The sequence below is a fragment of the Protopterus annectens genome, chromosome 2.part1 (assembly GCF_019279795.1).
Source record: "Protopterus annectens isolate FY-2018-M chromosome 2.part1, PAN1.0, whole genome shotgun sequence".
Taxonomy (NCBI): domain Eukaryota; kingdom Metazoa; phylum Chordata; order Ceratodontiformes; family Protopteridae; genus Protopterus; species Protopterus annectens.
In genome coordinates this window covers 764,071,702-764,215,880 of record NC_056729.1, presented here as the reverse complement: position 1 = coordinate 764,215,880, position 144,179 = coordinate 764,071,702, and positions in this window count along the sequence as shown.

Below are 144,179 nucleotides of genomic sequence, written 5' to 3'. Positions count from 1 at the left end.
TTTAGCTGGTTCAGAAGCCATTGAGGGAAAACGTTCATTTGTGTATGCACTTGCTGTGTATGCAGAGGAGGGGGAAGGCCGCCATATTGTGGTATAGGCTGAAACACTGGAAGACCCTGAATGCTTAAAATGTAAATTTAGAGAAATTTGCAAACCTAAAATGAATATTACAATGGAAAGGCACCACATATTTTACACAAGATATCAAAAGCCTGGTGAAACTTTTGCAGCATATATAACTGATTGAAGAACAAGGTAAAAACATGCAGATTTGATAATCTAAGAGATGAGTTGATAAAAGAAAGGCTTGTGTGTGGTTTTAAAAATGATGCAGTGAGAATGATTTTGCTTCAAGACAGTAATTTAACTTTAAGCAAAGCCATAGAGATTTGTGAAATATATGAGCTTACAGAAAAGCACGCAAATATGCTTACGAATGAGAAAAGCATGCCTGCAGCATCTTCCAGTATGAATGTTGATAGGATGCAGCACAAGGTTAGCAGATATAAGCCAAAGGGTCAATGCAACCTGGGGCAACTATAAGTAAAACCCAGGGCACACAGCAAAGCTGAGGGGTGATTTAGCAAAACCCATGGTAAACCTCACAGTCAACTGTTGTAATTGTGGAGGCAGTCATGAACCTAAATGAGAGAAGTGCTTAGCTTTTGGTCAGCAATGTCACAAATGTAAAAAGTGGAATTATTTCAGAAAGCTTTGTAAATCTAAAGAGGCACATTTTGTTATTAAGAGAGAGCATTCAAATAAGTAAGTTGATCAAACAGAAAACTGCACCCCTACTTTTTATGTTGATGGCGTCGCTGTACTTGATGAAACAGTTAATGCAGTTGATTTGTTGGCAAAGATTGAAGTATTTTCTGATCAATGGGAGACCTGTAGAGCTCAAAGTTGAGTCTGGTTCAAAGTGCAATGTCATGTCAGCAGAAATGTTTGGTAAGGTAAAAGCTGGTGAGAAACTTGATTTGGTAAAGTGTACAAAGCTTTTTCCTTATGGTGGTGAAGAGATTCAAATTGAAGGCTCAGAAGTTCTTTCATGCTAATCTGCTGGGAACAGTTATGAATTGCAGTTTTACACAGTCAAAAGACATGTGCAGTCATTGTTAGGCCTCAAAGATAGTTTGAAAATGGGACAATTTCATTTAATACCAAAGTCCACCATGTAAGCATGAATACCAATGAAGGTTTCACACAGAATATTTTTTCTGAATATGTTGATATTTTCATAGATGAGCTTGGCAAACTCCCAGTCATGCACTCCATGAAGTTAAACCATGAGGTAAGCCCACTCGTCAGACCAGCACAGAAAGCTCCAGTAGCAATGCAGAGCAAAGTAAAAGTGGAGCTAGACAGAATGGTGCATTTAGAAATAATTTGGCCAGTAGAAGAACCAACTGAATGGGTATCCTCCATGGTAGTAGCTCATGAGAAAAGCTCAGATGACATTCGAATATGTATTGATCCAAGAGATTTGAACAAAGCACTTAAACAATCTCATCATCTGATGTGTACAGTTGAAGAAGTTGCTGCTCTCATGCCAAATGCCACTGTTTTTTCTGTCTTAAATGCAAAAAGTTAATTCTAGCAAATTTTGCTTGATTGAAAATCTTCTTTGCTAACTACTTTCAGTACCCAGTTTGGACGGTACATATTTTTGAGAATGCTATTTGGAATAAATTCTGCCAGTGAAGTCTTTCAAAGTGCGATGGAACAATTTTTTTCTGGTTATCCATGTACTATTATAGTAGATGATATTCTTGAAGGAGGCAGTGTTGAAGTCGAACATGTTAGAAACCTCAGGAAAGTTCTGGATCATTCTCGTGAAGTGAATCTTAAACTAAATCCTCAGAACTGTAAATTCAAGCTGAAAGAAGTTACTTATGTGGGTCATTTGTTTACCAGTTGAGGCTTACAACCAGATCCATCCAAACAAGCTGCAATTCTTGAGATGCCAGCTCCAGACAATGCCACATCTTTACAACATTTTCATAGCCTGGTCAACTATTTATGCAAGTTCATTTCTGATTTAATTGAACTTTCAGCATGGCTACATGAGCTGACTCACACAAATGTAACTTTATCCTGGCTGGAACAGCACTAAAGAGCATTTGTTGCCCTGAAACAGAAAATTGCCAATCCACTCACTTTGAGACATTATGATGTTTACACACCTGTAACATTTCCTGTGAAGCTTCAGAATATGGTCTTGGTGCAGTAATTCTTCAAGAGGGCAGACCAGTAGCCTATGCATCTAGAGCTCTAACACAAATAGGGGCAAATTGAAAAAGAGCTTTTGGCAATACTTTTTGCAGGTTGAAAATTCAATGTTTATATTTATGGCCGACCTATCCAAATAGAGACCGATCACCAACATCTGGTTTCTATTCTGAGAAAACCAATGTGCAAAGTTCTAGCTAGAGTGTAACGCATGATGCTGAAACTGCAAAAGGACAAATTCAATATGGTTTACACAAAAGACAAATGCCCAGGCAAACCACTGACTGTCATTACAATGAGAAAACTGATTTTGAAGTCATGGAAGTGAAAAGTTTTCTTCCACACATCTTGATGAGCTTAGACATTACACAGCCTCAGATCCAGTTCTCCAGAAGCTGAACCATTTTATCAGTCATGGATGGGATGCGAAACAATCTTGTTTACCACTAGACATTCAGCAGTATTTTCCTTATACAGATGAGATTTTTATGGAAGATGGCATCATCATGAAAAGTCCAAAAGTGGTAATTCCAAAACCCTTGCAGCAAGAGTATATTAAAATCTCGCATCTAGGTCATTTGGGAATTAATTCTACCAAAAGGTGAGAGGACTAGTATTTTGGCCTTCTATGTCAAAAGATATTGAGAAGAAAATCTCAGCTTGTTCAATTTGTAATAGTACTAAACCACACCAACAAAAAGAACCACTTCAGCTAAACCAGATTCCTGAACTACCTTGGTCAACAGTAGCCACAGATATTTTCACAGGAATGGTCAACATTACTTGGTATTAGTAGACGCTGATTCAAACTGGTTCGAGATTAACCTACTTTCTAACCTAACTTCCAGTACTGTCATTACGAAATCAGAGACATTTTTCTGTCCTTGGTAGTCCACACAAAGTCATTTCTGAAAATGGTACACAGTTTACAAGTCAACAGTTCAAAAGATTTACTGAGACATGGGACTTTGTTCATGTTAGAAAAACAAACTGCAAAAAGATCCAAAGTCACACAAGGAATGCTGAGAACAAATCACTTTATGACGCAAAGCTTTCGGGTATAAACCCTTTCTCAATACTAAATACTATTGTATTTAGTATTGAGAAAGGGTTTATACCCGAAAGCTTTGCGTCATAAAGTGATTTGTTCTCAGCATTCCTTGTGTGACTTTGTTCATGTTACTAGTAGTCCTGAGTATCCACAGTGCAATGGATTGGCTGAACATGCAATACAAAGTGCGAAACAATTGTTGGAGAAATCCAAAAGAAACAATACTGATATTTTTCTCAATTTGCTTAATCTCAGAAACATTCCACAAGACAATTTACTTGGTTCACCTGCTCAGAGATTGATTTTGTGTCTTTAGGCTTTTCCTGGTTAGGGGTCGCCACAGCGGAACTCCGGTCCACTAATGATTGGCAGTTGATTTTTACGTACCGGCTTGCCAGGCCTGACGCACAACCTTCAACAAAGGTACGCCCATTCACACATGTCTCCATGCAGAAGACGCTCTATCTGAGAATCGAACTGGACAGTGTCTTACTGTGAGGCGACAACACTACCACAGCACCACCACAGCGGGTACTGCTCAGAGATTGATATCAAGTCAAAATAAAACTACACTACCAATCAGTAAGAATTTGTTGCTTCCAAGTGCTAAAAACAACAAAGCAGTAAAAGCTCAACTCATGAAAAAGCATTTGTCACAGAAATTCCATTATGACAAAACCAGCAAACCACTCAATGCATTAAAAGAAGGAGAGATAGTGAGGATGCTGACAGCAAAAGGTTTTGATTGAGTAGGACTTGTGAAACATCTATGTGAGGAACTGAGATTGTACATCATTGAGTCACAATGGCTGGAATTTAGATGGAATTGCAAACATGTATTGCCAGTGTCTGAGCCAGTGTTACAGCATCTTGTCTGTTCATAGGTAGGTACTAGGCTTTTGGTGCTAGGGCCTGTATAAGCCTAGCCAAAAAGGTAACCTGGCTTTTGACACCCACGAAATTTATTTTCTTGTGCCGCTGTCGAGCAGAGCCACAGACGTGACCCCTGGGGTGAATTTCCTATTCCCCATCCAGTCATCAAGATTTTTCTTGAAGAGTGCTAATGAGGAGCTTTGTTTGATATAGACAGGTAGTTTGTTCCAGAGTATGGGAAGTCTCTGGGACAGGAATCTATCCCACCAGCATGTTCTGTTCATTGTGGTGACAAGGTTTAGGTCCCTAGAGCATGTAGCTTGGAGGGATTGGGATTTCTTTAAGTGGAGCATGTCCAACAGCTTTGGGTTTGACATAGCTTTGTATGTTAGGCTGAGATTGCCTCTGAGTAGGCGATATGCGATGGAATAAAGCTGGAGTTTTTTGAGACGGTCTGTGTAGGGCATCTGTTTTGAGGCCGGTAATCCTCTTTGTGAGGTATTTCTATGGCCTTTCCAGTTGTTGTAGATGTCTTGTGAGGTACAAACAAAAGGGGCAGTGTGCTCTATAATGGGTCTAATGAGTGACACATAGAGGGGAACAATGACCTCTTTTTTTCTGGATGAGAAAACTTTTGTGATGAGGTGTGCCACATAGAAGGATTTTCTGACTACTGTGGTGATGTGAAATGGAGACTCTAATTCTCAGAGTATGCTATTGAATGTTCCTGTTCCATAAAGCAATTTATCTTCTGTTCCTGTTCCTGAAAGTATCCCTGAAGTTCGTAATGAAGAGCATTCTCCAGTTACTGTCCCTGTTGCTAAATCCAGTACTGATTATTATATAATGAGGTCAGGTCTTATCTCAAGACCTAATTCTAGATACACGGCAACCTGGCCATGATTGTTGTTTATATGTTTATATAATTTGCATGCATATCTGATTGTGCTTTTTCATTTGCATGACAAAAATAATCAAAGATGGAGGATGTAGATCATAGTGTGTGTGCGTTTTACCTTTAAGGCCACTATAGTTTGTGGGCATGTGCATATAAGTACTGAGCACGTGCAAACAGAGTGCCATTTTGTGTAAGCAACCGGAGTGAAAACATGTAAGTTTTTAGCAGTCAGTTAGTTAATGCATTTAAGTTTATGTTCCAGTCATCATTCCTGATGTGTTTCTGTGTAATAATCATCTTAAACAAGCACCCAAGCCTCATTGCCTTATATGAATACATGAGACGAGTAACAATAGGAATGCACAATAGGAGGAAAAGTAGGGCAGTCGTCAACTTTGTGAATAATGTTGTGTTTAGAGATAAGCTGTATGTAATCTAAGTGGTGAGACGGTTCGAGACATTTCAAAGCCTTAAAGGCAATACACTCATGGCTGCAGTATGGTTTGTTGGAGGCAAATTTGACCTTATTATAGCATGCCCCCAGCTTATTTTTAACAGTAGCCTAAAGGTTGGTTACAACTCATGTATCGTATAAGAGAGATAGGAAAAGGTAGGTAGTGCGAACTTTGTTTTTTTTTTTTTTTAGGGTTGAGTAGCAGCTGTACATTATGGAAGCATTTTTTAAAAGAGATAAAAACTTATTGCATGAAACTGAGGAGCTGAAGGAAGTTATCAGCTGTGCATATAAGCGTAGAATCATCAGCATATTGTAGGAGAGGCTGGTCCCAAAGAGGTATATAGGTTGTTGATAAAGATATTAAAGAAGAATGGACCAAGAACAGAGCCTTGGGGTACACCAATGGAGAATTGCAGGTATGGAGAGAGACTATTCTGCCATTTTACAGACTGGAGCCTGTCAGTTAAATAGCTATTGAACCAAAGTAAAGAAGAAGGGGATAGCCTAAGTTGAGACAGTTTATACAAATATTTAAGGTTTGAAATGGTATCAAAAGCTTTGAAAGAAACAAGTTTGCCCAAGTCCTTGCATTTATTTATGGTGTCAGTGAATGACAGGAGGGCAGTAGTTGTAATGTGTGTTGGGTGAAAGCCATGTTGGGTCAATGCTAATAGGCATTCTTGTAGGATATAGTGGAGACATTGCTTATGAATACATGTTTTAAGACTAGAGACCGGTTATAATATTGCAATAAGTCAACAGTTAGAAATATCAGCTGAGATGCCGCCTTTATGAAGGGGAATAATATAGAATTTTTTCCATAGTGAGGGTACATAGGATTCAGATATTGATCTATTGATAATGATAGAGACTGAGAATGCAATGGCATTGGCAGCTATCTTTAAGTATTTAGGTGGGAAGTTGTCAGCTGCATTATAGCAAAGGTTGAGCTTAAGTAGAAGTTTTTTTTGATCACTGATGTAGAGAAAGGTCTTAAGTGGAAGTTGCTTGCAATGGATATAGTAGGTAAATTAGGTTCAGGTGGGATGCTTGGGTCAGGAGGGTGAAATAAAGGAAGTGGTCGTGTTTATGGTATGTGGAGAATGTTGCTTTTTGTCTAAACTGTTTGCTGAATTACTAGGATTGGTTGTCATGGGCAGCTTGATAATAACACTGGATGAGGATTAAGATTTTTTTTAGTTTGAGAAGTAATGCTTTCTATAAAGTAGGCATTGAATAAGATTGTAATTTCTAGTGGAGAGATATTATGAGAAGGGTTGGGGTTCCTTGTCTGAGCCTTGCTGATGGCTATTATTTTTTACACAGATTGTGTAATTCTCTGTAAAGTTGCAGGGTATAGGGAGTTTTAAGTTTAAGCCATTATTTCCAAATGTTTTGCCTGGATGGTGAACCATGGTATGTAGATAATTTTCATTTTTGTTCTGCAGACTGGGCATGGCTGTTTAAAGTTTTTAAGAATAAGATATTGAAAGTATTGACTTTCTTGTCAAGTGGAAGAGTTTTTAAGACAGTCCAATTTAAAGCTTTCAGTGTATTAATGAAGGAGTCTTTATTGAATTTAAAAATGTTTGGATTGTTTTAAGTTGGTGAGTGTTAGGTGTGAGTCTTATTTCAAAGGGTATAAGCTGGATGGTGGTCACTAAATGAGTTTGGATAGGATCCAATGGTTGTAATAATACTAGGGTCAAAAAGCAGTATCCAGTCTAGAATTGAGCCTTTATTGTTGGTTTTATTAAATCTAGTGGGTGTTTTGATAAATTGTGTGCAACCATAAAGTTTTGCCAGTCAATATTTATACCTCCTAGTATGATTTTTTTCATAAGGTATAAAATTAGTTGCTCATTTGAGGATTTCTTTTAAATTTGTTATATTATTTCCAAGTGGGATATAAACTGCAACAAAACATTGCTGTTTTTTACTGCTAAGCTTTAGCAGTGCCACTTGTATTTCAACATATTTGGAATTTTGGGATGTGGCATGAATAGAGAGACAAACTGAATAAAATTAGATAAATTAAAGCTATCCCTCCTGCTTTCTTGTGGGGCCTGTCAGCTCTGATAATACTGCAAACTGGAGGGAGTAGTTCAGAATACTTAATGTAAGGCTTAAGCCAGTTTTCCATGATGGCAAGAATATCAGGATTATGCTGTGATTTCCAGTTGTGTAATCTTATTACAAATGCTACAGAGGCTGATAGTAATAATATTCAATTTTTTGGAAGACCAGTGGGAGAGTGAAGGGGTGGGGGTTGATATCCTAGTTTTATTAAGAAGGACAGGTGGTTATTTACTGATAGGACATAACATCTGGGAAGAGGTATAGTTTGAGATGGTAGATGAAGAAGCAACAGTTAATTCACAATTTTGTAGAGGTAGTTCTTTGCCATTTGGATTTATTGATGAGTTTTTCAGGCCTGGGTTAGGGTGGACATCACTACAGAGTGTTTTTTTTTTTTTTGCCTGCCAGTTTTGTAGTGTTTGGGCATGTTTAAATGTAGAAATGTTGAAGGTCACAAGTATAAAGTAAATTTAAATATGTTTTTCTTTGCTTAGAATGTTCCTAGGCTCAGCAAATTATTATATTAAGTATTTATATCTTATGCAGGCTTGATTAGACAATTTTGTGCAGAAAGGAAACATCTTCACTAGACTCATAAGAGGGACTACAGAGAAACAAGCTTTTTGTGTGGCATTGAAATGAGGGAGTGAACAAGAGTGGAGGATTTTTCGTTCTTTTTTCCAGTTAGTGTCTCTTGAAAAAGTATCACTGAGCACAGATCTGAGTGAATGATTTCATTACAGGTGTTATGTTTCACAAATGGTAGTGTCATTTGAATATATAGTTACACTTTATCAGGCATCTGATAACATGACCATCATTTGATAGCCTTGAGACATTCCTTTAGCTATACACTTTGCAATCTATGATTATTCTAGCTTATAACAAAGAGGATTATGCATTTTGCTATTTGTTTATTTAAGATCCTCATAAAGAAATGTAATTTTACTATGCTGCTGGATTGCCTCAGAAATGTGAGACTCTGTAAATAATCAAATAAACTCCTGCAGTGAAGTATTTGCTTTTGTTGTCCAGAAATATGTACTTACAAGGGTTTAAAGAGACTACACATTTTCCTTGGTTTGCTTTATCATTCATTTATCATTTATAGCCATTCTGCTGCCTGCTTCCTTCTACTCATCCCCATAATTAAGCTTTATTCAGTGCATTTTTGAAGATAACACTGTTTTGAATATACCTCTAAGATTATTTTGATTCCTTACCAATACCTGCATGTGAAGAATTATGTCTTCATCATGCAATTTACCTGCCTCATTCTTAAATTTGTTTCTCAAGTAGACCTTGCACGATACTTTTGACTTTATTAAAAAGCCCACATGATCTCTTTGCTCTCAAGGACATTGTTTTAACAGAGCTACATACAGAACTAATAAATGATTTTCCAAACATTAACTGTCCAGGTAAATAATGTCTTTCTTCTCTACAATTGAAATATCTTATCTGTGCATCACAATACCTACTGAACCTTCTACATGTTTTCTCGCACTCTCTGCCACCATTGATTTTTTTTTATTCTCTCCCACTTTTACCTCCTCTTCACATCCCATAAGCTCTATTCTGCTCTTTTCCATAATGATGTTAACTGCAGGTACCCTATCAGGCATCAGTATGTTTGTATCATATGCTACTTGAATTTTTTCCAAGAATATTGAGGTTCTTAATGTTTTATACACTTTTTTGCTTCTAAATTTCCATGGCCTGTTACTTTTACTTAGAATGGAAGAAGCATTTATTTATATAATACTCTATTTGTAAAGTCACGGTAATTTTGTTTTATTCTTATTTAAGAATATAAATTATTTATTTAACCCATCTACTGTCTTTCACAACTGACACTTATAAAGCTATGTTGTTGTCTCACAATGGCTATTAAGTTGAATCTGTAAAGTATATATTTTAGATAGTCTTCCAACTCTTTCTGTTAAATGATTTTACATTTTCCATCTATATGTACAGAAACCTTATATTTTACCTTTGTAAAATGTAGGAACTTTTGGCATTATTCATCTTTTTTTTAAACAAGGTATGTGGCCATGTCCCTCATAGACAGAGGCAACAACTAAATCTCCCAACATATCCTTTGTCATCCAACCTTCAGGTTACTCATGTGCAAAATAATGGGGCTAAAAACATACCTTGGGAATGTAAGACTAAACTTCTTAAGATACTCACATATCAATAGCCTAGTAAGTACCTATGAACCTATTCAAGAAAGTATAATAAAAGTAAATCTTGATCTGGAAAAATAGAATGAAAGAGGTAGCCACACATTCAAAACCAGCAAAACGTCATTTATCCAATCTAGTTTAGAGATATGGGAAGTGTGAGGATAACTGAAAGGATCAGAAACCTGAGTGCCATGTTGGTTTAGAAAAAGGTGTGACAGCATATTAAATAGGGAGGCTATGAGTTACCAGCAGCTGAGAGGTAATAACGCTCTATAGAGTATTGAGTTCTGTGTTGTTTAGTTGCAGCCCGCATAGTAACTACCCATTTCAATCACCCACGATGTGTTATTTATGTATTTCTTTCTTTCTTTATTTCAGTTTTCTGTGGGGTAGAACATCAGTCAAGCAATGACCAGTTACAGGCTCAGCCTGCCCATTTCACCCTCACTCATTTCATCTCCCCCTTTCCAATTATGCTACTAGCAGTAATAGATGGACTATATTCTAGCAACATATACCTAATATTTCAAGTTGGTAATGTATGCACAGATTTATTCGCTTGAATAAGAATCAAGTTTATCATATATTCAATTCAATACTGAGCTGATTTAATAAAAGTTATATGCCTCAGTTTCATATATTTTAATAGTGGATAACCAAAAGGAAATCTGCTAGTATCCCGACTATTCAATATGAGTTGAAAAACTGGTTTCAGAAAATGGGCTTATTAAACCAATAGCGTGGTTATAATGTACTGCAAGACACTGGCATAAAGTAGTGTTCCTAATCTGGTATGAAGTCTGTGTGTCATAACTGAAATCTTTTTTGGGGAGCTGCCATTTCCTTTATCTTCACTAACTGCCATCCTTAAAAATCTGAAGTTAGAGTAGTTGAAAGAAACATAGATCTAAAACAAGTAACTGCAGAAGTGGCACCAGTAACGAGGGCCTGCCACTTCATTTCCCTTTCGAACTGTGCCTCCTAAAAAGCCACATATAGAGAGCAGAGAAAAAAATAAATAAATAAAGTTTTTACAAGCAATTGAGAGTGTGTGTGTGTGTGTGTGTGTGTGTGTGTGTGTGTGTGTGTGTGTGTGTGTGTGTCTCACATCAATGACTTAAAATACATGACTGATTCTCTGGGCTTGCCTATGCAAATATAAACAAAAGAGTGTGTGTGTGTGTGTGTGTGTGTGTGTGTGTGTGTGTGTGTGTGTGTGTGTGTGTATGCTTCTCCATGGTGTGCATTTGTGTTAGTGTGTATGTGCTTCTGTGTTTATGTGTGTTTCTGTGTGTACATGCATATGCATCTGAGTTTATTTTGAGTTTCTATATATGTGTGATAGACTGTGTCTGCATCTGTGTCTGTATGCATATATGTAATTGTGTGAGTGCATGTGTGCCTAGGTATGGTGTGAATTTGTGTGTGTGTGTAAGAGTGTGTGTGTGTGTGTGTGTGTGTGTGTGTGTGTGTGTGTGTGTGCACATCTGATTTTTTGTGTGTGTGTGTGTGTGTGTGTGTGTGTGTGTGTGTGTGTGTGTGTGTGCGTGTGCGCGTGTGTGCACATCTGATTTTTTTTTTTTTGATTTTATAAATACTCACACACACACACACACATATATATATATATATATATATATATATATATATATATATATATATCTTAAATAACCGACAACTTGCAAGACTAAGAAGATAAGCTAATAAATAACTTAAAACACCCTGACCACGAGAAACGATACTCGAACTATAAAACAAAAAAATAAAATATGTAGGATGAACTAGTGTTTTAGCTCTTTCATCTTTTATTGACGGATAAGACTTCTTCAGAAACAAATACATAAATGCAGTGTAATCAGTTGTATACACTTGATATTGTGTAATTCAAAAAAATACTAACCTGTCATAAAGTGATAGAATGTCAAAGGGCCAGTTATAAGACTCAGCAATAAAATAACCCAACCCGTAAAAAATGCTGTGATTACCAAGAGATATCAGCATTAAAAGGTACATTATCATTGTGACTTAATTAACTAATCAAATAAAATAAAATAAAATAAAATAAATAAATAAAGGACAATAATAATTTAAGATATTCAGAAATAACAGTATAGGGGAATCACTGAAATCAAAGTAAGCACTAGGGCTGAAATCCAATATTTAAACTGCTAAAGCAACCCAGGAAATCTCTAGAAGTCCACAACAAAGTGTGTCATTCATCTAGCAAAACCCCTGTTCCTCTAGAGTAGTCTTGCAACTAAACAAAACAAAACCACTCTGTTTGTAACGTAGCCAATGCAGTGCACATTTAATATTAATATGTTTATTGAGACCAGAGGCTGAGTCAGCTCCCAGCAGGAACTGCCATTTAAGTTCCTTCATTTCCAGCAGCGCGTTGCAGTCACCAAAAAATAAATCCAGCTTTTCCAGTACCAAGAACTGAAACCCAGAGAAATTCATCCATTTGCTGCTGTGGTTTCTTAGTGCATTAGTGTATCCTTTTTGCAGATAGCTGCCAGGTGTTCCTTAGATCTGTCAGAAAGTTTTCTGCTAGTTTTACCAATGTAGAACCAGTTACATCTTTTGCATATAGCTGCATATACCACCCACTCCGTGTGGCAGTACATATGCTGTGTAAAATAACTTTGTAGTTGCAATGTGGAAAGGTGTAAGAGCTGCAGCTTAAAATGTGTTGGCAAACTACACAGTGGCCACAAGTAAACATGCCTGGGTATCCTTGTGTTAGATCCTGGTTTCCTATTACCAAAGGCAAGTCCCTGTTTTTGAAACTTGCTCTTAACAGAGAGGATTTTTTGTAGGAGAAGGTAGGTTGTTCACCTAAAATAGATTTTAGATCATCCTGGCTGGAAAAAATGTTCCAATTCTTAATGATGATTTCCCGCATCGCCTGCATGTCCCTACTGATCGGTAATGTAAACTGCAGAGTTTATCAGTCAGGTTAGTACTTCTGCTGCAGCTGTTGTAGCCACATATCAGTACAGACTTGTGCGTGATGTGTCTCTCTTGCATTACCCTGTCCAGCTCTTGTTCTATAATGTGGTCAGGATAGTTTCTTGCTAAGAACATACTTTTGAGGAAATTGGCTTCAGAAACAAAATCCTCATCTACACTGATGGTGCGGGAAAGGCGGATGAACTGTCCTCATACCACATTCTTTTTGGAGAAACGTGGGTGCTGACTATTGTAGTCCAGAAAATTGTTGTGATAAGTGTTTTTATGGTGGATGTTGTATTCCAAACTATTGTTAGACTTGTTGATCTTTATAGTGGTGTCCAGGAAATGGATAGTTGCACCTCGTCCAGAGATGGTAAAATCCAAGTATCCTATGCTATTAGTTATCTCCTTGATGACGTCAGTCAGTTCAATGTCTGTGCCTTCCCAGATGAAAAAAATATCATCAATATAATGTATATATACATCCGTACAGACTGGTTGCCAGGTAAGTGGGTGAACGTTTCTAACTCCCAGGTACTTAGGACCAAGTTGGCTAGCGCTGGGGCCATTTTCGACCCATAGCTACTACCCGTACTTGTTGGTATAGTTTTTGATTGAAATGAAAAAAGATGTTGTTGATAACTACCTCTGCTAGGTCACAGATAGTGTTAGTTCTGTTAGAGGAGAACCCCACATATTTGGAGAGATACAATTTTAGAGCTTCCAACCCTTCTTTGTGTGGGATGTTTGTGTACAGGGCTACTATATTTAATGTAACTAGAGAGCAGTTAGATGGAGCTATTTGAGCCCTGTACAATTGATCTAAGAAATCCCACGAGTCCTTCAGATAAAAGTTGGTGAGGTGTACCAAGAGGTTAAGCACAGTATCCAAATATTCCGAGATTTTTGCAGTTTTAGTGCATTTATTTGATATCACCAGCCTGAAGGGTGGATCACTTTCATTCTTGTGCACTTTCGGGATGCCAGATAGTTTACCCATGCTAGGGTTCGTGACAAGCATATACATGTGCTCCTCCAGTGAAATATTTTGAGTTTGCTCTAACTTTTTGAGTAGCTTGTCAATACTAGAAAACTGTTTGTTGACTGTATTAGTTTTAGTGGCTGTGTAAAAAGTGCCATCTTTCAATTCATTATTCACTTTTTTGATGTAATCATCCTGTGTCATGAGCACTATGCCTGTGCCCTTATCTGCTTTCATGATCCTGAGTGTCTTGTCATGTTTGAATTTCTTTAGGCTAGTTGTTCAAGTTTGGTTAAATTAAACCATTTAGAGTTGCTAGGTTGCTTTAATAGCAATCTCATGTCATGTTCACAGACCTTCAAGAAGGTTTGCACTACATGGTGCAGAGTTGGGTTAAACAGGCTCTTCATTTTTATCAGTGTGTTATGGTTGAGGTATTCTTCGGAATCCGAGGATTTCTCATAGTGCCTAGTGTTATTGTTATGCCAAATTTTTAAGTTGAGTTTCCTGGAAAAAATCCTGAGTTCCAGTAATGAGTCCATTATGTTCGCAAAAAGGATAGCACTAATGCACTAGGAAACCACAGCAGCAAATGCATGAATTTCTCTGAGTTTCAGTTTTTGGTATTGGAAAAGCTGGATTTATTTTTTGGTAACTGCAACGCGCTGCTGGAAATGAAAGAACTTAAATGGCAGCTCCTGCTGGGAGCTGACTCAGCCCTTTGTCTCAATGAACATATTAATATTAAATGTGCACTGCGTTGGCTACGTTAAAAACAGAGTGATTTTGTTTTGTTTGGTTGCAAGACTTCTCTAGGATAACAGGGGTTATGCTAGATGAATGGCACACTGAGTTGTGGACTTCTAGAGACTTCCTGGGTTGCTTTGGCAGTTTAAATATTGGATTTCAGCCCTAGTGCTTACTTTGGTTTCAGTGATTCCCCTATACTGTTATTTATGAATATCTTAAATTATTATTGTCCTTTATTTATTTATTTAATTTAATTTAATTTGATTAGTTAATTAAGTCACAATGATAATGTACATTTTAATGCTGACATCTCTTGGTAATCACAGCATTTTTTATGGGTTGGGTTATCTCATTGCTGAGTCTTATGATTGGCCCTTTGACACTATCGCTTTATGACAGGTTAGTATTTTTTTGAATTACAGAATATCAAGTGTGTACAACTGATTACACTACATTTATGTATTTCTTTCTGAAGAAATCTTATCCATCAATAAAAGATGAAAGCGCTAAAACATTAGTTCATCCCACGTGTTTTATTTTTTTGCTTTATAGTTCGAGGTTTGTTCTCATGGTCATGGTGTTTTAAGTTATTTTATATATATATATATATATATATATATATATATATATATATATATATATATATATAGTTCCCCTTCAGAAGATCGAATTACTAAAAGCTCGAAATTCACAAGCTCGAAGCCAAAATCTCGAGTTTTCAGTAACTCAAAATTCTGCAGGGGAACCCAAACAACCCAAAAACACTTTCCTTAGGTTTTTGCAGGGGGGCAAGCCCCCCTGCACCCTCCACACCCCCCCTACTTAAATATACCAACTCTGAGATCACACTTCAGTGAAAGAAAGGGAATTCTCCCATTCCATGCTATATGCATAAGCACACAATGGGAGAACGTCCACTCTTCTGCTAAAGCCCGGTCTCACAACTCACATATTACAGCAGGAATGATGCAGGGGGACCTAGCTCCCTGCATATACGTAAGTATATTCTTTTTTTTTTACTGCTACACCTTACCTTTACAATTTCGAGTTACTGAAAACTCGAGATTCTGGGCTCAAGCTTGTGAATTTCGAGCTTTCAGTAATTTGATCTTGTAAAGGGGAACTATATATATATATATATATATATATATATATATATATATATATATATATATATATGTAAAAGCATGCACACGTGCGCGTGTGTGTATGTGAGAGAAAGACTGTGTCTGTCTGCCCATGTGTATATATGTAAGTGTATAGGTGTATCTGTGTGTGTAAATGTGTCTTTGTGCGCACTCATACTTTATTAATAACTAGTTTGAAACATTAAGTGCAGGAACTTTTACATCAGAAATACATATATAGTGTATGTAGACTAATAACTAGTTTGAAACATTAAGTACAGGAACTTTTACATCAAAAATACATATACACTGTATGTAGACTAATAACTAGTTTGAAACATTAAGTACAGGAACTTTTACATCAAAAATACATATATAGTGTATGTAGACTAATAACTAGTTTGAAACATTAAGTGCAGGAACTTTTACATCAAAAATACATATATAGTGTATGTAGACTAATAACTAGTTTGAAACATTAAGTACAGGGACTATTACATCAAAAATACATATATAGGAGGGCGTGGCCAAGGATGAACACAGGATAGCAGCAGATTTCTTCAGCTCCACCAATTTCATTACACTGACAGGAATTATTTACTTAAAAAATTAATTTTTGAAGTAATTTTCTTTCTAAATATGTTTGTTTTATATAGTTCTTGAACTATATCTAAAAAAGAAAGGAAATTTTAACAATATTCCTGTCAGAAATCACTTTGGAAATTTTCCTGTCAGTTTATCAGTCTGAAATGAGTTCCAGTAAGACAAATTCTCAAGACTCCAGCATCAAGAAAGAACTTCAGTCTCTGATAACTATAATCCAGCAACTTACTGCTAAGATGGATAAAATGGATACTAAAATAGATACCTTCATAGAAAAACTACAAAACAAATAGACTTGTTACATATAGACCTGCAACAACAGAAGATCCAGATGACAGGCATAGAAGAAGCTGTGAATGACATGGAAAATAGAATCCAAGAAGAGGAAATCAACATTGAGTTTCTGCTGAAACAAAATACACATTTACAAACAAAGCTGGATGACCTGGAAAATAGATCTAGGTGCAATAACATTAGGATTTTTGGACTGCCAGAAAATATTGAAGGTAACAATATTACTTCTTTTTTAACAACATGGCTCCCTAAAACTTTAGACTTACCATAAGCATTCTCTTTTGGTATCGAAGAGCACATAGATCTATAGCTAATACTAACTCTAACAAAAACTATCCTAGATCAGTTATAGTTAGATTTCTATCATTTTTGATAAAGAGATGGTTCTTAAATCTGCTTGGGCTAAAGCTCCTGTTAAGATTAATGAGACAACTGTGCATTTTGACAATGACTATTCTTCCTTGGTAATAGCTAAAAGAAAAGTTTTTCTGCCACTAATAAGGGAGCTTAAAAAAGCACAGTTTAAAACATACCTTCTGTTTCCTGCCAAGCTAAAAATCTTCCTTCCTGATGGTCCTAAAATTTTTGATGACTTAGACTCTGCTTTACTGTTTATCAAAAAAAATAAGATTTTGGATAAAATAGAGGAAATGGAATGGGCTAGTCCTTCATTAAAGAGACTGGCAACTGAAACTTCGTGGAAGACTTCAGAGAAGAAGAAGAGACTAAAAAACAAATGATTTGTTCTGTGTTTTTTTTTCATTTTTTTTCTCTCATCATTTTACTTCATTATTAATCTTTTTAAATATAGTTCCTGCATTTCCAGAAAGCCACAAATATTCTGAAAAAGATTTAATCAAAGTTATTCTCTGTGTGCAAAGCAATGTTTTGTTTCATAACCAGTCAAAATATCTGAGGAACTAATAACAAGCTATTATTCAATTTGTTTCTCTTTCTGAAAAAGAGAAGTAAGGTCAGTAATTTGATACATTTTTTTTCTTCTCTTTTTTTTCTCCTATTCTTCTTTTTTTTGTTTAAACAATGACATTCTATTTAGATTATGTAGTGGGTAAAGGGTGGGGGAGGGCAGGGCGAGAAGAGTAATGAAAATATGATAAATGGAATAAAAACATATTTATTCCTTGTAAAATGTTTATATGTTCTTCAAATGCTATTCCTAATTATACTTTCTTGATTATACTGCTTATGCTTGTTTGTAAATAATCTGTCATGCTTTAACTAATAATAATTAGAACTAAATAATAGTAAATAATATGTTTTATTTTTAACTCTATTAATATAAACAGTAAGTAATATTCCATTGTATATACTTCTTATAGCTTTCTCTTACATTTTTTCTATTTCTGCTTTACACTCTTTTATTTTCTACCCTCTTTTTCTTTTCTTTATTCTTTCTCTTTATTTTTTTTTTTCATATTAATATATAGAAATGCTTTTGATCATATAGACACAGTAAATAATAAGATTTGCATAAAAATTGAGTTGGGACAAAAATATTGAGTTTTATTACTTATTAATAACTTTGGGCTTAATTTCACTTACATAGAGGCTGTAATAACCGGTAAAATACATCGCGAAGGTTTTGTCATGTTTTGATGCATTTACACTGCTAAATGAATGTTTGTCACTAGTTTTTAACAAGTTTCCCACCAAAATGTTAAGGGAGACAATCTGGGATGTGTGCTGCCTCATGAACAGTGTCCTCGAGTTGTTTTAAAAGCTTCAACTCTCAGAATTCTCACAGAGAAGCTGAAAGCAGTCAATTTGACCTTTGACCTAGATATCACACTGACACATCACAGATTCAGGAAGAACACTCTACCAGGAAGTAGAACTGATGCAAATGCGACTATGTGAAGGAAAATTAACTCTTTAACATTTAAATGTGAGTTATTTTATATAATTACTTAAATATCTATGTTATAATTCATAAAATATGTCAGTTATAATGATTTTAAATGATGCAGTTTCTTGTAGTAAGTAAATGTCTTATTTTAGAAGGCATAGAAAATGAAACATTTATTCAAGTGTTTTTGAAAATCTACTTGACTGCAGCATACTAATCTGTGTTAAAACTTATGTTCCAAACATATACATTACTATAACTCATTTAATTCATCTGATTGACAAGCATAAATAACTTTATAACTCTATTCTGGAAGAAATTGTCATGTGATATATTTTAAAGCAGTAGTATAGACATACAAAATACAGATGGCTTTTTTTACAATAATGCAAGTGTTTCTGAGAATTTGCATAACTATGCAGTATGATTTATAACAATTTCTATAAATATAATATTTTATTCTATTGACAATAATGAGTATGAGTAAAATGCTCATATACAAGCAATTCAAGGTTTTTTTTGGAAGCTGTTGACTGCATTTACATGACAGAAAATAGACGCATCTTAATATATGTAATGTCCGAACCATATTAGCCAAAGTTTTTGATTTAAATGAATGTTAGAACTTATTTTTACATACTTTGAATAAATTAATATGTAAATATGCCTTCCTTTTTTTTTTTTCTCTCTCTCCCTCTTTCACGTCTTTTATTTCTCTCTCTCCTCTTGGTTCCTAATATCAAGATTATTTGAATGCTATTTGAATACAAGTGTATTATATTACATAGATGTATATAGTAGTATGAATAGTTTTTTAAAAAAAGTTTATTTTAGTTTATATGATGCTGTTTTATCAAATGTGTAGTTTTGTCTTGCTAGATAATTGAATTGAAAGCTGTTAATTTAAGTGAAATATAACCGGTATTAAATTGATAAGGTGGTAGCTGAGGTACTGCTGCTTAGGGTAGGGGGTTAACTTGAGTGGTAAATACTACTCTAAGTTGAAGATTTTAACTCCAGGCTGGATGCAAGGTTTAATCCTTACATTATTTTCACTTGTTCATTGTTATATGTATATAGTTTTGACATCCACAATATATTTTGTACACTCATTGTCACTACAAACAAAATTGAATCCTATACAAAATCCCATAAGAGATTCAATAAATACAGCTATATTTAAAGGTACACCTAAAGGAGGAGATGTTACATTACTTATATTGTTATTTGTTATTTTGATCATAAGATTCTTAAGTTTTAAAAATGCCAAATGACATCTTTAAAAGGAATTTCTTTAAACATTAATGGATTGAATAATCCGTGTAAAAGGGCAAGCCTAATAAGATACATTAATTTACATAAGGCCAACTTAGTCTTCCTGCAAGAAATCCATCTCTTGAAAAAAGATATTGATAAACTAGCCACAAACAAATATACAGTATTGGTTAGTTCAGAGCACACTCAGAAAAAAAGAGGAGTGGCTATTTTGTAGAATAAAAGTATGCCCATTCCTAAAACCATTAAGTCTTATCAGGATGACAAAGGAATGTTTTGTATGGTTACAATACAAATTAATGGGAAGACTTACACTTTAATTAATGTATATTGGATACCTGGAATTGGTATTAATACAGTGAAACATCATCTTGATAAGATCATATAATTCTCTATAGGAGATATTATTTTAGCTGGTGACTTTAATTGTATACTACATGAAAGTGATACTACCACTATAGGAAAAAGAAGAATTACATCTAATGCAAAACATTTAAATGATTTTGCTAATTCTTATCATTTGAATGATATTAATAATCAGATAGATTCAAAATCATTACCATACACCTTTTTTTCTAACAGATACAAAACTTATTCAAAAATAGATAGGGTCTTTATTTCTAACCAGATGGTAACAGATTTAATTAATTCCAAAATCATTTCATGTCCTATATCCGATCATAATTCAATTGTTTTTGAATTCATGATAAAAAATACTCATAATGTTCAGATCAAAAGGAAACCAGCATACTTAATTCAACTAAAAGACTATAAAGAATATATACTTTCAGAAGTAGAACATTTTTTAGACATAAATAATACCCCTGAAGTCTCCATTGTCTATGTTTGGGATGCCTTAAAATCATATCTATATGGACAAAGTATCAGATGGTATAATAATAACAGGAAATCTTGGGATACGGAATTGTTAGATATTCAAAGTAATTTAGACTCTTATAAACATAATAATAAAGAAAATATTATGGACAAGAAAGTTATTGAAGAAATAAACAAACTAAATGAGAAATACAAAGAAATTTTAACTCATAAAGTTAAAATAACTTTAGAGAAATACAAGTTTTTGTCTTATTCAATAAGCCCCAAATACTTACATAGACTTAAAAATAAAACAAAAAGGTTGAATAAACAAAACCATATCAAAGAAATATTTTCTCTAAGGAAAAAGAAGAATGTTTCTAGTATACCAGAAATACTAGATGAATTTAGAAATCACTTTCACAAAATTAACCATAATAACATTAACATGGAACCTAAAGATAAAATAAAGGAGTTTATAACCACAAACATGAATAAAAAGCTTAATAAACAACAGATTAAACTATTGGACAAAAGTATTTCATATACAGAGGTTATTACACAAATAAATAAGCTTAAATCAAACAAAGCACCGGGTAATGATGGTATTATACCAGAGATACATAAAATCCTTTCTAAAAGTACATATTCATTAATACATAAGGTTTTTATTTTGGCCCAAACTGAGTTAATAACCCCCCCCCATCTTGGCAATATACATTTATTTCGCCAATTTTAAAACCTAATAAAGATCCAACTAGATGTACTTCATATCGGCCCATCTCATTACTTAATGTTGATTATAAAATGTTTATGAGTATTTTTGCTGATAGATTGAAGACAATCATACCCGGCATTATAGATATAGATCAGACAGGCTTCATTGTAAATAGAAATACTTTTGATAATATAAGAAGAACTTTAACATTAATTGATTTTGCAAATAGGAAAAAGAAAGATTTAAAACTTATTAGTCTTGATATAAGTTCAGCATTTGATTCAGTAAGTTGGGACTATCTGTTTACCTTACTGAAGTGCACAAACTTCTCAGATGCATTTGTAAATCTAATTGAGCATTTATACAAAGGAACATTGGCTTATATTAAGGTAGGAACATATGTTTCACAAAAATACCCATTTTAAAGGTACAAAACAAGGATGTCCACTTTCTCCACTATTATTCACTTTAGTAATGGAGCCTTGGGCTAATTTGATCAGAAACAGTACTGACATAGAGGGTTTTGAAATAGATGAAAATACAACATCCAAAATTCAACTTTTGCAGATGATGTTCTAATTACATCAGCAGGATCTAATTCTTCTATGCAGTCTCTATTTGATAAAATGACGAATTTTAAAAGTATTTCTGGTTTAATATTCAATGAAGAAAAAAATAAAATACTACCTATATATACACGAAAAAATATTCTCATTAGTGATTTTACTAAATATGTACCCAATTCAGGTCAGATAACTTATTTAGGTATAATACTATCTAAATATATTAAATCTATTATATATAATAATTATAATACCTGTTTTCTTAATATACAAAATCTTTTTAATACCTGGAATAATATGTTTTTTACTATGGAGGAGAGACTTACAATTATTAAAATGATAATATTCCCCAAGATTTTATACTTAATACAATCAATAATACTTCCACCTACAAAAATAATTATCAAGAAACTGAATACACTAATGTTAAATTTTCTATGGGCACCTAATAGACCTAGGATTGCATTAAAGAAACATACTAATAGCTGGTCTCAAGGGGGTATTTCTTTTCCAGACTTTAATTTATATACTATCTCTTCTATTGTAAAAATTATTACTTTATTAATAGATCAGTCATATGTCGCAAAATGGAAAGATTATTGGGAGCTAATTAGTATGCACTTCATGAAAATCTCCTTAACACATAAAACTATGATTGTAAATAACTCCATGTTATGGTTACTAAAGGAATTTTGTACTTCACCTATTACACCTAAACATATGGTTTGTTACCCATTAAATATTATTATTAGCTATCGTAACTTTATATTCATGCACCCTAAGTATAAAGAATGGAATTTTATTATATTCCCTATAATGTATACTCAGGGTATGCTTTTGTCATCTACTTCTGAAGGAACTCATTTAGCTATAGATAATGATCTAAAGTACTGGTATCAGTTGATATCTGATAATAAAGTTAAAAATCTAGATTTCTTAAAACAAGAATTTGATCTAAGAGAAACTTGCTGGTTAGAGGTTCAGACCTTTAGACAACATCTCATTAATAAAATAGATCTAATGTCTATAACAGTTAAAGAATCTATTCCAACACTGATTGATTACTTGATATTAAATTTACAACATAAAGTTTCTGATAAAGGTAAACTTTCATACATATATAAAATTATCAGACAAGAAACTTTTTACAGTGTAGATACATACTGGAATTATTTCACTTCTATTAATGGGGACCCACCAAATCAACAAGATAAACAATATATATTGGAATCTGCCTATAGAACTACGTTATACATGGAAATTTTTACATAGATCTTTTTATACACCTTTGATGATGAATAAAATAAATAATAAAGATAATCTATGTAAGAGATGTAATGTAGAAATTAATGCTGACTGGGCTCATATGTTTTATGACTGTATAAAATTGAAAGAATACTGGAAGTCAATTAATGAATTTTTGCAGGCTCTTTTTACAGATAATTTCATTATTTCTAAATCTCTTATATTATTCAACACACATGTACCTCAAAGTGTTAAAAAGGTTAAGCTTCCCTTGTTATGGTCTATTCTATCAGTGGCTAGGAAAATAATAACCAGAAATTGGATTTCAGATACACCTCCTTCGTTCAATGAATTTAAAAATGTTATGAATATAGTGTGCCATATGGAAATAAACACAATTAGGTCAAGAACAACTAGAAAAACATCTTATTATATTGTATGGGAAAATTTGCAAAATTTGTTAAAAAAATCCTAATTTCAATAGCATGGTATTTTAGTTTAATTAATTGATCTGATTGTAGTGGATGTCTTTGTAAATACTTTAGTTGTTTTGTTGAATGTTATAATCATATCTATTTTTAATTACTTGTATAAACTTGTTATGATATTTCTCTTGTATGTTAAAACAATAAACCTGTTTTGAAAAAAAAAAAAAATACATATATAGTGTCTTCTTCTTCTTTTGGCTTTTCCCGGTTAGGGGTCGCCACAGCAGATCATCTGTCCACTCATGATTGGCAGTGGAGTTTTACAGTGTCGAGTTGCCAGCCTGGCACCCAACCTTCCACAGAAGGCACACACATACACACACTCACACCTAGGGCCAATTTAGAGTGTCCAATCCACCTACTGCATGTCTTTTGGATGTGGGAGGAAACCGGAGTACCCGAAGGAAACCCACAAAACCACAGGGAGAACATGCAGACTCCGCACAGAAGGCACCCCAGCCTAGAATCGAACCAGAGAACCTCTTGCTGTGAGGTGACAACGCTAACCGCTACACCACCATGACCACCCAAAATACATATATAGCGTATGTAGACTAATAACTAGTTTGAAACATTAAGTACAGGAACTTTTACATCAAAAATACATATATAGTGTATGTAGAGTAATAACTAGTTTGAAACATTAAATGCAGGAACTTTTACATCAAAAATACATATATAGTGTATGTAGAGTAATAACTAATTTGAAACATTAAGTGCAGGAACTTTTACATCAAAATACATATATAGTGTATGTAGACTAATAACTAGTTTGAAACATTAAGTGCAGGAACTTTTATATCAAAAATGCATGTATAGTGTATGTAGACTAATAACTAGTTTGAAACATCAAGTACAGGAACTTTTACATCAAAAATGCATATATAGTGTATGTAGACTAATAACTAGTTTGAAACATTAAGTACAGGAACTTTTACATCAAAAATACATATATAGTGTATGTAGACTAATAACTAGTTTGAAACATTAAGTACAGGAATGTTTACATCAAAAATACATATACAGTGTATGTAGACTAATAACTAGTTTGAAACATTAAGTACAGGAACGTTTACATCAAAAATACATATATAGTGTATGTAGACTAATAACTAGTTTGAAACATTAAGTGCAGGAACTTTTACATCAAAAATATATATATAGTGTATTTAGACTAATAACTAGTTTGAAACATTAAGTGCAGGAACTTTTACATCAAAAATACATATATAGTGTATGTAGACTAATAACTAGTTTGAAACATTAAATACAGGAACTTTTACATCAAAAATACATATATAGTGTATTTAGACTAATAATGAAACATTTACAAAAAAAAACAAAGAACTGAAAATTAAAAGATAGCCCACATTCTAAGCATAATGTTGCCCTCCACGGAGGGTGTTACAGGGAAGCAACAGACATTCCTGTGGTGGGAACGTGCTATGCCTGTGGTGATAGGCCTCAAAACACAGTACGGCAGTCTGTTTCCCTTTAATGCATATCCCACTGGGCATTACTGCTTGCTTTACCATGTGCATAATCAGTCTTTTTCATTACAGATCTTTAGTTAGTGTCATGTTTCGCATTAAACTTTAATTGACTGCTTTAACAGCAGTTATTACACACTACCAACAGACAGACATGTGCACTTTTTCAGACAAGTTGGATAAATTTACAACAGATGGGCTGCCAACAGAAAATAAGAACATTGTGTTTCCTGGCATCAGAAAGAGTTGAGTGCAATCTTGTTAGTTAGTAGTTATGCCCCCTTTCTTGATTTATATTGCTAAGATTTTGTGTTTTTTTTTAAAAAGTGTTTTATTTATTTAAAATTTGTCATCTTCTATTATGCTTTGCTCCTTGGCAACTGAGAAAATGGTTCCTATGAAACTTTATCATTCACTGAGGGGAATGAATTTATTAAAATGAATGTGGTAACTTGGATTTTTGTTTTATTGCATTCTCACTGTAAATCGATGTAACCTTTTGTTATATAACACAGCTGTAATGAATATATACTGTCCCATCCCTGTATTGGGAGAGTTTCTTCACACGCTGCAATATTAAGAAACTTTATTACACTTTGTGAGTACCTTAAATTTGAACTGTGCCATTGGTTTCATGAAAAAAAATTACATAAATGCCTCCCCAAACACACACAAATATAGGCTTTCTCTCATACCACTGTTGTTAATTTAGTTGTCTGCACAGCTATTGGGATCAGAAAAAAAAAAACAAAAAAACAAGTGCACAATGGTGATATCTGTAGATGGCCAACTGTGGGCAGTGAATCAGCTGACAGTTAGATGGGCTGCAACTATGTAGTGCAGCTCTGAGTACTGTTTATTACAGAGACCCATCAACAAGCACATAGCACATATTCAGTTTGCACATCATAAAGCTGATAGAATAGTTAACATATGTCAGTGCAATATGACCATGTTCATTAAAGGAAAACTCTTATCTTATAGGATCATAGGCTCATAGGAGATTACTAGGCTATTAATCCATAGGCCATTTTAACTCTAGCCATTTCAACCCAATGTAATACCTTAGAAGTACTAGTCAATACTCATTGTATTTAGTGATGACTGCCCACGTCAAGGAGGGTTGTGGGCTCTATACTCGGTAAGAAGTTACAGTGTCCCAACCACTAGTCCAGGTTCCTCTTGAACAGTGCCATAGAGGTGCTCTGTTTTACATGAATTGCTAGCCTATTCCAAAGACAGCAGTCACTAGAAGATAAATCTGTCCCTCCAGCAAGTCCTAGTTAAGTAGCAGGCCATATTCAAGTCCCTGGAAAAGGTAACCCTAGACCCATTTGATTTACGGATATGCAGTAAATTCATTAGGTTTGGGTCTTGATTTGCTCTGTAGGCCAGGAATAAGTCTCCCCTAAGAAGTCTAGATGATACAGAGTGACAGGGACTTTAGCTGGTCCATGTAAGGCATATGCTGAAGGCCCTTGATCTTCTTTGTTAGAAACCTCTGAGGTCTCTCTAATTGCTGCAGGTGTTTATTGCAGTACATACTGAATGGGCTATTATACTCAACTATGGGCCAGAAAAGTGCCAAATATGGGGGGGGGGGGGTTATAACCTCTTTTGCTCTTGAGGTGATGCCTTTACTAATCAAGTGAACAACTTGGAAAGCTTTCCCTACAACGTTAGATATAAGGTGGTCAAAGTTAAGATCATGGTCAACCTGTGATCCCAGGCCCCTTACCACTTCATAGGCATTTAGAGTATTGTTGTTGATTTGATTGTGTGAAGGGACATTGCTTGTGCTGAAGGGAATGGTGATGCATTTCTTTGCATTCAGTTTGAGACCGTGACTAATACACCAGTCACTGGTCTGTGTGAGACCCTCCCGGGGTATACTAACATCATTTAGGGATTCAATCATTGCACCTAGTTTTGACCTGAACTTCTGAGATGTATATAACAGACAGTAGGGGGCCCAGCACTAACCCCTGTGGCACTCTGCTGGTAACAGGTCAGCTGGCTAATGTGGAGTCACCCATTGTGATAGTATGTGTCCAGTTTGTAAGCCAATTGGCAAACCATCTTACAATGAAGGGGTTTACATTCAGTTTGCTAAGTTTATCAGCAATGCCTGAATATGGAATTGTGTCAAAAACCTTTGTCAAGTTGAGGTATGTTGTGTGCACAGATCTGCCCTCATCAATGGCCTTGGTTACACTTTCAAAAAAATCCACCAGATTTAGTAGGGAGGAGCTGCCCTTCATGAAGTCAAATTGGGTAAGATCCAGGGTTTGGAGATCACCTATGTCTTTATTTATGAGGTTCATAATGACACATTCCAGGACCTTAGAAATGAGGATGGTCAGGCTTATGGTTCTGTAATTCCCTGGGTTTGTTGCTAGATCACATTTGTGGACGGGAATAACTGTAGCTGTTGCCCATCCTGCAGGAACAAAGCCTGCGCTTAGGCTGTGATTGAAAAAGGTACATAGTGGTGATGCGAGTCCATGTTTTAGCCTGTTTAGAAGACAGCTTGGGATGTCATCTGGTCTCAGAGAGGTCACATTCTTTGCCTTGGACAGAGCTTTGAGGACCTGCTCTTCAGATATGTAAGGTAGAGGGAAGTTTGGGGGAGGGTTTGTTGTAAGTTAAGAGGGGATAACAGAGTAAACTTTTCACCAAACATATCCGTTAACAGGTTTGCTATCTCTTGCTGGAGTCAGTGTTTGTGATACCATTGGCCACCAGTTCTGCACATGCTTGGGTCCTACCCTTTAGGTTACATATGTAGCTATAAAAGGCCTTATGATTATCCTTGGCAGTACTTGCTAGTTTCTCTCAAAGGAGCTCTTGGAGGATTTGACAAGTTGTCTTATTTGCCTGTTAAGGCTGAGGAGGGTGGGTTTCCATTGTTGGGTCCTTGTCTTTGTTTTCTTGGGCAGCACCTTTTGGCATTTATTGTAGAGTTTGTTGATGCTGGAAGTCCACCATGGCAGCTTGATTTCACTTGGGCTCTGACTTTGATTCTATTTGGTACAGCTGAGTTTATACACTTATACAAGTCATTGTACAGGGCTTATAGTGTAAGCTTCGGCGTAGTTACCACTTTCAGCTTGGAGTGGGACTTGGAATGCATTTATACTTTCATCTTGGAAGGTTTAGTTTGCCTTGGTGAAGTTGTTTAGTCTGATTTTACCCTTTGTGAGTTTTGGAGTTAGTGTCAGTTCGAAGGTGACTGACTTGTGGTCAGTTGTAACTAATGAAGGTCCAACAGCTGCAGCTGAGCACCTGTTTGCCGTGTTGGTGAGGACCAGATCTAGAATGTTTGTTCCTCTTGTCAGGGTATGAGCAATTTGCTCCAGGGCATTTGAATTCACAAAGTCAAGGAACTTTAGTGCTAGCAAGTTTGTTTTCTGTTTGGTTAAGTAGGTTTCATGGGTGTCATGATCCATGGAGGGGGATGGGGGTCTTATCCATGGTAACCTGGGCCTGGAGTAAACTCCATGGAGTTGTCCAGTCTAACTAGATGGGAGGTGAATTTATCTCTGATATATAATGAAACATCACCTCCTTTGGTTTTTACATATTCATTTTGCTGCCTAAAGGTATGGAAGGCATTGCAGCCTTGCAGGGCTGGGGTATTCTTTGAGGCCTTAAACCAGGTTTCTGTGACTGCACAGACATCTACATCTTTTAGTGGCAGAAGTGCTTCCAGGAAGTGCAGTTTTGGTTTAAGCTTCTAGCATTTAGCAGCATGACCCTTATTTTGCTCCGATTGATTAATTTCACATCAGTAATATTGCTTTCGAGACCTTGCCTAAAAAAGGCACTATGGGGGAGGCAAGAACCTTTGCCAGCAGTTGAAAGCCTAGGGGTGCCAGGTACAAACCATTACTGGCAGAGCAGTGAAGTTTGTCAACCATTGCTTCCCAGGCAGACAGGAACTAGATCCCCTTAGAAAGACACTACAAACTAAGCCAATTATTGAAATCAATACTTTTTCTTATGTTTATATTGTGGCATTTTTCCAGGTGAGGGTAGTATGCTGCTCAAGGCTGGAGACATACCTGCCTGGGGCACATACTCAGAGAGCTCAACCATGTCTCTCTTCATATAGTCCAGCAAGGTACAGCTCAGGTCATTCACACCAACATGAACTATGACAGAGTCATAACGGTACATGTTGCTGAGATACTTGAGTGCATAAGTGATTTGGTGAATCCTGGTACCAGATAGGCAGCTGACTGTGACTTTTTCCTTATCCAACCCAGTGAGTGAGACATCCGTGTGTCTCACTGTTGTGTCTCCAATGACAAGACAAGTTGGTTTTTGAGTATTATGCTTTACGGGCTTGGTGGGTGAGACAGTGGTGTTGCTATGTGTCATGTTTGCTGTGGAGACTGTGCTATCTGTAGCAGGCTTGTGTTTTGGAGGTTTCTGGTGTTTTGGTAAGTTTTTCGCGAGAGACTCAGAGTATGTGGATTTACATGTTTGATGCGTACTATATGTATGAGTAGTGGCAATATGTGATAGATAGTGGTGGGTGAGTTGACAACCTTCTCCATGTTACTGTTTTGAGTGAGAGAGATTGCATGGATTCTAGATTCTTGATGTAAATACGTCTCTCACATGCTGTACTAGATTGTGTTATTAGTAGAGGTTTATCTGAGTACATGAGGCAATTGCTACACTGCCTTAAGAGACCCAAGTCAACAAGGTTGGCAGGAGAAACAAGAGTAGTTCAACTGTCCATAATGTTAGGTTTAAGACTATTGTCACTAGGAGTGGCTTTTCAGAACTGATCACGGAGGAGCTCGTTGAATGGATATTTCTGCCTGGGTTTTAAGAGAAAATTTATTGAATTTAACTGTCCGGCTTTGGCGCACAATTGCATGGTAGTACCCACTGCTGTATAATGTGCAAATAAGCAGAAACCAGCTCAGAAGCTAAAACGTAAAAAACATAAACAAATAAAAACCTCTAACAAAATTCTAAAGGACCAGTGAGGATGCTTATTCCAAGCCCTAGACCACACTCCCTTTACCTGTCAGGTCTCCATCAACACAATTCTCTCACAAAAGTGCAAATAGACCCCCTCCAGACCAAGATGGCCTGGAACACATACTCAGACAAACCACTACAAACAGTTCCAGAAAATGCAGGCCTGGATATGGACTATGCTACAACTACTAGCTAACCTAGTTTCAATGGGAAACATTAGAGAATGTTTAACACAGCAGAAAAATAGCAGAGAGACGCTGAAAAAATTTTTAAAATAGCAGAAAATCAAATAGGATGCTCTAAAGAAACAGTTAACAGATCAATTAATTGAGTACTGCTTGGTGGGAAAACTAGAGCAGGCAGAAAAGAAAACTGAAAAATACCAGTAAATACTTAATAAACAGTGGAAGCAACAAAAAAGCTAAACAGTAAAAACAGCAATAAAATTTGATTTTACAGGCACAGTGTAGCTGACAATTGTAGTATAACAGTGTAGTTTAGTACACAGGTGGCAGGCAATAAAAAAAACAGACAACTTATGTTTTTTTGGAAGCTCAGAAGCCTCTAGTCATCTGGTGTCACAGCTCAGTGTAGTCACTGGTAGCCCACCTAGTTCAGCTAGGTACAAACAAGCTAGGAATGAACTAAAAAAAATCTATTTTTCACCCTGCCGCTGTTTTCTGAGCTACTTTAATACCTCAAAATCACTCTGACTGCTTCTTATAGAATTTTAATATACTTTCTGCAAAAATGGCTGTCAATGGGGCTGTACATAACAACGTGATTTTATTTTTCATCAAACCTTTCTCTTTCCCATAATCCACTTCTAGTCTGCTTTATATGAGTCATTATAGACATAACAAAGTAGTTGTGTATTCCCATGCCATTGGCATAGAATGGGATTAGCGTCCATCACTGTCATCTTACATATCATCTGTAACAGGACTGCTTCTTTTATTTCTTGAATGACCCTCATTTGTCTGTGTCTCAGGACTTGTTTTACAGTATACTGTGGAATTATACAGCTGCAACCAAAACAGTGACTAAATTGCAGGCCACTGCTCAAAATATTTTGTTGTATTCCAAGATGAATTGACAGCCCCTCCCCCTACACTTTGATAAATGTACTAATACTTTCCAAGAATTATGATAAAAAAATGTTTTCTGACTTTTCTCTAAATGTCACGGATATCTTTGATGCTACATTCAAGTCATCTTAAAATGTAAAGTAGCATAAACAACAAACATTTAAAGTTTAAAGCTTAGTATTGCAATACTATGATTCTGTTTATGTAAATTTGTCACAAGAGGTGACAACTGTTTTTGAACTTTGAATTATCTAATTGCTCTGTTTTGCTATGAAAGATATGGCTACATTGGAAGCAGATCTGAATCAGTGTGAGTTCTCTTCCTCTCTGCAGTAGACAATCCAAAACAATTTCACATCTCTCTGTCATTTAGAGCAGCTATCTGAGCTCCTGACATCAACAGGAGTAATTACCCATAAAAGATTGTCAACAGTACGTGATTACAAATGTCTCTGTGTCTGTGGTATGTCATGCAGGTATAGACAAATTCCTCTGTAAATTATGTAAGAGGTTGAGTGTAAAAAAGTGGGAAGTCTTTCCCTTCCTTTGATTCCAAACGTTTTATAAAGTGCAAGCAGGTTTCCGGTAGCTACACAGTACTGTAATAATGTTGTAGGGAGAAAAGCAACCTGAGATCTGAGTTAAACTATAGGAGAAGTTGGAGTTTTCCTTTAAAAAGATGACTATATCCCAGCAAAAGAAAATGTATATTGATGGGCTTCGAGCACAAGCGGAACGTTTTTAGAGTGCAATGGTTTGTTTCTAGTAACACATGTGTACCCGTGTCATTACTATTTAGCAATAATAGTACTATTATTGTTGTTGTTGTCTTTCGTGAAATTAATAAAGGTGTTTAAAATTTTAGAATAAGGTAAAAGGTTTGTAAATACTGTTGTCAGATTTGGAGTGGGTAAACCAAGTTTCCAGACCTAAAAGAAACTCTAAGAACAGGGGATGTTGATGCCTCACTATACTCCACTCACTTAGCTTGTCATATAAAGGTATATTGGTAACAGGCTGCATCGGTTTGGTGCTTCTTCTACTCCCAGCCTGTTTCTAAAGGGTAGGCAGGAGGGGCTCAGGAGAAAATGCTCGAGGAGGTAGGAATTATTCATCAATCAGATACCTAGAAAGGGGGTGTCTAAAGAGAAAAAGGAGGTCATAAAAGAAACCAGCATAAGAGGGAGTATAAGATTAGCATTGCATCTGCTTTTCATTGATTTTGGTAAAGGAACAGCACTTCTACCCGCTGATGTGTAGCAGCAATATGTAAACTGTACTGAAAGGATTACTGGGGTTTGGGGAGGACTAGTTATTGCAGGTAAGGTAAACCCAAGTTGAAGGATATTAAATTTGTTATTTTGTTTAATACCTGGTTAAGATGGGTGAGCAAAAGCAAGTCATGTATTTATTTAGCTTTGTTTATGTAATTATGTTAGTAAACTGGTCCAAAGACTTTCTCAGCCATGACTGGCCAAGAGAGAGTAACAGCTTGTCAAAACAACATTTAACAAACTGATTACCTTCCAATTTGCATTACAAACCAACATTCATATAGAGGTCACATAATTATATCCAACATTTACAGTGCGATAACTACTATAGCTGTACTTTTGCATGAGCTCTAATAGCTTCTTAACAAAAAGGCATAAATATTCAGAGGCTGATATTCATACTAGCTGCAGAAAGGTGATCTGTGAGAAGGCATTTAATAAATTATCCCCAACCATGAGGAATCCCCCACCTACTGACATTACAGTATTCCCCAAACAACACTTCCTGAATTCTCACTATTGCACTTGTTTCAAAGATTTTGGATGAGCAGTCTAAGCATTCAGCTAACAGTACAAACTGCATCTGCAGCTTAAAATCATAAGGCATTACTATCAATTGTATACAGGTATATTCACTGTGCATAATTTCCCTTCCCATTAGCTATGCAACTTTCTCTTGTGCATATTAATATCTTCTACTGGTTTATACACTGAAGTACCCATCTGCAACTGCAGATTGTTTATATCTGTTTTTCTTGGTCTTCCACTCATCTTTGTTTATGTTCCTTGACACCAACATATGCTATTTTGCAAATTTGAATATAATATACTAATTTCTCTGCTGCATGATTGTCAGAAGCCAGGCCATGGGTGAAAAAGGTCAATCTGACCAGTTCACGTAGCTGGTTAAAAAATAGAAATTAATACATACGTACATACATACATACATATATACATACATACATACATACATACATGCGTAGTACATAAGTACATGCTTGGATCTACTTTGAAAGCTGGAACTTTCAAAACTTCGAACTTTATATGGTTGAGACCATAACATCAAAGTTTTGAAAGTTTGAAACTTCAGTTTAAAAAAAATGTTTATGTTTATACAGGGGGGCAAGCTCCCCGGCACTCCGTACACCACCTGCTAATTAAATATACCAACTCCAAGATCGTACTACAGTGAAGACAATGGTGAATGTCTTCTGTGCTGTACAATGATCTCCATTTAAACCATTCAAAGTCTGAAAACTTCGATCTTATGGTCTCAACCATATGAAGTTTAACATTTGGAATCTTTGAGGGTCCAAAATAGACCCACATGCTTACATATATCAATACATACAACTAATTCCAAGGTATAATGTTTAGCATTCTGGACTTTGAATTCAGTGATCTGAGTTCAAATCTAAGTGAAACATGTCTTCAGATCCAGCCCTAATGCAACTTTTTCACATCCACTAAATGAACAGCACAAGAAACACTAGATCTAAAGATTTAGCTTTTGCCTGCAACATTAATAAAACATGCTGATGAAACCGATATGTGTCTCAAAGGATCCTCATGCAAAGGACTAGGCTCTCCATCCTTGTGAAGCAGAGTTGATCTCTAACTCTATTCAAATGTAAGCCTGACCATTGAAGGCAAATCATAAATTCACCTCCAGTCTGGTCGCCATGTCTACAGTGGACAGAGGCACACTAGAGTTAAGTAAAATATTATCTAACTAACATACCCCCACAAAGCCTTTAGCCATCTTTAAAATAACATATCCCTCCTAACAGACACTCAAGGTACATGGGGACACAATTGGGTTGGGTTGCATGGCTAGGTTTATAAAGGCCCTGGTGGTCATTAGCCTAGTATACATATGATCCTATGAACTTACATACAGACATGCATACATAAATGCTTACCTGTATGCAGCTATCTATATTCTTCAGAATAATAATAATAATAATAATAATAATAATTTAATAATAATAATACTAATAAGAAGAAGAAATAAGAATTAGTAGGGTTACTGAAAAAAGGAGGTTGTAAAAATCAATGAAGTGGCAGAGAAATCTTGGGGGAGGGTTGAACCAAGTGTAGTATATGCTGGCTGTGAGTTTAGTAGAGGGCAGTTCTGTTTTTAATTGTACCATAAGAAATCTGGTAGATGGGATGTTGAAATTTTTGTTGTATTAATACAGATCTGCAAAACCCGATATGTTTAAAAGTTGAGAAAAATTGTTTTATTAACATGTATCAGTGGCTATCCTGTTTAAAGTTGAAGTAAATTGATGTAAAGAGCTGATTACTTTGCCTCTTTTAACTGTGTGTGACAGGTATGTGGAGAGGCCTACTTTGATAGAGATGATGTCTACCATGATTACAAGTAAGATGAAGCCTTAAGGGAAGTTTTGGTCAGTGGGGTAAGGATGCTTTGTGAAATTAAGTAAAAAACAGAATATTAAAGAAATATAAGGATTAAATATCTAAGTACAAGAGGTTGTTTAATATATCTGATGGAGAAGTGGAAATGTTTTCTAGCAGTTTCGGATGTGTAAGGGCTAGAGTGTTTCAAAAAAATTGTTTTTCTCTAAACTTTTTGTATAGGTTTCTAAAATGTGAGGTTTGGTGAGTTGTGTATGTATGCAAAAAATTAGAATTGTCTGACTTCATTAAGTGACAGCTCATAGCATATAAAAAAATCAGACTGTTACCAGTACCGCTAACTGCATTCTAGTGTTGTATTTATCTATCTCCAGTCAGTTTTACTTGAGCTTCCATAACCTCCTGCAACGCTTTACTTATTTAAAGCCTTGTGCACTATTTAATTCTATTTTCATTGTTCAAAATTCTCTGTTTCCTGTTTACACTGTGCAGAGTGAAACATTGTATTTAATTACTTTTTGATTTATCAGTTCATATAGTTTTTGCAAGTTTGGTTGACAGTTTTAATGTTAATTGATAGAGCCCAGTCCCCCTAACGGTGAACCATGAGCTCAGTGAGTCAGCCAGAGCTGCTACTGAAGTCTGGCTTGTTGGCCAGCAGTTACCTGCCCTTAGTATATCAACTTGCTCAAATCAGCTTACAACCAGTAGTCACATTTTATGCAGACTGTTCTATGACCTTAAAACCAACAAGTTAACTCTTTCAGCGAGTTCAAATGCTGTTGATGAGTTTCTGCAGTTATGGAAGTTAGCTAGCATACCTACAATGCAGACGTGAGCACAGTAGATACAGGATCGCCTGAATCAGTATCCAAAAAATGAAGACTGGTGGATGATCCTCTTTTTGTTGCCAGCCTAGACCACACAAAAATAACTTCTCGTCAAGCGATGCAGATTGTTGCACCGGTGCTGCAAGCGGCTGGCGTTGATGTAAATGATCTGGTCATGTGCAAGTTCAATACACAGAGCAAGGCAAGCTGCACGACAGTCTATTGCTGAGAAAGTAAAGAAGCAGTTTCAGCCATCCACACCCCTTGTAGCACATTTTGATGGGAAGCTGTTATCTCAAGGTGATGGAGAATTTGCTGATTACATGCCAATTGTTATTATGCTTCTATATCACGTTATCGAAATCTTACTACATCGAATCACTAAAGGTCGACCTCTAGTGATCGATGTAGTAAAACATCGAATAACGCTTAAAAAACAAAAAGCAAACAAAAATAAAAACTAACCAATGTAGGCAGGGGGGCAAGCTCCCCTGCACCCCCCACACCCCTCACTTAAATATTCCAACTCCGAGACTGCACTACATTGAGGTAAATGGAAATCTCCCCCTACAAAGATTTCTGTTTACCTGCTGGATGTTCTGCGCTTTCGATGTTGTGGTGCCGACAATATCAGCTTCAATATTGTCGGATTTCAACATTGTGAAGTAGACCCATTGTTACAGGTTGAAATACTAAAAAACTGCTGGACATACCCCAACTTCCATCAAGCACTGGTGAGCTGATGGGACAAGCAGTGGTACACACATTGCATAGCTGGCCAGGTGTTCCAGAATGGCTAGCCAGTTTGTGCTTTGATACTACCAGTGCCAATACTGGTGTGCACACAGGTGCCATCATAGTGATTCAGCAAGCATTTGAGAAATGACTCTTGTTTTTACCATGCAGACATCACATTTCAGAAATGATTTCTATGGCAATGTTTGACATGTTCTTCCCATCTTCAGGACCACTGATAGCAGTTTTTAGAAGATTTAAAGAATACTGGAATCTTCTTGACTTGAAGGCATACGCACCACTGGTTAAGGTAACTGGAGGTAATGGATGCCTGTTAGACTGTGATAAACAGTGGCTAGCTGAGAAATGAAGTGAGGCTGTTGCACTACGAGACAAGCTGACTTGTGAAACACAGCCTTGTGATGACTACCTTGAATTCCTCAAGCTGTCACTGCTCGTCCTTGATGACAAACCACAAGGTGAAGCATTTGCTTTCAGTCCACCTGGTGCATACCATCATGCCAGGTGGATGGCAAAAGGCATATACTGCCTTAAAATTTACTCCTTCCGGGAGCAGTTTAGATTAACTCCACATGAAATTCAGGCTTTCCGCCGAGTCTGCCTCTTCACAGTGACCGTGTACGTTAAGGCATGGTTTTCAGCTACTGACACTTGCAATGCTCCACTAAATGATCTTTGCCTGTTGCAGACACTGGAGTCATTTACAACCATAGACAACCAGATGGCTCAAGTTGCTTTGCGAAAGCTCAAGAGACACCTTTGGTATTTGAGCAAAGATCTCATAGCACTGTCCTTGTTCTTAGATTGAGTATGGAATGAAGAGAAACAGCCCATTATTGAAGCCTTTAAAAAGCCACCCAGTAAGAAAGATTTATGAAGAGTCCATGCAAAAGCTGTTGCCAGTTTCCAGGGAATGACCTATCTGACTTTGCAACAGAACGATCAATGAATCTGTTCACTGCTGTCAACATAAACCCATCTTTCTTAACAGCCAAGCCTGTAGCATGGAGTGACATGCCTGACTTTATCATTGCAAAACAAACTGTTACAGCTTTGCAAGTTGTTAATGACTGTGCCGAATGAGCAGTCAAATTGGCAACTGACTTCTGTCAAGTGCTGACTCACAATGAGGAAAAGTGAAAGCTGGTATATCAGATCATTGAACACCATCTACAGAAAGTCACAGAACCACTAAAAAGGCACTATAGTACCATAAATGAACTGATGTAAACTTGAACTTACTACCTATGAATGTTATTATTTTTTACTAGGCTTATTTTTTCCTAAACTGTTTTACATCTGTGTTGCTCAAAATCACAAACAGACATTTCAGATGCAGCATGAAAGTGATATTTGCCGTTTGTGCACTTACTTGTGAATATATTTTATTTCTACTGGCACAATTTGGAAAAACAATGCAAAAATCTCAGAATTAAGGTGCACTGAGCTGTCACTTAACTTAGAGTTTAAGGCTTTAAATTTTACATTTTTTTTTGTCATACCAATCCTCAAAAAGTCAGGGGTTATGTGAACAGAAAATAAAAAAAAATAAGTTTTTGCATATATACATGAAGCGCACTAGTAAGGGCTATGACCAGTCTATGTATTTCAGTGACTTATATGGATAGACTATGGGATCATAAAGAGTCTTTTCCTGGTGGCTGATTTGTGGTTGTGTAACTAATAAAGTAGACAGAATGGTTGGTTTATGTTTGGGGTTCTGTTTTCTTAAGTGTTTTTGTGTTAATTGATTGGAAGTAGTGACAAGGACAGCATCTGAGGGTTTTCCTGGGTGTTTTAAGTAGCTGGTGAGGTTAGTTTGTAAGAGATTCATGTCACATTTCTTTGCAATAAGTTTGCTGGATGTAGTTAATGGCTTGCAAATCAATGAATCATGAAAATGGTTGCTTACAGCAGCTTGTAAGGATAATCTGTGGGGCTGTGTTTATTTGGGTTGCATTGTACCACAGTATGTCAAGGTGCGCTGTAGTAAGTTCTAGTCATTACTTTCCTCTTCTAATGAACTATACAGCTATAGCCGCACTTGATTGAAAGCGATGGGTTGGTAACAGTTCTCTGGTAGGTCTACAGATCATGTGCAATGCATGTGCATCACTGGCAATGTGCAAAATAAAACATTAAATTAAAAGCAACATGACTACCAAGGGTGTTGTTGTTGTGTCTTTCGGCTTATCCCGGTTAGGGGTCGCCACAGCGGAACTCCGGTCCGCTAATGTTTGGTAGTGGATTTTTACGTACCGAGTTACCAGCCCTGATGCACAACCTTCAACGAAGGCATGCCCATTCACGCATGCCTCCACACAGAAGACGCTCTAGCTGAGAATCGAACGGGACAACGTCTTGCTGTGAGGCGACAACGCTACCGCAGCACCACTACCACGGGTCACTGACTACCAAGGGTGTACAGCAAAAAAAAAAGATGGCATTCTAATGCTAGTGTAGATGGTGTGCTGCTGTTTAAATCATGAAGGCTGTTCATCTTAGTCCGCTATTAAGTTTTCCTATTTAACATGGCTTGCTTCACTTGTTAGCAAAACACACTAAATATAGAAGAAACTTAGTAAAACAGAATCCACTGGAATCACCACACGGAGCTGCTAACTGGTACAAAATCTTCTTTATTAAGAACAGGAACACAAGCGCTTTCACGTAGCTATACTACGCTTCTTCAGGTGTAATAAACCATTAAAACTAAGGAGCTTATATACAAAAAGTTTTTGCCGCTCAAACCAAATGGTTAAGCAATAATTGAATAATTGCTAACATCTTAACATTCCCTCCTCTTTCTGTTTAAAGAAGCAGTATCTAAACAGTGTAAAAACAGTCAGAAAACAGTGAAAAAATAAACATATATAGAAACGCCTTTGTCAAACAACATGACAAAAGACGTTGAACAGATCAGCAAAGCCTGTCGTTATATAACTATGTAAGCTGCCCAAGGCAATGAGCTCACAACCCTAAGTAACAATATAAAAACACAATCAAAATGAACTGCAGCATAAACATAAATATAAATATAAATATACCATTTTCCGAATTAGAAATACTTCTAAAATCTAGTTTCCACCTTACTCTAAACACACTGTATATACACAAATATTTCTTAAAATAACATTGCAAAAAATGCAAGTATATTACAGAAAACCATCCTGCAATCAAGATGAAAGTTGATCTGGCGGATCTAAACAGTGCAAAACAGCAAACATCAATTCAAATAGAAAACAACTTGCTCACCTGTATTGTTTACAAATGCAGAGAGTAATAAAGCACATGGCTGCCGATCTATACATAGAGCAGCTCTCTGCTAACAGAATACCATTAAGTTCCTGATATGTCCGGACCACAAAACCTACGCTGATACTGAGTAAACCAACAGCCCAGTTGCAGCATCAAGGTAAAACGTTAAAAAACGTTAAAAAACCAGCCCAGGGCAATTACTATATTTTCAAAAAGAAGAACGCTTCGCTTCTGCGGACATGCGCTCATGTGACAGCCCTGTCAAAAAAACGTTAAACCCTCAAAGATATAGAAGAACTTAAACACTGAATAAAAAGAACAGCTTTCAAGATTATTAGTAGAAACAAAGCATCTATAATGGCTTGCAGATGATATGCTACTTTTTACCAAAGATCTCATTCAGTATTAACAGCAAAGAATTTTTAACAAGGAGCCCTCTCATTGTTTCAACAAAGAGTTTTCTCAATGAAACAATGGATGGAGATCTTTTACACAAAACAAATTCACTTGTTTTAAAAATAGAGCATGACGTCTTGACTCTGGAGGAGACCCTTCAGAAAGAAGAAACTGACTACAGGATATCCAACCAAAGGTCTGTGTAGACAGACCAAACACCTATGGCATTCATCGATGTAGCAGAAACAGAAGAAGCTCTCCCTCTTACAGATGCAAACACTGAGACAACATATGGCGAATAATGTTATTACATCATTTCTTTTTATTCAGTCCCTCAGTTATGTCTTACTCAACAGAAGCAGAAAGCAATTACAGCAATCATTCAGAATGATTTAGTTCCTTATCTTGGCTAGTAGTGTTTTCTGTCCAACAAAGAAGGTAACTACCAAGTTAGACCTTAAGCATCTGGCAGTACACTTTTGAAAACACACAAAAACATCTAGCAGTGTTTGATACTGATCCCTTTAACTGTGATGAGCTCCTGGAAGGCCATCTGCATTGGATTTAAAATTGAATCATTCAAAGAACAGAAATTGAAGCTGTCTGTGGTCAAAGTGGAACAGCAGATGAGATGCTGTTTTAAGATTGAAATCGGAGTTCTCCAACAAATGCAGGGTAGCTGAGAATTATAACGCCTTCTAATATTAGGTTGAAAGACAAGCACTAGTGCAACACAGTGGAAGATAAATGGGGATAGATGACAAAAAAAAAAAAAAAACGGAAGCTGTTTTGTAAGGATCTGAGAGGCCTGCCATCATTTCAGTTTTGCCTGGTGCTATTGCAGATGATGGACAGATTTGACAAACTGAATGTTGTTATCCTAAGTTTAGGGAATTATTTTTTCTGTTAAGGAAAAAGAGAATTGATAGCAACTTTGTTGAAAAACGTCTAGTGAAGAATCAAATGTCTGAGCTATTGACTTGATTTTTGACCATAAGCTAGGTGCTTTGAATACAAGCCAAAGATGTTAAATTAAATTATATTAACCACAGGGACAGGCTAGGGCATACAATAGGATTCCTGACTTTGGCGGGACTGGATTTGAAATATAATGCTTTAGCTTAATTTACAGCAGATGGCAATTCACTTGTCTGACCTCAGATTGGACCTTCTTAATCTACAGATTCACTTGCTATTTGAATTTACAGGAGTAAAGTAGGGGAAATTAAGGCAAATGGATGAAAAGGTAAAGGGCCAATGTAACATAAAAGTGGGTGGGAAAGGATGTAAAATGGTGGAAGAGGCTGTACTTCATGAGAAGAGGGAGTGTAGCCTGCTGGACAGAAGGACTTGGATGGGGTAGGGAGGTAAGTAGTTAAATTAAGGCACAGGCCTACTTAACTTTTCTTTTGTGTCCTTGAACAGAGTGTGGGTATGTTTAAGGGCATCAGGTGTGGGAGTTGTTCCCTGATGGGCAAATTCCAACTAAAACCCATGTGTTCCCATGCAGCTGCTGCCTATGGTGTGACAATGAGAAGACTCTTTATGAGCTAGCTAAGCCAGATTTTAAAAAGGAAGATGAGATAAGATCTAGCTGGGATTGTACATCCTTGATTGTAGTTAAAACACCTTATTAATTGTGCATGGAAAATGAATTTGTAGATGAGGAATGCCCCTCCTTCACTGGTATGTGATGGAGAAAGGGTGCAGAAGTTTCACTTGCTGAATACCAAGGGATTGAGCACTTTCAAATTATGAGTGTTAGGCCTAACAGCATTCTGAATTGAGCAAAGTATGGGCTCTCACCAATACAGCTGAGGGGGTTCATTTCCTGGCTGCCAAAAAAAGTTAATCTTGCAAATGTGGTTGGCACTCATGTTAAAGTGAATTTTGGTACGACAATAAAATCTGGAACTAAGTTAAAAAAAATGCTGATTTTATGTTAACAAAGATGTAAATATTTCATATCCCTCTGGCTGCTAAAAATATTAATCTTATAAATGTGGTTGGCAAATAACTTAAATCAAATTCTGGCATGTTGTTATCATAATCTAGCACAACATTCAAAGAGTGTTCATTTTATGTCAATAAAGATATCAATGTTTACTTAATAAAGATATAAAAATGCAGGAAGATAACTGAACAATAAAAGCATAAGGGTTATTTATGTGTTATTACTTTCCTCTTCAGGAAAGTTATTTTAAAGCTAGTAGTGCTGTGTTTTAATGGACTGTCTCTAGACTGTAATGGACTTTTAAACAGAGCTTTTATTTTTTTCTGTGAGTTTAAAAGTGGTGTAAAGTAACTGAAAACATAATTTTCTGTGAATAAATACTGTTCATTTTACTTTTATTGGACTGACACAGTGTTTTAAAGTGTTTTTTCCTGTGTTTTTTGTCAAAAAACTAACTTTTGTGGACTGATAATGTTTACAAGCAATTGTTGTTGTCTTCTGTGGAAAGCGGTACCATTTTCAGCTTGACAATATAACAGACTACTGGTCCCATGGTCAGTCCTTCTTCCAGCCACAAAAATCTAAAATTAAGCAAGCAGCCTTTGCCACCACAGAAGGCTAGCAATTTACCTCAGCCACAGATGGGTGACTCTGCTGTAGAAATTTGTTGTACTTTAGACCACTCATTCTTTGCCCTAGATCACTCTGGTGTAGCACCTACAGCCATTATGGACTGGAGGTGAGCCATACCCTCTGTGGCTCTTAAGGACCCCTCAGTGGGCAAGGGGGAGACACTTGTCAGTCATGAGAGACAGAACAGCATAGGTTTCCTGTTGTGTCAGAATGCTGTGCCCAACCATAATTGAGCTGGCACTGCTGTTAATAATATGCCTGGCCCCATTTTCCAAGTCAAAAAGAAAAGAAAACCAAGCATGTCTCTACTCCTCCTCATTTTTTTGGACAGGAGAAGTTTACTGGGTTTGGCTCAGTGTTTAATTCAGGCTACTGATCCCTCCTGTAAAGCAGTTTCTAGTAAAAGAAGAGGGATTCATATTTTCCTGAAGAGATGCAAGATGCTGAATCTAACCAGGAAGATGCAGGGATGGATGCAGAGTTTTTCTTTCAGATTTCTTATTCATAATCAGGAAGTCTGAGTTTCTGATTCTTCCTGTGAGGATGTTTCATTCTCCGTGACTATTACTAGAATGTGTCACAGTTTTTAATGGGAGAACACTGAGGATTTTCAGCTCCTCTGAAAATACTATGAGTTGTTACAGAAGGATTTTCCAGAACATAAACTCATTCCTCCTTTTCTTGCTGCTTTGGAGGATGTGCATATTTAGTGTCTGCAATTTTCCTGATTGTCAGCCAGCTGCACGCAAAAAGATAAATAGAATGTATAAATTCCTTTAGTCTTTTAAATTTGTATACACTATTCCCAAACCTGACCCAGCAGCTATACCTTTAGTTGATGCCACTGTTGCTAAGCATGTAGTTAATTCCAGTCCTACTCTTTCGGAAAAGAATGGGAAATGTATTGATTAGTATGGGAAAAAAGTTTACGCAACTTTGGTTTTCAAAAACTTGAATCACCACCCTCATATGTTAACATTTGTTCAGATAAAATGTGACACTAAGAGGGATACTTTATCTGCAGTTTCTTGTGAAAACTAAATGAAAACTTCAGCCAAGCTAGAACTTCCACTGAGTGACCTCTCAAACCACTTGTAGCTTATGCAACTTTGGTTTTCAAAAACTTGAATCACCACCCTCATATGTTAAAGTTTGTTCAGATAAAATGTGACACTAAGGAATACTTTATCTGCAGTTTCTTGTGAAAACTCCAGCCAAGCTAGAACTTTCACAGAGTGACCTCTCAAACCACTTGTAGCAGAGGCACATGGGATATATGCAAATGACCCTTATGAACACCAGGTGTTTCAGCTATATGGTGATTCTGAATGCCCATGACTTATTTCTTTTTAAGTCATTTCAATGGACAATTGCAGGCCAATAAAGCCAGAACCCACTAGCTGCTGATATGCATATTTCAAAGTTCTAGCTTGGCTGGAGTTTTCATTTAGTTTTTACTGATTGTTTTTTTGTGTGTGACCCCGCTCTTTGTTTCAGTTTATTGTTGTAAGGAAAAATCTGCTTTAATTAATTTAGTTTCTCCTGTTCTACAAGTCACTATTCTTTGTTAGCCATATGTGTATGATTCTGTTGATGCTACTTCCAACGCTCTATCCACTGCTACAGTTTTTAGGAGGTTTGCATGGCTGGAACATCAGAACCTCCCATATGATGCAAATTAGATTTTAAATTCCTCCTTGTATAGAGATTTAGTGTTTGGCCTCTCTGGTGCAAAGGTGATCAAAAAGTGTGATTAAAGGGGCAAGATGATCCAGGGAATCTCTTTTTCAGCCTTCCATTTCCAAATTTTACAAGGGAGATTCTATCTCCTCATCCAATTTTGGCAAAGACTAGAATAAACAGTCTAAACAAAATACAGGTAAATGCACAGTCTAAACAAAATATAGGTAAATACACATTTAGGAAAAAATGGCAAAGGCATTTCAAAAAGAAGTCTGGAATTTCCCAAAACCAAAGACAATCCAAAAAGTCTGAAAGACTGCTCAAGAAACCTTGTAACCCCCTCCCACTGTGGCCAATGTTTCATCCAAGAAAGTCTCAATCTCTGTTTTTCTCTTTGAAAGCAGATCACTTCAGACAAATTGTTTCTGAGAATCATTCATCAAGGCTACAGATAGCTGCAGGAGGAATCTTCTCCTTTCCAGGGGGGTCATTTCTCATCCAAACAGACTCTTTTGTTTCCACCAGTCCTTCATCATATGCTATCCCAAGGAGTAATAGAACCATTTCCTCCTTCCCATGGGGAGAAGGAATTTTATTCAAGGATAATTTTAGTGACAAAGAAATAAAATGAATGCAGACCATTACTGGATCTTTCTTTCTTTCCTAAACCTGTGATAGTGCCCAAACTGAAAATTCTGTCACTTCATAATCTGTTAGCTTTTTTTCCACTTTTAACCTTCCTGGCAGCACCAGACTTAATGGACGATTATCATCACATCCCTCTTCATCCAGACTTCAGATATTTCTTAAGGTTTTGTGTGTCTGGATCAAATTATCAGTTCTCTTCCTCATCCATTGGACTATCTGCTGCACCAAGACTGCTCACAAAGTGCCTGTCTCCAGTTAAAGCTCATTGTGGGATGCAGGGTATGCACATATTTCAATATTTTGATGATTTGCTTATCTTTGTAGTGTCAGAAATTTCTGTATCTTGGATGACAGATCTCTTACACAAGCAGGGATCCCAAAAGAACATTCAAAATTGTTTCTTGTCTCCTTCACACAGGATGGTGTCCCTGGGATATCAACTAAACACCTCAGTTCAAAGTGCTTTTCTTCCACAGGAAAAAAATAAATACATATTTATCAATATTTATAACGTTTTCCACTAGGACTTCAATCACCATGAGGGAATACCTCAGGATTTTGTGTCTCATAACATCTATGATTCTAACAATACCCCTGGCAAAACACCACATGAGTAAGATACAGTGGTATCTGAAATCTCTTTGGTCTCAGCATCAATACCTTTTATCTTTTCAGATCCCAGTACTGGGTTTTGTCAAAGGAGAAATGTTTTTGGTGGAGACAACAAATATCTTCAAATCCAGGTCTCCCTTTCTCCATCCCTTCTCCAAAGCAGTCAGTCACCACAGACACGTTAGACGTTACTTAAAGAGCAGTTTCAGGAGCAGAAAATGACAACAAGCTAGCCACCAAGGACTTCTTTCTAATAGCTTTGTCTGTCAGAAATTAAAATACAATTTTTCTTTTTGTAGTCATTCCTCCAAAACCTTTACATTTTTTTCTGTAACTGTAGCCATACCCATTTTTTTGTGAAATGCCCATTACAAAACAAACCAATTTCTCATTAATAACTACATAAGTAATATCATTAGCATCACTAAAAAGTAAATGAAATAATATTCAAATTTCATCCTGAGTCAGCAATTTGTCTTTTAAATTAAAATGAAACAGTGTTAAAAACTAATCCAAGCAACAATGTTATATGAAACAGAACTGCCTCACCACATTTCTTTATTAATTTTATTACTCAAAAAAAAAAAACAAATTTTGTACAAAGAACACCAAATGAATTCCATGTAGGTTCTCTAATCCTAAAATGATGTCACCAAAGCCATAAACCTCTAAAACACCAACCACGACTATGTGTAAGACATTACTGAAAGACTTGAAAATATCTTCCACTATGAGTCTGCCTTCCTTATTAATCTTTATTCTCCTTAAATATTAACAAACCCTATATGTTCTTTCATTTTATTATTCCAAAGATTTCAGGCTCCAGTATGTCCTCCATAGCCTTATGTCATATTTTCATTAAGAGATTGCAGTCATCATTTTACACTGTCTATGTCTTCTAGTGTTTCATACATGTTTAATCTTTCTTTTTCAAATAAACTTAATGATACTTAAATAATCGTTAATTCCAATTCTACTTTTCTGCCATGGAGAAGACTCAATTTATGTTTGTTATCCTTGTGTTTTTGTCATTTTTGAACATTTCTTTTATGTTTCTTTCATTGAATGCTTCCCTTGCTATCTACTGATGCTTGCTTCCATTCTAAGTACTCAAATGATTCAGTTCTTAAAATGTTCTTAATTGAAGCATACAGATTTTATAATTGTATAGATAAATCGTTTACATGTAATCACATATATGAACCCTCCGAGGAGCAACTACTACAAAAATCTTTAATTTCAATTTTATGTATTTTATTTTATTTTGTAATTTATTTACCAGGATAAGGAATGGATTCATATGAAGTGATTTCTTGTTCAGCAAAGACAAAAAGAAGAAAAGCAAATGAGTGCTGCACTGATAATAGCACATGAAAACATAATTCAAAATGTTTTTGCAAACTTAAATTTTGTTCAGGCAATTCACACTGAACACTGGGAAAAACTTTCTTCCCACATGTAGGTAATAGAAGGATTTTTTTTTACATGACAGCATTCCCTGAACATTTAATACCAAAATATAATACAGCATTCAGATAAATAAATGTATCTTACATCTTGCAAATAAAATATGTGAACATTTTTTTCAGCTAGTGTAAATCAGTATATCTTCTAACTGAGCTTTTGATACTGTTAACATTCAAATAATTTTTTTTACTTACGTCTTCATTTTTTGTTTAAATATCTTTCTATTACTTGCCATTTTACATCAGATTATTTACATTTTTCCATTTTATCTGTCTTGCTCACTGAATCTGTATTCAAGACAGAATACTTGTTGTACCCACATTTCTTTCTTGTGCATATTTCTGTGTCAGTTATGTTCTCTGAATGTACAATCATATAATTAATAGTCATATTTGTATTAGAATCATCTAGTCTATTTCTCATATTTTTATTTATAATTTCAGCACCTTCCTTTTCACTCTCAGTCCTGGTTTCTTGAAAGATATTAGTCTGTTGTAATTCAAGTTATTCAGAACAGTCTGTACAGATATCTCACTTTTTGTATTTTATACATTCAGTCACATACTTATGTTAGGTATGCTCCCTCGCACCATGTACCTCGCATTTCCTTTTGGTTGTAACCTTTAATCCAGTGCCCCACTTCACCATGGAAGCAGAACCCTTCAGAATACATTTAATCCTCTGAAACATTATTAAACATGGTAAATTACGAAAAGTCATTCTTCATTGTCAGAACCAACAACAAAGATCACAACACAATCCAAAACTTATCTGCATCCCTTATTTCTGTGATAGAATTCACTTTTACAAAATTTTCATTTAAAGCAGTTCACAGTAACATTTCATTAATATTAGCTAATGTGAACTGCACTGTGACCCGTTGACTGTTATTGTAACATACCAGCACAAATGACCAAATCACAACTCATCTGAGTGACCAAATTAATTTTTCATTTTAAAACATGAAATGTGAATATTGTTCACCTTGCCAGTTAAGAGCTTTCATCCCCCCCTACATCTGGGATTTCATCAGAACCACAAGTAATAAACACAATCATTAATTTAACAGTTTGTAATTATTATCATATAGTTCTGAATATGTAAATGTATTTATTTATGTTGCTTTACATTATTAGTATTTTATGGAGGGGTGTTGATAGAATGTTATTTCAATTAATGATTGTGCTTCCTACTTGCAGTTCTGATGAAGTCCTGTATGTGGGGGTAAGATAGCACTTAACCAACAAGGTGAACAGTATTCACATTTTATGTTTTAAAATAAAAGATTCATTTGGTCACTCACCTGAGCTGTGATTCAATCATTTCTGCTGGTTCATTGAAGGTGTTTATGACTGATCAGCACCACAGTATTGGCTGGCTCATTTTGTTTTTATTATAACATAAAGTTAACCCAAGGTAATGGAAATATACATTGTATTATTATAATTTGGGCTACTCCTCATTTTCCAAGACAATGACAAAAAATGGAAAATGTGGTTAAATTTATGATGGTGTTAATTTGTGGAAGTGTGAATCCTAAAGACTTTTCAACATCAGTTCAACATAAATGTCATTTAAGAGGAGATTTCCTTTAAAACAATTAAATCTCAAAACTTTCCTTCTCAGTCCTAGTGCCCTGCTGTCATCTACAAATCTTTCACAGCAGTTGCATAAGTCATTCCTGGCAGTTACATTGAAACCAGTGCCAGGCCATCTCAGCCCTACCACCCTTGTCACTGTCCACTGAACATTGCACTTTTGAATGCATGCAGCTTTAGAAATGAAGTAGAAGAACTTGAGGCATTCCTCGCAACCCACAACCTAGAAAGGTATCACTGAATTTTTGATCACTTCCAAGCTGCAAATACACGTTTAATGCTTTACTGAAAAAGATGAATAAAGTAAAACTATATTTCTAATCAGAACTGATCCCAGTGTGTCCCTACTCATGCAATACAAATCAAACATAGACACAGACCTGCCTATCATTCCTTTGCCTAATTCCACTGCTAAGTAACAACCGATCCCCTTCCCAGAAAAAATGATAGCAAACTACTTATCAGAATCCAATAACATAATTATTCTTGATAGCTTTAAAATCAACATCCTAGGACCCCTAGAATTAGAGACATTGGACTTTATCACCAACCTTGGAGTACTACAAATGATAAGCGAATCAACTAAGCTTATCCTACATTCAAGGGGGTGTCTCCCTAATTAACGTAATTATTACCAACTTCTCCAAACTCCTCTACTTAATGCATACCCTTTCTGTTAGCAATCAAGTCACTTCTACTTTCACCATGGAAACACCTGTAAAAACATTCCAGTCATACCCATCTCCTTCTGTGAAAAAGGTAACAATAATACAGATGTCTTACATAAGCACCTTTCAAACACAAACTGGTCCTTAATATCATCCACCATACAACTCCCTTTTGTCCCTGCAATTTTAACCAACATCCTATTGCAATTCCAACATAAACACCTATGAAAAAAATAATCAAACTCTTCAAAATAACACAACAGAAATGGACTCTGAAATAGCTTCTGGCCCACTACAAATTGATGGATGAGGCATAGCAAGTGGACCTTCTATTCCAATTGCAGGTGTTTTTATTCAGTGAGAGTGTGAGTGTTCTGTTTGCTTTCTTGCATTGTTTTCCTAGTTAAATTCAATAGCAGGTAATTGCTACACTGGCAAGTCAATACAGTGAGGTACTGCGGTATCCATTTGTATGCTTGGTACCATGTGTTTTTGTCTTACTATGAGCACTTGTTTTATTCTTCTTTCCTTGATTGCTTTCCACACTAGCTAGTGATACTTGATTCTACCTTGTATTCCTAGTTCAGTGGGAGTAGGGGTGTTCTGTTTGTGTTTCCCACTTAAACTCAATGGCAGGTAGTAGATGCATTGACAGACTAGTGCATTGAGGTGTCGGGGTAGCCATCTGAGTATTTGTTAGATAGTTGCTTTGTTCTGATTTGAGCATCTGAGCATTTCCTGCTTTCTTTCCTTTTGTGAAATTAAGACCATAAATCTGAGTGCATACAGATGAAGAAAACATGGAGGTAGAAAATAGACTGAAAGAATGTAGAGATGATCAATGCCATTTAATGCCAGAACAGTAGAACTATGAGAGCAGGTATGTATATATTCTTTACTGAATGGAAAAATGTGTCTACCTCATTAAAACATTGGTTGGAATGCATTTGGATACTGTGTGGAAAAACACACTGAAATATGTACATGCAAATATGAGATAACAGCTTAGCAGGGCTATAGATGTTCTGCAGTAATGACCACCAAGCAGGGACCTTATATAAAACTATGATGAACAACTAGAATTATTGAAATTTACAGACAACAATATTGTGTACTTTAGCCATCATCTGTAAATGCATTACAATTCACTCAAGAAGGTGCACTAACTGAATAATACCAGCAATAGCAGCAATTGCCTCAAGTACACAGACAACCCCCTCCTCCTACCACCCAACACTATGGGTTGTGAGTGATGCACATATATAGCCAAATTGGAAGAAAAGATCTCTTCACCGAAGACTGGACTAGACAGTCAAAAGGAGAAGGTAAACAGTTGCACCACACCACACTCAGCACATAGTCCATCAAAACCTACACCACCAAAACACACACACAGAAGCACAAAACACAAGCCTACATTCGCGGAGGCTCTCAATACAAATCTGCCCAAACAACCGAGACCTCCAAAGCAGAAATGCAAGCAACCTCCACACCCCAACACAAAACAAATGAGATATAGCCCACATACTCAGTGTGTCACTCAACTACAGCCCATAAGGCATAACATACCCAACAAGCTAGTCATAGGTGACTCTATAGTCAGGCACACTGATTTTCCACTCACCAGGTTAAACAAGGAGAAAGTTGCTGTCAGCTTCCTATCGGGTGCCAGGATCCACCACATAATGCACGTACTCAGGTCACTCCACAACAAGTACAAATATGACTCTATCATTGTCAATGTTGTTGTGAATGATCTGAAATGTACCTCCCTGGACTACATGAAAAGAGACATGGAGTAGCTCTCTGATCTTGTAGCCCAGGCAAGTATGATCCTTGCCCTGAGTAGCATCCTGCCATCACCCAGAATGATATCACAGTACAAGGACAAAATGATTGACTTCAATAATTGGCTAAGCTTCTGGTGTCATTCTAAGCTAAGCCAGTATCTGTATGCCTGGGATGACATGATCAACAGACCACAATGCTTTGCCAGAGATGGTCTGTACCTATCATCCTTGGCATTCCGGATACTGGCAAAGGCTCTTGCCAGCCCTATAGTGCCTTTTTTAGGCAAGGTTCAAATGACATATTCACCACTGTAACAGGTACAAGCAAGCAAAATCTGAGGTTAATGCTACTCAATGCTAGAAGTCTAAACTTCAAAATGCACTCACTCGAGGCACTCCTTAAAATGGAGAACATCAACATCTGTGCAGTGACAGAGACCTGGTTCAAAGTTCCAGAGAGCACCCGTGCATTACCAAGCTATAATTCATACCACACTTTTCGGCCACCTAACCCAGACCAAAACACTAAAGGTGGAGGCGTGTCCATATTCATTAAGGATATCCACACCTCCAAGCTAGTTGAGCAGCATAATGCATCCAAGATTATCCAAGTTCAATTAACTCTGGGCAAGACCGCAATCCAGATTGTAGCTTGCTACAGATCCCCCACCATGACCCAGGATTCCCACTCCTCTTTTCTTGATACACTGGAAAATATTAGAGTACAACCCAACACACTAATAATGGGTGATTTTAACTACCCCACCATTAACTGGGAAAACTACTCATGTACCAACTCTTTTGCTCAACGTTTTCTGGAATTCATAAATTCCAACGCCTTGGATCAACTTATCCACACCCCCACCAGGGGCAGCAGTATCCTAGCCCTGGTCATCACCAACATGGGTGACCGTTGTTCACCACCAGAGTTCAATTCCTCATTGGTAAGATCCAACCACAAGCTAATCACCCTAGACATCGACATCCCGCTCCCACACCCCCATTAGGAAAACAACCGTAAAAAATTTCTCCAAAGCCAACTTCACACTTCTGAAGACAGAAGTGGCAAACTACACGACACCCATGCAGATGGACAATACAGGTACTACTACTGAATCATACACAAATGCACTTTCTAATCACTTACACGAGTGCATGGATTGTGCTATCCCTAACAGAACCAAGATGCTATCCTGCAAAAAAAGGAAGCCAATCTGGTGGTCTTCTGCCATAAACAAAATCTACAACAGAAGAAAGAAACCGTTGCAAAAAAGAGTAAAATCCCATGATTGGAGGAACTGCCTGATCAGTCTCAGTAAGAAGCTGAGATCCCTCATAAAATCCTCCAAAGCTAGTTATGAAAACAAAATTGCCACTGAGGTGTTGTTATAGTGTTTAGCCGACTGCTATGGGTGTGACATACCTCTGTATGTCCGGCAGTGGTAACCTCTGGGTGGGTGGTATGCAACGCACTCTAGCTGTGGTTTGTGAATCAGTCTGCATAGGGCATGTGTTTGAGGGCAGTATTACTCTTTGTTAGGTATGTCTGTGGCCTTTCCACTTGCTGTAGTTGACATGTGAGGTACATACCACATGGGGCATTGTGATGAGTAGAGGGGAACACTGACCTATATTTCCCTAGATGACACACCTTTTGTGATGACGCGTACCACGTAGACAGATTACATTACTACTGTTGTAACTGTGATTATCAAAGGGGAGCCTACTGTCCACCTGTGTCCCGTGTACCCTTCTGACACCATCAGTGTTAGGCAGGCTACCACCTATGTGGCAGTTACTGCGTAAGGTGTTTTGGAATGGGGTATGGCACTGCTGTATCAACACTGGTGTTCAGTCCATGCCTTGGACAACAGGCACCTGTTGCAGTACATATGACCCCGTGTCTCCCTCAATCTCTCTCTTATATATATATATATATATATATATATATATATATATATATATATATATATATATATACACACACATACATACATATATACAGATCTATCCATATCTATCCGTATCTATCCATATCTATCCATATCTATCCATATCTATACATATCTATACATATCCATACATATCCATACATATCTATATATATCTATATATATCTAGATATATCCATATATATCCATATATATCTATATATATCTATATATATCCATATATATATATATTTATCCATATATATCCATATATATCTAAATATATCCATATATATATATATATATATATATATATATATATATATATATATATATACATATATATGTACATATACACATACATGTAAACATCCATTGCTGTACATATAGCTGCACATGTAGGCACATATACTGCCCACCTTTCATGGTGGTGATGTCAATTATGCAACAGTTGTGAGACATATGGTTATGTAATACTATTGCACAATGTTGTGCAGAATGCATTCTGCTGTCCTCAGGCCATATAGCTGTAGCAGGCCTCACTGCCTGTAGCTCAGTCCCACAGCGTTTAACACCACATGACATATAACGGCACTGCTTGCTTTCTGCAATGCCACACACTACAACCTACATACATATGTGCACATAGCAGCCTTCAACAACATGCTTATGTCCAGCCTTCACTAACAGTTGCAGTTTGTCCCTTGCCCTATGCAAATGTGCATGTACATATAGATATGGACTGCTGCCACATATGGATGATTCACAGTATGTAGAGTACCCTTCAGACACATCTTTCGGATGTCACCAAATACATATCTGTTACATACCTTACCTTTGTATTCCTCACCTCCGTCTGTTGTAGGTGTTGTTTTTTATTGTTTATTTATTTTTTTTTTTTGTTTCCTCTGTGTGTTGCTGTTTGTTTTCAGCATTTGTCTCCTTCTGCCTGTTTGTGTCTGTCTGTCTCTGTCTGTCTCTCTCACTCGTGCTCTCTCTCTCTCTCTCTCTCTCTCTCCCAGTTGTTGCAATGATATTATTGCATGTGTGGACAGCAGATACAGGCTGCTTTTCTAAGTATCTGCACATGTGCATGTGATGGCCTCTACACCAATTGGTGCCCACCATTTAGTAATTGCATGCAGCCTGCTGTGTGGTAATTGCAGTTCTCACTGTGATTTCAGGACACTGCTATAAAATGATAGGTTAGGTAGGCGTAGCCCTTTCAGTTTTGCAAGGTGGGGACCATGCTTGTTTGCTGTGGACACTGTTGTCTCAGTCAGAAGGTTGGTATATGTCTCATATCTGAAGCTATGGTTGTAGCCAGTGATATGCATGTTGTACTGAAACCTGACTGTTGCTTCTTCCAGTACACTCTTCTCAGTGTGTTGGTTTACTCACACCTCCTAATGCTAACACTGGATACATGGGAGTATGTACTTTCTTTTCGAATTAGAGAATTAACTGGCATACAACAGTAGTTATTGCAATGTATTCCTATGGCTTTCCTATTTTCCCTTTACGTTCACTCATTGTAATGCATGTTATATTTCTTTCAGCACCAAGGTATTGTATATATGCTGTGGTGTAGTGCTACTTCATGCAGACTGGTGAGTCCAAGGTCCTGGTTTCAAGACTGACAAGGTTTTTTATTTTGCTACTGAGCAGTACAAGGGCCTTGTCATACAGAGTGACTAAGGCACTTTTAAGCAGTTGTAAACAGGTCTGCGTGGGTTTGCGCAATGCTTAGTGATGCTAAGCTAAGCTTAGCTTAGCTTATGTTATTTTAGCAATACTAAGCCAAGCTTGGCTTAGCTTATCATATCCTAGCAATGCTAAGCTAAGTGCACACATGCGCACACTGGTGCAAACCCGCTTACTACTGTTTACAAGTGCTCACTCCTGCTAACCCCTGCACTCATTTCTTTGACAGAAAAGTAAATGGGGAGATAGGAATGTGGTGATAAAGGGTGCACAAAGAGGGGAAGACAGTAGGGAAACCAGCTTGGGATGTACAGGATGTGTGTGGAGAGGGTCCATAACTGCCCATGTATGTGCCAGCAATAGCTGTGCATATGCAATACATTAGGAGGGATATTTGAAACTTTCCACCCCTGAAAGAGGGGTGAGGACAACTAAGTGTGTTGTACTACCAATTATGAATATCAGGCACATGCACTGTTTGTGAACTGCTACACTGTCATTAGTACGTTACTCACTTCTGAGCAGTTTGTGGTTTGTGTTGACATTAGCACAGTCTGCTCAGGACAACTGGACATATTTCACTACTGTGTATGCCTACCTACACCCTTGGTTGTGCCTGACTACACGGGTATATAGTACCTTTGGGTAGGGGTGCAAAAGTGCAGAGTGAATTATTTATTATCGTGTGATGTTTATCTTACTGAACATGCAGAGTTGCTGAGTACCTGTAAGTCTATAAAGGCTAGTAGTCTGTCCGAGTAGCTCCCACCTGTTGACATATCCAGATGGTAGACAGAGGTCAGCCTGGTATTCTTTGACTGTGCACCACAGCAGTCTTTTCAGCACCTGAACAATGGCATTGTCACAGGTAGTTGCTAGCAGTACATGGCTACATCCTTTGATATTTCTGTGTTGTACTTCTACATAAGGGCATGCTTGTGGGATTCATTCTACAGCTATTTGCAGAGTGTGTAACAGCAGACAAGTTGATATGCCTGTGTGTTTCTGACTCTTCCAGGCCTCAGATACTCTCACGTATATATTTGAACAGCCTCAGGGAAAGGTACATATTACTGGGATACACCTGTGATATATTTCAGACATTTTTCAGTTCAGACTTTGGGGGATTCAGAGCATATGTATTACTACACCTTTTCTGACGTGACATGCAAGCAGTGTCTACTCTCACTTATTGACATTTGTCATTAAGAGAGATTCCCCACCTTTCTGCCTACTGTTAGTACAATTCACAGGGAGTCAGAGGGGCACAGCTAACATTTGTTTACAAATCAGGGTCATCACTGTAGAGCAGTCACTGTTGGGAGATCTGGCCTGTGACCTATGCAAGTATGCCAGTGTTTATCCTGCTCTGATACTGTGTGGGGTTTGTAAGGTGCTACTGTAACATTATTCCCTACTAGCATGGCTGCTTCTCTTTTCACAGTCATGTCATGCAGTTCCACAACACCTGCTGGTTAAGGCCCACAGAACAAGATTTGTGTTATGCCATTCCTATTTTCCCTTTACATTCACTCATGGTAATGCATGATATATTGCTTTCAGCACTAAATTACTGTATATCTGCTGTGGTGTAGTGGTACTTCATGCAGACTGGAGAGTCCAAGGTCCCAGGTTCGAGACTGACAAGGGTATTTTATTTTGCTGTTGAGCAATACAAGGGCCTTGTCATGCAGAGTGACTAAGGCACTTTTAAGCAGTTGTAAGCGGGTTTGCATGGGTTTGCGTGACGCTTAGCAATGCTTAGCTAAGCGCACACAAGCTCACACTCTCGCACCCCCACTAACTACTGCTTAAAAGTGCTTACTCCCGCTAACCCCCGCGCTAATTTCTTTTAAAGAAAAGAAAATGGGGAGATAGAAAAGTGGTGAAAAAGGGGGCAGAAAGAGGGAAAGACAATAGGGAAACCAGCTCGGGATGTGCAGGATGGGTGTAGGGAAGGTCCATAGCTGCCCATTTCTTTACCAGCAACAGCTGTGCATATGTTTGAAATTTGGTGTGAAATTTGAAACCTTCCACCCCTGAGAGAGGGGTGAGGACAACAAAATATGTTGTACTGCCAATTAGAATTATCAGTTTACATGTCCAGCGGACATGTGTGCGAATTGGGCAGCTATGTATGGGGCATAATTTTTTTGTGGGAACAGATTGTCCTTTTTTTTAATTTTTTTTCAGGTGAGAGTGGAATGTGAGGTAGAGGAAGTAGGTATATTTGAGGAGGTAGGTTGGGAAGGTAAACAGACAAGGCAAACAAGATGCATACAGGGGTGGAGTTTGACACATGGGGTGGGTGAACACAATTGATGGGGAAGGATGTTTGGAAATCGCAAGCCCATGAGCCCACAGATGGTAACAGTGGAACTGAGATCCCCACCAATGGGCAGTCACCACTGCACCTTCACAGCCCCAAGGGTGGCTGTGCTGAAGGCTGTGTAGGACGGGCAGGCTCACCCGAGAGATGCGCCACTCTCGCCTCGAGCTGGCGTAGGGGATCAGTGACTAAATGCTGGATATCCCTACGCACCACAGCCCGGACCCTAGCAAGGGTTACAGGTGGCCCTCCTCCACCCACGCTTGCACGGGGGGGGGACGAGCCCCATCCCCTGCAGTGCTTCCACCTGAAGGTGGCACAGGACCAATGGAGGAGGGGAGCCTGGGCTGGGCACCAGAGCCACTGGTGCCAGGTGCACTCGCCAACTGAGGAGGGACAGGTGGGTCCGCTGGGACTGGCCTTCCCATACGTTCTGTGATTAGGTGTGTTTAATTACAACATAAACAACAGCATTCCAGATTAGTTGTAACAGCATGCAGTAATATTCCCATAACCCAACACACCAAGGTTCCAACAGTTGAACAGCAAACATAACACATGCATATATTGAACGACAGTGGATATTCCAACAGCATGCAGGGTTGTTTGGTAGCAATAGGCCACCATGAACGTGGTATTTGAACAGGGCACATGCATCAACATCAATGCAAATATTTATAAAACAACAGGACATATGTCCCAACAAATATTTAAGTTTACACATACCCATTGAGGTGTGGAATTGCATGGTTTATGCACATAAGGTAGGGTGTAGAAAAAAACTCATTTAACATCTTATAATGACCTTTTAGTCTACACTACATTCCCAGTGACTGCAAGTGTATATCCCCTACCTGTATTATTACACTTTCCACCATACATTAGGTTGCGTCATGGGTTTGGCTAGTTAAATATATGCCTGACCTATAACTGACATACTAACTGTCCACGATAGAGATGTTACTGCTACATATTTCTTGTTTGCATTTATATTTCTTTATCTACATATCTGGGATGTTTTCACATGACATTCTCACTTTGATTTGTACAGAACCTTGCATTTCTTGACACACACTCACATTTCTGGTAAATAATTACATGCCACATGTGTGCCAGGTTTACTTATTCATGCCAGCCAGTAACTGACTATTGTGGACTGTATATATGTTTCACAGCTACTAGCACTTCCATCACCCACTTTATATGGGACTGCATAACTCTGGGTTGCCAGCACATTTTCAAACAGTACTGTTTGTATAATGCAAAGGTACAACAACATTTCAGACTCTGTGACACAGACACACTCTGGGTTTTAGACCTTTATTAATGACATTGCACATTTTTCCACAGGCTCACTCCTTTATTTGTTTTAACGGTGTTTATGGCAGACATGTTCAAGACATATTATACACTTATGTTATATGACAGTGCCTGCAGAGATATTATTCCAGACATATGTTACCTTTCTTAATGGGTTACTACACTCTTTTTCTGCCTCTCTGATGTTTTTATCTGACAGTACATGCAGAGGACTTATTCAGGCAATTATATGGCTGTTTTATTGGACTATAACACTTTCTTTCATGCTCTCTCCCATATTTTATATAACAATACATGCAGAATAATCACTAACCTGCCTGGTGGCGCAGCCTTAGCAGCCTATCAGCATAGGCTTGCTGATTCGTAGCACGGTCACCTGCAGCTGTAAAGTAAATGAAGGGATATTGAGACATACCTATCCGTTATACATACTCCATTATCAATTCTTACATACTGCATTCCATGGCTACATACTCAGTTGTGGGGCATTCTGCATCCCACGGGCCTCCTGTATCCACTGGTTCAGGCAGTCCTGCTTTTGTCTCTTCAGGTCTGCATGGTGGTGACGGACCTGCTCACCAGTTCGAGAAATGCCTGTGGCACTGGTGAGGTCACGAGCTAACCGGTTCCAAGCCTCTGCCTTGTACTCCGTCCCTTGGAACTGGCCCTGCAGGAGTCTTGACTCGTGATGGTGGACAAGGAGACAAACCATGTATTTGGACTCCTCGATGCCCCAAGCATGAACCCTCTCCTGCATCTGCCATTCTGACTGCAAATGTGAGCTACAATCAGTTATGACGAGTATTCCCGCCTATGGGGCTTAAATATGCCGCATTTCCCGCACTTTTTTGTGATTGTCCATTTTGTAAAATTCTTGACTGACTGCAGACCTGCTTAGTAATGGTTAAACTACCATTCGTAAGTATATGAATGTTAATAGTGGCTGCTTCCCCTATGTTGTCATGGCTTAGTGGTTCTGCACTTTGATTTTGATGCACAGGGTCCTGGATTCAAACCTTGTCATTCTTTTCTTGTAATACTGTTTAGACAGGCTAGGGGGTGTGGCTGCATTTAAGCAACTTAGCTCTACTTTGCTCCATGGTGCCCTACGGTGCCCTGGTTGGAGCGGCGCGCATGTCCGCGCAAAAACATTGCGCTGGGTAAAGTGCTTCTAAACTTTGGGCAACTCTATTGCACTGGGTAAAGCACTATTAAACTATGGGCAACTCTGTTTAGCTGGGTAAAGCACTATTAAACTATGGACAACTCTGTTTAGCTGGGTAAAGTGCTATTAGACAATGGGCACCTCTGTTTAGCTGGGTAAAGCGCTATTAATCTATGGGCACCTGTGTTTAGCTGTTTAAAGCATTGCTTAACAGCAGGCTATTATATATCTGGGTCCTTTAAAAATATTTAGTTTGTTCACTGATACATTGGCCATGTCACTGCTTTTAATAAAAATTTAATCATATATGTCTGGTACTATTTCAAATACTGATTTAAAACATAAATAAGAAGGGGAGTGGTGGGACTCGAACCATGAATGCCTTCTCTTTGTGCATATGCTTTACCATTACGCTATTGCAATTTGGTGCGATTTGCGTAAACATTCTTTCTTATGCTCTTCCATGTCAGAATTGCTAACTCTAGCTAAGCAATGGGCACACCCACGCACATATGCGCAAATACAGGCAGGTATATCGTGGATTTAAAAATATATATATAATTATTTACTTTATATAAGTGTGATGGGGGTTTACAGTATCAGGGAGTGTGGTGTTGGGTGCAAGTACATTTGAGCGAACTCACTCTTGTGTGTTGACATTATGCTTTTTAAAACCTTGCAGGGGCGTGCACATTTAGACTGCTCGGCAGTCGGACACGCCCCCTGCTTTCCTACTCAGTCCGTGTAAGAGTTACGGTTGAGTCAGTGTACCCTCATGAATATTCATGGCATGCTGACGTCAAACCATTCAACTGCAGCATCCGAGTAAGACTTATTAAGTCTTACACGGAGGATTAGTGAATCCGGGGGTATGCTTTTTAATGGATGAAATAGAGAAATTAAATAATGTTATAGTTAATGATTTGTTGTTTACACAGTGGAAGAAATTGTACATTAAACAGTTTAATATGGTGGATAAGAAGGCACTGACTATACATACAAAGAAATGTAGAAAAATTAGTAGAGCTGTAGAACAATACAAACAGGATGTAGTTTACATAATAATATGCAACAAAAACAAAAAACAAGGCAGAAGAAGCAGCAATACGACCACATACACAGATCCAACACAATTTATTTCCTTCTCTGGCGCCTCGGCTTACGCCTTCTAGGAGAATGAATATTCCAATCAATTACAAATTATTTATACCATTCAAAAGTCTTAATTACAAAAGCTAATAAAACAATTACACAATCAAACAATCAATTAATTTGCAATAAATGTCATTTATAAAAATACTCTCCAATTACATTCTACATTAATACCCATAGGTGTCAGTGTATTATATTTCAATATAAAAACTGTCTCCTTGTATAGCAGCTTTTGTTTGATTAAATTATCATCAGTATTATAAACTATTACCTGTTCCAAAATTGTTGCCAGTAAGCCTTCAGGTGAACTATTATGATAGTTTTTAAAATGTACTGCTAAGGGACTTTCTAATTTTTTATTTTTTATATCTCTTATATGTTCTTGAAGTCGGACCTTAAAGGCCCTTTTACTCTCCCCTATATAGAACAGTCCACATGGACATTTAATAGCATAAACTATTGCTACTGAGTTACAATAAAAAGTCCCACAAGGTCTAAAAATCTTTCCATTAATACATTCAAATGTTTTACTTATGTATTTGCATGAAATGCATTTCCCACATTCAAATGTTCCCAATAAAGCTATCTCTTTTAATAAATTAACATTTGGATTAGAATACTTAGCATGTACCAAAATGTCCTTCAGATTTCTTCCTCTTTTATAGGAAAATGTAATACTTATTGGAATAATTTCTACTAGATCACTATATTTAAATAAAAAAGGCCAATATTTTAGTACTACTTTTTTAACTTCTTCTGTCATTAAGTCATATGACAGAACAAAAAACATCTGTTTCTCAGTATGTTCATCTCTTTCTTCTTTCTTTACTCTAATTCTATTATTTTTATTTATCTGAAATCCTTCATTCTTAGCTTTTAATAAGGATAGCTCAACCTCTTTTACATTGTAATTTCTTCTTACAAATAAATCTACTGTCTTTTGTAATTCTATTTCCATTTCATTATCATTATTACACAGTCTCATAATTCTAATAAATTCCCCATACGGTAAAGATTTCATGAGGTGAGCAGGATGATGGCTCAATCCATCTAAAAAATGTAAATTTTCAAATTTTCTATAAATTCTTGTAACTATTTTACCATTACTTATCCCTTCTAAGGTTAAATATAAAAAATTAACTTTACTACCCATTTGAAAATCATCAAACTCTAGTCCAAATTGATTTGTATTTAAGTCTTTTTTAAAGGCTTCTAACTTATCTATGCCGCCCCTGCAAATAAAAATTAAATCGTCTATGTATCTATAGTAGCTTATTACATGATTCTTGTAAAATTGTAAATGATACAAAAAATCAAGTTCAAAACTGTTCATCAAAATATTAGCATACATGGGGGCAAAACTTGCCCCATGGCTGTGCCCTTTAGTTGGTGGTATAACTGGCCATCAAAATAAAAATAGTTATTCTTAAGACAGAATTCCACCAACTCTATAATATAAAATGACTGTGGGTTGTCCCCTAGGGTGCGCCGTAAAGCCTGCAAACCATGTTCATGTTTTATACTAGTATATAAACTCTTTACATCAGCTGTGAACCAAAACATTCCCTCAGTCCATTTTATTAGAGCAATCTTATTCAAAAATTCAAAGCTATCTCTAATATATGATGTCTGTTTTTTCACATAAGAATACAAAAAACTATGCAAAAATATCCCCATATTGTGTAAAAAATATTTACACGCTGATACAATGGGGCGTCCCGGAGGACAATCCATGTTTTTATGTACCTTTGGTAAACAGTAAAACAAAGCTATTTCATTATTACAAACCTTAAATTTCTTCATTATATCTTCTTTTGAAAAATATCCTAATCTCAGCCCCTTGTAAAGTAACTCTTCATATGATTTCAAAGCATTATTATAAACTATAATGTCACATTTACTATAAGTAGTGGTGTCATCAAGATGTTTATGACACATCTCCGCATATTGAATATAATGCATAAGTACTACCTTATTCCCTTTATCAGCGGGCTTTATTATAAGATCTTGTCTTTTAGCTAAAGTCTGTAACGCTTGCCACTCTAATCTAGTCAAATTATATTTAACCTCAGATTTATTCTTGCAAAATTCTTTATACAACATCTCTATTTCAAAATTTAACATTGCTGAAAAACTTTTAATACCTTCATGTATAAAAGGAGGAATAAAGTCACTTTTCACATTAATCTTAGAAGTATCTAGTTTACTATATGCCCCATAACTCTGAATGTCTGCATACTCTGAAGAACAAGAATAAAAACTATCATCTGAATCACCAGAGGATTCAGTGGACACCATAGTACTGTTTTCATTACATATATTATATACATTTTTGTCTTTAAAAAAAGCAGCTAAATGTAATTTCCGTATGAACTTATAAACATCACTTTTCAAAACATGTTCACGTGGTAGTACTGTTGGAACGAATTTTAAGCCTTTACTTAATACTGAAATCATTTCATTACTTAAATTCATCCCACATAAATTAATAATGTATGAAGAATCTACATCATTAACTTGAAATACAGAACAAATGTCATTAATTTCGTTTAGTTCGTTTGTACCTCTGCGTATAAGCGCCAACGAAAGGTCTCTGTCCATATTCTGTATCCCTTTCATTCTCTCTATATCTTTCGCCATCTCCGTATCCATTCCGCTTTGTTTTCCGAAAGGATTGTTGAAATTCCACTGGATTCTGTGCTGCTGGTAAGCTGGGAAAGTCACCGCCTTCCCCCGGTTCACTATCCCACTCGGTGGAGACATCCGAATAGGTATTCATTCCGCCATTACGCCTAGGTCTCCCCTGCTCTGCAAAACGTACGTTAGGACGTCTTTTCTTATTGGTTATACGCGAAAACGCCAAATCTGATGCATAATCTTTAATGTCTCGATTTAGTTTATACTTCTTAGTATCAAGTAAGTCTTTCTCTAAATCAATGAGTTTGTTTTGAATATCTTTAAGGCACTGTTCCATACGGACTGTGCCTATCGCTCCAGACAACACTTCACATGTATTAGTTATGTCCATTTTTAATTTAGCTTGCTTCACTTTGTCACGTTCTACTAGGATGTTAACCCACTCAATTGAACACTGGTGGGCTGCTGTTACCCACCTCTTGTGGAATATCTTATCCGATTCATCCTGTAAATCAAACGGAGTGGTAGGATGTTTAAAAGCACGTAAACCCCTCGGGGTAATGTTCAATTCCACATATCTTTGAAGACTCAAACAGTTAAGGTGCGTTGCTAACTCTTTGGACATAAGCTTGTCCAATTTATCAAATGTCTCTCTCATATCCGGAGGTATAGAATTACCCATACGTTGTCCAATGAAGGAAAATGGATTAACCGACCTTCTTTGTTGTTCCTTCTGCAGAAATTTCTGCCAAAATGTAGCCTGTTCTTCCTGTGCTCCATTTTCATTTAAACGTTCACCAACCGGTGTAGTGTACTGTTCCATAGTTGTTTGACTGGAGTCATGCCTAAAAATTCTAGGCAAATTGAGTGAAGGATCACTAGCCATAATAATATGCAACAAAAACAAAAAACAAGGCAGAAGAAGCAGCAATACGACCACATACACAGATCCAACACAATTTATTTCCTTCTCTGGCGCCTCGGCTTACGCCTTCTAGGAGAATGAATATTCCAATCAATTACAAATTATTTATACCATTCAAAAGTCTTAATTACAAAAGCTAATAAAACAATTACACAATCAATCAATTAATTTGCAATAAATGTCATTTATAAAAATACTCTCCAATTACATTCTACATTAATACCCATAGGTGTCAGTGTATTATATTTCAATATAAAAACTGTCTCCTTGTATAGCAGCTTTTGTTTGATTAAATTATCATCAGTATTATAAACTATTACCTGTTCCAAAATTGTTGCCAGTAAGCCTTCAGGTGAACTATTATAATAGTTTTTAAAATGTACTGCTAAGGGACTTTCTAATTTTTTATTTTTTATATCTCTTATATGTTCTTGAAGTCGGACCTTAAAGGCCCTTTTACTCTCCCCTATATAGAACAGTCCACATGGACATTTAATAGCATAAACTATTGCTACTGAGTTACAATAAAAAGTCCCACAAGGTCTAAAAATCTTTCCATTAATACATTCAAATGTTTTACTTATGTAGTTTACCCCTGGAAAGAATTTAAGGGAAATATTATGGAGAGACCAGGTAATAAAGGGCCAGTGAGCAATTACAATATTGGGTCAGAGGTTGTTGATCCAGCTATACATTATTACAGGGACAGACTAAATTTTCAGAAGGGATGGAAACAGCAGCAACATTCGACATGGAGAAAAAATGGGAAGTGGAACCAAAACAGACCATACAGAACAAATGAGTATGTAGTAGAGCAAGCATGGGGAGAGAACATGAGACAATGGTAAACACACATTGTGTGAACATGGATACGTCAGAAATAGTCATTACGGAAAATGTTGTTTATAGTTTGTATAATTTCAAAATTTACAATTACACAAATATGGTTATAGGAAATTAACATTTCAAATTATTGTTTAGAGGTATGAAATATATACGGTTTACTATCAAAATTTCGAACCGCACTCCGTCGACTGTACTATGTCGAAGTCCAAAAAACAATCTAGGAATGGGTTTTAACATGGGTCGAGGTAGGAGAGATGTTTGTAGTTCAGAATAATATTGAACACCTACCTCGACCCATGTTAAAACCCATTCCTAGATTGTTTTTTTGACTTCGACATTCCCGTTTTTGAACTTCCATGTTCGACGATAGTACAGTCGACGGAGTGCGGTTCGAAATTTTGATAGTAAACCAATATATACCCCAAACTTGTTTTAACTTGGTAGACTGTTTAACAGAAATTAAATTATTTTTAAGGAAGATTAATTTAGCCATTTTGTTTCAGGACAATTCCCAGCCTCTAGTAACTAAGACGCTTAAGAAAAAAAGTGTATATGTTCCACCCACACATCCAAGTGTTGCAGTATATGAAAAAATGGTTACCAAGGACATTTATAGATTACAGAACAACATTAAACAGAAGAAAATAAAGAGTAATGTATCAGGTGAAGAACTTATTCCTTTAAAACAACTTAAGGATGATCATAACATTAGAGTTATGAAACCTGATAAAGGTGGGGGGTAGTCATTTATGGTGCATTGGAATATGCTACAAAAACATATGAGATATTACAGCTTTCTGATAATTATGAAACAGTTTCCATCAACGAAATGCATATGGCCTACAGGCATATAGACATGTTATTTAGAAGAATTTTTATTGGACAACAGTATTACTCCAGATATTTATAGTTAATTAAAAGCTGAATATCTGATAATGGCAACAATTGTGGGTATACCAAAGATTCATAAATGCATATCCAACCCACCCTTCCACTCGATAGTATCTGGTAGCTATTCAAAGGCTTTTCCTATGGGTGTAGCCATAGACAAATGGTTAAAACATATATATGATAAAATACCACAAATGATTAAAGACTCATGGGACTTCATAGGAAGTTTATCTGCTAATCTTTGGAAAGAGGGACTAATCTTCATCACTATCGATGTGGTAGATTTATTTTCATGCATACCCAAGCAAGGTTTGGTATGATTTTGCAATAGTATTAGGCAGTATGCAAACTTGGAATGGGATTTTGTCAGCCTTATCATAGAATGTATGACCATGGTCTTGGATTACAATTATATTTATTTTGAAGGTTAACATTTTTGACAGACCAGGGGGGTAGCTCTGGGAGCTGCTTGTGCCCCTATGTTTGCCAACCTGGTCATGCTTGAATGGGAAAACAATTTCATCTTCAAAAGTGAATATTACAAGTATATTTGACACTATTCTAGGTTTCTGGATGACATTTTTATCCTATGGGAGTGCTTGAGTGATGGGATTGATCAGTTTATGGAATACATAAATGGCACTAGCACTTTTTTAAAATTTACATACTCATACAGCACGGAAGGTATAGCATATGTGGGCACCTTCATATTAAATTATTCCAGTGGGTTTAAATCCTGTATATATAGGAAAAATACATTTGCCAATAGTTATTTGGAGTATTCTAGTAACCACCCGAGGAAGTTAATGAGAAATATTTTTAAAAAGCAGTGCATAAGGGCAGTCAGAATGACATCCATGTATACTGACATGATAGAGGAAATTGAATACATAAGTTCTCTATTTCGAGAAAGGGGGTACCCCAGGTATATGTTGGATGATGTTAAAAGATATGGTATCGATGAATGGGTAAAAAATATCCATCTATTTTAGGAAGTAAACCTGTTCATAGCATAACCACATGTTCCAAAGACACTGATATAAATTATCACAGAACGTGTATAGTGGAAAATACGCCATATGTGAACCAAGTTAAGCAAATATTAATAGATAACTGGAACATCCTCAGGGCAGATAATGATGTTAGCAAAATAGTAGGTGATTCACCTACATTTGTTTATAAAATGGGATGTAATATTAAGAAAAGTTTGGAGCATGGCAATATAAAAAGGAGGTTTATATTAAAACAACGCATACGAGAAGGTGTGGCAATTGTAGACAATGTCATGCAATATTGGAAGAGGCAGGAACCATTTTAGAGAATGTTAACAGAACTAAGATTACATTTAAACAAGGGAATTGCAATTCCAAATTTGTTTTATATATATATATATATATATATATATATATATATATATATATATATATATATATGGCTTAGTCTATGTAATGTTCTAGATACTATATAGGGAAAACTGAAAGGCCCCTTAAAAAAAGAATTTATGACCACATATATAGCATAAGGAGAAAGGATTGTAATAATGCCCTATGTAGACTTGTGGAGAAATGTGGGAAGAGTCATTGTTTTAAGTCTGCTATTCTAGAACAGATTAGATTAGATCCCCGGGGGAGTAATTTCAAGGCAATATTGGGGCATAGGGAAGTTAAGTGGCAATTATTAACTGATGCCTCCAATTTGCCTGGTTTAAATGACTACATCTCTAGTAAACCTTTTTTACTCACGCAAACATAGGTAGCATTGAGGGTATATCAGTATTCACTTGATTTTACACATTCAGGGGAAGTTTTATAATACATATTTACATAAAGGATTTTTTTATAACACTTTTATAAGTACATATTTTATGAAGTTTATCAGAACATGTTTTAAAATAATAAAATATATAAATATATATATTTAAAAAAATATATTAATTCTGTGCCACAATCCACCCGATTTTATATGTTTTTCATTATGCTTATGTATTAACTATGTGATTTATGTGATTTCTATGCACAGTCATTTTAAATGGAGGAATGGTTTTTAAGTGTGCTTATTTGGCGCCAAAATGAAGAATATTTAAATTGTGTTCAGAACACACAATGTATTCTGAAGAAGTCCACTCTTTAATGGATGAAAGTGCTAAACCGTTGTGTGTTGTAAAGAAGGGTTTATATTTTGTTCGTCTGAGTGGTTCATCCTGTGGTGTTTATTTGCTCAAGCATTTATTAACAGTTGCTTCTCATTTAGCATAACAATAAACTTTTTAAAATAAGCTTTTTAAATAAAACTAAAATATCTAGGGAATTGTTATGGCTAGGCTTGTATAGGCCCTAAGGCCGATAGCCTAGTACCAACCTATGAACCTATAATATACACAAATTTATTATCTTGAAATCTAAGAATTGTATTATTTTATTTATTTTACATTTGCTGACTGGGATAGTCCAACTGGATACATGTCCATTTTCAGCAGAGGCCTGCGGAGATAAGCTCTGACACTCATTTACAAATGACAAGTACAGTTTTGAAATTTATACCAGTATTACAATACATTGAAAAGATAGGCAGACATATGATATCACTAGATATAACATAGACAGTTCATAGACAATCAGTAACATTCTGTCTGAGTGACATAAGCAGTCTCTTTTTACTTGTGGGTGTAGGATAGAAGTCAGTCGGGGTTAGAGCATGGACATAATCAATGTGTTTTAAAGTATTGTTTAAGGCTATTTTTAAATTGGGTTACTGAGGGCATTGACATAATATCAGTAGGAGGATAGTTCCAAGTTTTGCCAGCAGAGTTGGCGAAAAAAAGAGTCCCCGGCTGAGTTGTTGGTTTTGACTGTTTGAACTAGATGTATGTTGGATGAGCATAGAGTCTTATGGTTTCTGTAAGGGGTGATACGTTTTTAAAGTGTAGAGGTGTTATCAGGTTGGTAGAGAATCTTATGTACAACTATTAATTGGTTATACTGGAGTATGTTAGGCAATTCAAGCCATCCTATCTGATTTAAGTTATGACAGTGGTTTGTTTTGTAAGCTGCTCCAGTGGCAAATCTAGCAATGCTATTATAACAGTTTGATAGTTTGTTAAGGTCAGCTTTATTCAAGTTTGTGAATAATAGGGAGACATAAAGGAGGGTGGATAGTAGATTTGTGCAAGCAAAAACAGTCTTTGCTAGTGGGGTTAGGAAAGGTTTAATCCTGTATAGAGAGCCAAGGTTTTTGTTGACTGTTTTAATAGATTGATTAATATGCATGTCAAACTTAAGGTTATTGTCTACTATTATGCCTAAGAGTCTGGTAGAGGGATCAGGTGAAATAATGGTGCCATTGTTAGAGGTTATAGTAAAGGATGGAAAGGAGGACCTGCGGGTGGGGGAGAACAACAGCATCTTCATTTTGTTAGGATTTAGTATGAGTCACCAGTTAAGAAGCCAGTTTTCAACTGTACTAAAAGCAGTTTGGGTTAAAGTTGGCAGTTCAGTGGGGGAGGTGGCTGAGCAGATTAAAGTGGAATCGCCTGCATACTGGATGCATGTTGCTTGCGGAATGATGGCATACAGGTCATTAATAAAGATGGAAAAAAGAAGGGTCCTAATATGGTGCCTTGGGGAACTCCAAGGGTAACAGGTCAAAGGTTAGATAGTTTATTCCTCCAAAGGACTGCTTGTTGCCTACCACTCAGGTAAGATTGCAGCCATTGGATAGCCTGGTTATCTAGGGAGAATTTCGTAGTGTATTTATGAGGAGTTTGTGGCTTACCATATCAAACCCTTTAGAGAGATCAGTAAAGATGGCTGAGGAAAGAATGTTATTGTTGCGGTTTTGGTTTATGACATTAGAGAAGGAGAGTAGGGCAGAGGTAGTGCTGTGAAATGCTCTAAAGCAATGCTGAGAGTTAGCAAGTAGATTGTTATGGATAAGATAGCTCAATAGTTGTTTGCGGATACATTTCTCCATAATTTTAGCCAGGGGTGATAGAATAGCTATGGGTCTGCAATTTGATAGCTCAATAGAGCTACCACCTTTATGGATTGAGATAATATGGGATATTTTTCAGGTAGAAGGGATGGTGGCTTCTTGTATTGTTCTATTAATAAGGATGGATATAGGGTATGTTATGGCATCAGCAGCTTTTTGTAGATACTCTGCTGGTATGAGATCAGCAGAGAGTGTGGTAAGTTTCAGTTTCTTAATTAGGATTTGGATAAGTGATGTGGGGACTGGTTGAAGGTAAAAGGAGAGTTGGGAGCTGGGTATAGTAGTAGTTAGATTTGGGCCACCAGAGGATAACTGGCTGGCTAGGGATTGGATGGTCTCAGTAAAGAAGCTATTAAAAGTATTGGCAAATTCTTTTGTGCATTTTTGGTTGGAATCTCAGGGGGTAGGAGTGGTGGATTGCCCTGGGTGAAGAAGTTTATTAATACCTGCCCAAAACATTTGAGGCATATTTTGGTGTTGCTGTTGTTGGTAGTAGAAGTTTTTTTTTTGTCTACCATAATGGATCATTGTGTGTCATTCCTTAGTTGTCTATATTTAAGGTGATCTAAAGGGACTTTTGTGGTATGACATTTGGCCCAAAGTTTGTTTCTAAGTAAGATTTTTTTGTCTGGTTTCTTTTGAAATCCTAGGGGCTACTTTTGCTTTTGTTCTAATAGTACGAGATGGTGTGTGGCAATCAAGGATGGCTAGGAATTTGGTATTAAAGTATTTTACCGGTTCTTCCAGTGACAGTTTTTTTAGAACTAACCAAACACATGATTTCAGTTAATTATGGAACTTAGTGGGGTTAAAGTTTTTATTGTTCCTTATTGTTTTATAACTGAGTTGGCTGAGAATGTCAGCCTTATGCCAAATTATGAAGGTTAGAAAGTGATCACTTATATCATCAGGTAGGGTCCCCGGTACCCCGCCTTTTACATATGAGGATAACTACTGATGAGTATCCAGTCTAAGGTGCTTTCTTTATTATTGGGTTTACTGATCCTAGTGGGGGAGGACATGATCTGAGTAAAGCCGCATAGGTTTACATGGCCAGTAGGGAGTTCAGAGGAACAGGTGTTCCAAACGATGTTGAAGTCACCATGGTTTCTTGGGGGTAGTTAGCTGACTACCAGTTTAGTATATCCTCTAGTGTGTTTGTGTTATTACCTGGGGGAACATAAGCACAGATAATATTTATACTTTAGCATTTGTTGATTTGTAGTTTAGTAACAAGAATTTCTGCATTGTCAACGGGGTGGATGTGTAGAATCAATGGTCACTTTCAAATTTATTTATTGGCAGCCTGAAAATTTTTTTATTGGCAGCAATTGATATATTGACTATTGCTAATGCTTACTAACATGGTAGTTAGAAGCTTCTTATAATATGCAATACTTAGTTTGTATATTTGTCTGCATGAAGCTTGCTAGATAAATGAACTGCCAGTACTGTGTGTTATTCAATTAAAAATTTTCTATAGCTTGTGGTTAGAATCTTCCATTTACTTATATGTTAACACTGTGTGCTCACTCCGAAACATATATTATAAATTGTTTTCTCTCTTCAACTTCCCTTATAATAAAAAGACGCCAGTATTTCATACAAGTTGTAATCACATTTGCTGTGTTACCAAATTGTTTTTGCTATTTATAGAGTGCAATCAATACTTGTTATTTTATCTAAAGTCTGTGAAATGCATAGATTGTACTAGTTTTTGTTATATTGTCTAATTGTTCTGTAGTGTACATAAATCTTAAGATATGCTTACTAGTTTTAGAGTCTCTGAAGAACTTTTTTTTTTTGTGCTGTACCATGAGCTGGCTGTCCAACCTCCAGGTTTTCTCATACTACCAGGTATTTCCTGCATTTCTATACTAAGTGCTGTTTATATCTATCACTCTGCATCTCTATATCACTCATCCACACAGCTCAGACCCCACCACCTGTCATCTTATCTACCATATCTAGCATATCATATCTAGCATCAACAAGTGAACCATCCAGCTAAGTGTAGCAAAGTATGTCTGGATAACGCAACCTTCCTGCCTAAGTTTATTGTAATATCTTAACTAAGTCATAGCATTATAATTAACTCCACCACCAGAGTTTGCCTCTCACCACTTCCAGTGAATAGTCACGTACGCTCTATCACCTGTTTTCCTGAAGCAGCTGCTACCTTCTCTCAACCCTTAATGTACAATGCTGTCTCTATCTTTCTCTTTAGTTTGCTATCTCTCTCTCTACAGTAACCCTTGTAAACACATATTCCTGCTTTCTTTCCATCTACAAAGTACACAAAACTCCACTAGTTATACAGTTTTTTCTAACTTAAAACTTACCTCAGGCCCTGAAAAATAATCTCTACCTTCATAGATAGTTTCTCTCCAGGCCTTCTACAGCTTGGGGTGTGGCCCTGCTCCATTCGCCCTTTGGGTTCATTACTGTTCCCTGTTCTAATCCCATTCCCACTGACCCTTCCTATACAATTAGATTTATACTTACCAGAACTCCTCCCCATACAAACAACCAATCAAAATCTCAGCATCCAAAACAATTTAACACCTATAGTGTTAGATTTATTTCACCTATTTACTAAACTCTATGCTCAATTAAAATAATTTCTCTAAAAACCTTTGACAACCAACATTTGAATCTGTCCTAACTATAACATATCTGTTTAAACTTAATACTCTCCTCCCAACTCTTATTCTGAACTTAACCTGTACTTATATCCCTCAACTAAAATACACCTCCCACATTACACTATTATTCCCTCTTGTTATCCATAACCATCTCTTCCTCTCTCTCTCTCTCTATATATATATATATATATATATATATATATATATATATATATATAGATATATATATAGATATATACCATCACAATGTACATTGAAAACTCTGCGATACACCTCCCCTTTCAAACATTCATTAAAATCACACCTCCTATGAAACACATACATAGTTTGTCTAAAATTACTGCAAACATAATTGAATTTCACCACATTCACCTCAAAAATCTTTATGTCATATCCACTCCCACCAAATCTATAATACTATCTTACACTGTAAAAACTTTCTCTTCAAAATATTTCTTCCTTAACTATTTTATTAAGTACCTCTTTCAGCTCCTGTAGTGTGAGGATATACAATCCAACCCTGGCCGAGTACAATCAACTACCTCTACTCCCTCTCCCTCCTCCAAAGACATATTTTTATCACTATAAACACATGCAGTATTTGTAATACAATTACTGACTTCAATGCATGGTTAACACATTACTTTTCTGACATAGTTGCAGTCAGTCAATGAAACCTGGCTAAAGCCACAAATTAAGGACAGAAACAACCCTACCACACATAGTATCCACTCAGCTACCACTTCAACACCTACTTTCACTCTGCAACCTATCCCAACCTCTCTAATACATAAACATCTTCTTAAATTAAAACTTTGCTCCCTCTCCTCAAACTCCAGCCAAAGTACCTGAATTTCATTGCAAACTCTATTGCCTACCAAGTTAATATAATAATTAACTAGTCCATCTCTGAATTTGAAGTCATACAAATATGGAAAGAATCTATTGTAACCCCTTTACATAAAGGTGGAAATCCCAATGAACTTACAAATTATCACCCTATCTCTATCCTCTCCCCTCTACCTAAAATACTTGAAAAACGTATTCACATACAACTACTAATTTACCTATATGGTAAAAACCACAGCAACAGCAATGCAGCAATTCCAAGGAAGGAAAATTTATTCAGCAAGCAGTAGTAAAAAAATCTCTAGCGCCTCGGCCAACAAGCCTTTAACAGAGTACATCAAATGAAAAAAGACTCACAGTTTATATATGCATATACTTAATTGAATAATAGACTAATAGTTCTAATTACACAGTTAATTGAACCTTATTAAAACATAAAGCACAATTCTAACTCACTTAAAAAAATGATATCTTTTGTTTTATGCGTAAGGTAAAACTTGCATATTTTTTTTCTTTACAACGGTTTATGAATAGGGAAGATTTGGAAGCTGATGTATATAGTAGTAGCTCTGAGGATAGTTTTTACTCCTGTTATTCAGGGGAAAATGATGATCTCAATGCCTATTGTAAATTAAATACTGATAATATTCAAGTGAAAAGTGATTTTGTTCCACTATGTAATAATGAAAGTATACAATGTTTTGAGAAATCTTTAAACCATAATGTACAGGTCATTTTTGACAAATTTATAGATCAAATGAAAACAAATGTGATATATAATTTGGATTTAAAACAATGGCGTGCATTAAGGGAGCTAAGTAGTAATACACAAATGGTATTTAAACCAGCCGATAAAGGTGGAAAATTAGTTATGATGCACTATACCCAGTATCTGTCTATGTGTTATGAACATCTGAATGATAGAAATGTATATCAATGTATAGATATAACTGAATATAATACATCCCAAAAGATATATTATGATTTGGTGGAAAAAGGCAAAAGATTACATTATTTTTCAGTTAAGGATGCCACTGATAAGTTGGCTATAAAAAATCCTCGAATGCCATGTTTTTATTGTTTGCCCAAAATCCATAAAGATTTATTAAATCCACCTGGGCGGCCTATTGTTTCGGCCAGTGGGGGCTTTTTGAACAATATTTCGTGTTTACTACATGAGATTTTACTTCCATTGGTAAAAAAATTACCTTCTTATGTGAAAGATGTTTTTCAATTTCTTACAAAGGTTTATCAAATCAGATGGAATGAAAAAATGTTTTTTGTAGTGATGGACGTAGTTAGTCTCTACACTAGCATTAAACACCTTGAAGGTATTAGAGCTGTGAAATATTTTCTAGGTGAAAGCCCTATGGCTGAATATATTACTGAATTAATGATGATGTGCCTTCAAAATAATATATTCGAATTTGATGGCCAGTTATATAGGCAGTTACAAGGAACAGCAATGGGGGCTGCTTTTGCCCCCTGTTATGCTAACATCTTTATGGGTTTATTTGAATATGAATATATCTATACTAATCAATTTTTTCGTACACATGTCATACATTATTATAGATACATAGATGATCTTATTTTTATTTGCAAAGGTGGTGAGGATTTGGTAGATCAATTTATTAGGCAAATTAATACTAATAATGTAGGAATAAGATTTGATGGATTACAACAAGGTATAAAAGTACATTTTTTGGATGTAGAATTAACAGGTGATAGTCATCAAAGGAAGGTAATTTCTAATATATATAGAAAATTTCCTGGCAGTAACAATATATTACAGGGTGAAAGTTTTCATCCAGGGCACACTATGAAATCTATTCCATATACGGAATTTAATAGAATAAATAGGTTATGTAGTGAAAAAATTGATAGAAATAGGGAACTGAAAGATAGTTTTATAAGATTTAAAGAGAGAGGATATGATGAAGTATATCTAAAAGAAAGTTTAAATAAAGTATTAAGTAGTATGTCACTCAAATGTGGTCGGATATGGTATAATAATTATAAAAAGAATGAGCAGAATAATAATATTTATTTTACGACTACTTATTCAGTTATATCTGATGAAATCACAGATATGGTTAAATCTGGCTGGAATGTTATAAAGAGAGAAGTAGAATGTTTACAAAATAAGAAGTTATTATTTTCTTTTAATAGGGGTAGAAATATCAAAGATTTTATTGTACATAGTAGGTTTCATAGACCAAAATTGGAAATAATGGGAAGAATAATGGAGAAAGGGACAGTGACATGTGGTAAATGTAGTATTTGTAGTTTTGTTACACAAAAATTTGATAATATTAATAATAAGTGTTTTGAAACTAATGATAGTTTTACATGTAATAGTCAGAGAGTGATATACTCTATTAAATGTACGTGTAATAAATTCTACATAGGGGAAACAAAAAGAAGTTTTGCCTGTAGAATAAAAGAACATATAAGGGACATTAAAAATTACAAATTATCTAGTCCGGTTGCAGTACATTTTAATGAAGTACATAATGGAAGTTTGGAAGGTTTCCAGGTTACAATTTTAGATAGAATAATATGTAAAAAGTTTATGACAGATGAACAAGTGAAACAGTTGTTAAGAAAAAAAGAGGCATTTTTGATTTTAAAATTTAATACTATGTATCCTGTTGGTTTGAATCAAGAATGCTTTTGGAAAAGTTTTGTATAAGTGAGTTAGAATTGTGCTTTATGTTTTAATAAGGTTCAATTAACTGTGTAATTAGAACTATTAGTCTATTATTCAATTAAGTATATGCATATATAAACTGTGAGTCTTTTTTCATTTGATGTACTCTGTTAAAGGCTTGTTGGCCGAGGCGCTAGAGATTTTTTTACTACTGCTTGCTGAATAAATTTTCCTTCCTTGGAATTGCTGCATTGCTGTTGCTGTGGTTTTTACCATATTGGTCATTGTGTGTTGCTGTGGTTTATCTACTAATTTACCTATCTTAAAATAATTTCATTTCTGCCTCGTAACATGGCTTCCATCCAGGACACAGTATATCCACCACACTTGTATCTTTCACAGATACTGTAAACAGAGCCTTGGATGCCAGCCAGCTAACCTCAGTTATCTTACTGGACTTATCCAAAGCATTTGATACAGTATCTGATCAAAAACTAGTACAACTATCTACTTTGCGATGTTCACTGCCAACTCTAAAATGGTTTGCTGGTTACTTACCTAATAGGAAACAATGTGCTCAGTGGCAACATAACCTATCACAATATCTGACAAACAAAACTAGAGTACCCCAAGGATCCATTCTTGGACCCCTACTTTTCAATATTTTTATTAGTATAATCTCCACACTGCCTCTCTTGAAAGCAAACTTATTTAATATGCAGATGATTCCACCATAATCTCCTCCTCCAATAACCTCCAACATCTCCTAAAAATTACTCAAAATGCTTTTTCCTCTGTTGAAACCTGACTAAATTAATGCACAATTACTGCTAAACCCCCAAAAGACCAAACTAATATTATTCACTCCAAAACCTCTCCTGCCGGACTTTAAAATATTTTCACTAAATAACACAGAAATTGAAATCACAACCCAGGCAAAACTACTGGGCATCACCATTGACAATAAACTCACCTTTGAATACCATATACTAAACAGCATTAAAAATACACACTTTAAACATGGTAAACTCTACAGGCACAAACACTTCATGGATATCCCCACCAAAAAAAAAAAAATACTTGCCAATGCATACTTACTCCCCTCCTTACTGTATGGAGCCCCAATCCTAACAAACATGCACATATCTCTCGAGAACAAACTACAATCATGTTACAATAAATTTGACAAATTTGCTACTGGCCTATCCTATGGCATGCATCACTGTCATGCCCTCAAGGTATTAAATTGGCTATTTTTCTCCCAATACCTTAGCTGTGTACAACTAACCCAAGCAAATAAATTAATATACAAGAAAAAGCAAAGAAAGCGCTAACCTGTTGTTAAATGTTTTTATTTTATGCTGTCTGGAGCCGTGCTTCACTACATTGTTAGTTTTATTTTGGTTGCTATTTGCTGGTCTCAACGGTGTTCGTTTACCTGCTGGTTATTTCTTTGCTTTTTCTTGTGCGTTTATCTACTTGTTATAACCAGTGGGAGCATGGCAGAGCATAGTGGTTCGAGTAACATTGAATTAGACTTTAATCCACTTAAACAAAGTGATAATAGAAAGAATGTTAGATTTTCGGAGATGCTGAACATTACTGATAATCCTCTTATGGTGGACTATGCTTCGAATGAAGGGACATCACAGGAGGAAGCTACTAATGTGGACTATTTTAAACTTAGGCTACTTGCTAATACTATTGAGAATGATGCTTTTAAATTGAAATGTTTACAGATGCAAAGATTCCATTTTGAAGCATGTATAGACTACCAGGTGGTTCCAAGTGGTTTAAGACTGCTCAGAATGCCAATGTATGGTTCGCAGTATCCTGAACTTTTGAGTCGTTGGCAACAGATTAACATAGAGGTGAGCTTTATTTACTTAAAGCTCATGAATGAGTTCTTTAAACCACAGGAAGAAGTCCTAATACAAGCGATTGAGCAGCAACAAGAGACACTATATGGACAGTTTCCAGCAGTGGTTGCAGATAAAGCTATGGGCATTGTAGCAGATAATGTGAGTGCCTATGAGAACAAGTTAGCACAACAGAAATGGAAAAATCTTGACAAAGATATCACTGACTTTAAAAAACGTCATGTTTTTTCATGGCCTAAAGTTCAGAGACCATTGGTACCTGATCATAGTAATGTGAATAATTCATCCCTATCTAGTTTAGATAGGATATTGCTAACCCTACTAATAGTGTGACATCAAATGTGATAAATTAATGCAACCATCTGAATGGAACTATACCAGATAAAGATAAGAGGCAAATGATACAAATCCAGATATTACAACGAGCCCTGTAAGTCAAGGAGTAAGTGTAATATCACATACTGATCTGGCATCTACCAGCTTGGCAAACCTTATGTCTCAATATGTAAGTGATATACCACTGGGACAAGCAGTGGTAAGGAGGAAGGCTACTATACAAAGTACATCACAAGTTTTTCCGATTGTTTCCCCTACCTATTTGGCAAGAGAGGGGGGCGACAACAGTATTGATCCAGGAGCTGAGGACAGATGAAGAGGAAGGAATAGTTAGATGTTACAGAATGTCCCACGATCAAGAAAATGGGAATCAGAACTAGATAAGAATATAGTATGGAATATATCATATAGACAATTGACAGAAGCAGAATTATCTGGCCTGCAGAAAGGGCTATCATTTATTCTAGCTCAGATGGCAGATTTACCAGATATTATAATCAACTTAAAATTTTTTCTTAGGAATGTGATGCTGAAATTGACTTTCCCTAATGACACATCTTGGGGTATTGAAGACTTTAAGAAATTAAGTAACTATATCCCAGTTAATCACCCTATTTTAGAAGCATTTGGGAAGATCTGTGAGGATGAATTGTATCGCTCACTAAGTGATCGTAAAACTGGTAACAGGTATGTAAATTTGACACAAAAAGAGAAGGAAGCTTTAACAACCTTGAGAACAGATACAATGTTAGTCATTAGGCCTGCAGACAAAGGAGGCATGACTGCTGTAATGAACTGTGAGTTTTACTTCGACTCATTACATTTAATGCTATCTGATGATAAGGTATATAAAATCATAACTATGAATAATATACAGGATATGATAAACCTGGTACAAATAACTCTTAATGATTTCATGATAGGCTATGGGCTTTCAATAGAATTAATCCAGTTTTTAACTATAGATAATCTACTGATTCCTTCCTTTCAAGGGCAACCCAAAATACATAAGGACTCGGTCAAACCACCCTTTAGGCCCATAGTAGCTGGCCGAGTGTGGTTGACCGAACCATTTTACATATTTGTGGAAAGAAAAGTCAGGCCCATTTTAGATAAACTAGATGTATTGTTAAAAGATTCTAAGCAGTTTCTCGAGAGTCTATATGAAATAAATATTGAATTACAACAGAGTAATGATTATTATTTAGTAACATTTGATGTAGTCTCCCTATTCATTTCAATTCTAAATATGGAAGGGGTAAACCTTCTGAGGAAATTCCTTATTAATAATAGTGTATATGGGGGTACTTTAATTGACATCATATTTATATTTATGGAGATAGTATTGAGACATAATGTTTTTGTTTCTGATGGCACATATCACCTGAAATGCTAAGGCATAGCTATGGGAGCATGTTGTGCCAACAGCTACGCCAACGCAGTCATGGCACAATGGGAGGTTGAGCAATTGTTCCCCTTGGATCTATATAAGAACAATGTTAAGTTCTATTGTTGCTTTGTAGATGATATCTTTTTTGTTTGGACAGGGACGCTACCCTTATTGAATACATTTGTACAAACTATAGAGGGCACAACACATTTCCTGAAATTTACACTACATCATTCATCTGAAGGTGTGGCATTTTTAGACATTTATGTCTCTAAAACTGATAATGGCCTTTTTGAAACAAAAGTTTATTGTAAAGATTGTTATAGAAATACACTTTTACATAGATCAAGCATGCATCCGAAGCATACCTTTAGAAATGTAGTAAACTGGCAAGGGATGAGAGTCATATGCCTAAGCAGTAAAGAAAGTATCTTTATAGAAAGTTTAAATGAACTAGATAACAATTTATATCAATGTGGCTATAAGGAAAATGAAGTTATTCCTACTCTGGAAGAAGTGAGAATGATGACGTTGAATAGAGCTAAACCTTATTTTTCTTCTAGAAAAGCCAATGAGCCAAATCAGAATATAACTGAGGCTGTACATAAAGCTGTGAACATATCTATATCATATATTAATGATGTCAATAAGGTGAGGGATGTCTTTTAAAAACACTGGCCACTACTTATGACTGATAAAAAGATTAAGGAAGTAGTAGGAGAATATCCTAGATATTGTTTTAAAAACAGAAACAATCTTAAAAGGATGTTATGTTTCCCTAAAGATACTTCCATATCTTTAAGCGATATACCTGTAGGGACACGGATATGTGCCCATTGTAGTATATGCCAATTTATTAAGCAAATGAAAGTGTTTACTCATCCAGGCACAGGAGTGATATATAAATTGGACACTGAAGCTAATTGCAATAGTAAAAATATAATATATTTGGCACAGTGTGACTGCCGTTTATATTTTTATGTTGGTAAAGCCAGCAGAACATTTAGAGAAAGAATCAGAGAGCACATTAACAGCATAAAAAATAGAGATTCGGTGAGCGCTTTGTCTAGATATATTGAGATGAGTGTAGATGCCATGATTTTAAGTTTGTCGTATTAGAACAAATTATTATTGGACCAAGAATAGGAAACATTAAGAATCTTATGGAAAATAATGAGTTAAGGTGGATATTAAAGTTGAGAGCAGAAAAAGGCTTTGGGCTAAATGGGAAGCTCTCTATGAAATGTGCCCTGGAGGTATCTGGACTTTTAAATTGAAATGTTTCATTGCTGCATTTTTTATTCTTCGATTATGGTATGCTGTTTATACTAGGCTCATCTCACCGCCTTTTATATAAAATCATATTTAATATTAATAGACTAGGGACTGTAGTATTTATTTTTAGTAGTCATATTTTATTTACTGCCTTATGCTAGTGTAAGTACATAGTCGCTTTTTTAATTTATTTATTTGTATAATATACTAGTTTGTTATTAGTGATCAGTATGAGGTATTTAACTGTACTAGATATTAAGACCAATGTTATTTAACCTAGATATGTATAGCTGGTAACACTGTGCTTTTAAATTAGAATAGATAATATAGCTGACATCATAAAGTTTGCGCATGTATGTATGGATAGTGATTGTTGAATGAATGGAGTTTTTGAACAACTGAAGCGTTACACATGAGTATAAAATTGATGTATCCCTGTACTAGTTATTTGTGTCAATGGTCTGAAGAAGCCACATTCTGTGGTAAAAGCGCTAACCTGTTATTAAATGTTTTTATTTTATGCTGTCTGGAGTCATGCTTTGCTACATCGTTAGTTTTATTTTGGTTGACATAAATTAATATACAAACTCAACAACTGCCCAGCTTTAAAGCCTGTCATGTAACCTTATAACCCATCCAGAAGTCTCTGCTCCACTAATAAACAACTCTTAGAAGTATAAAAAAAACAATAAACGAGCTAGCAAAAGCCTCTATTCTTTCTCCATTTCAGAACTCTGGAATACCCTCCCCTCACGCATTACCATCTTAGAGTCCTTTAGGACCTTCATACTCACTTTAAGAAACATCTTCTCCACACCTATATCTATCCCTGCTCTCCCCTAAAACTAATATACTCCACGCTGGTACTTTAGCTCTTATTTCTTACTATCTAACTACTTTTTCACATTGCTGTCCTCCTCTTTCCCAAACTCAAAACTTGCATCCCCCCACTATCTTTCCTGCATTCCCCCCAATCTTCTCTGCCTTAACTAGCCTTCTACCCATCAACCTATGAAATTGCTCCCAATATGACATACATTAAAGTACTATTCCTCTCATACTCTTAACCCAGACCCTCTGTCATCTCCTTGTTATCCTCACTACCCTTCTAATCAGCTCTTTCCCTCTTTTAATACACTTCTTCTATTTCAATTATTCTTATCTGAAAACAACTCTATAACTCCAAAAATAACTGTAAAGTTACTACTCTATACAAAATAATCTTATTATGTGTGTTTCTGAAATCACTAAGTTAATACTATTAATTTATGTATTAGAATACATCGATTTTACAAAACAATATTTATCTGTATCAGAAGAAAAATCAAGATGTATAAATACATGTCAGTTGTTAAATGCTTATGTTTTATGTACTTTATGTGGAGGTTTTCACCCTGGACCTGCATTGAAAATGGGTTTCTGTCCTAGTTGGACTTCCCTAGTCAACAAATGTCAATAAATAAATAAATAAATGTTTTAAAGACTTCAAAAGAAAAGAATTACAAGTAATTAAGGAATTTGATGTAGATCCCTAAGACTGGTTATCTTTACAAGATATAAAACTACAGGTACAAGATAAATGCCTAACTCTTGTTTACTCATTGATAAAGTAAACTTTAAATAAATCTATCTTTTTATGAAATAACATACAACAAATACAGAGTAGAAAATGTAATCTCCAAACTTTATAAAATCCTTATGGTATACAATATCAATTTAAATGAAGAAGTTTGGAAACATATCACACTAAACCATAATACTAATTTAACTGAAGCGAATAAATCTCAAATATTGAGCTCTATTAACAATATATCTTGGACTCATCATGGGTGTATATTCATTTGGAAAGTTTTTTATAGATCCTTTCTAACCCAACCAGACTGGTCAGAATAAATAAAAATGCAATATGGAATGTTGGAGATGCACACAAACATGCAAAGCAGATTGGGTACATCTTCTTTGATTGTCCTTCTTTAAAATCCTTCTGGAACAATGTTGAATACTTTATAAAAGCATTATGGTTTGATTCCTTTTCATTAACTAATAATCTAATTTTGTATAATATATATGGAAACTGCAAGATGAATAAAGAGAATCTTCTGCTGCTGTGGACTATCTTAGTGGTGGTAAGGAAAAATATCACTGGAAGATGGAGAACATCATCACTCCCATATTTTGAAGAATCATTATCTGCACTGAAAGAAACTGGTATCAGAGACTAAAATATAAGAAAGCAGGATACATCTTAAAATATTTATCAAAAATCTTTGGACAAAAGTAATAGCTCTCATCAATTTATTTCAAGTAAATTTTGTTTTTTAACTTACTTTTGCAGAGCTTAAGTGATTATATATAGCATCCAAATGTTTTTATTGTATTAAATTTATTCTCTTTGGAGTATCAATAGTTGTGTCCTTACTATTTTCAGGCATCGTATGTATACTGTTTTTCTTTAGATACATAATATTACTTTTGATAAATGGACAGTTGTATCACTGTTCGAATGTTTAACAAAATAAACAATAACAAATATGGAAAAAAAGAAATACAAAATGTTCTATGTGCACGGTAAACTGTTAGAAGGGAAAGTAGAATTATAGTATGTGAGCAAAAGCATCTTTTATCTATATACAAATATAAGTTCTAATGCAAAACTAGATTACCATGCATTTATTCCTGACATTAATTTGCTTGCAAAAAGATGACAAGACATATAGGGCCAGATTCAGGAAGCCTCCGTGTAAGAGTTATAACACTTACACAGAGGCTGCAGTTAAATGGTGTGACGTCAGCATGTCATGCATATGCATGAGGTGCATGAGGCATGCTGAATCACACTGTAACTCTTACACGGTCCGTATAAGAGAGTAGGGGGCGTGTCCGTAGGCTAAGCTCTGCATGCGGACACACCTCCGTAAGTGTAGAATGGCTGAAAGTAAACAGCCACGAGAGAGGCCATGGAAATGTAAACTAACACACTACACAACACATTACCCCACAAACCATCAGTGTACAAAGTGAACAGAGGCTATAAAATGAAAATAAAAACTGTTTTATTTTTTTAACCCCCCGTAAATGTGTGCTACTGTGTGCGCTCGTGTGCTACTAGCGCAACTGCAGTTAGCAATCAGTGGAAAAGGATATGAGAACTAAATATGCAAAGTAAGCCAAGAAGAAATAGCTTAGCGGTAGAGTTGCCGGCTTAAGAGTAGGCAGGCAGGGTTCGAGCCCACTCCACAACCTTTTTTCTTGTCATAAATAAGCACTAAACAAGCCCCTGACAGTATTGTCCAAATGTAAAAGTATACCCTTTTGTAAAATGGAATGAAATGGAGCATATATATTGAAGTAACACAATAATAAAAATAATTAGAAATGTACTGATAGCTAAGCTGCTGTGAGACACAGGGCCCGTAGCTGCGTAGTGTTTAAAAAGCTGCAAACTGTATGCCCATTGCTAAGCACCAGTTTAACAGGCTGAAACTGTTTGCAACTAGCTGTGCTCAGCTTAACATGTGTGTCACTAGCTAATTAAGGTTTATCCCAGTGCACACCGTTTGCGCGCAGCTCCCACATGCTAACTGCCAGTGTGCATGCGGTAGCTCCGCGCAAACAAGCGCAGACCTGCTTTTAAGTGCTTAAAAGTGCTTATGGCATGTTTGATTGACAGGTCCTCAACTCATTTCTGTCAGGAAAATTAAAAATCAGTGGTTAGATTCGAACCCAGGATACTATGCACTAGAGTCAAGGTATTAAACCACTAAGCCATGACAGCAATACCTAGAAACGCAGAAATAGCATATATATGGGATAAAATACAGAATGGAGCATGATAAAGCATTTTCAGTGAAGTAGATACAATTCCAAAATGGCCAATCAGAGAAATGTGCGGGAAAAGTGGCATATATAAGCCCCATAGGTGGGAATACACACTATAACCGATTGTAGAACAGACCTGCAGTCAGAATGAGTGGAGTAGGTGAGGGACGTTGCTTTCGAGCACAGTGTTGGGGCATTGAGGAGTCCAGATACATGGTCTGGCTCCTTGTCCATCATCATGAGGCCCAACTCATGCAGGGCCAGGTCTCATGGGGAGCGTACAGGGTGGAGGCATGGGACCAGTTGGCTCGTGATCTGACCAGTGCTACTGGCATTCCATGCACTGGTGAGCAGGTCCGTCACCACCATGCGGACCTGAAGTGGCGTAAGCAAGACCAGTTGACCCAATGGATCTAGGAGGCCCGGGATATGCCCAATGCCCCACTACTGAGTAAGTTACATTTTACTCATGTATGTAAGGATTTCAACTAGCCGATACCATGGAGATGTGTAGTCCAATATTACTTCCTTTGTATTACAGCTGCAGGTGTCCGCTCTGCAAACTGTGAGATGCATGACCGTAGGCTGGCGCGGCTGCGCCACCATGCAGGTTAGTAACCCCATCTAGTACTATTAAATAAATATTATAGTGTAGCATGTATCAGAACACTGCAGTGTATTGATTAAAAGTAATCTAATGTTCAAGCAAGAATTGAAAGTTTGCAGGTATGGCTGCAACAAGTGCATCAGTATGCAAGTGTGACTGGAAAAATAATTTATAGAAATAAATAGTGCTGTAATACAGATGTCCCACCATTAATTAAATGTAGTATAACCTGCAGTAGTCTCCAGAGTACAGCTTCAGAATCTGAGGTAGTCACATGTGAGATTTATCCCCTGTTGAAATGCTGAATCATGACAGAAGTGAGGCTGTTGGAAAGTGTTTGAATCACCACAGGTCTAATATGTGAACAAAGCCTAGAAGTACCAACCTGAACTCTGAAGTTGCAGGATGTGTGAGAGTGACAGAAAGGGTCATGTATGAATAAATAAAGTAGTAATAACCCCTGAATATATTAGCCCCAGTGTGTTTCCACAGAACTAAATGCATGTGTGAAGTACAAATTAACATCCCAAACTGATTTCAATGTGTCTGAATCTGGAATGTCAAGGCCAAAATCTGCATATGGTGATAACAGTAAACAATTTGCAGATAGAATGAATGATTATCTGACAGACTAAACAGTCATAGTTGCCCCCTGTCCTGTCATCAAAGTGTAGCAGGATGATGTATCTGATCAAATTAAAAATAAGTAGGATAGTGATGTATTTGTAACGGGTGTAGCATGACAGTCAAATAAAAATCATTTTGAAACATCAGCCTCAACTTAATTGTGTACCTATTACAAATGTATATCAATATGTAACTTATGAATGTGTCATCACTTTCTATCTCCACCCAACCCTATAATTCCATATAACAACACCCAATAAATATTGGTATGTGAACATTTCATTAACCATGGACATTTGTCTGTGTCAAAAATATATGCATGTCTGTTCGTGCATGTGCCCTGTTCATACCTGCAAATCTGATGGCCCGTTGCCATTAATCAACCCTGCATGTTGTTTGATTGTGTATTTCCATTCAAATAATGCATGTGATATTGATATGCCCCTTGTTCAATGGTGTTAATATCTGGGTGTTTGTTTAATGGGAATACCAATGCATGCTGTTACAACTAATCTGAATGGAATAATATGCCACTAACCCAAACTAACATAACTACTCACAAACCTAGAACGCTTGGGAAGACAGGTCTCAGCGGATCCACCTCTCCCACCTCAGCTGGCGACTGCACCTGGCACTAGTGCCCAGGCCGGACCCTCCTCCGGTGGCCCTGTGCCACCTTCGGGTGGAAGCGCTGCAGGGGATGGGGCCCGTCCCCCCTCTGCAAGCATGGCCGGAGGAGTTCGTCCACTCACCCTCCAAGGTGTCCGGTCTGTGGTGCGAAGGGAGATCCAAGACTCCGTTCTTGGGCCCCTATGCCAGCTCGAGGCTCGTGTGGCACAGCCAACGGCCCCGGCCGTTGCCCCGCATACACAGCCCCCAGCACAGCCCCGTCCTGGGCTGTGAAGGAACAGTGGCAACTGCCTATGGGTGGGGATATCAGTTCCACTGTTGCCATCTGTGGGCTCATGCATCTCGGATATCCCAACCTCCGTCCCCGTCAATTGTGTAACCCCCCCACATGTGTCATACACCGCCCCTGTATGCATCTTGTCTGTCTTGTCTGTTAACCTACCCAACCTACCTCCCCAGCTATACCGACTTCCTTCACCTGACATACCACTCTCCCCTGAAAAAAAAAGGGCACTCTGTACCCACAAAAAAATTACGCCCCATACATAGTTGTCCATGTCGCACACATGTCCGCTTGACATTGAAACTGTTAATTACAATTGGCTCTACAACAAACATTAATGTTGTCCTGACACCTCTCTCAGGGGTGGAAGGTTTCAAATGTCTCACCAAAATACATGGAAATGCACAGCTGTTGCTGCTAAAGACATGGGCATCTATGGGCCTTACCTACATCCCTCCTGCAAATCCCACGCTTGTTTCCCTACTGTCTTACCCTCTTTGTGACCCCTTTTTCACCACTTTCCTGTCACCCCTTTTTCTTTTCTTTCAAAGAAATTAGCTGGTGCGCCTGTGTTAGCGGAGCTCACCGCCAGTGCACATGCGTGAGCTCCGCGCAAACGAGCACACACCTGGTTTTAAGTGCTTAAAAGTGCCTTTATTGCACTTTGATTGACAGGTCCTGTACTCATTTTGAAAGTCTGGAAAGAAAAATAAATTCCTACTGCCAGTCTCAAACCCAGGACCTTGGTAGCATTAGTCTGTATGACCTACCACTAAGCCATGACTGCCATACAAGAACATATTGCTAAAATAAATATAACATGTAATAGTAGGAATCAATATAAAAGCAATATAGGAGGTGTACTACCCAATACATCTCAGGTAGAGTTTTAATGTCCGAATTACTGGATTCCCACACTAGTTCAGTGTTAACAGAAACAGCCCTACTAATTGTTCGCTTGTACATAATAATGTAAGGTAATGTACACATAAGAAGATATGTAAATGTACACATACATATATATAAATATATAGTAATACATAGAAATATAGTCGTAGGTGTCAGTATCCATACACACTCACTACAGGAGACAGTGAAGATAAACGCAGCAGCCAGAATCTGCAACACAGCATGACCCCTCTGGGACCCACTATCCCTTTTAACTGCTTAAAGGTGGCTTTAGCACTTTGATTGACAGGTCCTGTACTCATTTTGAAGGTTTGGAAAGAAAAATAAATTCCCACTGCCAGTCTCAAACCTAGGACCTTGGTAACATTAGTCTGTATGACCTACCACATGAGATCATCGTGCTAAAATAAATATAACATGTAATAGTAGGAATCACTATAAAGGCAATATAGGAGGTGTACTACCCAATGCATTTCAGGTAGAGTTTTAATGTCCGAATTACTGGATTCCCACACTAGTTCAGTGTTAACAGAAACAGCCCTACTAATTGTTCGCTTGTACATAATAATGTAAGGTAATGTACACATAAGAAGGTATGTAAATGTACACATACATATATATAAATATATAGTAATACATATGAAATATAGTCGTAGGTGTCAGTATCCATACACACTCACTACAGGAGACAGTGAAGATAAATGCAGCAGCCAGAATCTGCAACACAGCCTGACTCCTGTGAGACCTACTAACCCCTTAACTGCTGGAAGGTGCCTCCAGCACATTGATTGATAGACCCTGTACTCAATTTGAAAGCAAAATACAAGCATACTAGTAGGCCCTACCACAAGACCATTGTAACACTAGTCTGTATGACCTACCAGCAAGACGTGACTCTCATACAGGAATATACTGCTAAATAAGTGGAACATGTAATAGTAGGAATGAAGATAAAGGCAATATAGTATGTGTACTACCCTAAGCATGTCAGACAGATCTTCACTGTCCCAATTACTGGATTCCCATACTAGTGTGTGTTAACAGAAACAGCCCTAAAAATTGTTAGCTTGTACCCAATATTGTCAGCTAATGTACATATATGACAGTATGTATATGTACACATATGTATATATAGCAATACATAATAAATATAGTTGTGGGTGTCAGTATGCATACACACTCACTACAGGGAACAGGTGGGAGAAATGCAGCAACCTGAATTCACAACACAGCATGAAGCATGAGAGATGTACTAACCTTCATACTCACAGAACATTTTCCAACAGCATACCAGCATGGTCCTCACCCTTACAATCTGAAAGGGCAACGCCTATCTCACATACCTTTTTATAGCACTGTCCTGAAATCGCTGTGAGACATGCAATCAGTACACAACTGGCTGTATGCAATTAGCCAATGCTGCCTTACAATTGGTGCAGAGGCCATCACATGGGCCTATGCAGATACCTACAAAAGCATTCAGTACCCACACTCCACACATGCAATACAATCATTGCACAAACCTGAGAAAGAGAGAGAGAGAGAGACAGAAATACGAAAATAAACAGACTGACAGCAGCAAAACCAGCAGCAGCAGCAGAAAACTGCAAGCAGCAAGCAGCATCACTGATACAGCAACAGCTGCCACAAACACAGGTAATGCAAAGTAGCAGGTTAATACTGTGTTTACTGTGACACCTCCAAATGTATCATAGTTCACTATCTATAGGTATGTCCATGAGATAGGTTGTGTGTACATAGTCCTGAAATATATACCTATGTAATATTGCTGTACATGTTGCCCATACTTAAAACTTCCATAGCTTAGAACACAAGGCCAGTTGTGCATATGATGCAGTAGTTACCAGGGTCAGTAGAGGTTACTCCTCATTGGTGTGGGACCACTGTGTATGTATGGCACTGTTCAGGTACATATCCCGTAGTATGGCCAGGGATTAATATCAGTCTGTCATGTGGTGCTATGTCCTCCAGGGGTGAATGTAGCACACATCCAGGGATACCATTTCGTAACAGTGATGCTATGTATATAACATGTCTTTCAATCCACGTTGGCCATGTGGTTGACAAATGACAGACTGCTACCATGTTTCTTCCCCAGGTCCCCAACTACGTCTTCTGTACTCAATGGCCTAATACCTATGTTGTACTTTGCCACCAATGTGGAGGCGTGGGAATCTGCATTGAATACTGATACTCCCCCTCCCTTGTTCAAGTGTTGGGGCCGACAAGAATGGTAACAGCTATAACTTGGTAGTACTGGTGTGCTCCTGTGAAACCTGAAACAGGTTCATGTTACTGCACAGATATCGATGTCCAGAATGCTAAGTAGGGTTTTGAGTGCATGCATCCTGAGGTCTAGACTTCCGGTGTTGAGTAGCATCACTCTTACTTCCTCATCCTTTGTGATACAAATGGATGTGGGTTTGTCTTATGAGCCATGCCCAATACAGGCACTATGGGTGTAGCGAGAGGCTCCACCAAATTCCAATAGGACAGAGGTGACAGGTGCAAGCTGTCCCTAGCAAAGCATACCACCCCAAGATGGCAGGCATTGACACACCTGTGAATGACACCAGTATGTCAGTCAATTGATGGAAGGGATCATCGTGCCTTGATATTGTGGCATTGTTCTTGGTGAGGGTAGGGTGCTACTCAAGGTCAGGGTCAAACTGTCTTGGGCTACGTGCTCAGAGAGCTCTGTACTGTCTCATGTCATGTAGTCCAGGGAGGTATGTGTCAGGTCTTTCACACCAGCATGGACATTGACTGAGTCATACCTGTACTTGCCTTGGGGTTACCTGAGTGTTTGTGTTATGTGGCAGGTCATAGTGCCTGACAGGCTGCACACCGTTACCCTCACCTCGTTAAGCCTGATGAACGTGATGTTAGTGTGCCTGATGATAGAGGCACCTAGTACAGGTGTATGAGGTGTGTTGTGTACTGTTAATGGCTGTGAGTGTTCAGCACATCAGCTTTGTGTGATATGTGTTGCACGTGTTCATTTCTGTGGTAGTGGTTGCCTGAGTGTCTACTTAGGAGGTCTCTGCTGCGTAGGCAGACCTGTAGTCCGTGCCTACAAGTATGTTCATGTGTGATCATGTGTTAGTTCTGCTGTCGTGGTAGGTCTATGTGAGACTGGAAGTGTAGTGAGTGTGGTTTCCCTCGCCACCTGACTGGTTATGGTGGTATTGAGTAGACAGAGCCTAGCCTCCAGTTTGGTATATGGTTGCATCACTCACATGAGTTTGAATTTGTTGTTAGGAGGAGGGGGTTGTCTGTGTACATGCAACTGTTCTAACATTGTCTCTGGAGTACCACACTCACCAGCTGGACTGGGGAGGGAACTGACAACTGACCTCTGGACATGCTAGAATACTATTGTGAATTCCGTAATAATTGAAAACAAGGTCCAGTGGGGAGTGAGGGTGTACTGATATTACCTACAACTGCTGACTGAAATAAAAGCGTCAGTGAGCAAGTGCCAGGTAACCTAAGTGCAATGTGTCACAATTAAGTAAATGCAACAATGACAAGCAGTCACTTGCTGTCATGTGTAACATGGAAGTACGTACAGTAAGCAATGCAGATATCAGTAGTGAGTCACAGACGTGTTGAGAAGCTGTGTATTATGTGGAAGTAGCATACCAGTGAAATAACAAGCTAACAAATAACAAGCATATAAACAAAGGTAGATCCAGGAGGCCTGGATGTAGTGTTTGCTACAGCAAACAAGGTGTAGCAATGTCAGTAAGTTACAGCTCAGATATGCAGGCACTATAAACCTGAAACCAGATGTCCCCAGCTATGAATGGCAGAGTACAGCCTATTGTCACACACGAGTGCAGACCACAAACCTTGTTAATGTTAAATAACTGGCCTGAAGGCCAACTGCCTATACCAGAACTAATACACTTGTACACTGGGCCCTCAATCAGCAGTTCCCAACTTCAATGGATGAAAGATATGTGTCCTGCTACCACAGTGCTTGCCACAAACCTCCCTAATGTAAAACAACTGGCCTGAAGGCCAAGTGCTTAGTCAAAATGACTTAGAATGATAGCTACACTGTAATCAAGTTACAACCAAGCAGTAATAAGTACAATTTAATACTCCCTGTATAGAATGTGTACCATGTATTGCTGAGATACTATGCTGATAACCTGTTTGTGTACCTTTCCAGATCAACATGGCTCCAAAAGGAACCCAGCATATTCTGCTGCAGAGGATGACGTGATTCACCAGAGCCTGGTGCGTGACTATGCCATCCTGTTCTCACGCACCACCCAGAATCAGCAGGAGAGGTCTGCACTGTGGCAAAACCTAGTTAGCAGGATAAATGATGTTGGCATGCATGATAGGACATATGAGCAGGTGAGACATCACTGCAGTGATTTGATTAGAAATGTCCGCCAGCGTGCTGCAGATATCCGCAGGCAACAGGTTGCCACAGGTGGGGGGGGGGTGGCCACACATCCCCCCCTCACCAGACAGGAGGGGCTACTGCTAAGTGTTGTGGATCCAGCCCCAGAACAACAACAGCAACAGTCATGCATCATGATGGAGGTTGGATCCACACAGCAGCAAGACACCGAGCGTGCAGGTAAGATGCCATATTTATTTATTGTTATTACTTTTACATTTGTTGACCAAGATAGTCTAGCTGGATATATGTCCACTTTCAGTAGAGGCCTGGGGAGAAAAGCTCCACACATAACATAATAAAGGCAGACAGACAAGTTGTTAATACAGACAGCCAACAGAATAGAAATATACTCCAGCCTGTTAATTAAATCAACATACATTTAAGGAACTCAAACAGTTTAGAGTCATACACAATGTACTGTCGGTTTCAAAGCAATTCTACCTAAAGCATAACAGTTATGCAATAAGGCAAAAGCCATATAGATAATACTTAGGGCTCAAAAGGGTAGAGAAGTAGAAGGAGTATGAAAGATAAAATAATAGGGAAGAGGCAGGAGTCAAGAAGGGAAGTGAGGAAAAGAAGGAAGACAGTCAAGAGGAGGAGGGAGGGATGGGAGAAGTAGGTCAGAGCATAGAAGGACATCAAGGTGAAAGAAACAGGGTAGAAGCTAGTTTTATGCACAATGAGGGGTTAAAGGTAAAGAGAGGGTGGGGAGAGGGACGTTAGCCGGGAGTCCAACAAGAACAAAGCCAGTGGTTCTGGAAGTACAGTTTGAGTTGTCGTTTGAAGAGAGGTAAGGGTGAGATTAGAGTTAACTCCTGGTATGTACATATGACTGTTCTGTACACTGTTACTTCATGCACGCATAAGGTGTGCATGTGGTATGTATATATCATCATGATATGTAATTGTGCATGTGTGATACAGACATTATGAGCAGCTGATGTGTATAAGGGAACTAGTGTACTACTGTACTGTATCATGTGCAAAACAAATGGCAAACTTGTGCCCACTGACATTACTCTCTTCACACTTCCAGGTCCCTCCCATCTAGCAACGAGGCAGGCCATACATGCTGGTGAGTGTTTTTAACATTACCTGACAAACAATTTATAATACTAGTAAGAGTAGTGTAACGCTGTAGTAGACATGCTGGTGAGTGTGTTAATAATAACTGTAATAACCAGTTGTACTAAATTAAGAGTAATGTAACACGGTACTTATGTGTGTGTTTACTGTGGGGTGTGCATGTGTGCGAGTGTGCCTGTGCCCATGTGTGCATGTGTGTTAGTGTCCATGATTGCATGTGTCCATTTCTGAATGTGTGCATTAGTATTGAAGTGTATCTCTGTCAAATATGTGTTGGGACTGTAATCTGTGTTCCCTGTTTTCCTCCCGTAGGTTCTGGTGCTGCTCTGTTGACCTGCAGCAGGGAACCTGAATCTTGTGCCCCAGGTACTGATGATGATGAAATGTCTGTAATGGTGCAGGAAGGTGTGTCTGGGTCCACCATTGGTCAGCCAATTGACAGTACACAGCTGTCAACCCCGTCAATGCGCACAGTCATCCTGCCGTTACATCCTTTGTCACCATTGTCCCTAGGTGATGGACAGTCTGCAGTGGGCATAGATCAGGGTAATGTGGTACCTGTGGTACATGCATCCCCACAAGGCAGCCATGAGCAGGGTCCTCCAATGGTGCCACACAGACAGTCGCCTATGGGTTCTCATGGGGGCATCCGTGGCCGTACTGCCTCTGGCCGACGTGCCCAAGGAGGTATGTCAACCTCCACTATGTTTAGAACTGTCATGCAGGCACAGGCACGTATGGAAAGGTACACCAGACAGGGTCTGAGGGAGCTGAGAGCATGTCGCACAGCCATGACAGACAGCATGCGTGACGTTGCGAATGCTATCCGTAACTTCACAGATGTCGTTGACAGACGTTGTGGGGGCATAGAACAGCTGCTCCACAACCAGATGTCCATGGGCCAGGGCGATGGTGTGCATTTGCGACGTCGATGTGGCCATATGCCAGCAACAGCACCAGCTGGCAGTGGCCGCGGACGACAAAAGACCCACTCACGCACCTCAAGTGCCAGCAGCAGCCCCAGCAATGCTGGGTCTATGCTGTCATCAGGACGCCCCAGGAGACCACGTGCACGTGGCTCTGGACAGTCCCAACAGGAAACTGTGTCCAGTCAGCACACCCCTGCTTCTGACGACAGTACCCAGTCTGGGTTAGTACCGGATATGGCCCATAGCACCCCTGCCAGGCACAGGTACCGTGTCCGTGCCCACAGACACTGATCTGGATGACCTGACAGGTGCAGTCTGTGGCTGTCCACAAAACCCTGTACATGGCAGCCATTATGTGTGACTGTGTGTGTGCTTACACACATGCAGAAACCTAACACCTAGGGCAAACACATACACACACACACTGCACCAACACTGGTCCACCCTGTACTGCTGCCCCTCACAAACACACATACACACACATGTCAATTGGTGTCACCAGTGGCTGGCTTGGGCATACCTAACCCACACCCTGTGCATATGATGACACTGTGCCACCTCCTGCATACTACAACATTGGTGCAGGAAAAGGTATACACGTTGCTGATGCACAGGGTGACTACATAGATGTGTATAAGTAGTAACATATTTGTAACTGTTCACTGTTCCAGTATGATTGTGTGTATATCCCAGCAGTCCTGCTGCAGTAACTGTATGAATGTCCTCAATTGTTATCTGCACCCATACTACTTACCAAAGTGTGCCAGCTGCACACCATCACATGCTAACATTGACCATGGGAATGCGCATCATGTGCTGTTATGTAGATTCAGCTATATGTATCTGTTCTGTCACACATGCATTTATACACACCCTGCTACCCACACACATGCACATGCTCACCTGCCATTCCCATTATTTATTACCCTACATGAGTAGCTGTCGATACATGACAGGTACACATTTGAGAAATGCACTATGTTGTTTACTACTCACTTCCTCTTCTCTACCTGTACTCACAGGGTGCAGGCAACCTCATCAGTTCAAAGATGTAATGTGCATCAGGTACTGTGGTGCCCTGATTGCCACATCAAACATGTTTCCAAACATGTTTCCCATACGGAAATGCACACACAGACACATCCCACATCCACACACTTGCCACATTCAGGCTTCAAAACACTATCTAGGTATATTCTGGTACATGTGCATGTTACAGTAGCATGTAACACTATACTGAGTACTGGCAGTTGTCTGTTGTCATGTTGTTTGTATAGAATAAAAGAATTGTTTGATTATCCTACTTTGTTTTGTGGACATTACTTGAAGAAGTGTTACCTTACATGTGTTATTGGTACCACCACCTTCTCTTTCGTAGTTTTGTTTGTATAGGGTGCTGTCAACATCACTGCTTATTAAGGGTAATGAGCACCCTGCAGTGCATAGCCCCATGTGGCAAAAGCCATATCCCACCCCCATCATTGTGCACACATACTAACCCCACCCACAGTAAAATACATACTTTCCATTTGCAAGATTCAAACCTATACCTAACTGTGCTATGTCAGTAGAAACAGACACATTAGCAGAGTGTGCTATATGCAGTAGGTGTGGAAATCCTTTCCAATGCTGTACTTAGAGGGTGCTGACATCATCTGTGTGTAGGAGGAGGGTGTTCTCCCAGTTGGCAAAAGGCACTTATCCCTCCCAGCATAGTGCACACACATAAACTCCACTCATACATTCCCTTTGCAGGATTCAAACCCCTACCTAACTATGTTATGACACTGGAAAAAGACGCATTAGCAGAGTGCGCCATGCGAATTACTGGAGGACTTTAATACAGGTAATATAGTTATAGAGTCCTGACATCATCAGTGTTTCAAAAGGGGGATCTGCATCCTGTACTGTACTGTCACAGCTGCTAATAGGGGCATTTCCCACACACACATCGATGTGTTCGAGGTTTGCATATGTGGGGGATCCAGTACTCCAGTGTGATTTGTATATGGTTTGATTGCAACAATGAGGGATATACTCCCAGTGGTGAGCATTTGGTACTCATGTTTGTGATGATCAGGTCTAGTATATCTGCCCCTCTTGTGGGAAGGTTGGTTACCTGTTCCATAGCTAAGGAATGTCTGATCTATGTGAACCCTAGAGCTTGGGTATTGTGGCTTGTGTAATGTTCACAGTCTATGTTTGGGTATCTGATGTCACCCAGTATGATGGTGTTTGCAGAGAAATCTATACTCTCCTGTGTCAGCATGAAGACTGTGTGGGAGTCCTGAGTTTGAGAGGGTGCTGTAAGAGCTCCTCTGTGTCTCTTTCCATGTGGTCCAGGGAGGTACGTCTCAGGTTGTTTTCACCAGCATGGACAATGACTGCCTCATAGTTGTACTTGCTGTGGAGTGACCTGTGTGCCTGTGTTATGTGGCACATTCTATCACCCGACAGGTAGCTAAATGTGACCCTCACCTTGCTCTGTCTGGGGGGCGGCACGTCTGTCAACAGCTCATGTCAAGCAAGTTCACACCCCTCATAAATGATGTGGAAACCTTCAAAGGCCCCAGGCCTGTTGAAAATATGGACTAGACTGCAGATACCTGTATAAAGGCATTCTATGGACACATTCAGGAATGCATGGATCATGACACCACATATGAAAGCATGACCCAATTCTCCAAAGGCAGATGTCCTGGGTGCCGGACACCAGCCATAAACACACTATACAATAGAAGGATGATGCCACCACATGATACAACAACCTCCCAAAATGTGAAGGCACCACTGATGGTTATTGGAAGACAACTACAGGCACCCATACAATTGTCTAAGGCCATCTTTGAGAGAAGATTCCACAAGCCAATGAGGATAATCACAAGGCTGTCTGTAGTTATGTTAGGAACCTGGGTGGTACTACCCAGATATGCTCAGAGGTAATCCAAGATGTCACACAAATACAAAACACACAGACATTGCCATCATCCTAGTGGACAGGTTCACTGCTGCCTTCTCCACCCCACCACACCGAAAGAGCAAATATGTCTCGCGGCAGAGTGCTGCCCCCCCTGACATCACAGATGCTCATGTAAGAGATGCCCTTCCCAAAGCAATAAACGCTGCATCAATGGGACCAGACAGTGTCCCAGGCTGTGTCCTACATGAACCACAAGAAGAGCTACACCCAGACATAACACCACTGTTCAATCCCAGACTTACTACACGATATGTGGCCAGAGAGTGGCATACAGCAACAGTGGTCCCTCTACATTCAGGTGGTGCCTTCACGGATCCTGGACACTATTTGCCCCATATGTCTGACTAGCTTTGTCTGCAAAGCTATGGCAAGGATCAACATGAACCTCACATATCTAGATATTGTGTACCTACAGACATGTCACCATACACAGTTTGGCTTTGTTAATGGCAGATCCTGCCTCTCAAACCTGTTTGATTTCTTTGAAACAGTCACCAAGGCCACTGTCAAGGGAAGGAGGTCTACACAGCCTACCTGGACCTTGCATAAGCCTTTGATACAATACCCCACTTGTGCATTATAGGGAAGCTCACCAGTGTACATATTAACCCCTATGTCACTACGGTTATTGCACACTGGCTCAAGGGCAGAACACACATGGCTAGACTTGCTGGAGCCATGTCAGCCTCCAACCTGGTACACGTGGTGTCCCACAAGGCTCAGCCCTGGGAGCTGTCATGTTCATTATATATTTACCATAGGTACAGGCCAACATGGAAGTACTGTGGCTGAGCAAGTCGCAGGTGACTGCAAACTCTACTCGGTGGCATACTGCCTCTTCATAGGCAAATTGTGCCTGACATATAAAGCCATGTCAAACCCTCATTTAATGGCCATGCTGCACCTCAGAATATCCAGATCCCATCAGGATACATGCTGGAAAGACTTGAACCTCAGGAGTGATATACATAGGACATGCTGGAGGGGCACATTCACAACTCTGGAGGCTCCCTTCATTCTTGAATATTATCCCAATAGAGGTTAGGCAGACTAACTCAGTGACTGTCTTCAAGTGTGATATTAATGACTGGATGTGACATTGTAGGGTTACCCTGGATATCACTTATGTGTCACTGTAAGACAGAGGCACAGTATACTAACCTTGGAAAAGGGCATAGCAAGACAGATTTACAATGCATGTTGAAAGCCACACACATTCTGGCTAGGTGGATACATGCCCTGGGCAGACATCCCTGTATGAACCTATGGACCTATGTATCTTGTTCACCATTGGCCCTATGTGCTGTTAATCACTAATGCAATCTCAATACTATGGTAGCATGTGCAAAGGTCAGTTGTCAGTCACCTCTATGGTACAGTTGTGGGATATGTGTGTCATGTAGTAATGTCACAGCTGCCACATGTACACAGTCAACCCTATCCCCTGCCCATGGATGTACAACACATGTATGAGATGGAAACACATGGCCGAACTGTGGACTAAGCACTCTGAACCCAGTACTGGCATAACCTGTCTGGTGGCATGAAATACTACAGTGACAGCAATACCAATCTGATGTGGACCTACACGGACAGCAATACAAGCATGGAAACACACCGGGTCAGTTGTGGAGCCTAAGGATAGCATCCTGCATGACTGGCAGACATCTCTGCAGCTGGCACACAGGCATACATTAGGCCTGCACACAGCACGCATAACACATAGCACACAAATCCTGTGTGTCAAACAAGCACAGTCTGTACAGCTATACAACACTACTGCCGCAGTTGTGTTAGGTACCTTTGTTGTCCAGTACAGTGAGAACATGCTCACCAGGCTGGACAATGTGTAGGTCACAGTGATATGCTCATGGAGCACTGTGGTCCACCACATAACACAAACATACAGGTCAGTCAGATGCATGGACACATATGACTCAGTCATTGTCCATGCCACCACAGCTGATGTGGGATGTCCCTCACTGGGATACATGATAGGGAACATGGAAGGGATCACTGAGCACTGAGCAAGTGACACAGGCTGGTAGACCCCTGACCTTGGTTGGCATCAGACCCTCACCAGGGATTCTGACATATTACTGAATGCTAATGAATTAGTGTAGCTACAATACCCTGGCTGAACGGTTCTTAGCATGCTGTCACTGCATTGCTGTGGAATAATGTCTTACCACTCCCACAACAGGTGAAAACATGCAGCACCTGTACATCAACAACATGTAGACTATATGCCCCAGACCAGGTGTGTATCCCTCACTACTAGGCTGATAGCATCTACATCTCACACTGTATATACACATCCCACATGCAGCACCTGCACAGAAGTCCACAGTCATAATGTTACCCTGTGCAAATACCATGTATTCACATGTGTCAGGCATCACACATGGTAACTATTGAAGGTCACAGGTACATATGTGTATTTGGCACACACATACATCATGTGTGCATTGCCATAACTGGTTTAATCAATGTCATGCATTATTGTGAGGGACAACCCGCACACATGGGCATTCTGTGTGGGCAAAACACACGTGGCATGTCTGTACTCAAAAGCCATACATAATTGTGATATCGTTTAGAAAGGGGTATGTGCATCCTGTAGTGTGTTTTCCCAGTTGCCAAAAGGGATATTTCAGTCATACATACTTACCCCCCCTTCACACACACTTGCCAGATTCAAACCCCAGCCTAACTATGTTATGACACTAGAGACAGATGCATTAGCACAGCACGCTATTCGCATTACTGGGAGATTTCCTTTCACATGATATATTTATAGGGTGCTGACATCATCAGAGTTTAGAAAGTGGAATGAGCATCCTGTGGTGTGCTTTCCCAGTTGCCAAAAGGGATGTTTTTTTCATACATACTGACACACACACTTACCCCCCTTCACACACACTTGCCACTTGCTGGATTCAAACCCCTACTTAACTATGCTATGACACTGGAGATAGATGCATTAGCACAGCACGCTATTCGCATGACTGGGAGATTTCCTTTCACATGATATACTTATAGGGTGCTGACATCATCAGAGTTTAGAAAGTGGAATGAGCATCCTGTGGTGTGTTTTCACAGTTGCCAAAAGGAATGTTCCTTTCATACACACTGACGCACACACTTACCCCACTTCACACACACTTGCTGGATTCAAACCCCATACCTAACTATGTGATGACACTAGAGACGGACGCATTAGCGCAGTGCGCTATTCACATTACTGGGAGATTTCCTTTCACATGATATACTTATAGGGTGCTTACATGATCAGTGTCTAGAAAGGGGAATGAGCATCCTCCAGTGTGTTTCCACAGTTGCTAGGAGTAACATTTGGACCAAGTGTGTGAGCATGCCCAGTTCAGCCTTCCCATGGCATGTTGTGTGAAAGATGTCTCATTTATCTAAGTGTGTGAGCATGCCCAGTGTGGGCTTTCCATATGTTGAACTCTGCAGCACATCACATTTGTGGATGAGTGTGACCTTCAACAAATACCTCCAGTTTATGGTTGTGTGTTCTGTGCCATGTTGTGTAGTTACTGTCCAGATGCTTTTGTGTGAACACAACAGGGAGTATACTGTGCCTGCAGGTTTTGCATGGGATACTTTGCACACAATTGTCAACATCCGTTCATACTGACCTAACACTGTAGTACTGTATAGTGTAGTGGTTCAGTACTTTCACTGTGGTGGTCAGTATCCTGGGCTTTAGTCCTATCACTGCTTTACATTTCCATAGTGTGCACAACAGCCTGGTTAGGGTCCAGTTGTGCACATCTGCACAAAGGCAGTGCCTCTACAGACCATGGTAATTACTGCCCCATAAGCTTAACAAGTCTAGTCTGCAAAGCTATGGAGAGGATCATAATTGAGTTCATAAACAAAGATATGGGGGACATGCAGACATTGTACCCATCCCATTTTGGCTTGGTCAAGGGCAGATCATGCCTTTTGTACTGGGTTGACATCTTCAAAATGGTCACTTAGGCCATTGTTGGGGAAAGGCAGTCCATACAGCATACCTTGGCCTTGCAAACACTTTCAACACAATACCCCACTCAGGTATTGTGGAAAACCCCAACAACTGAAATGTAAACCCATATGTCACAATATGGGTTGCAAACTGGCTTAAGGACGGGACCCACAGGGTTAGAGTTGCTGGCACTATGTTAGACTCCAGGCTGGTCACAGGTGGTGTCACACAGGGCTCAGTCCTTGGCCCCCATTGTTTGTCATGTACTTCCCAGAAGTACAGGCCAACATGGGAGGACTTTGGCTGACAATGTTTGCAGATGACTGCACACTGGGTGCCATAGTGGACAGTGCATCAGACACAGATATCCTTCACAAGGGACTCACGGTAACTGATAGCTGGTGCCAGAGCCATGGCCTGAAGTCAAAGTGCACAACATGTGTAGACATACCCTTCAGGAAAGGCAAGGTAACCCCACGCTACCATATAGGTGGCAATCCTCTGAGCACAGAGGAGGTTATCATGGACCTGGGGACCCAGGTTGACAGTCGCCGTTCTTCTGACACTCACGTTGCTAAAGTGGCTAGAAAGACCTTCTACATTGCCCACCTGATCAGGATGGGATTCACATCCAGATCTAGTGGGTGATTGTTCCCCTGTACTCTTCACTTATCAAAACGGTGATCAAGTAGAATGCCCTATTCTGGATGTATCTCACCCAACATCTGCAGCAATTGGAGACACCCTGAATGTCCCCTACCTAAAGGATCAAGGAACCCCAACAGCTGTCATATGCTGCCAGATTGAAGACACTCCCACTCTATTCACTCACATACCGTCTGCATAGAGGTGACATGTGCCTGACATGCAAGGCCATGTCCAAACAGGGATTAATGGACATGCTCCACCTCAGAATCGGCAGATCCACCTGAACCACTAGTGCAAGTGACTTACACCTTAGCAGGGATGTACGTTGGACATGTTGGAGGGATGGAGTTATCACCGGAGACTCCTATGCTGTGGAATACAATCCCGGTCCATGTGAGGCAGAGCACCTTGCTGGCTGTGTTCAAGAGGTATCTTGACCTGTGGATGGAAGGTCATACGTTTAACCTGGGGATCGTCACTGTGTCACTGCTGGAGAGAGGCATGACAAAATAATGGGCACAGTACTGTTTCCATATAAGGGGTGGTGTACGCCAACGAACTCTGTGCTAGGCTTATACCTGCCTTAGGGAAGATAGCCTAGTATAAACCTATGTACCTATGAACCTATCTGACCATGTTGCATTATGTTCAGATGTGAACTACTTACAACAGCCTCATCCAACATCAGTAGTGTATTCCACAACATGGGTGTACATTGGCAAACACTACTGATGTGCCCTAGGCCATTTCTAATGCTAGTCGGAGAGTGTGTTTGTCCATCAACACATTGTAAGTGTAGTTTGCCATGACATATGTCTTGTTTAGTATACTGTGCCTCTGTCTACCTGTGACATAACATTGATACCCAGGGTAAACCTCCCATCTCCCATCCACTCATTAGGATTCCTGTTGAGGGGAATCAACGAGTGTCTCTACAGACAACCTGTACTGGTAGTTTACTCATGCGTGGGGGTGGCTTCTGTGTTATGGATAATGCAGTACAGCCTGTCCTATGTATGTCAGTGCTGGGGTTCAGGTCCCTCATGTGCATAGCTCCCTGCCATTCAGATTGTACAAGGTGCAGCATGTGCATTGATTCCAGCTTGGACATGGCTTTCTACATCAGGCACAGCTTGCATCTGGGTGGACAGCATGGCAGTGTGTGGAGCTGCACTCTGTTTAATCAGGTGACACATTACATGTGTTCCAACTCTTTCATACTCCTGGTGAGGTACTGTTGTGGACTTTACAGGTGCTGGATGTGTCTGCATGAGGTACACCCCACACGGGCTGTTGTGGTCATTTCTAATGCTGATGAAAGATAACTGCAGAACCACGATGACCTCCCCTTAGCTAGATGTCAGAAAGCATGGACCATGCAATCACAAATAAAAACAGGACCCTCTCCACAAAGGGAAAGTGTCCTGTCTGGTGGACCCCAGCCATAAACAAACTGTATGACAGATGAGGGTTACTAATGCAAGACAGAGCTACATCTCCACAAGGGAAGACAGCTGTGATCATCACTAGTAGAAAGCTACATTATGTCATAAAGACATGCAAGGTCAACTTGGGGACATAAATCACCAAAGACAATGAAGGTAACCACACTGCTTTCTTCAGTTATGTCAGACACCTGGTTGTGAACCCTCAGATATGCTCGGAGTTGGTACACAACAACATATATTCCAGTGACCTGACAGATATTGGCAACATTCCGGCGGACAGCTTCAGTGCGATTTACCCCCTCCCTCACCCGCAAAAGAAGATAATTATCACTGCTGTATGTAACCTCACTGTCATCTTGGATGTCCATGTGAGAGCCGCACTCAGCAAAGACAAGTACACAGCATCAATGGGACCTGCTGGTATCCCCGGTTGCATGCTATGTGAACTCCAGAAGGGGCTGGACCCGTATATACAACTGCTATTTAACCTTAGTCTTGCTACAGGATATGTACCTGAACACTGGCGTACGGCAACAGTGGTCCCACTCCACAAAGGAGATGCATCCACAGACCATGGCAACTACCACCACACAAGCTTAACCAGCCTTGTCTGCAAAGCTATGGGTAGAGTCATTATGGAGCTCTTACACAGACACATTACTGACCTACGGACCCTTGTTCCCACCTAGTTCAGCTTTGTACAGGGCAGATCCTGCCTTTTGCACCTAGTTGACTACTATGAAACTGTCAGTAGGGCCATCGATGAGGGCTACGCAGTCCACACAGCCTACCTGCACTTGGCTAAGGCCTGTGACACAATACCCCACTCAGGCATCATAGCCAAGCTCAACAGCTGACATATAACAGCATATGTCACAGGATAGGTTGCAAAATGGCTAAGAAACAGAACCCATAAAGTCAACATTGCAGGTGCCTTGTCAGATTCGAAGCCAGTCACAGGTGGTGCCCCACAAGGATGTGTCCTTGGACCCCTCTTAATTGGTATTTACTTTTCAGATGTGAAAGCAAATATAGGGGGGTTGTGGCTGACAAAGTTTGCAGATGACTGCAACCTAGGCACCATAGTGAATACATCAGCCGGCACACACATACTACAGAATGCCGTCACAAAGGCGGATAGCTGGTGCCAGACGCATGGCCTGAAACTGAATGCAACTGATGTGTATTCATCCCCTTTGGGAGGAACAAAGTACCCACAGATCAATACATAGACAGCAACCCACTGAGCACAGAAAACAAATCAGACACCTGGGGACACATGTAGATAGTGACATCTCTTTTGACACCCCTGTTGCCAAAGTGGTTAGGAAGACTTTCTATCTTGCCCACCTTATCATGGAGGGTTTTCCATCCAGATCATAGGAGGTCATTGTTCCACTATCCTTCTCCCTTATCAGGCCCATGATTGAATACAAAGCCCCATATGGTATGTACCTCGCCCAGCACTTGCAACAGCTGGAGACACCCCAAAAGTACCTACCATGAAGATCAGGGTTCTTCAACACGTCATATGCTTCCAGAATAGAGGAAATCCAGCTTTGTTCAGTGTCATACCGCATACTTACAGGTGACCTATGCCTGACATACAAGACCATGTCCAATCAGGATTTGGTGGACATGCTCCACTGCAAGCAATCCAAATCCACTGGAGCCATGAGAGCTGAGGATTTGAACCTCAGCACATACATATATAGGACATGCTGGAGGGACAGAGTCATAACTCAGAGGCATCTCACACTCTAGCAGAGTATCCCAGTTCATGTTTGACAGAGTCCCTCACTGACTCTCTTCAGGAGACATCTGGACAACTGCATATGAGACAGAGGCACAGACTAGACAGAGGCACAGTCATGTTATTCAATTACGTAAGGGGGTCATAATGTGTCACTACTAAGTCAGAGGCACAATATTCGTAATCTATTCTGTACACTTATTACCACTATAAGGGGTGGCAATAGCCACATCACTATGGCTAGGCTTATACATGCACTAGGGCAGATAGCCTAGTAGTAAACTATGACACTATGAAACACTGGTGTATGTGTAGGTATTGTCAGTCAAGCACTATGATGTGGTTTGGGGGGCTTGATATCTCCCTGTATTCCAACATTGTTTTGTCTATTCCTTCTAGCATGTCTAGGGATCAGTTGCTAGTGTCCTCTCCTGCTCAGCTGGTGAACCTGGGAATACTGAGGCAATGTTACTCTTGCCTCATGTACACTGACAACCCTCACCTTCTCCCATAAAACACACATACATGTGAGAGATGCAACTATATAGCCAAAGTGGAGGCTGAGCTCTCTCAACATAGGACTAGCAAGACCAGAGAGAAGGTGAAGGTAACCACACACATCACAAACCCAGTCTCACATGGCACTATCACAACTTAAAATCATACACATAGACACACAAAGACATACTCGGAGGCTCTGATCAGAATTCTACCAAAACGGCAGTGGCCACCACAGCAGACACTCACACAACTGCCTCCACAGGGCACAGCACATGCAACACATTGACCACAGAGTCGGTGTGCCAAACAGTCACAGCCCTTAAGGCCAAACACAATGCCAGACACACTTGTCATAGGTGACTCCATAGTCAGACACACTGACGTCCCGCTCACCAGATCAAGTACGGAGGAGGTCACAGCAAGCTGCCTATCGGGCACTGGAATCCAGCACATAATGCAAGCACTCAGGTCACTCAACTGCAAGTACAAGTCTGACCCAGTCATTATCCATGCTGGTGGGAATGACCTGAGATGTATCTCCCTGGACTACATGGAAAGAGACAGAGAGGATCCCTCTGATTATGTAGGCCAGGCAGGTATGACCCTGACCTTGAGCAGTATCCTACCTTCACCAAGTATGATGCCACATAAACAGAGACAAGATGATCAGCTGTAATAATTTGCTTAAACTATGGTGTCATTCAAAGGGGGTACAATGTCTGTGTGCCTGGGATGACATGCTGGACAGGCCACGCTGATTTGCAAGGGACGGCTTGCACCTGTCACCCCTGGGCTTCCGGATTTCAGCTGATGCTCTTGCCACCCCCATTGTGCCTTTTTTATGCAAGATTCAGATTCTACACCTACCACCCTAGAATACAGAAAAGGAAAGACACTAAGGGTAATGCTGCTCAATGCCAGAGGTCTCAACCTCAAGCTGCACACACTCGATGCCCTTCTCAGTATGTAGCACATTGATGTCTGTGCTGTGCCTGAAACCTGGTTCACAGCTTCTGACAGCACCCCGGCACTATCGGGTGTTACCTCATATCATGCGTTCCGGCACCGGAATCCGGACAACACCAAGAAAGGAGGCTGGGTGTCCATATTCATCAAGGACACCCTCACCTCGAGGTTGTTGGCAACACACGATGCATCGGAGACAATCCAGGTGCCAGTAACCGTAGGCAAGACTGCTCTGCAGTTTGTAGCATGTTACATGCCACCCTCTCAAACTCAGGTACCTCACACAGCTGTCCTGAAAACACTGGAGGGGATATATGTATCTCCAAACACCATCCTACTGGGTGATTCCAACTATCCAAATATAGACTGGGATCACTAATCAAGCCACAACACTCTAACACAAAGGTTCCAAGAGTTCATACACTCAAATGCCATGGAACAACTGGTCACCATCCCCACAAGTGGAGACAACATACTAGAACTCATCATCACGAACATGGGGTCACACTGTTCAACACCAGAAGTATACCCATCATTGGTGAGATCAGATCATGGACTAATCTCAGTGGGAGTCCACATCCCACCCACACCCCAGATAGAAAAACAAACAGTGAAGACCTTCTCAGATGCCAACTTCACATTTCTACGGACTGGTGTGGTCTCTTTCAAGGCCCCCAAGCCAGCGGACACCATTACCCAAGCTGCTGTATCACATACAAATGCCTTCTACCAGCACCTCCAGGAATGCATGGATCAGGCAATCCCAAACAAGACAAAGACTCTTTGTACCACAGGCAAGCATCCAGTCTGGTGGACCCTAGCCATAAACAAGCTCTACAACAGATGGAAGGAGCTACTACAAGATAGAGCGAAATCCGTAGAAGGGAAGACACCCCTGCTCATTATGAGTAAAACACTGGGTTCCCCCATACAATCATCCAAGGCAAGTTTTGAGAGTAAACCCACTCAGGACTCAAGGGACAATCATGAGGCCTTTTTTACCTATGTTTGAAACCTGGGAGGGAACTCCCAGATATGCTCGGAATTAGTTCGGAATGATGCAAATATCACTGAACCTACAGACATTGCCAACATACTGGCTGACAGGTTCAGTGCAGATTTCTCTCCCCTCCCCCCCAACTGGAGGGGTATCTACACCAGAGGATTGTAGCCCCCCAAACATCTCCAATGCTGGGGTGAGAACTGCTCTATCCAAGGCGGAAAACACTTTATCCATGGGACCAGATGGTGTCCCCAGTTGTGTGCTCCATGAACTCAATGAGGAATTACACCCGCAGTTGGGGCAGCTGTTTAATCTTAGCCTCACCTCAGGATATGTGCCCAAGGAGTGGCATACAGCAATGGTGGCCCCACTTCACAAAGGAGGTGCCTCCACCAACCCCGGAAACTACCATCCCATCAGCTTGACAGGCCTGTTCTGCTAAGCTATGGAGAGGATCATAATGGGAATAATACATGAAGACATAGGGGACTTGCAGACATTGGATCCAATCCAGTTTGGCTTTGTCAAGGGCAGATCATGCCTTTTAAACTTGGTTGAATTTTTCAAGACAGTCACCAAGGCCATTGACGTGGGCAAGGCAGTCCACACAGCCTACCTTGACCTGGCAAAGGCTTTCAACACAATACCCCACTCAGGTATCATTGAAAACATCACCAGCTTAGTTGTGAACCCATACATCACAGCATGGGTTGCAAACTGGCTAAGTGACAGAACACACAGGGTCAAAGTTGCTGGTGCCATGTCACACTCCAGAGCTGTCACAAGTGGTGTCCCACAGGGCTCAGTCCTGGGCCCACACTTGTTCAGCATCTACTTTTCAGAAGTACGAGCAAACACAGGAGGATTATGGCTGACAAAGTTTGGAGATGACTGCAAACCGCGAACCATAGTTGGAAACCCATCTGAAACAGACATCCTTCAGAAGGGTCTCATAGACACAGATAACTGGTGCCAGAGCCATGGCCTTACGTTAAACGCTAAACAATGCATAGTCATACCCTTCGGGAACAACAGGGTTACCCCTAGTTCCCATCTAGGTGGCAATCCTCTAAGCACAGAAGAGGTTATCAGTGTCCTGGGCACCCAGGTTGACAGTAATATTTCGTTTGACACTCACGTTGCCAGAGTAGGCCTGGGGCAGTTCCTGCTATTAGGACAGAAGTGTGACCTGGTAGTGTCCGGGTGCTGATGTGGGCTTTGACCCTGTTTTCTATTACAGCACTGGTATCTACATTCTCTATACTGTGTGCGTTTACACTGCACGCATTTATACTTCTGGCATTGGGTAGCATTACATCTAGGTTACAATCGCTTGTGGTACCTATGAGGTAGGATTGTGTTTTTTGTGGTTTATGATTGGTGAGGGTGGATGTTAGTCGGGTCCTCAGGTGTGCATATGGTACATGGCATTACATTACTTAACACATGGCATTCATGCCTCAGGTGGTGCTGCAGGGCTGCCTCTGTCGGATGCACATACTACACTCCCTGTACATGTTTGGAAGCAGGTTGTGTCATGTTAGGCATCCCTGTTACTATATGAGTGAGTCAGAGCGGGTATCAGTCCCAGTGTTCCTACTGACCAAGTGTATGTGCTATGTGTTGCCTCTTTGCCAAGGCCAGGGCATACTGGGCATGCCTCCTTCTGCCTACTGGGACAAGGTCAGGTTGTTCCTCCTCCGAGTCACCCTCTGCCTGTGGTGGCCTTGGCAATGGTGGGGGGATGTTAGGCCCAGCCCTGTGCTGGTCCTGCTGCAGCTGTTTCTGCAGGATCATATTATGTAGCATAGCACATATCATGACCATTTGGGTACATGTAGTTGGTGTGTACTGCAAGGCTCCACCAGATGTGTCCAGACACCGGAGCCGTGACTTGAGCAGCCCAAACACACGCTCTATGACATTACGTGTTTGTGCCTCATTATGGCGTTCCTGTTCAGGTGTGTGTGCATTTCTGATGGGTGTCATCAGCCACGGCTCAAGTGCATAACCTGCATCCCCCACTAGGTGTCCGTGTGGGAAGTCCCCACTGGCAAATGATTGGTACAGCTGTGTCAGATGCCAGATGTGGGAATCGTGGTAGCTCCCAGGGCAGCCAGCACACACATTCATTATTATGCCCTGGGCATCACACACAACCTGGCAGTTGATGGAGGGGTATCCCTTGCGGTTAATGTAGACTCTACCCCGCTCACCAGCTGGTGCTTTGATGCGTACATGCATGCAGTCTATTGCACCCAGCACCTCAGGGTATCCCGCTATTTGCTGGAAGAGACGCATATTGCTGGCCACAACCTCACGGTCATTAGGGACATATTTATGATCACCGACATGTGCTGACATGGCATCCAGGAACTGGTGCAATACCCTGGAGGCTGATGCCTGTGATATCCCCATCATATCACCAGTTGGTCTCTGGAAGGTACCCGTTGCTAGTATTCTTAGGCCAACACATACCTTGGTTTCCACTGGGATGGGTTCCCCTCTGTTGGTTCTGTGTGTGAGATGTGGCCTGCACAGCTCAACAATCTGCTGCAGATGGTCTCTGTCCACTCTGTAGCGTTCTACTATCTCCAGCTCATGTAACCCATGGTAGGTGACCCTGGGCCTGTATACTCTTCTCCTTCTCCTCACTCTGGGTTGTCTGTCAGCATCTGCATTGACACCACCCACAGCAATTCGCCTTTGCCTGATTATAACAGCTATGGCAGCCCCTAGCATTTCTGCTCTGAGTTCAGCTTTTTCAGTTTTCAATTCTGATAGCTTACTTTCTTGCAGTATCTCTTGTGAGAAACACCCTGCACTGCTCTTTGCAGTGTTTTAAGTGCTGGGTTGGGCTTCTAGTCTGCCTGCATAATTGCCTGCTTCCAATTGTTTCCAACAATTAACTGCAGCAGTATCCTCTGGCAGTTTAGGGTGGCCACGGTGGTGCAGTGGTTAGCATTGCCGCCTCACAGCAAGAGGTTCTCCGGTTCGATCCTCAGCTGGGGTGCCTTCTGTGCGGAGTCTGCATGTCCTCCCTGTGGTCGCGTGGGTTTCCTCCGGGTGCTCCGGTTTCCTCCCACATCCCAAAGACATGCTGCAGGTGGATTGGACACTCTAAATTGGCCCTAGGTGTGCGTGTGAGTGTGCCTTCTGTGGAAGGTTGGGCGCCGGGCTGGCAACTCGACACCGTAAAACTCCACTGCCATTCAATGTGCGGACAGGTGATCCGCTGTGGCGACCCCTAACCGGGATAAAGCCGAAAGAAGAAGAAGAAGAAGTATCCTCTGGCAGTTTCCGTGTAATTTACTTGTTTCCTGTTTCCTCTCTGTTTCCTGAGGGGGAGCAAAGTGCACACCAGCTTAAACACGCTCACAGTCGCTTAAACGCACGCACACATCTCTACACGGTGTTACACGCGCGCACACATCCTTACACGGTGTGAACTAGGCTGATTCATGTTAAAACGCGTGCACACTGCCTTAAACACGTGCACGCCCGCGCAAACCATTGTAAACAGTTTGCAACACGCTCCCACATGTTGAACCTGCCTTACATGCGCGCGCACGCGCGCATGCACGTATATCAAGAAACTTTGAGTGTAGGGATAGCGTAAACATTCAATTTCTTGACTTTCCTAGTGTTCTGTTGGGACACACCTCCTTCCCTGAAGTCTGTCTGTCATCTTTCACCTTACATTGCCATCCAATCTGCTACATTTGTATCTATCCTTCCCCCCCCCCGTGATGTCACCTACCTCTTACTCTGTTCCTCCTCCTTCTCTAACTCTTACACTACAGAGGTTCTTGGTAATTATCATAATCTTTTTCCCCTACTACATTAGTTGAATTATCACTAACTCCACCTTGTTGGTTAAGGTTAGAGCATGCATTGCCCTCCACACCAACAGGTACATAAGACTGTTTGGGTTGGGGATATTGTCTCCCCTCTTGATATTCCCTAATGTCCCTGTCCAATTTCTTGTACTTTCTATTTAAAATTTCATCACATTTCCTATCAATAAGGTTCCTATTGTCATAGTATTCCTTTTTCTCTACTTCCAAATCAAACAAGTCACTCGTAATACGAGAATTATACATTGCAATTTTTTCTTGTAAAACCACAATTTGTCTTTCATTATTTTTTACAATAGCTCTAAGCACTTCAAAACTGCTGTTGTCAAAAATAGCAATAAGTTCCTTGTGAAATTCCGAGCCAGCACTAACATTGTTGGAAAACTTATAAAGTCTCAAACCTTTCGGTACAATTCGCAAAGGAATGCATTCATTGAGATAGTCATTGTCAATAGATACATTTTGTAACTGGTAAGTGTTTCCTGTTGTAAGTTAAGGTTTTCCTTATAACTTTCGGATGGCTCAGTAGATACAGCGGTACTTGCCGGCTTACAAAACGCCGGTTTATCTTGCAGCCATTGATTAAAGTCACGATTAGATCCCAGGTTAGTTTGGCCTCCCCTGGGAGAATTGGAATTAGTTCTTTCTCTGAGAGCCCCTGGTATAGCATCAAAGTCCATAGAATTACTTCCTGTTCCATGTGCATTTGCACCAAAAGAAACAGCAGTGGCTGAGGAACGTAGATTCAAAGCATGGTTCAGTAAACCTTCCTGGTTGCCGGGTAAACGAAAATGTGACAGGACATCAACAATGCCCTGACTTAATGGAGTCAACAGCTCAATGAGTTGGGTCAATTGACCATCACTCTTATGAAATTCACCCACCTGGGCAGTTCTACGACTTTCCATGGCTCCATTCCCAGTAGTAGCCCTTCTTCCTCCATAACACAAAAACCAAAAAGAACAGGAGGAACTATTGTCCAACAATAACCAAAACCATAAAAAGGGACAGTAGTAAGAAGCACTCCACCACTCATGGCTGTAAAATTGGACTCGTAAATTTATTGTACTTTAAATCAAAATAAAGAAACAGCATTTTCGTCCAAGTATTCCTCAGACTTCATCAGATAAACACCATGTTGAATCAATTAAACATATATAATATATATATATATATATAAATATATATATATATATATATATATATATATATATATATACACACACACACACACACACACACACACACACACACACACACACACACTTGTAATTAATCCAATAAACTAATTAAAAACAAGTACTAATATTTAAAAGGGAAATAACCCATAGTATTTAGTGTGAACATAAAATAAATTACATATGCTACAAGACTCAAATGCTATATTAAAAACCTTACTACTGTTTTCTTGTACATAAAAAAATAACATGGAAATTGTAATAATAAGCTAAAACTTGGAAAGTAAAAACATGAGTTGTGTCATTTCTTTGCATTCATAGTCTATCATAGCATGCTCTTTCTGATATGCTACTTCCACTTTGACTGTTAAAAGGTAGCACAAAAAATCTACCAGCGAAGACTGTGATGATAGTTTATATTCAACTATTTTCCTGTGCATTTAATAACACACACACACACACACACACACACACACACACACACACACACACACACACACACACACACACACACACACACAAACATGCACATGTATGCAAACATAACCGTGTTGTACATGCATACATTTGCATGTATAAATGTACATGTAGCATAGATATATAGATGTATATTGTTTTTTTTTTTGTGTGTTTTGTTTTGTTTTTTTTTCTGCTATACTCAAGGCATCCTTGTTTTATAGAAGTATTCAAATACAACATTAAAACATCTGTATAAGATGTAATAACTGGAAATGAAACATCATTTCCTCTTAAAGAAATACACTACACTGGCTGTAACCATGTTATTTATCACTGCTGTAGCCTTTTTCAGTTAGGTTCATAGGCTGCTCTTCATAGTACTAGCACAGAAAAAATGCATCTAAATAATAATACCTCAATGGCACATATATATATATATATATATATATATATATATATATGTACATTTTGACACACTGAATAAGCTTAGCCCCAAAAACCATCATCCTCTATCATTTACTCCATGTAATGTTAAGCTATACAGTAAAAAACATTCAACAACTCTGTAATAAGAAGATACCCAATCTGCACCTTTCTTGTTATACTGCCTACTCATTTACCTAGTTAATCACAAGGTATTTTATATCCTTCCTGCTATCTGTACCACCAACAACTTCTTCAACTATTTGTCAAAAAAAAAAACAGTTGCTCTCTGTTAACATTTAGCTAATACATTGCAATCACTATTTAATAAATACAATTTAGTGAAACGTCTCTTTTCTAATATGCAAACTTTTTATAATGCTCAAATCCAGCCTGGTCTTATCCTAATCTACACAGACTATAGGTACCTCTGATAACCCTAATAAACTGCAGCCACTGTTAAGTTCCATTTCCAAAATATCAAGGTATGTCATTCATATCATCATAATAATCCCATCATTTACCTATGGTTCTGTCATGAAGCACATGATAAGGCAATCATTTATAAATTTCAGTTGTTTCATATCTAAAATCATTCCTTGGACTTTTAGCAGTCTTTTCATATAAACTGCTTCTTTTTAAGACATTCAGCCAAAATGAAGATGTGCACTTCTTTCATTCTTGGTACCACATACTTTGATTAATGTGCTATTCCTTTATCTTTTCATTTTTTCATGCATAAATACAAAAAGTGTCTAATCAACTGCAACCAATTAAAGGAGTTTTAATATTCTGAAATGATATATACAACTTTTCTTCTGAATTTATCAGATAATTAAATGGTTTTCATTTTCGTGTTTGTTTAGTAATGTTATCTATATGATGTGTTTTATTTTTGTTCTTTCTTTTTCAAACAGCATTTTTTCCATATTGCAATTAATTTCTCCCTCAGCTATTTAACTCTCACTTAAGCTTCCAGTCGTTGTATTGTAGCAACTGCCTTCATCTCTACATATTTCACATCTCTATCTGTACAGTATTTTTGTATTTTCAAACCTAAATGATACCTATTACTATGTATTCATGTACTGCCTAATTCTCCTGGGATTCCTATCGCTGTTTCTTTTTTACTACCTCACGCACTAAAACGACTTCAAAGCTTTATGCTATGACAAAATCTCCATGTTGCTTCTGTAACAAAAATACAATTTTATCATCTAAAGTAAAACTTATGCAATAGGATTTCTTTTCATTCAAAAAATTAATCCACTTTGTTCAGATTATCTGAGATCCACAAGTAACAGGAGTTTACAGGAAAGAAACAACAGCAAATCCTAAACAAAAAGAATTCCCACATTGATCTACTCTATTCACCATTATACCTTCTTTGTCCTTCATTCTGAATCTTTCATGACATATGTCCATAGCATCTCCATATAATTCCCTTGAGCATCAGAAAAATTCCTCTATTATTCCAGAGTTACGTCTGATAAACCACTGCCGTTAACTGAAGCTTCATCCTTCCCTTCCTCTCAGTAATCATCCATCCCTCAGTATGTTGAACATGTTCAATACTATTCTCAATTGTGCAAGAATTTAAAATGTTATTTAGTGATAAACCACATAAACAACAAATATTCAACCTTTCATACAAGCCCTGTAACAAATCTGATACTAATACAATTCAGGAAATGAAGATGGAACACCAGCCTCAGACTTTAAATCATCCACACAGGTTTTATTCAGGCTTATATAATAGGAAGATCTTGGCAAGCAAATTCAAATTGCTTTTAGTTCTGCATTTCATAAGGAAAGCTAGTTTGGCACTTTTCAGCTTAATAGGCAAGAAACTCAAACTGGGTGTTTTCAGCTTAACCAGAAAGAAAGCCAAACAAATCAAATACAATTCAACATGGTTTAATTTAGGATTTCAGAGTTTGGGTCTACAGATTAAGCAAACAACAGCACCTTTTTGAAATGTTTACAGTGCCTTTCTAAATAGGTTAGTTCAGCATGATACCTTGCAGTCAGGAAAATATTCCCAGAAATAATTTTCACTTATTTTTCAGGCCTTCAAGCTCTTTTGATATCCGTACTTGAAGTTTACACATGAGACTTTTAAGATGAACTAGCTTCTCTCAAATCCAAAATCAATGTACTTCCTTTTAAGAAGAAAAATCCACATTTACATTTCAGCAAACAGTTACAAATGCACACATTTTAAAATTGGCTAATTCCTGCATATAAATACAATTAAACTCAGGACACCAGTATTACTACATGATTGCTTCTATTTGTTAGATTTTTTCCTTATCAAGCTTCTAGCATGTTCTTTGCTAACTCCAGTTCTTAAAAGTTGCATAATGCTGAACTGCTCCAGGTGTCTTACAGGGCAAATGCAGGCACCTATATATCTATGATTGTAGAACAGGCATGTAGTTAACACAGTAGTGATTAGTACTCTAATGTGCAATTATCAACATGGTATTCTGGGGTGTGGCAACTAAAGATAAAAATGTCTTCCCCAAGGTCTATCCATTTCAGAGTTGTATATATAAATTACTGGGATTGTGGAAAGCAACCATCTACATTAGGGGTGCAGGGAGCTTACCACTGCCAATATGCTGCTACTTAAGCACAGAGCAATAACCTCTCTGCATGCAAAAAGCAAAACTCAAAAAAAAAAAGAAAAAGAAAACTGCAGAGGGGATCCCTGCACCCCCACAGTGGAAGGCTGCATATCAACACCCATGGCTAGTTATATATACTAACTCCAAGACTGTTCAATATAGGGGAAAAGACATTTTCCCAATCTGAAGAATTGTGCAGTTTGACACAACTGTCAACCATCTGTCTAGCTGACCAAATTTTGTCAACTAAACAACTGTTGACCATACATGTATTTGACTAAATCAGTTCCCCTGTATTAATGTCTGTATCTATCTAGTTATATCTACCATATAAAGAAAGAGAAAAAAATATAATTTGTAAAGAGAGAGGGAAAAGGAGAGAGAGAGTGAGTGTGCACATGCACAATGAAGAAAACGTATTCTAAATGAACCAACAGTGATTCCTTTTTCTATAAAGCCACTGAGATATGGAAGCACTTTTGGATATGATGGATGTGCATAATACTGACATAGGCAGCTGTCAACAGCAAACAGATCTCTAGTCTAAGAATGCAACATATCTGTGAAAAAGATACGTGTGGAAACATTTTCATAAAATTTGCCCACAACAAGCAACGGAAGTATTACCATCTACAAAGAGTGGTTTTCAAAGGAATAGGTGGTATCTTTCATGAAAATCTTTAATTCCAATAAACACGTCAGGATCACAATACATATTTCACAAAGACCTAAAAATGATGCAGCTCAACTGATGTGACATAAAATAATAGACATACCATGATATTAGACAACTGAATTATTTTTCCGTGTACAGTTAAACTAATATATGTCATCATCTCAGAATAATACAGACTTGTATGACTTATTGGCTACCATATTTCCTCTTCAGAGTCATATATCACTAACAGACCTCATTAGCATGTAATGTTTCAGAATGTTGGGGATTGATAGCATACACCACCAATGTCTGTCAACCCTAGCTGATTCAAAAGGTATGTGCTGAAATCCAAAAACCTAGTAGGGGTAGCCAGCTCTGTTGGGATAGAGGGAGAATATCTTTACTATGATCCATGTAGTCTGGTTTCAACTACTGTCTCAAGCACCTGTAAGAGGTTGGGGGGAATGAGGAGGCTATTCCTGCCTAGCTCTCTCAGTGGAGGCATGGAGATGACATGGCGAAGTGAGGCAGGTTATTGTTGAATCCTCATTGAAGCCCAGAGCCACGAATAGTGGCCTTTGTGGGTGGATGTGCAGTCACAACTTTTAGGAGGCTTGTGGACTCCCCTAATGAAATGTTAATGCATAACAGCTCACAATGGACTTTTGAATGATGTGGTTATAGATTCGGCTTAGGCATCCCAGTATTGTATCAAGTCATCTTCTGTGAAGAACAATATTCACACTCACTCTCACTCTTCTTGCGGTAGTGTTGTCGTCTCACAGTAAGACGTTGTCCTGTTCGATTCTCAGCTAAAGCATCTTCTGTGTGGAGACATGCATGAATGGGCGTACCTTCGTTGAAGGTTGTACGTTAGGGCTGGCAACTCAGTACATAAAAATCTACTGCCAATCATTAGCGGACCGGAGTTCCACTGTGGCAACCCCTAACCGGGAAAAGCTGAATGAAACAACCTGCATTAACCAATCTATATCAACTTGTGAACCTGGCCTGGGGGGAGGGGTTAAATACTTGGATGATGCTGTAGAACTGTGGTATCATGGAGAGAAAGGCCTAGGAGAGTCACACTTCCTCAGACATCATCACATCACACAGAACCACCACAATTTTATCAGAGAAAAAGTCCTGCAGATAAATGTGTGTATGATTCTGGGCATATTCCCAGAGTGAGATATGAGCAAAATTACAGATGGACCTCCTGCATATTCACAAAACAAACAGCACCAGACTTGACTCTTGCCTGTGATATAAATAGAATCTGGTTGAGAGACAGGCATGTATCCCAGAGACAAACCCCTTGTCTGGAACAGGCTCTCCATCCATGTGAAGCAGAGTTCCTCCCTAACCAATTCATGCTTAATTTGAAAAGTTGGATGGGGAACAGGAAATTCATCCCTGGCTTGCCACCTATATCTTTAAAGGACACAGGCAGCCTGTAATGGCTCATCTCCCTGGCCACTGCTTGTAAATTATTAATTTCCAGGCCCCTGCTTATACTTTTCAAGGGTACCAGAACTTGTCAGAAAATTGGGATAGATGGCTAGGACTAGAAAGGCCATTGTGGTCATTGGCCTAGTAAACACCTGTGAATCTATGAACATATGTGTGGTACTTTCAGGTATGTCTTGATTTTTGTAATCAGAGTACAATGCAATACAGTCAGAAAGGAATATACATGCAGCTGATATCTGCTAATATGTGGTAGTCTGAGCAGTATGACTACAGTATATAGTATTTAACAGTTTAATGCAATGTGTAGCTTAGAGTTGATATGGTTCAAACATATTAGTAATGTAGTTACTGTACACATAAGTTAATTGTAAGAAAATGGAAACATATGACTCCTAAGCAGTAACAACAGCTGTACTAACCAGAATTTTATACTATTATAAAAGAATTGATCATGTCTAGTTAAATATAAGGAAGTGAGCAATTATGATTAGCATAACCATCCAGGAGTACTTGTAGGAAAGGCTATTTGAGTACATGACAGGAGATGTGATACACAGTGTATCCCATTAATGGCATAGACAGGTAAAATGAAACATATTTAATATGCATTATGTTTATACAATAGTTTATCAACCATATGTGGAGTAAATATTAAAGGTTTTAGGTCCTTTCACTTTTGTAAATGTGCAGCAGTGTTGCTTATTTGCAAGTGTCTATAGTCAGTTTAATAACATGCCATAGGTTTGATGTATTCATATGTGCATTATCAGTCTGTTGCTGATATATTTATGGTATTGCTTTTACTATGTGGCATGACTCCTGGAGGCATGTATAGCAACTAGGTTCTCCTGACTTTATTGCATATTATGGAATTCCCTTCATTTTATCGATGAACCAGATTGCAAAACCCATATGATCGAGACCATATGACTGACAATTTAGTTTGTAGAATTGACAGTTTACATTTTTTAATGTTTCTGACTGAAATCATGGTACAGTGGTTGTGTCACCCATGCACTGGCCCAGCAATCAAGGAGCCTCAATCTTCACCATTAATGCCAATGAGGGACATCCATATAGGGAAAGGATAAATAATACACACACAGTAAAGTGCAATTTCCCTTAAGAGCACACAGAGATCACAGTCAGTCTGGGGCTAGTTTCTCCCTTTCTCTCTAGATCCCCAGTAAGACTACCCACTGGCACACATATAGAGTCCAGATCTCAGCCTAGTGGGCAAGCTTAAACCTCCAGCACCCTATCTGTCCATCCAGTGCTTTGTGTCCCTACCTAAGTAGCTGACACTCACACACACATACGCACGCACACACACACACACACACACACACACACACACACACACACACGCACACACTTTGAGATAAGAGTTTATACAAACACACAGATACTCCTGGGGAAGGCTGGCACATGTTCTTCAACTGTGCCCCATTTACGCAGCCTATATGGTAGAAATCACTGCCACCACCCAGTCAATATTTATCAGCTACTCAAAGGCTCTTATGAAAGGGTGTCCAATTATACTGTACAATATTATTATCCAAATGGTAAGTGTGACTGAACAGTCAAGACTTATTTGGAGTGATTTGGTACAGTATCACTATATACACACAATGTACTCTTAGAGCTTAAATTATCTCTACACAAAACAGCCACAGTTGAAAGGTTTAAAAATATTTAATAATAAATAATAAAAACACAAGACAATGCTTCTTACGACACAGTGCCAGTCAAGAGTTCAGAGATCCCAGAGAAATACTTAAAATAATACAGTAGAAAAGTACTTACATCACAGAAAAACAAACTAGGCTAATCCTCTGAATTCCTAGCTATTTCTAAGAGAAAACACAGTTCTAAAATCCTGCTTAAATATAGATACAGGCAGAGTGGTGAGTTGGATGTTCTCAAGACAAATGTTGTCATTCTTTCTGTCCTTAAATTGATAACACAGTAACACTGATTAATTTCAGATTACATCATTTCTTTCTGGTTCCCAGGCTAACAGACTCTCAGCGGTTAATAGCTCTTTTGATCTTGCAGCTGGTCAGGAACCAGAGCAATACAACAAACTATACATGCAAATTCTAGCCATTAAATCTGGTCTCAAAACAATAGGCAGAATGCCTTTATCTAGACATTTCAGCTCCGAGTTTTGACATCAAAGAATTGACTTTTCAGCTTTGTTACAGCAGAGTGCACTATTGTTACATTTTTGCAGTTCAACATTTTACACCATTTTTTTTTCAGTTTAAGAGAACAAGCCTGTGGCTTATATTGATATTTACAAATGACAGAATTGTCTACAAAATTCTATCTGGCTAGGCTTGCAGCCTTCACCAATCTTCACAGTGGTGATCAGGGAATTTGCCTTTTTCTCTACTGCAGTACAATCTCAGAGTTGGTATATTTAATTAGCATGGGGTGTGGCTGTGGGGGTTGCAGAGAGGCTTGCCTCCCTGCAAAAATATTGTTAATGTTTGCTGGTGTTGTTTGACTTCTTTTAGTTGAATGACAAACTAAATTGCTGACTATATGGGATTTGGCAATCTGGTTCATTGATCAAATGAACTGGAACCATGTTATGATTTTATTATATGGTTTAAAGGAAGCAATGCTGTAATAAGATATGCTAATTGCATAATGCCTAAGCTCAAGTAAGTACATAGAGGATACAACCTAACAGTGAGATTCTGAGATAATAATGGGTTATTTATTTGTGCACAGGTTAGGTGTATCACCTCTCTTAATCTGCATATTACCCAGGAGTCTTTGTCACATAGCTCTAATAGTAATGTCTTTCGGCTTTTCCTGGTTATGGGTCACCACAGCGGAACTCAGGTTCGCTAATGATTGGCAGTGGATTTTTACAGTGCCGAGTTGCCAGTCCAATGCTCTACCTTCAAGGAAGGGACACCCATTCACGCTCGCACCTACCTGCATATCTTTAACATCACTCGACCGTGGGGAGGACATGCAGACTCCACACAGAAGGCGCTCCAGCTGAGAATCGAACAGGAGAACCTCTTGCTGTGAGGCGACAATGCTAACCGCTGCACCACCATCACGTAGCTCTAATAATATAAGTTATCTAAATTACCATCACATGTTTCCAGTTTAGGGCTATACAATTGTAATTGTGGTAGACCTCCCAGATAATGGTAAAATTATGTTGTGCAGTCACCACGTTTATCATGCACATTAAAAATACATGTATTAGTACTGTAGTAAAAAATGAAGCCATTTCCAGATTGGTGTTGTGATATTTAATCCGTTAGCTTGTAACAAGTGAGTTGTTTGCTGCGTTATAGTATTTGTGGATAAATCTCCAAAGTATAATAAGATACTAGGTATTCTTTGCCTACTCTGTGTTCTCTGTCATGTTTTTATCTGAAAAGATTTCAACCCTACATAAATTAAGGCATGACTGGTGATTCCCTGCTTGGTTAGGAAAGTAAACCTGTATTTTTTTCTCTGTGACTGATAGAGATGCTTTCTGTTACCTGATCCTTTTTGTCTTCCATTTTAAGAAATCTGCTTGGCCTGGTGTTTTTGTTCTATGTGAGAGGTAGACACATAAATTATCTAGGCTGCACACTTCATGTAATTTTCAATGGTTAAATTGTCTCGAGTGATACTTAAATACTCAGTGAAATTATGGGCCTTTGTTTTTGTCTGAAAAGATTTCAAGCCTGCATAAACTAAAGCACCGCTGGTGACTTTGTGTTGGGTTATCCAACCCATCCTCATGTTCGTTGATCTGCTTTATAAACCTGATGATTTTAAGCTGCCCACCTCTACTGTAAATTGAGCTTAATAAGCTCCTCCCTTTCTTCACTATTGTTGATATCCTGAATTATTTATTTGCCTTTCCTTGTGCTTATACAGAAAAAGTGCATGCTGCCACTCATTGTCTACTCTGCTTGATCTGATTTCATTATCTAGCTATTTGTTGGATGAAGTAGTGCATGTTTACACTCTAGCAAACACTTCTTTGTACATCAAAACAGGTCAGTGAATTTTCATCTAGTGCACTGGGAGGTAACCTGCTCTGTTAAAGTTGGGGAAACACTTGAGATTTCCAAATGTAGTTTTATTGGCTGGAGAGCTTATTAATGACCTTATGTTTTTTTTTCTTTAGTGCCTTTATATATTTTGTACAATTGAGTGGCTCTTGGCTCATTTATTCAAAGTAAAGTACTTTTATTGAATAATCACACTTTTATAAGCTGTTTAAGGTACACTGCTGTTTCCACATCTTTAAGTTTGTTTGTGGGAGCATTTTGCACCTTTTAAATTAGTTTGTGGTAGCATTTCAGTCTGGACTCTCATTTACTGTGCTTTTACATTAGTAGGACTAGGATTAGTCATCTAGTTGCAGTAGGTGTTCACCTTGTCTGTCTGAGCTGGGAAACACACAAAAGGGTTCTAAGTATTTTTTTGCACTTCTCTGCACTTGATTTGCACTGTTCTGATACCTGTATAACATAGACTAGACTCAGACCTCCTGATTCTAGCCTATTATTGATACACTTGAGCACTAAACCAACCATCTTACATAATGAAGGGCTCCCCTGCTCCCTTATGGCAGATGGAGATAGTTCCACCCTTGTCTAAGCTAGGGATTGCTGGAAGAAGGTTCATTGTGTGCTTTTCTGCTGGTAGATTAGCTTAAAAGTGTTTAATTTCACCTGTATTTAATCCTCACATTCTATTTGGAGTCCTTTGCCAGAGGTCTAGAGGGTTTATGCTTTAATGCAAAAAAACAAGAAAATAAGTATATTTTGTGATTCTTCTGCACTTTTAAACTGTGTTTTATCAAATTGCTGCATTGTTTCTGTTTTTATTACTGTTTGTGACTGCTTCATTCTCCATACTTGATTTGCACTGTTCTGATACCTAGATAGCATAGAATAGATTCAGACCTGCTCATCTGCACGGCCATGGAAAGAATCATCATAGACCTTATCAACAGGGACATAGGTGGCCTCTAGACCCAACTCAGTTTGGTTTTGTTAAAGTTAGATCATACTTATTAAATCAAGTAGACTACATAGAGAAAGTTACCAAAGCCCTAGATGAAGGTAAGACAGTGTATACTACGTATTTCTACCTAGCCAAATGCTGTTGACACAATCCCACACACAAGTATCATTGAGAAACTCTCCCAGCTGGGGATTAACCCTTACATCACTAGAGGGTAGCCAGTTGGCTCAAACCAAAATGCATACTGTCAAGGTTGCTCCACCTCTACTAGTAGACTGGTCACCAGTGACATACTATAAGGATCTGTGCTTGGCCCCTTACTGTTTGGAATCTGTTTCTTGGAAGTTCAAGATAAAGTAGATGGCCTTTCACTTACCAAGTTCACTGATGATTGCAGACTGGGTGCAACCATTGAATTTCCCAATGGTGTTTACATATTATAGAATGGGCTAATCCAGACAAATGACTGGTGCCAAAGCCACAGTCAAAAACTAAATGCAAAACAAATGCATTATTATCCCTTTTGGCAAAGCAGAATTCTCTAATTACAATACTGACAGCACCACCCTAAGTTCAATCCCAGTGGCACAAAATCTTTGAACACAGGTAGATAGCAATCTGAACTTCGACCACCAAGTTTCCACAGTGGTAGGAAAGCCTTCTACACTGCTCATCTCAAAAGTAAGAGCATTGCATCCAGGCCTAAAGATGTTGTAACTTACTCCACTGTACTCAACCCTCATCAGACCATTACTACAGCACAGTGTTCCCTTCTGCATGTACCTCACCAGACACCTGCAGCAGCTGGAGGGACCATATAGGTTTCTCAGGAAGAAAATACAGGGCCTCCAAACCATAACTTATGTGGATAGACTGAAAGCCCTGTCACTGTCCTCTGTATCGTATAGGCTGCTGACAGGCAACTTGTGCCTGGCCTACAGGGCAGTCTCTGACCCTGCCCTGATGGAAATACTGCACATCCACAAGTCAAATGGCACACGAGTCAATCACTCTAGGGATCTTAACCTAGCCTGTGACACTAACAAAACATGCTGCAGAGACAGATATATCTCCCAGGGACTGATATTACCCTGGAATAAACTTACAGTTCACATAAAGCAGAGCTCCTCACTTACCTTATTCAAATGCAACCTAAAAAAAATGGATGGAAGACTGCAAATTCACCCTGGGGTTGACACCCACTATGTCCCTCATGGACATGGGTAGTCGGTGTTGATCATCGACTCACTCTGCAAGCTACATCAATATAACCAAGGAAATTAAGGCAACTTGGAATTAACATAGCTAGGCTTGTAAGGGCTCTAGGGCCACTAGCTTAGTAACATCCTATGAGCCTATGAACCTATTTTTTTCATATCTGCAATATGTACATCTTCCCAAAATGACATTTAACAACTGTGACTATGCATGAAACCTGCAACTGCATAGACCTTTATTTATCAAACAGAATCTATGAAGAGCAATAGATTAGCAATAAGAAATGTGCACTGTATCTGTCTTATATTTATGCTTTGACTATATGGAATATATATTTCAGGTGTGGTGGTGATATTGCATACTTAAAAAGACTGTCCGTAATATACTGTGCTATAATATAGTGACATCAAAGTACACTCTGAACATACATTAGGGTACAATTATGTGAATAAAGTATGCACATGTGCCTTGGTTCAACTAGTTAAGCTATATGGCAAAGTGACTATTGTTCTACTATGTGTGGGTTCAAATCGTAGTGTAGTCTATATTGGGTAGGGTTTGTCAAAATAGTTATGGCCTTTTCCTCATGGATACAAGGTACAGGGTTAGATTCTAACCTCTGTTTGTTGCCTAGGCTTGTAATAATTTGCAGAGTGATAGCCTAGTATTTACCAATGAGACTATGAACATATTTACTATGGGTTGTGGGTTGGCAAAATGTTTAACTCACAGACATAAAGTACAGGGTTTGGTTCTCACCTTTGAAAGGGAAATTGGCTAGGGGAGACTAGGCTTAAAATAGCCCACAAGGACAGCTAGCCTAGTACATACCTATAAACCGATGAACTTAAATATCTGGCATGGATAGGTAATATGCAAATTATAGCTGAACACATTTCTATTATACCTCATTATCCAGATATAGGAGGTCCAAATGGATGTGTAAATTAGACCATTTTTTTCTCTGAACTGCCTTCCAGAACAACTTGAGTTAACAAGAAAAAAAAAAAACACTGTGTCCTCAGAAGATTAACTACAACCGCTTTGACTTTTAGCACTTTTGTCCTTGCTCATACGTTTTTTAGAGAAACAAAATAGATCTCAACTTACCTCCATTAGATCGTCATGTATAAGTTATGTGATAAAGTGTAAAGGTCAGCTGACGAATATAACAATTGTACCAGTCTGTCCTGAAAACTAAGCTTTATGAGGTAACTGACCTTTTTAGTTAGGAATCTTTGACCTCTTTGAAGTCTCTCAAGTTCAGTGATATTTTTAGAAAAATATATATCAAAAAGGACATTATATTCAGTAATGGATCTGATATGTTACTTGGAATTAAAACATCTTTGGATCTAGAGAAAATGCCTTTTGAAATTAGATGAGACAGATAAAAGATATTCTGAACTACTGCAAACACATTCATCTATCTATCTATCTATCTATCTATCTATCTATCTATCTATCTATCTGTCTGTCTGTCTATCTGTTCTTTATTGACCAGTTTGGTTTCAGAGTGGAGAGCTGAGGTGGTATTTATATTACTAGGGAATTTGGCCTTGGTATCTGGGAACTTTCCCTACTCTTTTGGATTGGTGCTGTGGGATGAGCTAAGCTGCTACCAACTCAGACAGATAGGAACTTGGTTTAGTGTCTCATCAGGAGTGCAGCACTCCCCTCCATTCTGCCCAACAGGCTGGTGTAAGAACATAACCTACAGCCTTCTGCACCAAAGACAGGTGTGTTACCTGTTGTTACATGACTGTCAAAAAATAAAGTGTTATCAATGAAAGTGTCTACATCCATTATGACAGTGGCTGATTTGAGACGTGTATTATATGTTAACAGAAAATATTTTGTTAACTAATATTAAATATACTACCTTTTTCACTTTAGTTTGAGACCATTGTCCTTGCACCAGTTGTTAACATGCTCTAACCCATGCTGAAGCAATTGGAAGCCAGTGGAATATTGAATAAAAACATCCATTTTTTTGTGGATAATCATGAGTTTGATAAGTATATGCTTAATGTCATGCAAAGACCTGTAGTCATTTGGACTCTTTTTGCTGATGTCATGCTTCTGAATGTGTTATTATTATTTTTTTTTATTTTAGTGACATACTAACAGTTTAAGAGAAGTGGTTATCATGAACATCTCGAGCCACAATTTGGGTAAAAAGGCAAGAGTGAATACAACACATGCCAGCACTTTACAGCAGCAGGTCAGCCATACCTCTCAACTGTCCAGAGTATTGCAGAATGTCCAGATTTTTGCATCATATTTTTTGGTCTATTCCTCATCAAATTTGTGATTCTCGAGCAAATCACTGGGATGATATGAGGACTGAAGTCACAAAATATTGACATACATTTGAGTTTCAGACTCCATATCCTTCAGACAAATCCTAGTCCTAAGACAAATCCTATTACTCTAGCAACTTTTTAAGTTTATAAGAGCAATATTTAAAATCTGTTCATATTATTTGGGCCTTTGTCCCACCATAATTTCATGCTTTGTTCAGATTTTTAGAGGCTTGTAGTCAACTGGTGCATTTTCAGGCATGGGAGGAAAATGGAGCACCTGGTGAAAACCTACAATGACACAAGAAGAACATACAGTTAGTAATCTTGATATAGTCCTTTAGATATACAGTCAGTGGAGGCAAGGACTGAACCCCTAGCCACTGCAAAGCTGTGATATTATGTTTTTATCAGCTTGTTATTCACGTCCAACAAAATATATAGTTTAAGAGAGACCTTTAGGTGAGGGAAAACTGTTGAGAAACAAAAATATTCTTAAAAGAAAGATGTCTACAGACATTTTCATCAAAAAGGGAAATATCTTCTCCTTAAAAGCAGCAGACATATACACTACTCATAGAAAATAAAAGTATTTCACTTTGCAGGTAGCTGATTTCCAGTTTTAAAATGTGAAAATTTATAAGCAATGTCTTCATAACAGAATGGATATGTCAAGACATTTTGTTTCCCCTAAATGTTATCTATCTATCTATCTATATATATATATATATATATATATATATATATATATATATATATAATGTCAAATACTTTGATAATTATATAAACTTAAATTAAATTCAATTATATAAATGTGTATTTGTTTATTGATCCTTGTTTTATTTAATTTATTATCCAAATAATTGAGCTGGCAAGCATCCCATTTTAAGCTATTGGGTGGAACAGAGGCATTATAGGTATATAAGTAGGTAGAGTCCATAAATGATGATACACTAAAGATAGCAAATATAAAATATTACTTTATTTTATGCAGAAAAATATAGGAAACACAAAAACGGACTACAGCAGATGGTATCAAACAAAACTCCATAGTTTAATCCATAGTAGAAAAATGGTGAGCGCTTTCGTAGCCAGAGCTACTTCACCAGACAACTCAATAAACTCCACAGGGATTTTTAAAAACAGCAGCAGCCTATCTGTGCCAGTTCCCAATAAACAATTAGCTTAATGGCCACTGATTTAAAGGAAAAGCACTAGAGACATAATATCAACTAATAAAACATTAAAATGAATAAAAATGCATATATAGAGAGTTTATCTGCATAGTGGCTTATTAACCAAAACTGGCTTAATACAAATTTTATCATTTAGGCCTTCGCCCATGTTGGCACGCATCCTAGTAATCTATTCAAGCTCTTTAGTCTCTATCAAATTCCTAATTGCACCACTTCTACATCCTAGCTGAACTTTCTCAATTACCATGAATTGAAAGTTATGTGTATCCCTGATTCATAGGTTCATAGGTTCATAGGTTGGTACTAGGCTATCAGCCGTAGGGCCTATACAAGCCTAGCCATAACAATTCCCTGGCTATTTCTTCCCACATTATTTACTTTCCTGGACCCCTGTCTAGCAGGGCGACTGACGTGATCCCTGGGGTGAATTTCCTTTTTCCCATCCAATCGTCAAGGTTTCTCTTGAAGAGGTCCAAAGAGGCACTCTGCTTGACATGTATGGGCAATCTATTCCAGAGTCTGGGGAGTCTCTGGGTCAGGAACCTATCCCTCCAGCATGTTTTGTTTATTGTGATGACAAGGTTTAGATCCCTGGAGCGTGTAGCTCTGAGGGATTGGGATTTCTTTAAGTGTAGCATGTCCAACAGCTCTGGGTTTGACATGGCCTTGTATGTTAAGCAGAGATCGCCTCTGAGTAGACGATATGATACTAGAACATGCCTAGCCAGGGCATTAGTTCCTGCCCCTCTGTTCATGTCATATATGTGTTTCCTAAGCTTATCACAAAACCTTCTTGTGGTCATGCCCACATAGAATGAAAAACATGTAGTACAGAAAGCTAGGTACACAATGTTAGTGGTATTACAATCAGCTGTAAGTCTGAAATAGGTAGTCATTCCAGTGTCTGGATGTCTAAAATGCCCTCTCTTGTCAATATACTGACTGTAGTTACAGGAGTTACAGGGTTTCGTACCATACATTGGAGTGGTAGGTTGAACATCTATTGCTTGCTTATACCTGGGGCCAAATAAGAGAGATGGGGAAGTTTCTGATAACAAAACCAAGTCATTCATATCTCTCAAGAGAAAACCTGTGGGGGAAGAGTCAGTTCAAGGACTAGCAAGAAGATTTTTGGATGATAATGAGGTGAAATATTTGGTACCAATAGTAATAAGGATCACAGCTAGGCAAAATAGAGGGGGAGAAAGGGCAGGAGTTTGATGGCAAGTGCTTGAGAACCTAGATACTGGGACCAAATAATTCAATCACAGGGGATTTTAACATAGAGACAAGCACAGGAAAGAGTTGAACTACCTCAGCATTTGTTTTTGTACTGCATGGGATTGGTTAAGAATGCTGAGAAGTTCTGTGAGATATGGGCACTGTTGGAAAGGATACCAAAATGGGCTACAATGGGGTTTGAGGCTAGAACAGAAGAAGCTATAAGAAGCTAATATTGAGGGCATATAGACAACAGATGGCTTAGTGGTTAAGGTCTTCGCCTCCCATGCACAAGGTACAATGTTCGATCCTGTCCTCTGACCAATGCCTGTTTGAAGTTTGCATGTTCTCCCTGTGCCTTTGTAGGGTTTCTTCCATGTACGAAAAACATGCTGAGTATGTACATTTCAAACTCACCAATAAATGGAGCTGTGGGCAGCAGCACAGACTCTACATGGTGCCCTATAGGGGAAAGCGTTATACAGACTAGCAGCTTTTGGCATCTACTGTGGTGTGCAGTATCCTCAAGATAGGAGAACATGGATAACAGACTGGGTGCCGTGGTGATTTGGTCATGTTGACTAATGCCGCCAAAAATGGGTATGGGGTAGTTATTGGTGATAAGTGGGGTGAGGACCCGGTAAACTCCAACCCACGTGAGGGAAAGAGGGGTATATGTGCCCTTATTGGCCAGTGTGCCTGCCATAAAATCTAGCAGCCCTGGGTCAGTAAGCTACTTGCTGGCCGGTGTCTAGTTGCCCAGCCTGGGTTACCTGGGATAGCTCTGTTGAGCAAAAGCTGGATGTATATCAAACCAACCTGCCAAACATGAAATGAGAACTACTATGCAGAATGTAGGAGAAGGATGTAGCTTGGAAGTGGGTGACATGATGATACGGATGAGGCTGGACATCCTATGTATCCAGAAGACAAAATGGAAGGGCAGCAAAGCCACTGGATCCAGAGTGAAAGAGAGGCAGTCATAAGATCACATACAAGAGTAGACAACATGCAACTCAGGTTGACTTCCTCCTAGTATGGAAAAGGCACTGGGGCAGAATCCATGATTGCAAAGTCATCCCCAGTGAAAGCTGGCCCACAGCATAAACCACTAGTTGCCACCATCAACTGTAAGCAGTGGTCTGAGAAGGCTCTAAGGTCAACAGAGACCAGGCTGAAGACCTGGATGTTGACTGGAGGAAAGTACAACAGTTCAAGGAATTACTCAGGGCTCTAGCACCCCAAGGAAACAGGTGGAACTGAAGAAGAATGGTAGCGCTTAAAAACAGAGCCAGGTATGGAAATAAGGTACATAAGGATAGCTGGTAGTGGAATGCAGAAGTCCAGGAAGTCATCAAAAGAAAAAAGGAGTGCAAAAAAGAAGTGGGAGACAGAGACAGAAAAGACTGACCAGGCTACTGGTTGGCTAAAAAAAAAGTTACAACAGCAAAGAATAGGGCATCAGAAGCACTGTACCAACTTCTGGAAAGTGACTCAGTAAGCAGCACAAAGAAACTAAATCAGGTTGTAAGGCAAAGACAGAAAGATGAAGCAGATAGTCAGACAGCCTTCATAAGGGATGCCAGCAACAACCTGCTCACCAGCCCAGAGGACATCAAAGGCAGATGGAAGGAGTATTTCCAGCTGCTTCTGAATGAAGAAAACTCCACAGAAGTGATACTGCCCCAGAAACAGCCTACAATGAGAGAAGAAGAGGAACCCAAGAAGTAACAGCACTAAGGAAGATGATGTCAGGGAAAGCAGCAGGCTCAGATGATATGATAAAGATGCTGGGTGAGACAGGGGAGAAATGGCTCCTGAGGGTACTAATAGCAGTGTGGCGAGAAAGGTATATCACAGATGGCTGGAGAATAAGCATACTTGTGCCAGTGTGCAAGAACAAATGAGACATCCACAACTGTGGGCAGTACAGAGGCATCAAACTCCTATCACATTGCATGAAAGTTCTGGAGAGGGTGATAGATACGCAGAGTAGTAGAATGTAAGAAGAGAGATGAGCAGTTTGGATTCAGATCAGGATGCAGCACAACTGACCCGATGTTTGCATTGAGACAGATACTTGAGAAGAAGCTAGAGATGAGCAGAGAGTTCAATGGAGCATTCCTAGACTTGAAGAAAGCATATGACAAGGTCCCAAGAGAGCTGATCGGGGCAGTCTCGTGATGGTTTGAAGTCCCAGAAACATTGGTAGAATTAGTGCAGGCTATGTACAAGGACCCAACGACTCAAGTACAGATGGGTGTTCAGCCTGACAAAGGGGTTCCCAGTGGGTGTGCGTGTACATCAGGGTTCATCTCTGAGCCCACTGCTGTTCATACTGGTGATGGACTACATTAGCAAACAGGTTGGAGGGGACGGATAAACAAAGCTGCTGCATGCAGACAATGTGGCAGTACAGGAAGACTCTGAGCTATAACTTCAGCAAAGGACAGGAGCATGGAATGCAAATCTGAAGGCAGATGGGATGAAACTAAGCACAGATAAGATGGTGGTAATGGCAGCAAATTGGGGAAATCAGAAGAAGCTGAAGGTAGAGATAGAAGGGAAGATAGTGGAACAGGTAAACAGTTTCACGTATCTGGGAGGAGTAGTTGAGGAGAAGGGTAGTCTGAATGAAGAGGTTAAAGCTAGAATCAGAGGGGATGCTGTCAACTGGCATAGAGTATCAGGTGTAGTCTATGACAGAAGAATGCCAAATAAGCGGCAAAATAAGGTATACAAGACAGTGGTGCGACCAGTAATACTGTATGGTACAGAAAGCTGGGCAGTAAACACAGAACAGTTGAAGAAGCTAGAATTGATGGAAATGAAGTTCCTGAGAAAGGTGATAGGATGCACACTGTGGGACAAATGAAGAAATGAGGATATAAGAGCACAAGTCAAAGTAGCTCCAATTGCAGAAAAGATCAAAGCGAACAGATTACAGTGGTTTGGGCACTTGTGTAGAAAAGCAGAAGACCATCTGATGAGGAAGATTTGGGAGAGACAGGAAGAAGGTAAGAGGAAGCGAGAATATCCAGCAAAGAAGTGGATGGATTATGTGAAAGAAGATCTGCAATAATCGGGCATGTGTGTTGAAGTAGGCAGGAGTGTGACACTGAATCGAGAGAGTTGGTGACAGTTAACACGATACCCCGACCCCAGGTAGAAAAATGGAAAAAAGAGGGTTGATGATGATGACGATGACAGGGGAATGATTGCACTATTAATCAACCAAGAATATGCCATAGGTAAAGTATGGAATAAGAGACCTAGGAGGTATTTTTCTAAGGATCAGTGGTGGGAGATATGTTTGATTAGCAAATATTGTACCAAGACTAGGAAATTCTAGATCTTTCTTTTGGAATACTTGCATAAGTCTTTCTACACTCCACATAGACTGCATAAAATGAACCTGAATGTCTCCAGCTTATGCTGGATATGTGTAAAAGATGAGGTGGTACATGGGAGAATTCCTTTTAGGATTGTAAAGAATTGGGGAACCTGAAACTGAGCTGGAAGCAAACTTTAGCAGTACTGACAAAAGGAAGGGGACTTTTAATGATAGCGGGGAAAAAGCATAACATAAAAATCTAAAGACAAGAAGTTGCCCATAATGCAAGGTAGTACTAGAAGAAATGAAGGAAATTAAGAAACTGAAATTATGGAATGAAGAGAGGAAAATAAATAGGCATATACAAAACAAATGGTACACATGGCAGAAATTACATGAGACCAGCCAGATATAGAAGAACTAAAACAAAGAGACTATAAAATATGCAAGATGAGGTAATATTGGGGCTGATGTTGAATAGCTTAGTAAAATGCGATTGTCACATATTTTTTCCTGTATATATAATTAGTTGACTTGGGAGGCAGGCATGGGTTACAGGAATAGTGGAATTTGGGAAAATAAGATTAGAGAAGGAAATGTACTTTTGACATGATTGATTTCTATTGTTTATCGATTTTTGTGCTATGAATAAAACAGAATGTAAATACTTGATTGTGACTATAGCTAAATGTATTACAAGTCAATACAAGACAAGTAAGGCTGAGTATATTAGAAACTAGGGGCAAGTCACCATCATCATATGAAGCGCAACATGTGTAAGGATTGTACAAGTTTTAAAGTTCATGATAATGAAATAAATAGTTTTTATTAAAAAAAGGTGAAAAACAATGACAGGATTGTTTTGGAAATGGTTTGGTTGTGCCATTGCACTGTATGATATCACAAGTTATGAAAATTAGTACCCGACAATATTGTTTATATCATACAAAATTGTTCAGTGCAAAGACTGCTACCTGCCTTAACTTTGATGCTACACCTGATTTATGATCAGAAAAATAGGTATTTGTATCAGATGAATCAGTCTTCAAATTAATCTTGTTAAAAAGTTCCTTGAGACAAGTATAAACAAAAGTTAGAAAATCTCTGTTTTTAACACATCAAATTTCTTAGATCCTTATCTGACAGTAAACCTTCCTGTACAATTCAAAACATCCTTGACATGCTTGTTTTTGCATTCAGTGAAACTTGAAGCAGTAAAATATTTTTTTATGAGTTGTCTCTCCAAAGGAATTTAATAACGTGTACACAAGAAGAATGATTCTATCTATTATGTAGTTAGAAGTTATCAGAAAGAGATGTGCTAACTATGATTTTGTGTACACTTTAAGTTATATCTAAGGTGACAAACTGAAAGAAAAAACACATTTTTGTATTTTTTTTACTGTATTTATAGGGTTACTACATCTTCTTGGACTGATGAATGTATAATATTACCACACCTCCTTCAGTCTAAGAAGTTATTATTTTTCATAGTTATTTAAATAATATTTTAGATGTTTAATATATATATATATATATATATATATATATATATATATATATATATATATATATATATATACATATATATATATGTGTGTGTGTGTGTGTGTGTGTGTGTGTGTGTGTGCGCGCGCGCGCATGTGTGCATGTGTTTAGCTGCTGTATGTGCATGGGATATAATATATTTAATTTGGTTTATTATTCCCTTCATCATTATATCTTCATTATTACAAACACTGTGTTATTTTTGCATTGCAATTATTATTTTTTGCTCCCTTCCAGCTATGCAGATATGCAATGTTTACATGATTTTTGTATGTTAGTAAGGTTTTCTTTCCAGAGGTGACTTTCTTAGTTATAGCCCCCTCTCCTTCAGACACATCTGCCCAGTCACTTAGACCGGACATACTCAAGATTACTGACTGCACTGAAGCTCTGTAGAGATAGGTGATGGTTTTCATGACTCATTTGTGCTCCTTAACATCTTTCAGCATGCAATGCAGTAAGCCATTTTCTTTGTATAGTTCAAGGATTTAAAGTAATTGCTTCTGTAAAGGCTAAGCATTTCTATTTCTTTGCATTCTGGCACACAGAGCCAAAGCATGCACACGCGCGCACACACACACGCACGCACACACACACACACACACACACACACACACACACACACACACACGCGCGCACATACAGACAGACACACACACCACGCACACACACACACAGACACACACACACACACACACACACACACACACACACACACACACACACACACACACACACACACACACAGCACTGGTTTTTCACTGTACAGCAGTAGTATCTGCTCTGTTTAATAAAGCAAAGACTCATTTATAGCCCTTGTGGGATGGAGAAAAGGCAAGGCTGCTAGCATTATATGTAAACTTTTCCTGGCCCATCAAACTGCATTGTAATTGACATTTCTTGTAACCAATGAAGATTTCATGATATAACACCACCACAGAGGTTATTGACATGAACAAAATAACATTATATCCAATGCCATATCTAGGGAAACATAGCTAAGTAATGTTTTAGTTGCACGTGTTCAGGTAGTAGTAATTTATTAGAAGCAAAATAAAATGTGGATGTGAGAAAGCTGCTTTCATATTGATATAGCCCTTAAAATAGAAAAAAATGTTAGAAAACAAGAAATGCAAGGCTGGTGTTGGACTAAAAGATGTGGCAGTCATCACATTCATAAACACAATCTATACTATTACCAAGATAGCAAAACAATATAAAATGATGATGTGTTAAAAATAATTTTGACAGATACATTTAGATTACCTGATATCCTTTATTGGAAGATATAAACTTACATGAAGTACAATGACTGAATTTGTAATTTTCAGAATACGATGACGGCTGCAAGCCATTAACAATATCAGTTATAAAAAATAATATTGTTATCCTTTGTCACTTCTATCAAGAACAAAGTTATGCATGTGTGTTTTAATGGTGTACAAGATACAGCTCATTTCAGAAAACTAGTAAAGTAGAAGCCTATACTTTGATCAAAATAATGTTAGTTTTATCCACTGACTGTTTTCTTTACCTTTTGAAAGAGACAAGTTTGTTTTAAGCTTCCTGCATATCATAAAAATCATATTTTATTTTTGCCAGTCATTTTAGATTTTATTTAAAGTTTCTGATGCCGTTGTCTTAAAAAAGCTGCAGTATTCATCTGCCACTATGTCTGACTCTCTCCCTCTCTTTGAATCTATTTCTCTCTTTAAAAAATATGCTACCATATCTCCTTGAGATGTCTCTCCTTTATATTTGTACTGCTTCTATTGTTGCCTTAAACTGATTCTATTAAAGTACTTTAAAGTTTTTACATAAAACAAAAGCAAAGGCAGAGATACACAGCTAAAACAGATACTTTTAATGTTACAAATACAGTAAATGCTTTCACACTATAAAGCAGACCACATTAAAAAAAATAGACCACACACTTAAATAATGACATTAGCATCATTATTAAATTCAAATGGACTAATCAAAATAGTCTACAAATAAAATATTAAAATTACTTAAAAAGTCCTCTCCTTTTTACGGCAGGTTTTAAAGAAACCCTGCCATTTAGTCCCAGATATTTGTCAGCCTGTAAAGTAATGATCCAATGTAATTCACATTCTTCAGTATAATTCCTAAAGTCACCCTTACATTCACTCATCCAAGTTCTTTTAATCACCCTAAAAATGAAAGAGTGATCTTCTCACCTTTCATTAATGTGCTTGGCTAGGGAGTTCCTGGGATCCTTCTTCCGTATACAGTACAAATGCTCTCTAATACACTCCGCAAGAGAGTGATTAGTCTTTCCTATATAAAAGCTTACACATTTTAACAGGCAGCAATATATACTACATTTACTGTAACACAATCAGCTTGGGCACTGAACTTAAATTCAGTGTCTGTTAACTGATAAATGAAAAGGTCCGAGGTGTTGATATATGTGCAATAGTTACATTTATTGCAGGGTCGCATCTCGTCTCCATTAATATTGATAGAGCTCTGTCTATTTGTGTTCTTATAACATAACATAACTGCCTTTTTAGGGATTTCCTATTCTTGAAGTGAAAGGAGGGTTTATCTCCCACTAGATCTTTTATACTTTCATCCATTTGTAGAATAGACCAGTTCATTCTAATAGTGTCACAGACTATCTTAACATCACTAGTATAGTAAAGTGACAATGGAACAACTGGAGGTTTAGCTCGTGATTCTCTATAAACTAAAGGATCATCTATCCCTCTCTCATTCAAAGCAGATAAATAGGGACATACTCTATTATTCCTACAGTTCGGGGTCTCACATATTCTTCACTTCTCTACTGCTATAGTCTCTTTCCAAAAATTCATGTCCAAGGTTTTGTAAATCTCATTGGAATCCTTTCTCAGAGCTATTTAGTCTGGCTATGTGCATATCCTGGCCCCTCAAGACGTTCTTATAGATAAAGCCAGGATGCATACTGTCCCTTTGCAGCACAGCATTCTTCCTGCAAAGCTTCCTATGCATACCTGTCTCAAATCCAGAATTAAAATGTCTAGAGAATTGAACATCCAGAAAATCTATAGAGTATCTTGAAAAATGAAAAGTGACTCTTAGGTATGTGGTGGTTGAATGTAAATATTCTAAAAACTCAGTCAATCTCTATAGAGTCCCTTCCTAAATCAAAAACCAATCATCAACAAACCTTTTATGAAACATTAAACATGAATTAAACTCATTAATGCCCAGTACATGCTCAGACTCCCATTGGGCAAGAACCACACTGGCGTAGCTATTGGCAAATGGTATGCATATACCTATGCCTGTTTTTTTTGTTGGAACAGAGTCTTCAAACAAAAAGATGTTATTCTCTAGTACTATTTCTAAAAACAAGCATATCAAATCTACTTTTGTGTAATCATAAGTACTGTACCTTCTTAAAATTTTTTTACTCAATATTACTTCAAAATTAGGTATTATAGTGAATAAGGATACCACATCAAGAGTGACCAGAAGGCAGTCTTCAGATATTTCATTTCTACTGACAAATTCATACAGGTCATTAAAAAAATGCTTAGTATCTCTCAAGACGGTCCTAACTTGATCCAGGACTGGTTTAATCTTTTTACCTATAAATATAGAAAAGTGATCCATCAACCACCCTTTTCCTGAGACAATCGGCCTAAAAGGTAGGGAGATAGCATTTTTATGTATCTTCGGTAGTCCCTGGAACTGCAATATCAGGGAATGGTCGATGGTTAAATATCGTACTAAATCAGCAGTTATAATACCATTAAGAAACAAGTCCTCTATAATTATTGTAATTTTCATTTTTAAAAAAGTAACAAAACTCTCATCAATATTTTGATATGTTTTTTATCAGCTAACATCTCAAAAATAGAGGTACTATAATAACTAAAGTTCATCGCTACCACTACCCCTCCCTTGTCAGCAGATTTAATGACCAAATCTCTGTCATTTCAAAACTTAACCAGGGCTTGTTTTTTATGAGGACTTAAATTATAAAAATTACTCTTCATATTTCCATTGTTAAACATTTTAAATAAGTCAGCTTCACATTTCTTGCAAGCAGATTCAACAGCTGAAGATAATATAGGTTGGAATAAGCTCGGTTTTCTAAAAACATAATTGTCACAGTCATTTTTGTTTTTAAACATTAGTTTAAGCATAATGCTCCTTGCAAATTATCTAATGTCTATGACAGTTTCACTAAAAACTGACCATTGTACTGGGATGAACGACAAACCATGTTGTAATAGCAACATCTGCGTGGAGGTTAGTCGCTTGCTAGATATATTCTGGACTAAGCATTTTGTGTTATTGTCCTTTTTGGTATTCTGGACTGGAAATCTTCCTTTGTAGATATCATCCTCTTCCATCCTCTGCTCGGAGATCTCAGTTTCTCTTTGGAGAATTTCCATCTTTCGGTGGAAAGCACTTTTTTCCAGATGTCTGGTTGCTTCAGCTGCTGGCCATCCCTTGAAGAGGAGCCAGTCACCATCAATGATTGTAGAGGTATGGAAATTGAAGCAATCTCATTGGAGGATGAGCTCTGTACTGCTTCTTTAGTAACAGCATCCCTTTTTTCAGAAAGTGAACTTTCCGCTGAATTTATTGAAGATTCAAACTGCCTCAGCCAGTGAAACATATGCCCCTGTTTAAAATCACTGCTATCTCGATCTAATTTCTTGTTTTTCTGCACACACAAATGTTCTTACATAGAAACACTGTCTAAAATAGTGTCCAACAGTGGCAGGCAAACCTCACTGGAATAAGTATTAGGCAGCAACTGTCATTTTCTATTCACCTCCTCTAACAGAGCATTTTCCATTGGCTTAAAAAATTCAGTTAACAACCAAATGTAATTGAAACTCAGTTCTATGTTCAATTGTTGCCATCTAGACAATAGCTCCATATAAGTATTGCTGTATATTGGCATATTAAGCACCCTCAATCCCCTATCAGGAATTACCTGATAGAATAGGCAGACGTCTAAGTGCATTCACTGCCATTTAAAGTGTTTAAGTTTAAATAAGTAATTTTCCACCTCTCACAAGCCTGGCTTAAGTGCATTCTCATCATGCCCATTTTGTCTATATTCCACAGTGCTCTTGCATTTGGCCAATAAAGGATTTACCTCGACCCGCAAGATTCTAGTAAAACAAGCAATAGAACCAACATCCAGGGAATTATTTGCTACATAATCCAACTCTATCTCAGGAGTAAAACCTTCAGCCATGCTCCCAGGAGGGAATACAACAGATAAAACGTTAAAATAAAAAGCTCTCAGGGAAGGAAGTGTGCGGTAAAGCCACAATAAATATTCATATAAAACAAAAGCAAAGGCACAGATACCCAGGTAAAACAGATACTTTTAATGTTACAAATATGGTAAATGCTTTTACACTCTAAAGCAGGGCTTCATCAGACCATTTTGAAAAAAACTAAACCACACGCTTAAATAATGACATCAGTATCATTACTGCATTCAATTGGACTAACCACGATAGTCTACCAATAAAATATTAAAATTACTTAAAAAGTCCTCTCTTTTTTAAGGCAGGTTATAAAGAAACCCTGCCATTTAGTCCTGGAAATTTGTCATCCTGTAAAGTAATGATCCAATGTAATTCATGTTCTTCAGCATAATGGCTAAAGTTACCCTTATGTTCACTTATCCAAGTTCTTTCAACCACCCTAAATATTAAAGAGTGATTGTCTCACCTTTCTCTTCTGCTTGTTTTATCTTTTTAATGTTAGAGTAAACAAAATATCCATAATATAAGTAGCCCAAACTAAGTGAGATGAATTTTTACATTTCTTTCAACTCTATTATTATCCCAATTATTTTCCCCAAAAAGATCAATTGCCTCCTTAATTTCATGGTAGTAAATTGAACATAATTCTTTATTAATAGTATATCTATATCTTTCTATCTGTGTCTATCTATATCTATCTATATATAAATAAATAAATATATGTGTGTGTGTGTGTGTGTGTGTGTGTGTGTGTGTGTGTGTGTGTGTGTGTGTGTGTGTGTACAACCTGACTTTATTAGTATATCTTATTTAAATTTATGTAGCACAAACCTTTCAAAATAGGTAAATGATATGAAAGACATCTTGGTGGAATGTTCATGTACTCCAGACAACATATTGACTGTTCTGATACAAAAGTAATAATCTGTTCTTGATGGATTTTTGTATCACTGTAGAATGCATAGACATTAGCCAGTGGATATATTAACCACAAAAAGTCCACTAAAAATGGGCTGATAAGAATTTTTTAATGATCTAATATGACTGCATCTATCCTGAATGGATAAATCAATATTCATATCTGCAACCAAAAAAAAAACATTCTGAAGCTTCTAATAGTCTCTAAACTATTGAAATTTCATGCAGAAAAAATTATAACAATTAAAAAGGTGCATATATAAATCCAGTCACAAAATCAAAATTGCCTTTTAAATTTTAACCAACAAAGCCCATGCATAATAATCTGAATACTAGTTTAATACCGTCATAGTTTCAGAATACATTAAAATTGTGACCCATCTTGACTTATTGTCAACTGAATTAACAACTGTCTTCACTCCTTTTCTATTTTAGTTAGATTGCTTTGTTCCTGATGGACCTCTTGCAAATATAAAATGTTAGATCCACAATATTTCAAAAATTTAAATAGATTTCCCAGTTTAGTAGAATTATTAATCACATTAATATTTAATAATGATAATAATTTCATTTCTTACATTTACAATAAAAACAGAAACAAGAATATATAAAACATTTTACAAAGGCTATTCTGCAGCACCCTCAAATAAACAAATAAATAAATAAATCCATGACAAGGTTCATTCTTGATGTTGAACTTGGAGATTCTCCATACAAAAACTAGTGCAGTATCTGGATTGCATGCAATTCCTTCTGATCCTCTGTTAATTTAAATACCAGATATTTATAATTTACTTGACAAGTATCTAGAAAAAGAAATGCGAATATAATCTTTTTTGACAAAGTAATCTTTGCATATCTGCAAATAATTTTTTTTGTAAAAATTTAACACGGACTTGATTTTTTAACAAAAAATCCTTCCCTTTTGAGATGATGAAAGAATTCAACTACATTCTGACATGCATCTTTACTATTATAGCCAGCTCTAGAAGGCTCCACCTGCTCTATATGCAATATCTGGATCTCTGTTCAATAAAGCATTTTCTTTCCAGTACAAAGAAGATAGCTTTAATTGTCTCTACTAGGGGCTTATTAATATCTACTTGTTCTAGAATTCCAGTGGTTCTACTATTATGCTTACTTCATCTTAGTTCCAAATCAAATAATTTATTTTTTAAACAAATACTGTAGCATGACTTTTGTTGTTCTCCACCATATTGGCATTCTGTTTAATAGAAATGAATATAAAGTCTGACTCCATCTTGGAAATGTAATTGTTTATCTTAACAATCTCAACTTTTTGAGCAGCTATCAATTGCTCAATTCTTGATAAGTTTGACTTTATTATTCAGGGTATCTAATTTTCCTAAAATTGTTTGAACCCAAAATGGCATAGCTGAATTTCCAGTATCACTAAATCCCCTACATTGCTTAAGTCATTGGAATTATCAACAGACATACCTGTTGTTTAGGAGGTAACATTATTGAAAAAGTTGCAGGTGTTCATACATAAGTGTTTCTCTGCTCCATCCATCAGTCAGAGGGGTACCATCACGCCTCTTTGATTTTTTTTGGCAGTATCTTCCATCTCAGTTTGTGTTTTAGTGGGTGCAATCGCTTGACTCACAAAATATTGATTCATTTTTCCTTGCAAAATACACTCTCATCATTTCTGCATGTGCCGCATACCACTGTAAAAACATGTCTCTTGTAATTTGTGTGTATCACGTCTAAATAACTAAATGTGTCTGTAATTTTTCTTTGTGGAGCTTTTATCCCCGGGCCTCTGCTGAAAAAGGGCCTTTTCAGCTCAGTCTGACACCCCCGGTTAACAAATGTAAAATAAATAAATAAATAATAAATAATTTCAGTGTGTCTGAAATACTGCAGAAATATCTGATTCTGGTTCTGAATCTGAGTAATGTACTTGTTGAACTGGATTAGTATATATATATATATATATATATATATATATATATATATATATATATATATATATATATATATATATATATACATATATATATATATATATATATATAGATATATATATATATACATATATATATATATATATATATATATATATATATATATATACATATATATATATATATATATATACATATATATACATATATATATATATATATATATATATAAAATATATATTTTTTTAAGCCATTGACTTCCTTCTATGAGTCTGCTGCAGCCAATATGATTGCTTTCTCTGGAGTTTTTTCCTGTTCTGTATAGCTTAACATTTGTTTGTTTTTTTTAGCTACTAACTATGATGTCAAATATCCATATCATAAGTTGGCAGAATAAATATAAATTAAAGTTTCAGCAGAGAACAAAAAAGGACTGCAAAAATTAAACCATATTATAGAAAACATCAAAATAAGCTTAACCTAAAATTCAAAACTGTTTCAGTTTTCTGTGATGTTCACATCTGCATCACCCATAACTCCCTGACAGGCTAGCCCTCTGACCCATCTAGTCAGTGATCTCACTTAATAGTAACTAATTATGTCTACTGTTCTTGGTTATTTTATAGTATAAGTGTACAAAACATAATGCAATAATAGACATTTTTTATTTGTTCTATCAGCCATTTGTACATCTTACGATGCTTCGCTACTATAGCGATACATAAAAACATGACTGCAGAGGCTATCATATATTAAACTCCATACAGGAAGAGCCTTAGCTCAGCAATAAAAATTAGACTTTCAAATTAATCTTATAGTTTTGTTTTGATTACATGCATTTTTTTTCTATTGCAGTGGTGACATTGCATGTCTGTACACTGTATGCCTAATATACTACACTCCAATATAGTGGCATCAAAGTATATTCAGAATACACATTAGTGTACACTTCTTTTAATTGACCATGTATAATACATTGGTCTATGTTACTTTATTGAAAAGACTATACATAAAATGCCTTTTCATCGACCCCTAAACATCGAACTGCCATTTATGCAAACAGACACTTCAACGATTTTTTTCCCAGGGAAAAAAATGGTTGCCCATTGTGGTGAATTTGCCCTTTTCCCCACTGTGGTGTGATCTTCGCGTTGGTATATTTAGTTAGGGGGGAGAGTGGGGGCATAGCCCCTGAGATTGAGAGGTTTGAGGGCAAAGCCCCCCACTTTGAAATGTTTGAAGTGGTGTCTCGTTTCTGGTTGGCCTAGCGATGTATCATGTAAGGACTTATGTACTATGCAGGTGTAGTTAAACATATCTCTATCACTCTTCTGCATCCATATATAGGAGGGGGGGGTCTATATCATATGAGCAAATAGGAAAAACTGCGAGCGCTCATAATCTCAACAGTACCAAACCTCAAAGTGCTTTTTCTGAGATCATGGTACAGTGAAGAATGGAATACTTACTCTTTCATCACTGTAGTGCAATCTCAAAGTTGGAATATATATTTAGCTGGGGGTGTGGTGGGTGCAACCCCCCACAATAGCAAGTTCAAGGTCTGGTACTTTTGAGATTGTGAGCGTTCATGGTTTTTCCTATTCGCTCATATGATATAGACCCTAGGAGGGCCAGATTAATGTGTGAATTGCCTGCCAAAACCACTTGAGCTAAAAAGGTGGAAAGGAACCCAAGTAACATAGAGAATGATGACTACAATTGTTCTACAACATTTAGTATAAGAACATTCAGCAATACAGTAGTAGAGAGTTATTTTAACCCAGAATTGTTATCATTTTGTCTTACTTAGTACAAGAACACTCAGCAACACATAAGTACAGAGTTCTTTTAAACTAAATCTTTTATCATTTTGTCTTATTTTTTAAGCATATTTGAGTCCTAAACACAATATTCATAGCTTAAGACAAGGTCATTAATCTAGACAGCCACCTTTGTAAAAACAAGAAACAGAGTATAAAGGATTAGTCCAGATAAAACCACTTTAGCTAGTAGACCTAGGAGACTCTCTGTTTGATAACCTCCC